The sequence below is a fragment of the Phyllopteryx taeniolatus genome, chromosome 7 (genome assembly GCF_024500385.1).
Source record: "Phyllopteryx taeniolatus isolate TA_2022b chromosome 7, UOR_Ptae_1.2, whole genome shotgun sequence".
NCBI classification, from domain to species: domain Eukaryota; kingdom Metazoa; phylum Chordata; class Actinopteri; order Syngnathiformes; family Syngnathidae; genus Phyllopteryx; species Phyllopteryx taeniolatus.
In genome coordinates this window covers 19,717,953-19,862,131 of record NC_084508.1, presented here as the reverse complement: position 1 = coordinate 19,862,131, position 144,179 = coordinate 19,717,953, and the positions used below count along the sequence as shown (strand labels likewise).

Here is a 144,179-nt window from a genome sequence, read left to right as displayed (position 1 = left end):
CTCAATATAATCATATAAAAATCAGTTTAAAAAATGTTGTACAGGACTAGCTAGCTAAAAGAAAAAATTAAGATAACTCTACCAGCATAGCACAGTTAGCTAAAAACTTTGAAATGTCATTACCATCACATGTCATTGCCATCATAAGATTAATACATTTTTAATCAATATGCCATTGTGGCGGTAATGACATTTCTCTAGGGTATCTGATAAAAAGACCAAATAAAAAAAAAATCTTAAATCAATATATATGGCCATGAACAGATTCTGAGTCACAGAAAGATGACAAATAAGGTAAGTTTTTGTGACATTTTATTTTTGAGAAAAAGGAAAATCAAAAGAGCCGAAATCAAATAAACACCCACATACCAATTCACCCGACATATTGCTAAGGCACACACTCACAACAATGTGGGCAGAAACTCAGGCAAGCAAAGAAAAATGTTTATCTTGATTAACTACAACTATTTAAAAAGAGCGCCGTAAAGTGTGCTGGGAATCCGCCGAGCTTCTGCTGGCACTTAAATTCCATCAACCATCAGAAAAATAGCATCAGACAAATGGCTAAAGACTTTAACTTCTCAAAAAGCTAAATTTTGCTTTTTGCACATTTTAACCAGCCACTTTAACAACCTATAAATTACAACGCAAAGTCAAATGTAGTTGCGGCGGCCGCACCACGCGGTCGCCAGCCAGGTGTGGACCGCTCTCCTAGTTTCCTTTTCTTTGTGAGAAAGTTTTGTCAAAAGGCATTTGAGGAATTTTTTTCCAACGCTGTTTTTTCTTAGGTTGTGTCGTCTGTCGTCGTGGTATAATTCCATAGGCTTGATAACCATTTTCCTCACGCCTGATGACTGAGAATGATACCTTACACTGTAATTTCATAAACCTGACAGAGCCTGGGAATGGTTGCTTTTTTATCTCTACAACTGAAAAATCATTCTGACAACAGTGGATGTCCTAAAACATACATGTTGCAGGATTTACTGAGGTTTTACATGACAAGATGCATGACGGCAATTCACTACTTTTATTCGACTTCAGCAAGAAATTTTATGGAAATATTTTGTTTAATGCTAAATTGTTTCAGCGATGAACTGTTGGATTTTAGAGATTACACTTTAGTCATACTAAAATTGAGGTGTTCATCATCAAATCTGGCCCCTGCAAAGCTATTGTGTGGACCACACTGTTAGAAGAAATTGCAGTTGACGCAACCAACGTTGTAGACTGAGAAATCAATGATGACTTTATTGTCTTAGGGGACAGACATGTATGTGCAAGACAAAGGTTCCCGGAGTATTTGGTAGAACAGGCTCCATATTAGTTGTCCCAAATGTCTCAACCACTTTGTCAGCATGTTTAATCTTTGCAAGTGATGAACGTATTGGCTCGTCGTTCTGCAGGGTAAGTACACATAATTCTGCCATTTCTCTTGGTGGTATGGAAAGCCAAGATCAAGGCAATTGTAACCAAAATGGAAGACACATTTAACAGCGAGTTCATGGATAAAAATCAAGTCTCCCTCAAAGAGATCAAGGAAGAGTTCAAAACCTTTGAACTTTTATTAGGAACAAGGAGCACATGAGGAGAGACCCTGTATAGTCTTCCACTAGTGTTCAAGGGCGGCAGGCACTTGAGGTAGTTGTGTGAGATGTAGTTGCTTTCTCGGGACACTATCATTAAAAGGTTAAGGTGGAGGAATAACTGGACAGACTTCACATTTGTAGGAAGTCACTCATGATAGCTTTACAACCTGCAGCAACCTTTTCTACTCAGAGGTTGACGAAAAGTATTTAGTTTTTTTTTACAGGTGCACGGGAGGCTAGGGATTGTTTAATGAATGTATATGTCATGTTCATGTTGGTAATGGAGGCTGGTTAGCACATCTGCCTCACAGTTTTGAGGACCGCGGTTCAAATAGCTGACAAACAAAATTTAAGTGTAATACAGTATGCGTAAATATGTGTCATGGTGCTTTCAAAATAAAGGGCCATGGTTGCAGATGCATCATGATTGTGGCTAACAGTGTTCAGCCTCTGATACGATGTCAGAAGGCCGCAAATCTTTAATAAAAATACTGATCCCCGGTGTGATGCCAATTGCAAGACACCCAAAATATGTGAAGAACCTCCCTAACATCTAAACAGCTGTACAGGTAACAGTGCCCTCCTTAAATGCATGTACACTCTAAAATAACTCAAACACAGTGCACTTCTCTGATCTTGTCTCTCTTTCTCATGCTTCAGACAGGATTTCTGGATGAGCCTCCCGGACTGCTCAGACCTTCCTTTCGCCCTTCCACTCTTTTCATCTGTTTTTTTTACCATGGAGAGGGTTCTGACAGCCAATAAAAGAGCTGCTTGGGTCACCCAAAATGGGACCCATCTATTCTGTCATGAGTGGTTTGTTTTCTATCCTTTTTCAGTTATTTGCTCCAGATTTGGGCCACTGTTTATGTCATCCTTGCAAGGGAGAAGAAAAGATTTAATAGAATTCATTACCACAAAGCTGGATGACCCAAATGTTTATGGTGCACACAAAAGCAGGATGTTGAAGTCTATAAAAGCCAATACATATAGTGTTTGGGAGTTTTAATGACTATGGTCAAGTTACTATGGTAATTAAATTAGAACGATTCATTTTCCTCAGTGCAGTATCTGGTTGTCCTGATTTGCAGCAACTAGTAAACAAGTGCTGAGCATTGAGGCAGTAGTTGGAGCAAACGTGGTGATTACATTGAACAGGCAAATATTCCTTTCCCACATTTTTGAACACTTTAGCAAGCAGGACCAAAGCTGCATGATGTGAAACTGAACCCGGCACCCCCCCCCCTCACACACACACACCTTCAAAACTGTGAAATCCTAAGTGTCCTGTCAATTGAAGTGGAATCTTTCATCTGTCTCATGAATATTTCCAGGGGAGTCTTCTCAGAAGACTCGCAGGACCTCTCTTTGTTGTTTTTGTCACCACTTTGTCATTTTGGCACCAGTCTTGGACCCGAGCTATAGCTACAGTATATCCCATCTAACAGCGGTCCACTTGTTTTGTTCAAGGGAGCACAGTGGGCCTTTTGAGTCACGTTAGGAGTTTGGGTCCATTGAGAAGGAAACACTTGTGCCAGAGATATCACATTTTCAAATGTTACTGCAAATTGGATGTGTTCAGTAGTGTTGTGAAGAAGAGAAAGATGGGTTATATAATAAAACAAAGCTTGGCAAAAAGAAGGGTTCAGTATATGCATACACAAAAGGATCTTTCTCCACGCTGATATTCGTCTTCATGAAAAGTCTTTTTTTTATGTTTGTGTTTATTCAATGTTGATTGCTATTGTTTTCTATTGTAGGTGAACTCCAGGGAATTCCTTTATTTATGTGGGTTCAACGAATTAAAACCAATTATGTAAAGAACCTCCTGGGTCATTTAAATTATAAGGTAAAAAGAAAGTTGTTTGGGAAAATGACAGTTAAAGGCTTTTGAAAGTATGTCCTCTGTTGATCTTCCCCATTTAGAAATTCTGACAGGTCTGAGTTTACAAACTACCATTTCCTAAGAATTTTAACAACTATAATAAACACTACACGTACAAAAAAAAAACAACATTAGGTTGTTCCATTCACATTATCAGTAGAAAAAAACAAAAAACAAAACATCAATTTCCACTACCTGTCGCCCTTGAACTCTCCCAGCTAAGATGCATAAAATGGCAAATCTGCAGTGCTGCCGGGTCAGCAATCAGCACTGGCTGGCAGACAAACACAGTCGGGGAAGACAAAATGCTGATGAGTGAGGAAAAGAAAGCTGTGAGCTTGGCCACTGATAATTGGAACGTAAATGCTGAGTGAGCAGGTGGTCACCTCAAGGAGAACGAAAGAACCCGAAAGATGAAAATCAGAAGATTATTTTTTGTGTTATGTAAAGCAGTGTTTCCCAAACTTTATTGAACCAAGGCACATATTTTACGTTAGACGAATCTCACAGCACACCACCAAACATAAATGTCACAATGTACATGCCTGTGCTGTACTGTACTGTACATGCCACGGGCAATCATACAAGGTTGGTTGATTGGTTCCTGGCGCGACATCGACCAATGAGAGCACGAGTGGATTTATCCCGTCAGCTGATTGGCTGCGCATCATCGCAGCCTCACCCAGGATCTTCTCTCGTTGTGTCTCGCCAGTCTCGTCCAGGCTGTTGACTGGCTTTGCACATTTGCCTGAAGTGTGAACAAGGCAAGAAACTTTGTCACACTTTGAAACAGGCAAGTTAGATGCACACATTTTTATACCTCACAATCTTTTCAAGGTAAAGGTTCTTGATTGTTCACGTGTAATGCATCGTGCATTTAACATTTCACTGAGGAGCAGTGAGCGGCAACCGTGTCCTGATCTTGTGTCAGTGAAGTCACCTTGAAATAACCTTACCTTTCGTTGTGGGAGGAAAACTCACACAGACCCCCAGGGCAGAGTAAAAGTGTCAATCATTTCAATAGAACTGGTTGTTTGAAAAAAAAAGCTGTTTCATTGAGGTATGGATTAAACGCATTTTGCACTTGAACACCAAAGTAGAACAATCCATCACTTTGTTAGTTTTACTCAATGCCAGTGACATGGGTGAAGATCAGATGACCCATGCAGCATAAAGACTACTTTAATCTTGTATTTGTCCAGACATATAAAGATAACAAATTCATCCAAAGAGTGTAAAATAGAGTGCTTGGGATGAAAGATTTAAAGTGTTTTTACCCTCCCTGTTAAGCTCAAGAGTCAAACGTCGCTTTCAGTGATGTCTCTCAACTGTTTATTGGCCATCTTTTTACTGCTTTTGTGAATTGTTTCCACGGTGATTCAGTCGAAGATGATCATACATAAAATCTTCCTCTTTATTCCTAGGCAATTTCACTCCACAGTTCAAGTCAAAAGGCACTAACTGCCTTTTGACTAAGTCGTAAGCTAAAAAGGAGATGCTACTAGTTGGTCAACTAGGGAGCAGTGAAAATGTACAGTTTCAAAAAGATTCGCTTCATAACAAAAAAAGCAATATTTGTGAGAAAAACATGAAAGCAAAAATTTCTCCATAACTAATTCACTGCAGTGTCTTCAGACAACTCGCTTCAACTTTGGATGCACTCTAGTCTCTGTTATGTAGCACTTTTTTTTTGTTTTTGTTTTTTGTTACAAAGTAATAATAGTCAATGTTTCCTCAAAGAATAAAACAAAGTTTTAACTTCTGGTTTGTTGTTACACTTCTGCTTACTAATTCATTAGAGCAGACCAGAGGTTTTTGGGAAAATACAATTTTAATGATACCATGGATGAAAATTAACGTGCATGCATCAAACAATTTTCTACCACTTATCCTGTTCAGAGTTCCAAGAACTGGAGCCTTTCCCACCTAAACAGTTGCCAGTCAATCACAGGGGACCTGACTCAGGGTGTACCCCGCCTCCTGCCCGATGATAGCTGGGATAGGTTCCAGCAGCCCGCGACCCTGGTGAGGATAGAGCGGTAAAGAAAATGGACGGATGGATGGATGGATCATTTCAATTTAGTTCAATTTACTGTATCTTACAGATTACTGAAAAACGCATACTAAGGTTGGTCTGTCACTGTGGTCTATCATTTTTTGTTGTCTGACATAATTTTAGCATTTTTGAGTTTGTAACATTGACTTCAAGTAACAAAATATAATTGCAGACAAGTAGTTAATGTGAAAATAGTAAGAAAAGTCAACTTGCACAGTTCTCAGTGAGGGGTCATGTCCAAATATACAAAATTTTATTGGATTAGTGATAGAGAATTATGACTAAGTAAACAAATGGCCACAACACTGACAGCCCCTTTTACACATGAATGGCAACCATTATCGTATATTCCGTATGTCTTCCCCATTTACAGACACACCTGATTAGAAGTCAGCCTTCACTAGGGGTCAACAGACACTGTTAAGAGTTCAAAGGTGAAAGATTTGACGCATGTGCGATAAAAGCTGAAAAGACTTCCTGAAAGGAAAGCTTTGACTTGACCTGAAGTTCTTTTTGAGCTTGCCAGGCACTCAGGAATACTTTCCACATTGATCTTATTCAACCATCAAACTACTGTCTCCTGGCTGTATTTACGCCTGTGTAATTACTAAAACCAGATGACAAGACGTTCACAGATGGCAGATAGATGGGCTGCACCCTTGAGTTTGCACTGCACTTGTATGGCCTGTTTATCACAAATATAATAATGCCGCAGTCAGATGGTGCAGAGTCGCTCATATAGATTCCACTCTCAAGGACAGAGCCAAGCAGGAGGTCTTTTCAGATATCGCATAAAGTAATTCACCTTCACAATTTAAGAATATAGAAAGTGTGACTATTGAAGCAATCTTGGACTCCCACTTTCTCTGAAAAGTAATAGAGTATTAGGACAAAAGTGTGGTGATTACCCATAGAGGATGTGAAAATTTAGTAAAATATGGAGCTTGGCTCACAATTTGTGCTGAGTTTCATCCAAAAGATATTTGGAAGTTCTGTGTGTGTGTGTGTGTGTGGGTGTATGTGTGACTTTCATCTTAATTACACTTTATAAAACGTGTTTATTTCGTTACATTTTCTTTTACTGTTTTATTTCTCTATTTTAAGATTTTACAATACAGTGCTATTTACCATTATTTAAAATACATAACAAAAATAACTAGTGTTATGGCGGGGGGGCTGGAACAAATTAATGGCATTTAAACTCATTTCAATGGAAAAAATGAATTTAAAAATGTTTATTATATAAAATGTATTTTTAGAATATGCCATGAGTCGGCAAAAACCGAGCTGCAGGTCAGATGTGACTGGTGGGCAAGGCTTGCAGCAAACAGCGAGGCCAAATCCTAGTTCAATAAAAAAAAATAAAAAAATACATTAATAATAATAATAAATTTTATTTATGATAAATGTGACTTGTTATTTTACATTTCCCCAGCAATCCATGTCATGGTTTTCAAATGAGAGAGAGGGGGGGGGGGGGAGGGGGAAAGAATAAGTCATAATTTTAAATTTAAGTACAGTAATTGGTCAGTCCAAAACATTCCGGATGTCATAGCAACCACATTTTCATGTTAAAAGGTGTTCAATTGCACGCATAAGGCCATGGATGCCTGATGTTTCTTTTATGCTGACACAAATGCAAAGCCTACTGTGCAATCTCTGCTATGAGGTGGGCAAACTGAATAATAGGCTCATGTGGCCATCATACAGCCAGTTTTGACTTGGAAAGCCAAATGTAACCCAGCCATTTTACTGCTGGAACTAGCTCATAAACCCATCATAATCCCATCACTGCAGTATTATTACAGCTGCTAAGGCCATTCGCAGGAGAGCGGAGAAGACAATTTAAAAACAACAGAAGAGCGCATAAAACATCGGGAAGCAAAAACACAATACAACTCTGTATAACTTTCACTTCTAAGCCCACAGATGCTGACATTTACTGGTTGCTTGGTTAGAAAATATTTTATCAAATGTTATCATTCATTTGGCTACAAAGGAGCATCACAAAATGTAAATAACATTCATGCATTTTCCTTTCCGCTTATCCTCACTAGGGTCGCAGGTGTACTGGAGCCTATCCCAGCTGACTCTCAGCGAGAGGTACACCCTGAACTGGTTGCCAGCCAGTCGCAGGGCACATAGAAACAACCAACCATTCACAATCACATTCACACCTATGGGCAATTCAGTCTTCAGTTAACCTACCATGCATGTTTTTGGGAAACCGGGGGAAAACATGTAAACTCCACACAGGCAAGGCCGGATTCGAACCCGCGTCGTCAAAACTGTGAGAAAGATGTGCTTACCAGTCGTCCACCATGCTGCAAGTAAATACCATAACAAATAAAATACCACACTTACTGTAAGTATTGTTAACTATAATAATACACTTTGATGAAGTGACAAAGTGAAATGTTCATGTGTCATTTTAAATGGAAAGTTCTGTTGAGCATCACACACAAATATTTGTGATCTATTATATTACAGAGAGAAAGTAAAATTGCATGTAAAATTTATATATTTCCCAAGGTGGTTGAGGAAGTCTGAGCAAGCTTTTTTTTTTACTTTATTTGCAATCAATCAGATCAGAATATTTACCGGTCGTCTTTTAATTTCCTGCCTGCTTTCAGAAAAAGCCAAAAGTTTAAAGACATTCCATTTCGTTTTATTCTTGTTAAAGTTCAAGGAATTCATCAGGCTATGAGGTTATTAGTTCTGCTTCCAGAGACAGACTTCAAAATGTAGAGTGTTGTCTACTGGAATGATAGGTAATATATTTTATGATGAAATATTGTCTGTCAATCTTGCAATTCTGTCATGACATCAGCAAAGAAGAGGACGGAGTTTCATTATGTCAAGTTCGCAAGCGAAATGACATGTCGTCATTCACACTGTGCGCGCTTGTGCGTATTTACCTGCTGTTGTGTAGGATTTTATCTCATCCCTCAGACAATGTGCATAAAGACAGTGCTTGTATACTGACAGGGAGCATGAGATGTGATGACTATCTTTACTATTGCATTTGTACTTACTGACTACAACATTAAATACACCTTATAACACAGTGAGATCAAATAAAGGCACTCTATAACAAAAGAACAGCACAATATTAGTCCCTGTATCTTCCATATTGCACATTTTCAACCATATTAACCACCTGAAGTTTTACAGACTGTGTTTGAAAGGAACCTTCTCAAATAATTTACTTAAACTCATTTTGACATAGGACTAATTAAAGATCTAAGTGCTTTTATGATTACATCCGGACTTTGAGTGAAAGTTTACAACCTGAAGTGTGAAACATTTTGGGAATTTTACAAGAGCATCAAAGGTTAACATCTTCATATTCACAACTTTGTTATTTAAATTAAATTGTTTTCAACCTTTTGTATTTCCATCCATCCATCCATTTTCTGAGCCGCTTCTCCTCACTAGGGTCGCGGGCGTGCTGGAGCCTATCCCAGCTGTCATCGGGCAGGGGGCGGGGTACACCCTGAACTGGTTGCCAGCCAATCGCAGGACACATAGAAACAAACAACCATTCGCACTCACAGTCATGCCTACAGGCAATTTAGAGTCTCCAATTAATGCATGTTTTTGGGATGTGGGAGGAAACCGGAGTGCCCGGAGAAAACCCACACAGGCACGGGGAGAACATGCAAACTCCACACAGGCGGGGACGGGGATTGAACCCCGCACCTCAGAACTGTGAGGCTGACGCTCTAACCAGTCGGCCATCGTGCCGTCCTTTTGTATTTATTGTGCTTATTCTTGTTCTATAGCACAAAGGACAGCCCTTACTCAATAAAAGAACAAAAAATAATAATAAGTACAGCTGGAGACCTGCTTAAGTGCTTGTGTCCTCAGTAAACCAGAGAGAAGGCGGTCACTGATTTTGTATAAAAATCACAGGTGAATCAAAAAGACGATGTCAAAGGACATGTTTCAAAGAATACTTTTCAGCAATGGACCGGCAATTTTAACATAAACAAAGATGGCACAAGTATTAAAGGAAAATAAAGACTTCAAAGCCAATGTGGTATTTATTTTAGTGCAGTCGACAGTTGCAGTTTTTTAAATCATATTTGCTAAAAGTGTATAAAATGTTACCAAAAATATACTGATGCTGTATTGTGTTAAAATATTGTATTATCATTACCAATAATAATTATCCAGTATACACAGAGGGCTGTGAAAAAGCCTTTGGCCCATTCTCAGATTATTATTTTCCCCCTTAGATTCCAAATTTAAATATCTAATGTAAATATCAGACAAAGGCAACCCAAGTAAACATAAAATGCAGTTTTTAAATTGTGCTTTTATTTATTAAGAAAAAAATTAAAACAAGTAATTGCCCCATTGAATCACAAATGAATTGGGCCTAATCACATGTTTTGTAAAGCTGAATTCATTTTCACTTACCATACCCAAGCCTGATTACCTCCAGAGCTGTTCAGTCAAGAAATCACTGAACCTGTCGGCCAAAAGATCTCAAAAAGCTGCCAGAATCCAAATAAATTCAAGAACAGATGAGAAATCTAGTAATCGACATCTATTAGTCTGGAAAGGGTTACAAAGCAATTTCTAAAGCTCCAGCGAAGCACAGTGAGAGCCATTATCCACAAATGGAGAAAACATGGAACAGTGGTAAACCTTCCCAGAAGTGCCCGGCCTACAAAAATTACCCCAAGAAAAATGCATTCAAACTAATTAGGAGACGCTTCATCATGCAACAAGACAATGACCCAAAACCCACTGCCAACACAACAAAGGACTTCCTCAGGGGGGGAAAGTGGAAGGTCTTAGACTGGCCAAGTCAATCACCGGACCTTAACCAAATAGAGCATGCATTTTACCTACTGAAGAGGAGATTGAAGGGAGAACCCCCCAGAAACAAACACAAACTGAAAGAGGCTGCAGTAAAGGCCTAGAAAAGCATTTCAAGAAGAATGCAACAGTGAAGTGGTGAAGTCAATGGGTCGCAGGCTTGATGCAGTTACTGCAAGTCAGGGTTATGCCACCAAATATTAAATGTTATTAAGTTAAATTAATCATGTCTGTTCCTTTTGCTCACTTGAAAAGTGGGTGGCTTCAAACAAAAGCCATATATGTGTGTGTCTGGTGTGTCTGTGTGTGTGTATACATATACAGTATATATTATCAGAAGTATTCTAATTAGTATCCTTATTTTTTTTTCATTAACACAAATAAAAGGAAATTAAAGTTATTTCGCTGTCAGCTATTATTCCACTGGTTTTTACTGAGGTTTTAAGTTTTTACAGTGGCTGTCTTTCATTTGCCAGTATCGAGGTACTTTATGCAGATATAGCATTGAAGTCAAAATTTTGGAATCATGACAACACTAGTCCTTGACACATAAAGGTATAAAGATCACAAGCCTTTTTGTCAGTTGTAAATGTGTTTACCTCGGCATCCAAAGCAAAGCCGCTCCACGTGGCTGATAACCAAAAAATGTCCACTGGGTGGATGCTGTCATTCAACAAAGCTTAAACTCAAGTTGCATTGTGACTCGTAGAGTTTATGGACTCTGTAAACAATAGAGCAGAATGAAACACATTTTAAAATAACCACACAGCACTCGCTGGCCCCATGAAATGGCCTGCTGGACAGATTTGGTCGGTGGGCTTTTTGTTTGACGTCTCTTATTTTAATCACATGTTTAAGCAGTATTGCTACATGTAGCAAGTCACTCTGAATTTGCAGCAGCTTTTCTCAAAAGTTGCAATAAAAGTTGTATTTAGAAAGAGTTTTTTTTTTTTTGCACTGAAAGTTGTAGAAGGATGTAACACTATAAAAAAGGCTCATGATTGCCAAAACAAATTCAACTAAACAGTAATTTTGTTTTGTAAATTAAGGAGAACTTTCTGCATAATTTCTGTGACACATTAAACAGCTAATTTAGCACAGTTTGGTAATAACAATTAATGTAGTAAATTTATCATAAAGTAACCAACATTTTATTAATGCTGAGAACTTCAATAAAATACAGAAGAAATATGCTATTAAGAATTATATCTTTAAGCTTGGTCTATTTACCTACCCCTCTAAAACAATAACAGTTATGTTCACTCTGCTGCTATCAAAAATACTTCATATTACACGAGCTCATATTTCATTTGAGGCACCATAACTGTGAGAGTATAATTTATGACACAAATGATAAAAGAGATACATTGTGGAAAATTGACTAATAGCTCGTATACAAACACTTGTATCTATGTGTCTCGAGTGCCTGCCCACTCATCAAACCAGTAAATCACTTATTTTTGGCATATTTCTTAAAATGTATGCCATTCTAAATTTCCACCTCACTGTTACACAGCAGTTAGTTATTAAGACCTGGCAACTGTTTCAAACTGTGAAGAAAAAAAATGCATAACACAGTATGTCTCCTTTAACAAACTTAGATTTTCTCTCTGCAACTGAAATGGATAGAACAACCTCCTCTTCAGTCATTTTCAACCATTTTCCACATATCTTTTGCAGTTGAGTGCCCGTCAGTCGGTGACTTTCATCCATGTTTCAACACAGCATTGCACTTAGCAAGAAGTACTTTTTCTACTTTCATGGAGAGCATTCGTGACCTGACGAGTATAGTTTTTAGAGGTGATTTTTGTTTTGTAAATGAGTTATCACATGTCCGCATTTGTAAAGAAGGAGGTGAGGATGTGAATTTGGAAGAACTGGTGGTGGAAACAGCAAGTAGGTGCATAAACATAGTGACCACAAAGATTAACTGAGAAGATGGAAACCATAATTGATGTGAAAACACTATATTTAAAAATCACCAAGATTGCAAATTGATTTATTCCGACCCTCTGCTTCACCACACCATAGTGTATGCTTGCTTGATACTATTTTGTTTAACACTTAAATACAAAATAACATTTCATGCACATGCCTCACTGTTAATTGTAACAGCTGCAGTCTAATGTTGACTAAAAGTGTACTATTAAGCTCTCAGCCCGTGAATGGTTGCACTGTATGAACAGCAGTCTCATATGTCAATCTATAGGGGCAGTTCTGTTGAACCACTAAGCCTCATCATTGTTACAGTTGCTACTGTTGAACAGGAGACACACTTACTGCCCTGCTGGGAGTGTGTGCGTGTGTGTGCGTGCATGATATGCACATGGGCACAGTCGTATCTCACCTCTGTTCTAATGCTCGTATCAACGGGTTCCACTTTCCACTGAGTGTGTCAGTATGTTTTGGCAGAGGATCAGATCTTACGCCAACAATAACAGGACCCCAAGTTTCAGAGCCAAGTCACACAGTGCCCCCTGTTAATACCCCATAATCCACCCTGTCTCCAGACAGGTGATCTGTGTGTGTGTGTGTGTGTGTGTCATGCCGAACTCTGAATCAGCAGTGTACTTCAGTGCTCTCACTCACAATGCATCAGAAACTAATATTCCTATTGGCCAATAAATTACCAATGAAGTAAAATTGTCACAGACCCACTTCTGGTGCACTTCGTCTCTCAGTGGGAGAGTACTGAGGATTGGATATCAAAACAAGGCCATTTTGGGACTGACATCAGTCAATGTGTCAACATGTAGTGCACTGGTAGTGTTGAATTACCTTATAGAGTCTTTGCACTGCAAATCTACATTTAGCTTTAAGCAGTTACGTTTCACCCATAGTGTGATGTTTCCAAATGTCTTCACCATTACAGATAACATGTAAAATGTTGCTATATATAGAGGGGCTTGCCCAGAGTGAGCTGGGATAAGGCTCCAGTTACCCACAACCCTAATAATTAGGGCTGTAACGATACACCAAAGGTAAGATTTGATTCATATCTCAATTTCTGACCCACAGTGTGATACACAATAAATGTTTTATTTCAAAATAAATTAATGTGGTGCCCTGCGATTGGCTGGCAACCAGTTCAGGGTGTACCCCGCCTCCTGCCTGATGACAGCTGGGATAGGCTCCACCACGCCCGCGACCCTAGTGAGGAGAAGCGGCTCAGAAAATGGATGGATGGATAAATTAATGTAATAAATATTTAATATAATATTTTAAAGATTAATGTAATATGTACTGTATATCTATAAAACCTAAAATGAATATACTGTACATATTTCTGTTGTATTTATAATAATAGTTTATTTATTATATTAGTTTATTCAGAGCAATGTTATGTTTATTCTATTTATAATAGATTAAATTTATTAATATGATAAATAAATTGGCCAGAGTAGACTGAGTTTCCTTCCGTGCCCCACTTGATCCATCCATCCATCCAATTTCTGAGCTGCTAATCCTTACAAGGGTCGCGAGAGTGCTGGAGCTTATCCCAGCCATCAATGGGCAGGAGGCGGGGTATACCCTGAAATGGTTGCCAGCCAATCGCAGGGCTGTCCCACTTCAATTAATTTTAAATTAATGAAAGATAGTCTGGGTCTTGTCAACTACGCAATTTCCATCTCTGTTCTCAACTGGGTAGCAGAAATGCTCCCATATGCTGACCTAAATGAGCTTGGAGGGTCTGCAATTTCAGGGTTATTAGTTTTACTCTACACAGTTTTGCTCCGATCAGATGATTGCCACCGGAAAAATTAGGCACATGGCACGCAGTTGGAGGACGCTTGCTGAAGAAATGTATCTTCAATATTGGCTTATGCTTTTTTTTTATCATGAACTTAAAATGATGATGACGATGATGATGATGATTATTGTTATATTTAGTGTGGTAGCACTGTAAGATCAAATGGTTGGAAAAGGCATGTCATGGTTCTGTCATTTCAAAGGCAACACAGGTTCATGTGTTCGAAAAAGTTACGGTTTCGATACTATGTCGTTTCAGGCTTGCTGAGCAAAGTGATTTCAGACACAGTTGCCCTATAAAGCAAAAAAAGCATTCATGTATTAATTCTAAATAATAGTCTCTACAGCTAACAAATTAGATTTTTTTTTTCAAACATGTAATTAAATTTTTTCATAATCATGTCTCCGTCACACTTATGCTAGAAAACGAGTATAAGTATGAAGTTACCTTAATTTGACTAATTGTTAATAGCCAATGCTTTTTTCTAGTCGATAAAGCATACCATACTTGTACTTACTTTCCGAAGCTTTCCTTTTCCACATTGATATTTGAAAATGACAGCCATGGTGACTTTCTCCCAACCTTTGGCAAGAAAGTGAATAAATACATTTCCTAAAATATGAAATTACTTTAAATGGTGTCAGAAAAATTAACCTTGCGCTGTACTGTTAAGATAATCATCCAGCATTCACTATTAATATTATGTCAAGCAGAATTGCAGTTCGGCTGTCAGAGGATGTGTTACATTACCTGAAAGTACTTTCTTGTTTTAAAATCTTTCCAGATGTGTAAGAGAAGCTAAACCGCATGGGGGCTTTGGCTTAAACTCATAATGTTCTCTCCCAAACCCTGAATCTTTTTGTTTTTAAAATCGCTTCGACTTAGTGTCATTTCCCATGAGTCTCCCTGACTGGAACAGCGGCGCAACAGTTACAAAACATAGCGTGGATACTTTATGAATTATTATAACTGTTTGAAATGGTTTGGGAAAGCGCAGTCTCAGCAGCCAAACAATCAATCACAGCACAAAGAGATGAGGAAGACTTCAGGAAAATGATGAGAATGATGATGACGAGGAGGTGGGTTGGAGTGGAGTACAGAAGGGGAATTCTGAATTTCAGGGGGTGAGAAAGCAGAGGACAAAACATATGAATGAGAAACTCCTAATCTTCTAATAAGGGTGTAAAGCAGCACATACTGTACATACAGTGCAGGATATTTTCCTTTTAGGTTGTACATGGATGGTTCTCTTCCTAAACCTTTCCCACATTTTATCCACATGATATGGTGATTGGGAGCATGGCTTTTCCAGTTTGACATAGATGGCTTCTCTTACACCGGCATGTCTGTTCTTCTTGAAATTCAAATGGACCACTGATTCTGGACCAGAAGAAGTCGACCGTCGATGCTGCACCATGTGTGTGTGAAGCCCTTGTTTTGACTCGCCGACGTAGAGGTCATTGCACTTCTCTCTGGTTTTCACCGCGTAAACAACATTGGTGAATTTTCTTCTCGGGATTTTGTCCTTGGCATGAACTAGCTTTATTCTGAGGGCGTTGTTGGGTTTGAATTGCATTGGTAAATAATGTTTGAGTTTCTCTGACAAACCGGCCACGTAGGTGACCACAACATTTCTCCACCTGTTTCTTTTTTCAGGATGTAGTGGCTCTTCTTCTCTTGGCAGATTTGACGAAGGCCCTCTTTGAATACCCACAGCTAGCAAGAGTTGTCCTGATGTGCGTTTGCTCTTTCTGTCTGTATTAAGGCTTCCTTCTTTCTTGCCCCCAAAGGACAGAAGCCTCAATATGGAGGTCTAAAGAAAACCTTAACCTACCCACATGCACCACTACCTTCTATTTCACTCTCATCACCTACTGGAATACAAGCCAGGAGTTATCAGAACCCTCAAGGACAGAGCAGAGAAAATCCCCACCACCAACAACAGAAGACAGAAGGAGCAGACTCACATCGGGAAGTCAGGACGGCTCTAACTAACTGTGGGTAGCGAAAGTGGGCATTTTTATTTTGTATTTATTATTTATTTTACCAAGACATTATATGCTTCCAGGGAAAACGTTTTTGGGAATGCCCTTTTCTTTTCTGGCATGACTGTCTGTGCTCCAGTGCACAAAACTTGATAGGGTGAGAGCTTGAGAGCCATGCAGATCCATAATAAGCCATCCAATTTCACTTCCTCTGGGTGACCCAATAACTTTGAACGTAATGTATTAAATATACACTGTACTGAGGAAAAAACAACAACAACCGGCAAATATTACGCATTTACTCGTAACACTTTAACGACATTTTGCTGCATGATTTAATGAAGTTGCAAATGTCACGGCAGCATATGGTCTTTCCGGCAGCCTTCACGACAAAGAGAGGCATGTTTATTTTATTTTTCATCCTATTTCCATCTGAATGTTAACATAAAAATATATCAACATATAGCATCGTGACTATTATGGTACTTATTATGGAACTGCTTTGGCTCCAAACACATGATTTACTACAGTTTATAGAGTTAATATAGTTATTTTCAGGTGTGCCAGGTCAAGTCATGGGAGAATCATCCTCGGGCTGTCTATTTCTTTAGTATTTTATTATTGGTGACATACTGGATTATTTCAACATTTATCAAACTAAAACCATGGGGAAGGGAAAAAAAACTCTTTTGGGTGGAGTAGCTGATTGATTGGAAAAATGACTAAAACTGCACGTTGCATTGTGTGGAATGTTTGAAAAGCTTCTCATCCTGCAGTATGGGTAAAATCTATGACATTTGAGTATCCAGTTATAAATCTGTTTGTAAATCTGTAAATCGAATTAATTCCTTCTGGAATTCTCCAGTGAAAGGTACTACATAATGTATAAATAAATTAAAACAATAAATACAGTATTTTTTATTGATATTCTTTAAGGTATCCATTTTTACTTTACATACTGTATACTGTTCGGGGTCACAGGTGAGCTGCAGGTGGCTTTGAGCAAGAGGGAGGGTACATCCTGATATGATTGCCTGTCAATCACAGGCATTCCTTATTTTGATTAGTAATTGCATTATTAGTAGTATCAATCATATTATTATTATTCATGTTTTTGAAGTTGTATTTTTATAGTTATTAACTAATACTCCACTGGTGGAAACTCACTTTACAACAAACGTTCCAAATTATTGTCATCATCCATTGGAATTTAACACTGAATTTGTCAATCAACCCACGAGTTCTGCAATGTATCAATCATCAGACTGACTCGGCACTGCAAAGTGCAGCCAGGGTGCACAAAAGCTCTCCCGCCATACTTTGGTGTGAACTCTTCACCCATAATGCACTTGACCTTCATCCAGCCCTCCCTCATCCTCCCAACTTTATCTTTTTCTCTCACGGGTCACAACAGCAGCATTTATGGACTCCGATCCATCACTCAAAGCGTTCTCTGTGCACTCCTGCGCCTGTCTTATTTCGACGCTCATTCAACAATTTTAGGTATTTAGCCTCAGTGACAGAGTTTAATCATGTGCCTCTGATAAAATTGACATTGTTTTGGGGGGAAAAAATAAATAAACATGAGCAAAGGTGCTAAAAATGACAGCAACGTGAGGAAATGTGTTTTATGGGCTCTTGTAAGTGGGCGTGGAAGTGTGATAGCATCCACTTGCATGGATATCCAGTCAACAATTTTGCCATTGAAAGCCTCCCATTGTTCCTCCCTTGATGATTTCAGCGCTGATAATGCATCAAATAATCGGCAGACATGGATAGTAAATTTGTGTGTAAGAGTGACACCAAGTGAACATCATAAAAGGCATTACTCCCCTGTCTAGGAATGTGTGCTCACAGTCGATCGTAGCCAATGATAAGGCACCATCTGTTACCCATGAGTGCAACTTGTGTGCTGTCCCGGCACACAAATACACATACACGCCAGTCTTGTCACTTGTTCCAAAGCCTCCCTCCATGCCCTAGATTATGAAAGGGTTTTGGTGTATCAGGCTGCTTGGTTTCCATTCTGTTATTGTAACGTCTTTGGGTGTCACATGTTGCCTTTCTTCCTCTCTTCGGTTTCTTACTGGGATTACATGAAATAAAAAGGGGGTAAAGGGGTGGCGACAAGTGGAGCCACGTCTCTGCTGATCATCTTCTATGAATTTCGGGCCCCAGCATGGCAATTTGGCACCACTCTCCCCCGGTTAAATTCAATTGGATGTGCCAGCAGGGGAAAGAAAGAGAGGGAGACTGACAATAAAAGTTTAAAAATAAAGAAGAGATATTATAACCATTTTTCTTCGCACCATGTACGGTGTCTGCTTGTTGTGTTTGGATGTGATTCAGAAAGTTATATGGCTGCAATGGGGCACACAGTGTGGAGAAGGTGACTCCAGTTTAGTAAAATGGCCACAGGATTGTAATTCCACAAAAAGCTTTTACAAAGTGGCATGCCAATCTGTCTGACCTTACTGGAGTTTAATTAAAATGTAAGCGAAATGAATGTCAGTCTAAACAAATGGAAATGTTTTAAGAGTCCCCCCCGACTCCCCACGCATTGCCTTGTAGTCTCTCATGAAAGCCAACAGAGAACTTGTACTTCATAATCAAAGTGCCTGATTTGCATTGTTCTCTTATCTGATGCTGTTTCACGATGAAGGGCTGTTTTCAAAAAGCTGGATGAGTCTAGTTGGAAATAACAGCATGTTTTATGGCTGTGCTGTATGTTGGGCTGTGAACAGAAATGTAATATGAAGACTAATTAGATTACTCTTATTCAGTCTGTTTGTTCGATAATGCAATGTCAATCTAAATTGTCATAAAAGTATATAAAGAAGGTTACAGTTATATAATAAAACATCAAAACAATAAAACGTGGTTCTCAAACTGTGACTTTTCAGGCAAGTCACCTTACATAAATTTATGGCATTTGAAATTATATTCTATGAAACTAAAATAGTGGAATTAATCCCTAACATACCCACTGAAGTGAGGTCAAGAGATTCATGATGGCGGGTGATAGATTTTTGTAATGATATCGAAGTTAGTTAATCAAGCATAACACTCAAAACTGCAACTATTTTTTTCTATTCAGGAATGCAAGCAAATACTGTCACTATTTAGAATAGAATAGAATAGAATAGAAGTGCTTTACGATGTTTTCAGTTTTTGTACAATGGTACATCTGAAAATTCATGGAAACAATAATTATATTTTGGCATTGTAAATTTTATTTAGAATAAAGAGTTTATACATACCTGTGTACTGTATTAAACATGACAGAAACAAAAACTGCAGTAATGTTCATTTAGGGCAACTGTGGCATACTGTAAACCTTACGTTGTGGGATGCGCTCATACATTTATTAAGCATTGTATCTGCTTGTACTTATGCTAAGGTGGTACATTCACTGCAGTCCATAACAATGAGTATTTGAAGTGAAGTGGAAAAAGAAATTAAATTTAATAATTTTTATTTAGTGAAATTATGGTAACTATATTTTAACCTACCCTTGAAGAGCTTTTTCACAATCTGTGGAAAGCAGGCTTGGTTTCGCATTCCACATTTCACCTGGAAGACATTCCAGATGCTCTCTCACTGGATCACACAGCCAGTATCTCTCCCCAAGGTGTTGGCTGCCAACAGGAGCAGTGGGTGCTTGGCCGGGGAACAACAAGGTCCTGGGTCATGAAGATTTCAGGGATTGGAAGAGAGGTTGCGGGATGTTTGGAAAAGAGCTGTCATAGGTTCTGCTGTGATCATAACTGAGAGGTTGTCACAACTAACTTTCCACGGCATGTCAGGCAGAATCAATAAGGAAGGAAGGCTGTTCTCCTGAATGAATACCTATCTGCATCACGTGCAATGTTTGTTTTTTCCAGACTAGACTGAGGTTTTGAACCAAAACCTGAGAGCCAACCTTAAAATGTGAACCGCAGTCTCAGAACTGTGAGGCGGATTTTCTAGCTACTTGGCTAGCATGCCACCATTGTTCTGGTATAATAACATTTTATTGTATATTACATGTTTTCTTATGTAGCAATATTACTAGTGATGAGTCAATCACCCTCCTGATGTCATTATCTTTGAGAATGTAGGCTACTCACCGTGGAACAAATATGGAATTATCTTTTTGTTGTTCTTGTTTTTTTCCATTGCAACTTCCCCTGCCCTATATGCGTGTAAACCTGTCAGGCTAAATTAAGAGGGAATCGGAAGACCAGCAATGCTCAAGCTGTCAAATGTACTGCCATGTACTGTGCTGTCACACCACTAGGCTTTAGCCTGCAAAGTCCCCCCTTTATGTTGCATGATAATCAGGTATGGCTATTTATCTCAATAGCACAATTATTTTTTGAAGAAAGCTGTCCCATCTGTCAACCAATGTCACTAATTCAAAGCTACAGCCAATTGCACAATTTGGCAACCAAACAACATGAAAACATAAAAATAAAAAAAATACACTTTTTAAAAAATAATTTCTTTTGGCAGGGTGTTTTTGCAATGACAACCACAAGTGCATATCTGCATTTCATACTTGGAGCTTTCACATGAGTTTGTAGATATGAGTTATCGGGTGCCATGAAAGCAGAAAATACGGCAAGAAGACCGACTCTCTCAGCCCACCCTCGACAGTTTGTTCCCTCACACCTCAGACAGCAGACAACTCGGCTGTCCTGCTTCTTCTCTGGTAAGGTGCTAACAATTTGTGAGAGGAGATTCCCTGACCAGAGTTTGGCTTTCACCTAAAACCTGTCATGCATGTGCACACTTTGAGGCCGTCTGGGCCAGGAAGGCGTCTGCGTGATTGCAGGCCCAGAGCTCTATGAGGGGAACCTGATGGTGGGCCAAACAGTTTGACACACTTCTTAGCGCCTCATTCTGCAGCTGTGTGCAGCACTTTGAGGTCCAACATGGTGCCTATCCAAACCTGAGAATCTGATAGCAATTAATGACAACCAAGCCTCATATTCTTGGCTTTTGTTAGACTATGAAACCGAGATGGAGAAAAGACAGAAACAAAAAAGTTGAGGTGTAGGAAAATACATAAAGTGGAAGAAGAAACAAATGGGCCGAGAGAGTCCTTTTTTTTCCACGGTCAAGAAATTACTATATGGTCCGGACTGGCCACCTACTGCACATAATGAAGCGTAACAAAATGCATAATAAATACAAACTCACCTACACAGAATTGTTGCTCACCATGAAATGAAGCAATTTTGAAGGGAGCATGCCCTCACTGAATATTTATTTAACACATGTTATGCAAAGCTGTTTGCAGCATGTGAATCACCCATTGTAATAACCACAAATTTAATTAGGGCTCTTGGTATTTTCTTTTTTTTCTATTTTTTTTTAGCAGCAGCATATTAAAGTTGGCTGTTTTCTCATCACTGGATGTATTTTAAATTTTAATAAAACATTTTTAAAGCACACCCTCAAAAGTCAATTGTCCTTAAGTCTTACAATTCAATTAAAGTTTAGGGGAGATGCAAGAGTTCGACCAAATGTTTTGCCTTACTTCAGCATGTGAGTATTAAGTCCAACAACCCTGTTTTTCTTTTTTGGGCTTTTTTGTTCTTTTATGATGCCCCAACAGAACCTGTGATGGTTAAAGAGTAGTTAATAAAGGTGTTATGATGGCAACAGTCTGACCCAAGATCAAATGTATTCATAATCCATTATTTCCATTCCTTCTAGATTTAAACAAAAATGCATTTTAAGCAATTTATTTACATGTTTTAGTAAGGTTATGCTGTGAGTTTAATTTATTGAATTAAACTATGAGTTTGTCAATTTTGTAATAAAACATCCAGCAGACTCTGATTTTCTGTGAAATGGCCATTTTACCATTTCGTAGTGGTTAACCCTTTTTACTTAATCCATCCATTTTCTGAGCCGCTTCTCCTCACTCGGGTCGTGGGCGTGCTGGAGCCTATCCCAGCTTTCATCGGGCAGGAGGCGGGGTACACCCTGAAATGGTTGCCAGCCAATCGCAGGGCACATCGAAACAAACAACCATTCGCACTCACAGTCATGCCTACGGGCAATTTAGAGTCTCCAATTAATGCATGTTTTTGGGATGTGGGAGGAAACCGGAGTGCCCGGAGAAAACCCACGCAGGCACGGGGAGAACATGCAAACTCCACACAGGCGGGGCCGGGGATTGAACCCGGGTCCTCAGAACTGTGAGGCTGACGCTCTAACCAGTCGGTCACCGTGCCGCCCTTTTTACTTAGTAAAATTTTCACTAAAACCAGTCCGTACAATTTATATAGGTTTTTATAATGCAACAAATTTGAACATACATTATTTGTAAAATTTCTTCTATATTCAAACAAAGATGAGTTCAATCCAATATGTATTTATTTTACACATTTTAGCAAGGTTAAAACAAGATGAATAGATGTGACAGACATATGAGATTTTTTTTATTTTTTTTTTAAATAATTCATACAATGGCACAATAATCATAAATCGAGCCCGGTACCAGCCAGTGGTTGCAAGTTCAAAGTCTTAATCTAGTAAAAGCCATAAATGCGAATATAAGAGGTTAAACCGAATCTGAATGATGAGCTGGAACGAATCTGACACACATACGCAATGATAATGTAAATAGAGGTATTAAGGGGGAAAAAAACTAATTTACATTTAATATTAAAGACTTTCACACATGCAGAGGCATCCTTTTCACTGTTCTTTGACATTTAACTAGTCAGTAACGCCCTGTTGAGCTCCCTAAAGATTTGCAGTTCATCAGAAGGTCAACTCTCTTTCTCCATCTCTCTCTCCCTCTCTTTCTCTCTCACTCCCCCTCTCTCTCTCCCTCTCGTGTTATTTTATCATTACTCAACCCCTCAGGAGCATCAGCACCCAAATTAAGGTGATGTACTGCCACCTAGTGGTCAATATATACAAAATAATAAATAGATATTCGTCAGTTTTTCCAGCTCTTTTAGCTATTTTCAACCTGTGACCTCGGTGTGAACCCTTTTTCATTCAGAGTTCACAGCGTCTGAGTTGTTGTCTAAGCTTCCTTTATAATAATAATAAAGCATCAAACACATGGGGCATATGAGGGGGCTTGTTTGGAAGAATCGCCATTTGTGTTCATGATCATGTCTCTGGACGGTGCTGTTTCATGTCTGAATTGGATACAGATGAAACCCAGGAAAAGATGTTTAGCAAATATATGGGATTTTTTTTAATGCTGTTTTTTTTTTTTTTTTGCTCCATGCAAAAACATCATATACTCTATAAAAAGTAGACTAGAGGAACAGACACTCCCCGTTGTCTTTATTTGGGTTAAAATAAAATAAAATTAATCTATGCACGCCAGTATTTTTACAAGCACATGAAGTGTTTTTGTTGTTGTCTTTTGTGGGGTGGTACCAATGGGGGCTATGCACAAAATGAGCAAGATACAAATTGAATTAAAAAATAAAATGCCCTCCTTGAATATATCTACTGATTTGTTTTATGAATTGAATTTTCATCAATTTAAAGTCAATTCCAATTTGCATCAACAATTTTTGATGGAAATACATAAAGTCAGTGTTAAATGTTAATGCAGTAGAAGCCTGTAATTTTTCCCAGCCAATTTGCAAATATATTTGAATATTACAAAATAAAAATAGATATTAAAAAACAGTATAATTAAACTTGGTAGTACTACAATGAGTGTCTTTCTTTTCTGCACTCATAAAAATTTAAATACTGAATTTTCTTTTCTATTGCACATTTTTGTTTGGGCCGAGGGGACCATATGTAAATGACTTCACATGGATTTGATGATGCATATTAACTTTAAAGAAAATATGTTTTTTTTCTGATTATACCAGCTGATAAACTCAACAAAATCATTGTCAACTAACAGAGTTTATCGACATACTATGTCATGCAACAATATATAATTGGAATTGTAGTTACTGTGCAAGTGTTGTAATTTATAGGATTGGCTCAGATTTAGAAAGGATGACTATTCAAACAGAAATAACACAAGAAGCGAAGAATTGATGTCAGCACTGAGCTTGATCCATAAGTCACGCGCCGACGGTTTGTGTACTGAGCTTTCTGCATTTACTTCTGCTCCGTAGCACTGAAAAAAGCTGCGCCCTGCACGTCAAAGTATATCAATGCTTTTACTCTCATGACGCATATGACCAGCAGCAACATAGAAGTGATGGAGGCAAAGGGACACAAGACGCTAATGAGCATGCTCAGTACAAGCAAAGAGTAAAGAGTACACAAGTAATAGGGGGAAGGGGAAAAAGAAAAAAAAGAGCCGTTGCCTTTGGAAAAGCCTCATTGACCGTAGTTGTTACAACTCGTCTGATTTATCGAAATGAGTCCCAATCCTCTGTTTAGTACACAGTGGACCCACAGATAAGATTGTTCTTATAGGACCCTAACCCCCAGCACCCCTCATTCTGTTTGCTCTATGCAGATCCCAATGAGGCATCAAGCTACCTTTAAAACATGATGTGAGGAAAATATTTATGAGGGATTGACACTGAATTTCGCCATTGGTGGCTCTCTCTGACGATACACATTCAAGCAGTGTGTAAAAAGCCAGAGGCATCTTGACTGAAGATCAAGGTCCCAGGCAATGGCAGGGGGTCAAGAAAAGATTCCGAAGGGCTCTGTTGACTTTTATTGTGATTCTGAAGGCCTCCAAGACTAGAATTTACCTCCATTTTGTGGCCTTTGATCTTAGATCTGCGTGGACCACATTTTGTCCCCATTTGAAATGCTCGTGGTTCTTTCCAAAAGACACCAATACATAGGGTCATAGATTTAGCACTCCTTGTGTTTAACATTTTATGAAGCAATATTTGTGCCACATTCCGTTAAATCTCCAGGGAGGATGCTGTAGAAACGAACACCCTCGTACAATAACTAATAGTTTACGTACTATTGTATAAATGGAAAAGGGGCATAATGTGATCACACACACACACACACACACACACACACACACACAGATTTGTGCAGAGCCTTTAAAGCAATTTTGAGCCATAACATAAGATTAGAGCTGTTCTGGGCTACTGGCCCCAGGATTGGAACACTTGACTTAACTGCAGGATTGAGTTTTCCAAACTTAAATGGGTCAGGTGACGCAGACTGATAACAATCTGAATTGTTCCCCGGACAAGACAGGTATTTGGCCACCCGGAGGAGTCCGACTCCAAATATGATCACACACTTGTGCATTTATGACACCAGACAAAATGAATAACATTCACTATTAATTACTTTTTGATGCTGTTTGTAAGGTGGAAAAAAATACTTGACCATGGTTACATTAATTTAGTACTTTACTTATTTATATATTGAATGTATTATACAGTTAACATGCATGATATTATCTAGTGTTTATATAATATGGCAATCTTGTATTTATAAACGTGCTAGTTAATATGGAAATGTAGTTTGATATTCTGTTCATCAGAATTTTTTTTATTTATAGGTACCTATATTAAAAATAACAAGGTCGCTCCATTAAAAATAACAACATTTCAGTACTAATCCCATACTGTTTATTGTTTGATTTTATTTAGTTTTGTACATGATACTGAAAATCTGATTTTGAGTAAAAACAAAAAGCTTAGGGCACACCTCTTACATATACAGTATTTCAAAATGCACTATAGTGGCACCAAAGTAATTTAATAAGGCAAAGATGATTACATTTTGTTCATCTGGGGAAAATGCCACTGCAGTATTCCACTGCATTAATGTATTCTTATTATTAGTAGTAGTAGTAATAGTAGTAGCAGCAATAGTAGTAGTAACATCATCGTCATCATCTTATTATTATTATCATGATTTTTTTATTAGTAGTAGTAGTATTAATTATTATTATTATTTTAGTAGGAGTAGTAGTAGTAGTAATAGTTGCAATATCATTTTATTATCATTATAATAATTAGTAGTAGTAGTAGTAATATCATCATCATGTTATTATTATTATTAGTAGTAGTAGTAGTAGTAACATCATCATCATCATCATCTTATTATTATAATCATGATTTTTTTAAATTATTATCATTAGTATTTATTATTATTATTATTATTTTAGTAGGAGTAGTAGTAGTAATAACAGTTGGAATATCATTTTATTATCATTATAATAATTAGTAGTAGTAGTAGTAATATCATCATCATGTGATTATTATTATTATTAGTAGTAGTAGTAGATGTAGGAGTAGTAATATAATCATTATGTTATGACTATTAGTAGCAATAGTAGTAATAGTAATAGTAGTAGTTATTTCATGTTATCATTATAATTATTATAATTAGTAGTATTAGTTATATCATAATTGTGTTATTATAATTATTATTAGTAGTAGTAGTTGTAATATCATAGTATGATGATGATGATGAACAATAATAATAATAATAATAATAATAATAATATCCATCCATCCATTCCTAACACTGCTTATCCTGGTTAGTGTCGCGGGGTAGCCAGTCAGTCGCAGGGCACATATAGACACGGACAACCATTCGCACTCACATTCATATTGTCACTGAGCTTGAACTGAACCCACACTGCCCGCGCCAAAGTCAGGCAAGTGTACCACTACAAGTAATAATAATAATAATAATAAAATTATATATGAAAAATTATATAACTTCTATTACTACTACGACTACTACTAATACTACTACTAATAAAATTATGATATAACTATTATGATGATATATGACTACAAATATTACTACTACTACTACTATTATTATTATTATTATTATTATTATTAGCTGGCACAGTGGGCGACTGGTTAGAACATCTGCCTCATAGTTCTGGGGACCGGGGTTCAAATTTGGTCCCGCCTGTGTGGAGTTTGCATGTTCTCCCCGTGCCTGGGTGGGTTTTCTCCGGGTACTCCAGTTTCCTCCCACATGCCAAAAACATGCATGGTAGGTTAATTGAAGACTCTAAATTGCCCATAGGTATGAATGTGAGTGTGAATGGTTGTTTGTTTATCTGTGCCCTGCGATTGGCTGGCGACCAGTTCGGGGTGTACCCCACCTCTCGCCCAAAGATAGCTGGGATAGGCTCCAGCACGCCCGTGAACCTTGTGAGGATAAGACAGAAAATGGATGAATGGATGGATTTCAAATGGGTCCCCAGGTCTGGTTTTATTGGGTCAACGGTTGTCAGAGAAAGTCATTTAAATTTATGTTTTAAAAAAATATATATTATTCATTTTTTTTAATAATTCATTTGACTAGGTTATGGTAATACTGTACATGATACTGTGTATTTTTGTAAGATTGGGGACTGGGGAGGAACAAACTTTCTGATTCAATTCTGGAGGTGAAAAAGTCCAAACTTTGTCTAGTGGTCTTATAGAAAGTTTATTGAGAAGCCAGAAAAGAGTGACGTTATGTTTTGTAATTATGTGGCATTTGTCTTTGCACTGCGTAGGTGTGACTACTCCAATGTCTGTTTGACACATGAGAGTAAAACTGTTCTTATATAATTTGAGCCGACACTAATTAGTATGATTATGTCTTTGCATAAACAACCGGTCGGACCAATTACTCTTTAGCATTTCACAAGTTGACTAGCGTTCTCACACTACACTGTAGCAATGCAAAGATTTTACCATTTCTACAATCGTGGCTGATCCTGTCATTTGTGATTAGAGCTAAACACATAATACATATGGTTAACGTGCTTATTACATATTGTATTATCGATCAGCCTTTCAGAAAACAGAAATAAGTAATTAAAACTGACCTCAGCCAAGGCCAAACAATAATGTCAGATAGTGGTATGGTCGATTCCGCTATAGCTTCATAGTTAATGTAATACAGCACAAGAAAGAAATAGAGCAGAAAACAATGCATGAAAGATGGCCAAGCTGTTTATACCTTTGCTCTGTTGCTAACATGTGTTAATTAAAGACTAAATTGTCCATAGGTGTGAACGTGAATGAGAATGGTTATTTGTTTATACAGTACGTGCACTGCGATGGATCGGCGACCACTCTAGAGTGTGACCCTCCCTCTCACCCAAAGTAAGCTTGGATGGGCTCCTGCTCACCCATTACTTTAAAGAGCATAAAGGGGATAGAAAAGGATGCGATGCAAATTGCAATTATGCTGTACTTTCCTGTACGTACTTCCGCGACACAGAGGAGAATTAGGTGGTCCTTCAGTGTGCTACACAGCTTAACCAATGTGGCCACATGAACATCCAAATAGGCTCCAAAAAATCAGATCCGCAATAACAGCTGTACTTGAAGTCTAACGATGGCCATAGATATTGAAGACATACTGGAAAAGGCAAGTTATTTTACTCAAAACTATAGATTGTTAATAATAATCAGCTGCTTACTCGGGATCAGGGCCCTTCTCAACAAGCCAAACTAAAGCTGCATCGGCCATATGCACTCTCCAAACAGTCAGCTTCAGTCTCCCGCCCCCTAATTGGATTTAATGAGTGATTTAACAACACAGCACTGCCCCATCAAATCAAACTGCTACTGTCCATTGCACTTATGTTTGGGTCACTACTCTAATGCTAATATGTACCAGAACCCTCCTTTCTGCAGGGCTCCAGCCCTCCTACCTCAGTTCTCTGTCTTTCTCTCACCCTCCATTGCACCCACATAGTTGTCAACATTCCCACAACATGGGTGGGCCCCAAAGAGGGGTGTTTGGCCTGTTTTGTGTTGAGTTCAGGGTGGGATCACACCTGTAGGTTAAAGGAAAGAATAAGGTACAGTACCTTAAGTGTGTATAAGACTTTTTAGCCTTGATGTATGAACTAATTCTATCGGCGCATGTTACATTTTGTCACAGAAAAATCATTAGCTCTTCAAATAAATCAGTTTACATAGAGTTAAGTTCACCATAACTTGCTATAGGGCATGACATAACAGCAAGGCATCATTGTAAAAAAAAATAATAATAAAAAATGACAAGCCTTGCAAATGTATTATGTAGGATATATTTTTTCCATTTCATTCCGATTGTAATGCATATCATTTGTTTACCAAGCAACACACAGCAGTGTGTCCAGTGCCAACTTTTAGGTAGCGCAACATTGGGGTTAGTACCCCAGCAGTAAGGCATCAAAAAAAGGTACAACATGTTATGTTTCATGATTACAAACCGCACGCAAATAATTAGTTTGGTGGTGTGATAATGAGGCGTCACAAGACTGCACACACAGTTAACGCCTTACTTGTTGTTTTCATTGGATTGTCTTATATTCATGGCCTACAAGTGTTTTTCATACAAATATTTAACTGTAATTATGAATTTACTTCACCATTATCATAAATTAGTGACAGACTATGGCGCAATATGATTTGCAAATAAATTTGCCATAAGAACAGAACGTTGTCATAAAGAATCCCTTATATTGTAAAAAACATTTTATTTTTGGTGTCCACTGAAAATTGTATATCTTAATTGAACAGATGAGTGATGCATGTTTTTTAAATTATTTTTTTTATTTATCACTCCAAGCAGCTCTCATATTCTGTTAGTTTGCACCATATTCACTATCCCCATCACTTTTATTTTTGTGTTTTATTTCATTTTAGCATTTACATCGTGAACTAAAAGGACCCGTTTATAAAATATGCTCGTCAGTGTGAGGGAAATTCTGGATTGACAGGTTTCTCCGCAGGATGCTCACAGGGCTGCATGCATTGCAAAGAGGACAGAATAGTTCTCCACTCAACTTATAACGCATTATTAGGCCAAAGGAGAAAGGCCGTGGAGCTGAGATAAGGAGGGGGCCCTGCTGAGTTTGTTATGAGGTTCAACATGTTTTTTTTCTCACCATTTGTTGGGGGCTGGTATTGCAAGGGGTTATTCTCTAAATCCATCACAACATCCCCAACTCACTATGTAGGGAGAGCAAGAGACATTGTGAGTTTGAGTATACAATAATATGTAAGGAATACTGACATTGTTTACGTTAATTAGTATACTTCAACATAAAAACAGCATTTCCTAAGTTTTTGCTGTCCTTTTTATTGTATTATATGTTCCCCACAAAGAAATCAAATAAAACTAAAGCACTTAACAATTTCAGAATCATTGTTTTTTTTGTTTTTTTTGCTAGAGCTTCAAATTGGACTCTGTCCTATAACGATAGGTCAAATAATTTAATTCAGTCCTGACAAAGTGAAGAGCTAATCGTTAAGGTTGAGTTTATCAGTAGATTTATTGTAAAATTCACAGGGACAACTTGCATATTTTCATAATTTACCTGATTAGTAACACTTGAATCATTTATATTGTACTGTATTGTAGTTCCACCGGGAACAGCAGAAGCAGCAGTAAACATTTCAAGTTATACTGGAAGTAAATAAATTAGTTTTATATTGTAATGATACACATTGAGTTAAAACAGGTAAATTTATGAAATAAAAAAGCATAAATGCATAGTGACAATAATGCGAGCATGGTATAGTACTGAATTTAATAGGGATTGCACGTTAATACAGAATTAGTTCAACTCACATAACTTTAGCAAAAAATGCTCCTTGATGAAAAAAATAATGGATCCTGGAATCTTTTTTTTAATCCTAAAAACATTGCATTTTTATTATTTTTATTCTGTGTGAAGGTATATTTAATTAAATATATGTATACAGTATAAACATGTACAGTATATATAAAATCTTATACCTACATTTTGTAGGAAAATTTAATTTATATTATATATATATATAGGCTGCCTCTATACATGGCATACTCATCCTAGTGGCATACAAATACTGAATACAAACTCCAAAATGTATTTGACAACATGGCTGCAATAACATTTGAACAAAATTTGCAGTTGCATCTCCCTCAAAAAGAAAACACGAGAGGCTACACATCATTATTGAAGTTAGAAGCATAGAACAGGACATTATACCCGGTACAGTAATTACAAAATGAATAACGCTACTTAGTTTTAACTAGCCCGCGACCCTTGTGAGGATAAGCGGTACAGAAAATGGACGGATGGAAAGTTTTAACTAATAAACAGTTACAATTCTATGGATATAAAGTTGCATTGAATTTCTTTTTCAAATAAAGCAAAGGATGCAATATCATTTCACATGCAGAGAATGAATGTCAAAATTCTATTGTGCTTTCTGGCCCAGGTTTGATTGAAATCTAAATTCACTAGATCCTCAAGGCAATGAACGCAATACAGGTAATGTTTCCCGGTCTTCACTGTTCACTGTGTGATGATAACCTCACTATAATAGTTACAGACTGTTTAATGGCCTTGGTTGGACCCGGCGGCCATGCAGGGCTACCATCACAGCACTGAAAGTCACAGAAATGTATGCTTTACTGCTGGAATCTATATTGCTGCTGACAATTTGTTTTTATACAGTAGGTCTACCACCAGATTCATGTATCTTTCACTGGCGGACCAACACTTCTTCTATTCTCACTGCTCTTTGCTTTTTTTTTTTCCACGCTTCTGCTCTTATCATCCCTGCCAAAGTTTCCCCAATTCCTGGTTGGTTCAGCAGCAGGGCACTGGGTCACGACACTGGCTTGATTTTCACACTGCTCCCTCTTTTGAACGACACGTCACGTTAATCGGGGTTAACAACTGCGCCGGTGCCTTGCTGAGCAGGGCTCCCATCGGCTTAACGCGGCCTGGCTCTGGTGATACAGATGGGCTGGTAATCTGTGCTCTAGTTGAGAGCGGAGTTCACAGAAAGCAATATATTTAAACGATTGTTAGCATTTACAAATAAAACACGTTTAACACTAGTTAAACAATTTTGAATTCACAGTTAAACGTTCCACTCCAGCTCAGTAGATGGCAAGCATGTGGATATCAAAGGGGTTGAAAAATACTAATGTAGGGCAGGTCAATCCATGTATCATTCGTTCTTTGCATTTTCAATTGGCAATCAAAAAATTCAAGTGACTATTCAGTTGTTTTTAGTATAATAAAAAAAAAGAAAAAAGAAAAAAAAAAAACACCCTGACACATCTTACACGTATTTGATTGTTAGCTTCATGCACTACATCTGATGTGCAAGATATGCTTTCATCACCGCTGTTTGCCTGTCCGATCGCATTGTTTTCAACTTATTTCCACATGGAGCACCACATGCACTAGTAGACTTGGGGCAAATCACTTCAACAACACCTTTGTGTTCATTCTTTTTTGAACCATTGCGCGATACGTGATGCAGTGTATGTTCATGTCCTGGTTGACTGATTTTGGTTGCCAACAAGCTAATGTATATTAATGCTATTACAAAACGTCTGGGTCACGTAAACCTGACCAATTAAATATTAAAATCAAACTCAGTCATGTGGACCGTTTTTAATTTTGTATTTTTTTTTTATTTCAGCCTAAAGGCGAATTATGAAAAATCTGTATTGTGTTAGATTGAGGAAAAAAATCTTGATTTATTTTAGATTTTGATGTTCAATTGCCAATTGAAAATTGAAATACTAATACAATAAACAGGTCTTTCACAAAAATGAATTTTCATCCTGGAAATGGTCTTTCCTGACAATGTCGACACCTATAACAACAATTATATTTATATTGCGCCTTTCACGGGACCCAAAGTTCTCACAACATTTAAAAAGGATTATGATCACAATAATCCAAATAATTGAACTTTGATTTGATTAAATATGATGAAATTACTGTGGTTATTGTTTTCCATATGGCGGCACGGTGGACGACTGGTTAGAGCGTCAGCCTCACAGTTCTGAGGACCCAGGTTCAATTCCCGGCCCCGCCTGTGTGGAGTTTGCATGTTCTCCCCGTGCCTGTGTGGGTTTTCTCCGGGCACTCCGGTTTCCTCCCACATCCCAAAAACATGCATTAATTGGAGATTCTAAATTGCCCGTAGGCATGACTGTGAGTGCGAATGGTTGTTTGTTTCTATGTGCCCTGCGATTGGCTGGCAACCAGTTCAGGGTGTACCCCGCCTTCTGCCCGATGACAGCTGGGATAGGCTCCAGCACGCCCGCAACCCTAGTGAGGAGAAGCGGCTCAGAAAATGGATGGATGGATGGATGTTTTCCATATTCCCTGTGATTGGCTGACAACCAGTCCAGGGTCATCGCTCACTAAATGCTAGCTGGCATAAGCTTACAAGTCACCCAAAACCTAAATGAGAACATGCGGCATAGAAAATTCCATACAATACCTGTAGATGGATAAATGTTCTAAACATGAACATTTTCATTGTATTATTCCAGTGATTTCTGGAAAACTGCATTTGGTAGAAAATGTGTTAACCCCTATCCAGTACAGTACTCCCAAATAAAGGTGTTATCATGCAACATCATGGTCAGTGAGGTAAATTGAGAGACTAACTTGCATATGAACTCGGATTGTTTGGGAGAAAAGGAAGTAACTTGCGGTGCAGTGATATTAAAATGGTCAAAGTAAAATTATTTACTATCTAACAAATTGAAGAAAAAAACCCCGACTCTTTCGAACAGGTGTCTTCAGGGGTCTGGTTATAACTGTAACGAGTACTTTTAATAACAATTAAGACATGCGTAAATGTGTCTTATTGCTGCATTATTGGCTCTCATGAGCATTTACTGTACATCTTTTCAAAAGAGGTTTAGATGAATATTTTCATTAAAGTAACATGGCAACCTGTGCTTCTGAAGACCTACCATTGTATAAAATAAACCAAACAAACAAAAAAAAACATTGTAAACAAAACTACAATAAACAAAAAGAAGCTTACGTGAGTGAAAGTCAGGTTCGAAAGTGCAGTCAAGCCAGGTTCTTTCAAAAATGAAAGCAAAATTCTCTCAACAAGGCAACGTATAAATGCACACATATGGATTTAAGAAATAAAGAAACTGCATTACAGATGGTAAGAGGGTCAGGGTTTGAATTCAAATCCCACTGAAGTATCAAGGTCTATTCTTCACTCCGAAAGCACTGTACAAAGAAAGGGGTTAAAGATAAAAAAGACTTAGAATTCACGTTCAAAGTGGGATTTTCTTTGAAACATTGAAGATGAGGATTTTTTCGAAGGAAGGATGACTGAAGCGTGACCTGTTTGGCAAAAACGTAACTCAGTGCAAGAGAAGCTGACCAGTTCGCATTTGATCCAGTACTGGCTGTAGGCTGCACATATTTCATTAATTAATTCATTCTGAAAAAAAGCATTACAAAACAGAGTGAGCAGAAGGTGAAAAAAACACCACATAGCCAATAGTGACAAAAATAAAGGCTGTTTGTTTTTTTTTGTTTTTTTTTTTATAACAACCAAACTAAAACCGGCCCTTACGTTAACATTTAAATTAAGACTGAAGTCTCACACATCTCTAACCATTAGAGCGTATTCCCCCCCCCCCAAGGCTGACCTTTTGTCATTGCACCCTTCATTTCGACGCTACTCTGATCCACCATTTTAAGACCCATCAGCGTCTTGTTTTTGAGACACTGCACCTCTTCAGAGTGACACATGTTTTATTGATCTTAAACGGATTCAAGGGTGGCCCATCGTATGGACACTCACATACTTTCACAGGTTTTTGCTGGTGCCACCATTTTGATTTGACTGTGTAATGGAACACATCGGCAAAAAGGAATGTGAGACACGAGTGTGCAACTAAATATTTTACAGGCCTGACATTTCATGCTCAAGCTTTAGAGTATACTGCTATTTATTCCCATCTCGGTTAGTGTCATGAAAGTCTTGTAAATTGTATCCTTCTTGAACTATCAACTTCTTGCCCAATGCATGTGACAGTGCAGGGGAAAAAATTTGAAAATGGAGGGAAATTATGATGTTGCAGTATGGTTATACAAATGGGGATGTGAGTCTACACCATGTTAATGTCACAGGCACAGCACATCATGCAAATTTATCCCAGCCAAATCATGAACGAAGCCCGGAAGATACAAAAAACAAACAAACAAAAAAAAAAAAAACAATGAAAATACTTAAGCCCTACTAAACTCTACATGCCCTCATTGCCCCTTCTAGAGAAAAACACAGTTCATAAAAAGTTCACGTCTGTTATTATTGTCGATCCTGGCTTTATATGCCTCAAACTATCCCTGTGATTGGCTGGAAACAAGGAACCAAACACACCACGGCTACTGTTGATATGACATTTGACGTGTTCTACACCTCTGACCCTGATATGCGGGGTCGCTGATCGGTCAGATTGCCGCTGCAGGCCAAGTGCGATTGGAGTTTGTGTCCGTGTGTGTATGCGTGCGTGTGGTTGTGGAAGAGGGGGGACCCTTTTGAGATGGGGTGGGGGGGACAAGAAGAGGCAAAAACTCAAAATATCTCTGTATCTGGTCTGGTAACATTTTAGAGTCTGCACCGCCCTACATAAACCAAGTTCAACTGGAGTTCACGGTTGAAGCCACACCCACTCGCCACCATTTCACCAGGCAGGCGACACGTCATCATGGGCAAGAAACGCCTCAACTTGTCGCTCGTTTCCAGTTCCGACACAGTGGGCCATCACCCACAGTAACGTTCTAGAATTGTTAGAACCTGCAATTTTGTTTTACACGACAATGACAATAAAAGCTTTATTATTTTCTTTCAAACCAGCAACGTTTAGCAAATTCATTCTATACATAAATAAGTGCAGTAGTCTTTTTTGATAAAACAATAATTGCATGTGTAAAGATTAATGTATTAGACTACTGCACAATGAAAGGTTTGTGCCACAGCTGCCCTAAATTAACAGCATTGATGAGTACCAAAATCCTTTTTTTAGGATTCATTAACAGCTACCTCACCTGTGTGTGTGTGTTTGTACGTGTGTGTGTGTGCGTGCGTGCATGCGTGCCTCATTTACATTTTATGTGTATAACCAGGAAATGTATTCATTTTCAAAAATACAGTATAAATGATGAAATTGAACATATAATTTTAGAATTAGAAGATATATTCAAATCATATCAGCAAGGGTTTTCTCATTAATAAACATTTTCTGTAATATATTTCTCACATTTTTCTCGTAAATTATGAACCAAATTACAGAATACAGATTAAGAAAAAGTATGCATTAGAAAATCTATGACAGTTAATTTACTTCAGACTGCATATTTTTTTCCCATTTTTTTTCCATAATTTGTTATATCAATGTGCCTTCTATGTTCCGTATGAATAATCAAACGATTTAATTGAAATGCAACTTAAAAATAAGGATACACAAAGTTAACATGTACAGTTTAATGATTTATAGCATTATGTTTTAATGAAAAACATTTAGAGCAATCAAGGTTAGTTATATCAAAATTGGTAGCTACACAAAACAAAAGCACTGAAAGTTTCATCAACATTCATAAAGGACTATTCAGAAAAATACATTTTGGCTAAAAACAAATGAATTTCTCTGCTTTTGATATTTTTGGATTTTGTTGGACTTATTGAAATTATTAAATTGTTTACTTTGGCAATTAACTGAATACACTAATACGTTTAACTGAACATACAACCGTTTGCCCCCCCCCCCCCACCCCAAAAAAAAAATTACACTCGCAGGCATGAAGTTCAATTGTCATCCACTTTAGAAGTCCAAGTGTGCCCACTAGTGGCTAGTATATGTACTACACTAAAACCAGAACCTTGTTGTTGTTGTTATGCCACCTTGAAAGCAAGACAGTAGTTTATGCTATTCCTATATTGACCAGTTAATACGTCAGTTATATAGACAGTATATGTCATATACTGTACATATAACTATTATATATATTTTCAACCCATAATTTAAATCAGGAAATAAATATTGTCAGTGCTGGAGCACACAAGATGACAATTGGACACAATGTCAGATGGCCTCCAAATTTCCATGGGAAATGTACATATTCACCAAATAAGTCCTTTTATCTTCATTTGTGTGCAAAAATGTTGAAGGACCGGGCCCTGTGGTACGAGGCAGGGGTAATGGAACCGTCAAGGAATCTTGTGGTTCAAAACAGAACCTCCCACTTTGCTATGGCAGAAAGGGAAAAAAGTATTATTAGATAAAATGTACAAAATCCAAGCCATCGTCACACTCAAGCGACTATATAAATAGCATATAGGCAAAATTGTTGGCAACCTTTCATTAAAAAAAAAAGACAAAACCACAATGGTCACTAAAATTACTTGAAACTGAAAAAAGGTACAGTAATAATAAATTAAAATATCAGGCCTTACTTTGGAATGGCACAACAAAATTAAAAAAAGAAAACCTAATAGAACTGGCAGGGTATTCCCAATGAGTTCCTGCTGTCTCTGGTTTGAAGGGTGCCTTCTCAACAGTTCAAAAGGATTTATATCAGGACTCATACACTATGTTCAAAATTATTATGCAACTGATATTGCTGAAAAAAAATTAGGTTTTTTTGTACCGTGCACATATTCAACCAAACCTCTTTCGATGTTTCACAGAAGGTACAGTGTTTTTCCTCTTTGTAGTCTTCATTTTTTTGAATTTATAAACCGAGCCGATGAGACTAGCCAAAAATGTATAGTTTTTCCAGAACTTTCGTAGATTTTCAATATGGAGTTTGGCAAAATCCAGTCTCACTGGTTATAAATTGCTTCAATGACCAGTGTGGGATTTTCTTTTAACGGAAAGGTACTATCAACTTCGCCTACGTGCGTATATTTTGCTTGCGTTAAATTCAGCAGTTTTCAAATATTACAACAACTTTTAAAATCACTAAAAAAACGATAATATTTCTACTAAAGCAAAAAAATAAATACAGTATAGTATATTCATTGACTTGCAACTCATCGCTATCAACCTCACCAGCTAAATTAACAGAGATCGCCGCTTTCTGCTTCTTCCTCTTGAGAAGGTTCAACCAGCCGCTTGTAAGAGAAGGCAAGCATCATCTGTAGAAAAATATATTGTCATATCAAGGTTCAGTCATAAAAGAGGCTCTCATATTTACATTTCTTCAAAACAGTAGTATGATAACTATTTTTTTCATCTTTAGGATGAGTCAATGTTTATTTTTCTCTCCGTTAACAGATCTTTTGAGGATTTAGGAACATTCTAAACTGTGTTTTTCTCAGGCTTCCTTTAGTTGTATGTTGCTTACCGTTAGGAGTGCCAGCAGTGCCATCATCACACCCATCATGATATACATGTTGTCAGTGAGGCCACCAGCCCACAGAGGGCCCAGAATGGTCGCTAGACCTCCAACTGAGCGACGCACCCCCTGACTAAAACCTGCAAAACCAGCAACACATTTCATATAAAGCAATTAAGGTACATATAACAAATGCTCTGAGGGGATAGGGGGCGGGGGGTTATAACAGAACTGCAAGATAATGAACACTGCTAGTGATTTAAGACATCAAGAAGATTATATACATTTAGGAATCTACAAAATCATATACAGTACATAAAAACAAATGACAACAAATAGGAAAAACAGCACGTAATATACAACGGATTTTAGGCATACTCATGAAAGACTGCATTTTTTTTTTTTTTTATTAAATGTAGCGCTTTCTAGGCACTCAAAGACACTTTACTTGTGTAGCCACAGCTGCCCTGGTGCAGGCTGACGGACTGACAGAAGCATGGCGTAGCGTGGCATTAACTTTGTTCAGCAATGTTTCACTGCTAGGACAATGAACATGCAGGTTTTTGGTGTTTTTTTTGGGGGTGGGGGGAGTTGGTCCTGCCGGCCAATCAAAAATGACATAGGATGGAACAATTGGGAAACATAAATAAGGGAAGGAAGAGAAGACTTTTTTTTTAAGACAGAGGAAAAAGACAGCAGAGTGGCAAGTGAGAGGAGATACAAGTTTGCTGTGTCAATGAATTTAGTTGGTCTGGTGGATGTTGATCTCTAGGCCAGTCAATATGATTCATCAGGGTGGGTGTTGGCAGGGTGTTCTTTTCCATAAAGGCTTCATTGCGCCATCTGTAAAAATACTTTGTGTGCATTGCTAAAAAGCTCTATTTTTGTTTAAACTGTCCATAAAATATTGTTTGTCATTTGCTCTTTCATATCAAGCACAAGTTCTCTGTAGAAAATTTTTGTTTCACTGGATTCATTCTCTTTGGGAGATATTCTGCATTTAGTACATGAACTTCATGCATGCCAATAGTGGTGAGCACTACTGATCTGTCAATCTATGACTCTGTCACAGATAAGCGCAAGTAACCTTGTAGTAGAAGCAGGTGATATTTGTGGAATTATTCAATGGGAATAAAAGCTACAAATCTGAAAGTCCACCTGAGAAGTTTGCAACTTGGCAGCAACGGAAGGAAAGTGAGACCATCCTAGTTGTATTTGAGACACCTCAGTTATTCAACACGCAAGGACTTGAATTTGTTTTTATTCACAATAAAGGACATAATGCTAGGTTAACATATTTAAAAATAGCCCTATAGTATGTGTCTCATGTATGGTTGTACTTTGCATTTTGATACATCAAACTTTTAAAGCAATATTATGCACTGCACTTATTGTACTTCAAATTCTGTGGACTGTGATACAGTATCTGTATTTGATTTGTAGATGGTTGCTTTTTTAATTTAAATGTTTTTAAAATTATACCTTTAGTACAGTTTTTATTACACGGAACCAAATAAAAACCCTGTATTAATAAAAAGTAATAAAACTAATACTGAAACAAACTAAAATTATGCGTTTTCCACACAAAAAAATGAACTAACAAACCTCCAATTAAAAAACAAAAAACAAAACAAACCAATTAAAACTAATTGAATTTGTGAAAAAAAAGGCTAAATGAAAGAAAACCTCAAAATGAAATAAAAACTAAATTTAATGAAAAAAAATCAATAATTATTATGACCCTGTTTTACATGTGACCATTGGCAAAATTGGCTCTTAGTTCTTTTCTTACTTTTTTTGGGCTGCACTGTTTCTTACCTTGTGTTTTTTCAGAGGTAACTTTGGAGAAGAGGGAAACCTGGGCAACAGCTATAAACGGCAGACCCAGAACCTGCAGAAACACGCCTATGACAAACTCTGTCAGCCGCCATGGGAAACCACCTACACAAAGACAGAATCCAAAACAGGTTCATGAAAGGCCCATTTTTAGGAGGTGCCCCATTATTGCATGTTAGCTAAGGTAAACTTTTCTTTAGGCTTTTGCAAAAAAAAAACTTTTGTGAAACAAGTTGGGAATGTTTACTTGAACTAATTTTATAAAAGTCTGTTGTTGTTGGTTGATCAGCACAAACAAAATAGTCAAAGAATCCTAAGCAGCTATTGGGGAGATAGTAGAGCTCTGTCCATGCTTTAATCAGAAGATAAAACATTCCCAGCAAGTTACACAGCTTTGCGGTAGCATATGACGTAGGCCATAATGCAGACTCACCCAGCGGGTTAGCCAGGAAGATAAGGCACCACACACAGGAAATGTTGCAAATGCTAAGGCCAACAGCCAGAATTACTCGCTCAGCAACACGCCGGCTCAGCCAGCGCACAAATAGGAAGCCAGTAATCACTTCCACGCCGCAGAGACAGTACATGAGGCTGTTCTCCAATTCCCCGTAGTTGAAATACTTTTGGGTCAGTGGTGTCACCATGGTCTGGAGAACAAGTGGTGAATTATTATTAAAGCACATGCAACAGTGTCATTGTAGGAAAAGCCAAAGCATGCTCATTATATACTGTTAAAGAAAAAAAAGTTGGATTTTTTTCCAGGGGGGAAAAAAAAAAAAAGATGATTTATGTGTTGTACCTCCAGTGCTGTTTGATTAAAGAGGGTGATAAATTGAGCAGCCAGCAGCACAACCACTTCTTCTCTCAGGAACTCTGCAGAGTCACAGTTGCAAAAGAAAAAGGTCAAAGGACGCATACAAGTGCATTTCGGAATTTGTGAAGTCAAATAAAACTTCATGGTGGTAGATGACCATAATATACTGTATCTCACTAAACATCTTCCTAGCTACTCATCCCTGTTCAGGTTTTTGTGATATAAATGGGAACAAGATACATTATTTCAAAACGTTTGCCACCATTACTATGAACTATAACCTTTACAAGTCAACTAAATTTTTCTTTTTTTTTTATCTCTACGAGAGGGGGAGTAAAAAGTAAGCTACTGAAACAAGGTGGTTGCAGACCCTCTTATAACTGGCATGACTGTCAGAATTAACTACTCATATTCAAACTCATGTTAAATGCGAGTCATCACATAGCTGCACCCTTTAAAGTACCTCATAAATTTCAGCTGTTCTCAATTTTTTTCCTGACAGTTTTTCATTTCGCTCCAATGTTCTTTTGGTCATGAGCAGTGTTGTACCAAACATATCTTTTGGAATTATGGCCAAAAGGTTCAACCTTGGTTTCACACGTTTTTGAGATTTTTTTTTTTTTTTTTTTCATAGGTCGAAATCTTTGGTCATAATTCCAAAGTTATGTTTGGCGCAAACAACACTACTCATCACCAAAAGAACACCATACCTGCAGTGAAGAATGGTAGTAGCAGCAACATGCTTTGGGGCTGTTTTTCTTCAGTTAGAACTGGGGCCTTCGACAAGATGGAAGGAATTATGAACAGTTTTAAATAGCAGTCAGTGTTGGTACGAAAACTTCAGGCTTCAGCTTGAAACCAAAAAATAAATAAATAGAAATAAAATAAAATTTAAAAAAAAAAAATAATAAATCAGGAAAAGCCTACGAGAACCTCTGAAATTTATTTAAGGTTAATAAGTCACAAACGGTGGCAGGTGTGTGCTGACACAATTTTTTTTTCCCCCTGGAAAAGAGTGAATGTAATTAATTCTGAAGAAAGCCACATCCCAGTTATAAGAGGGTGTGCACACTTTCAGTTGTTTGATTTTATTTCCCTTCTCAAACTATTATTTTCAAATGAGTTGTGCAGGTTATAGCTCACATTAATGGTAGAAAATTTTTTGAAAGTATTTATCTTGGTCTAATTTCTTTATATCACAAAGACCTGGCATTTTACCAGGGGTGTGTAGGCTTTTGATATCCACTGTACCATAAAGCCACCTACCTCGTGAGAGACTGAAGTTCTTAAAGGGACTGGAGGACTCACGGGACACTGATGGCTCAGGAGATGGGGCAACTTGATTCAAGGTTGCATCAGAAGTTGCAGTAGTGTGATTCTTATGAGAGTCCGCGGTGACCACAGAGCCGTAGGAGCCCACCAGCTCCTGAGATCGCATTAGTGGCTTTACCTCCTCATCATCCTCATCCTCAGCTTCCTCTTTCTCTATACTTTGTTCATTTCCCATCTCACTGCGCTTTTTAAGAGTGTCCTTCCCTCTCTCCAGAGGTGGGAGATCCCAGTACATGAAGACCACAGCCAATTGAAGAAGAATCCACAATAAACACATGAATAACTAGAAGGAACAAAGGAAGAAGATAAAAAGTTTGCACAAAATTAGTGTAATTACCATTTGTAACATTTTCTCAATGTGTTTAAGGTAAAAACTTTTAAAACATTTCAGTCATAGTATTAGTCATAGTGCATGTCTAGGCTTGAGTGTTGTATGCCCAAGCAATCCGGTATATGCGGAATGGCACGTGACCAAACCTGGAAAACAGGTTAGGGGGCTTCCTGTGTATGGCCAAACTAGCAAAACAACGGGTTGATGACATGATGGTTTGAACCCAAACTTGCTAAAATTTAGTTTTCTTTATGGCTTGTCTTCAGACAAAAGGTCCGACATGTACAAACCGTATATCATTAATTTACAGTATATAAATATGATATATGTAACCACGAACGAAACCTAAACATCGGATATTGTCATCTTTAGCTCCTGAAGACATTTTGTATGAAGCAAAAGACATTGTAAATGTTTAAATTTCCATGGCTGCTTTGTCTTGGTCCCCTTCACCATTCACCTGAGCCGGGAGGAAGCGCTTCGACCTGTTTGCCAAATGCAGAAGTTGGTTGCACATATATTCCTCTAACGTAATTAAATATTATAAACCCTCCAAAATATAAGTGTCCTTAGTGTCCTTACCCCTGGTGCAGTGTATATATTGACCACAAAAGGACCCAGATGGAAATCACACAGTCTCAGGAAGATGTTAAATGCTGGACCTACATGAAAGGTACATGTAAAATGTGGTAATCAGGCATAAAGTCACCACAATAAAGTAGCAGGTGTTTATTTACACTCATCTTGTTCAGGGTCACCGATTAGCTGGAAACTATCCCAGCAGACTTTGGGCGGGAGGCAGGGTAACCCCTGGACTGATTGCCAGTAAATCACAGAGCAACAGACACATTACTTACACAACAGAAACACTGCTTTTATTAAATATAAATGTTTAGAAAAAAGCCCCACTTCTCCTAATGCACAATCACCACCGGACCCATCATGGATGAACACCAATGAATACATCCGCATAGTGAGCTATAATTGTAAAAAGCAATAATTCATCCTCACGGGTAGTCAGGTTTCCTTCCACATCCCAAAAACATGCGTGGTAGGTTGATTGAAGACTCTAAATTGCCTGTAGGTGTGAACGTGAGTGTGAATGGTTGTTTGTATATATGTGCCCTGCAATTGGCTGGCGACCAGTTCAGGGTGTAGCCCCCCCCCCCCCCGCCCCCCTCGCCCGAAGATAGCTGGGATAGGCTCCAGCACGCCGCGACTTTAGTGAGGATAAATGGTACAGAAAATGGATGGATGGATGAATAATCCATCCCACCCTAATTCATCTTTTACAGCATTGTACCACTCACCAATCAGAAGGCCCACTTGTCGACACACCATGACAGCGGCAAACACAGTGGAGCGATCTTCTGGGGCTGTGCTTCTGGTCAGGAAACCGAAGATGGACGAGCCAGCACCTGTGCCAATGCCTGAAGAGAACATGTCCAGCATAACTGCATTACAATGCTGGAACTCAAATAGAAGAAATGGATTTGTGATGCATCTAACAAAATCATGTGACTTTATGACAACAACATAAATTGGTAGGTGGTTCCTTCACTCATACTCATTTGAAATTTGTTCCACTAACATGTGCATGTGTTCACTGTGATGGGTAAAATGCAGAGAACAAATTTCGTGTGCATGCATGAATGTTCATGCCAATAAAAGGTGATTCTTCTTCTTCTTCTTAATGCGTTTTTTAAGCCCGTTACCGCAAGCATTTTGGGGCACTTAATTCCTTAATTAATTCCTACAATCGGTTTCAAGCTTTACAGGAAGATAATTCTTGTAGATTTGGAGAAGATCAGTTGAAAATTGGGTTACAACCTAATTAGCTATCCTTGGACTTCAGTTGAATAAAACCTGATGGGTCATAAAAACCTTTTTTTTTTTTTTTTTTTTTTAAATCTACTGGGATCTTGCATAACTGGCTTTTTATGCAAGCATGGAATATGTACACTATATAATTACCAAGCGCTCTTAGTCCATGCAGTGGCCATTCGGCGGAATTTCAACTTCCTTATTCATAATAACTTGGCCGAGTTTACAACTACAGACATTTTTATATTTTTTTTATAATAAAACACACCCAGGGAGACAGCGGTCCATCACTTTGTTGTGGCTGCATCTGGTGCACCGTTGGCGTCCACAGCAGAGTGATGCATGGCCAGCTGAATTGCAACAGAAGCAAAGGAGGGAAAATTGTCCCGTGCTCAGAGGCTGCCTGGCCGCCACAGAGTGCCTCTCTGCGGCACATGAGAGCATGTTTAATGTGCATCGCTGGGAAATCTCCTCTCCCGGCTTACCCGACGGCACGTATTTGATTGACAGCTGCAAGTTCCAAGGGGCGGTATTTTCAGAGTACTCATCGACACACCCGCAGCATTTGGAAGCTGAAAGAATGTCTCAATTCTTGACCATTTTGAAGTGTCAGTTCACATAATTTTCACATTATTTTTTTATACATTTAAGTTTGTCCGGCTAGTTAACAATACTCTTCTCTGCGGTGTGTCAAATGGAGAAGACATTTTTCGGTCACTTTAGGGGAACTTTAATGCCACCATTGTGATTACCTTCACCGTGCAAAAAAGTTCTTGGTATTTTCCGTTGTTGATACGTTAGCTTTTGGTGTGAATAGCTTATTTCATAGCCTCCCTTGGAACTTGGCAGAGGACCTTCATATCATTTTTCTAAACAAACACGCTTCTATATTTATACTTGTAACAATCTAAATAAAGATTTTGATGATTTTTTAAATAATGGTTTGAAGTACTCGCACATGACTACACTGAGCACTTTTGCAGCCATGCAATTTTACTTTGTTCTCACAGACTACAGTTTTCAACACCTACACAGCAACAAAGTACTGTAAAATGTTCCCCCAAAAATAAAGAAACAATGACGAAAAGATCATGTAAACGCATGATGATGCCTTACCTGCCACGAGTCTGCTTGACAGTAGGAACCACTTGGAAAAGCCCATAAAGTACATTAAGTTACCTGAAAAGTCAAAAGAAGGGAACAGTTAAATACAAAAGAATACAAAAAAAGTTTGCTTTTCACAAGCATGAACAAGTGACTGATCTGAATGCAAGAGAGGTGTGAACTCACCCACAATCTCAAAAAGGTTGGCAAACAAAATAATCTTTTTGGTGGTTCGCGTTCTGTCAGACCAGTGGCCAAACAGTGGTCCCGAAAGGAGACCGCTAAGGCTGAATGCTGATAGGGTCAAACCCAGGAAGTACGTTGGTGCCTCTAATGTTTGCAAATACCTCCATATAGTGGGGAGTATCACAGCTGGGGACAAAGACAAGAGGGATTTGCTTAGAACAGATACATACTTATTACTTATACTATTACTTACTTACTACTTATTTACATTTTCTAATCAAACTGGATTACCAAAATTTTATAAATTCTTATGAGAACAAAAAGCACTCAGGTCATCAGAATTATAGGCCTGTAGAGATCCTCGCACATCATACAAAATAGGCATGATTTCAAAAGAATGTAATTTTCTGACCCTTGTAGTTTAAAAAAAATAAAAAAAATAAAAAGAACCTTGTGTAAAATAGTAGACTGACTTTGGTGTAGGGACCGTGGGTTCAGTTCCCACTCAGTGACGGTGTGAATGTGCGTGCAAATGAAGTTCGGAGGTGGGAACATGATGGTCTGGGGCTGCTTTTCAGCAAATTATACTGGTAAACTTCACATTATTGAAGGAAGGATGAATGGGCAAATGTACTGAGACATTCTTGACAAAAATCTGCTGCCATCTACGAGGATGATGAAAATGAAATGAGGGTAGACATTTCAGCAGGAGAATGATCCAAAACATACTGCCAAGGAAACACTCAACTGGTTTCAAAGAAAAAAAATAAAGCCGCTAGAATGGCCCAGATATGACCTGACTTGAAACCAATAAAAAAATCTATTGAAAGAACTGAAACCCAAAGTCCATAAAAAAGCCCACGGAACCTTCAAGATTTGAAGACTGCTTGTGTGGAAGAATGGGCCAAAATCACACCATAGCAATGCATGAGACTAGTTTCTCCATACGGGAGGCATCTTGAAGCTGTCATCGCAAAAAAGGCTTTTGTACAAAGTATTAAATAAATACCAGGTGGCGTGTTCAATATTTTTTCCGTGTCATTTCACATTATTACACACAACTTAATTTCTGATCTTATTTGTTCTACTTTCTTTGTATGTATGGATTACTTGTGTTGTTCACAACATCTGGTGAAAGGTTCATGTCAATAGCACCTTTGAAAATATATTTAATGAGAAAAACGGTGACGTGTTAAATACTTTTTTCAGCCGCTGTATGTCCGAATCACTCCTTGATTAAGCAGACACGCCATTTTGTTGTTTTAGAATGTAACTTTGGAAAATTCATCTTATATACTGTACCTCAAAGTAATTTTAAGTTCCACAACAAGTTGTTTTATGCTGTATCTTCTGTGTGGAATAGTGAGTGACCGAGGAAAGCTAATCAGTCAGCAGTATTAATAATTTCACAGTTCAGATCAATACAGACAATAGATTCCAGACAACCAATAAATGATGTAGGGCAGGGGTGTCAAACTCAAATTGACGGTGGGCCAAAATAAAAAATTGGGACAACGTCTTGGGACAAACTCAATATTTAATGAACAATCACTGCGATATGCATGTTTCCCTTCCCTTCCCAATTATAGCTCACAACAAACTTAAATTTTGCTTTAACACTGAATCTGGAATAAACAAACTAATATTATAAACATGAGAAATCAAATTTGTGATAAAAGACATCAGTGGTATTTGTTTGTTGTTTTGTATTTAAATAGATAACATGAATTCTTCTGTCTCTCTATATTCTATTTATCTATCTCCAACTACCTTTCTTTTTGATGTAAATCTTTTTTCAAAGGCCAACAACCCAAACAAATAAGAATGTTCTTCAATAAAAATCCAAACCTCAAACTATTAACAGTCCCTGCCTAGGAGTTGATACAGGGTATTAAAAAAAACATTAATTCAATTATGTTATATTCTTTGTTACAGCCACGTTGCGTCGCACACGACAAACAGGTCTGTCTTTTACTTTAGTGAACAGATAATCTGCCTGCCACCTGTCTTGGAAGTTAACCGTTTTCCATCTTTCATTTGGCCATTTTTGGGAAGGGGAAGTGTAAATTTGCTCGAGGAGACTGGTAGCATAGTTGCTAACGACTGCAACAGAAGGGGAAGAGGCGCTCGCCGGCCGAGACTGATGGGCCAACACACTAGCAAAGCATTCTGGGATTTGTAATAGTGGCGCATGTGCTAGCCGGCGGGCCAGCTCTAATACACATTTAATATGGTCTTGCGGGCCAAATATAATTAAATCGCGGGCCAAATTTGGCCCCCGGGCTTGAGTTTGACATTGATGACGTAGGCCATTCATGAACATACTGTACAGTCATTATTTAAGATCAAGTTCCAATTTGTGTCTGCATGCAGGCTGAATAAAACTGTCTAGGTTACAGAAAAACACGACAACATCCTCCAATGTTTTTCTTCAGGCATCTAGCTGAAATGTCCACCACGGGGGTAATCATGGCAAAAGTAGTCCGCGACCACGTTCATAGATATTTGCATAAGCATGTTCAATGAACAGTATTCATCAAAAGTAATCACGTTATCTTGGCTGTTAAAATGTAACTATAACTGGATTTATATCAAAAGTGATCATATTTTCTTGCCTGTTCAAATGTACCGAACTGTACATGCACAGCGTACATTGTCACATACAGTTAATTGGTTCAATGTGATTAGCTTCAAATCGAGATGATGGTTAAAGTATCACCAATTCCTAAAAGATGATATCCTTTTGTACTTACAAGCTAAGGGCACATAGCATTTTCAAAGAGATATTTACCATATTCCACGCCGCTCAACAGAAAGATGAGTCCAATGGTAAAAAACGTCAGCTTCTTTTTCCGTCCATTATCCATGGTGATGGGCTGCTATACACTTTTAATGTTCACCCTCATTATTCGGCAGCTATATTTAAATGTTAGCGTCTCCACAAAACGACGGTGAACATAATTCTCAAAGGGCTGCTTCCAGTTTATTAGAGCCCGAAGTGCGTTTTTTTTAATGTAATGTGTCTACAGGACAGAGGACAAGTACTCTTACAGTTGGAAAGCATTTCGTTCTCCTCTTAGTTATAAAGTTTGATCCTGGTTGTATTGAATAGTCCGACAAGTAAATAGAAATGACGGCCTATATATGCGAAAAAGGTTGCACAAGCACCCACTCCACTCCTGCGTCTTTTAATCCCAAAGCATCACTTCCGGGTATCTGATTACACCTCGACCAATCACAAACTCAGAATCACCTCCAAACCATATTTTTAATGTGAGCCTTTAAAAAAACCTTTCCCCCCTTCTTTTTCAACGCAACATTCAAATCTGATGTGTGGTTTCTTAACATGAACAATGAAAATAGCCCAAATTGTTATGTTTGCCCTGAGTTTCAAGTTGTGCAACACTACTGTTAGCCGACTGTCCTCAATGAATGAATACAAAAAAAATTATAATCACAAGGCAATATACAGTATGTACAAAAGTCTTGAAAAAGAACTCAATTTAGAGTTTACTTTAATCATAAGAATTTAAGATTTGTGGAATTCCATACAAACAATTTTGCGGAAACAGTTTGTCAAAAGGAGCGTTTCCGATCCAACATGACTTTGAACTCGTGGACAAAACCAAATCCATAGTTGGATGAAATTGGTGTGGAAAAATTTGCCCAACATCACTGCCCTCTTATTTATAAAACGTTACTCTAGATCAGTGCGTCCCTGTATAGCTAAATCTAACAGCACACCACCATCCCCACAAAAAAATCTTCTTACTGAATTTAGCTATTATGCTGCACACACTCGTGCAGTCACTGTAATAGTCTTGCCACGCTGCAGTATTTGCATATCTGTTGTTGACCAATACTGGCCACTCATGCCAGAGTAACATCGGCTCCATTTGCACACTGATTGAGGAGTATCTGCAACATTTACACAATCAACATTGTCCCAGATTATCGCACGACTCGCTTGAAGTCTCGGCGCCCTTTGCACAATGGTCATTGCACCGGACTATTGCTATATTAGTCATTCGAACTGCTCTAAGTGCTAGAGGACAATTGTCAAAAAAATAAAATAAAATTGTACCGGCATTACCAGATAACGAGCAACCCTTTATTGCTCAGTGACTGTTTTTCTCAATGTCTTTATGTCTGTTATCATACTAGAGCGACTCCAATTACCGGAGACAAATTCCTTGTGTGTTTTTTGGACATACTTGGCAAATAAAGATGATTCTGATTCTGAAGCCATGACTTATTCTGTTGTATAAGTGGCAACAGGTTGATTGTACCTTCTGCCATCTAATGGAAGAGTATTTAATTGTTCAGCATGTCACTATATGTCGCTGTCATAGATAGATGAACAATGATGTATTTGTAATTAATAAATATAATTTCAAATTAAGTGAAATTTTATCATTTCCTGCAACATCCCTGTTAATCTTTCTGAGTACATTAGTGTGCCACAGCACCCTGTTTGGGAATCACTGCTGCACCTAATAATTTTCTCTGAAATAGTTTTAAGTCTGTGTTTTTAAAACACCATTTATCTATTTTCTACCACTAAATGTATTAAGGGCGTGGGCAGGCTGGAGCCTATCCCAGTGGACTGTGAATGACTATACTCTGGACTGGTTGCCAATCAATCACAGGGCACAACAGAAAACCAATAACCTGAAGAAAATACCAAATTACAAAATTTGGTTGACAATAAAAGGTATGCTTAAATATGACATCTGAACATTTGTATGTTGATATTAGACCATTAGTATATGTTCCCCTTTACATTTACAGTAAATGTGCAGGCTCTTTCTGTGCTCTCATTTCTGAGCCTTTTGCAGTGCTCCTCATGAGGCCACCATCCTGTGACATCCATTACCAAAGTGACATTGTGCTGAAATTCCACACAACACTCTGCCCGTTTCAGTTCTACCCTTAATTAAATTTTGACTCTTGAGTGTCCACTTTCATTGCCCACTATTTTCAGTGTAAGAGGCTCCAGTATACTGGGGACTAAAATTTCCTCTGCCACTTAAGAACAAGATGTTTTAAATTTCTAAAATACTCAAATTAATACACCCAGTCCAAATCATTTTAACTGCTTATGTGATGCTTTTTCAGCTGGGAGATGGCTGCTATAGTGATGACACATGGAATCGGTCAACTTTATTTCAAGAGAATAAAGTTAAGAATGGTTTTGTAAATAGGTTCATAAATTTCAATGTGCATTGTGCAATTACAAATAGGGCATTTCTATTCTATGTTCTATTTTGTTAGGGGCAAAGTGGTATTTGAATTTGCCTGTGTTAATTGTGTGTTTTTTAAACCACACACAAAATTCTGTTCAGGAATGCAAGTAAATAATTGACATTTTAATAAAAATGATTAACAAAATCAATACTGAGCATTTTAGTGAACATTAATGGATAATATTTCAGCATTAGAAATACAATTTGGAAACAAAAATCCTCTTTGGGATGGGTGGTGGTCTAATAAATTTGTTAAGCACATATTTTAAGGTAAAACCATGGCCATGTAAGGAGGAAATGTGTCAGTAGTTTTAGATGCATGCTGCAACCTCAAAAGGAAAGAAGGGGGGGGGGGGGAAACACGTTTTGTTGAGTAACGTCACATTTGTATGAAAAATGCTGAGGAGCAACTATACATAGCTTGACATAACTGAGCTCACTTGAAAATTTAGCAGTGAACACCATGCAAATACATTTTCAGAACACTGATGATTAGCTGGTTCAGAACTTAAAACTTAAACTTATATTTAATCAAAACAATTTGCTTTGTTAGACTGATTTGTGCGTAATCATTTTTGCAACATTAAAGAAATGTTAGAAGTTACATTTTTGTATACACTCACAAATCTCATTTGTAATAAGTGGCCCACATTTGTGTACAAGTACTGTATAGTATACCATAGAACTCTTAAAGGATACGCCAGGGTTTCTAACAAATCGGTTGGGGTACACATCTATGTTGAGCACTGTATATTGTATTATTGCACATCATTTTCTGTACTAGCATGACTTATTTAGTGCATATAAAGTTGTCAGCGATATTAGCATGTCGTGGCAGAGATTTTATCTTTAGCCAACACGAGGATTTTTCTTCCGCCTTGTGCATTCTGCGCTGAGCTGTTTCAGTTATCCTTACAGGACTACCACCCCTAGGGAGAGTAGAAGTTTCTCCATTTATAGGTCGGTCTTACCATGAACTGATGAACAACAAGGGTTTTAGAGATACTTTTGTGATACTTTCTTGTAAGATGACAGTTTTAGGTATTCTGAGAGCTCTTTTGCGCCAGATAATCCTTCTTGAGAATAGAACACTCCAACATGGTGTGTGTTTTAGATAGGGCAGGACAGCTTTAACCAACACTTCGAGTCTTGTCACACTGATTGGACTCATGGTTGGCTGACACTGACTCCAATTAGTCCTTGGAGAAGTTATTAGCCAAGGGGTTCATACTTTTTCCCCTGCAACGCGAAGATTTACATGGCATGTCGAATGTATACAGCACATGAAAACACAATCATGTGGTATTAGTTTAAGCAGACTGTGTTTGTCTATTGTTGTAACTTCAACAAAGATCAGATCACATTTTATGAAATCCAACTAATTTCAAAAATGTTTCACATACTTTTTTGCAAGTAGCCATGAAGAACAAAAAGGTTTTTTTTTTGCTTTTCCAGTTTCACTTTATGTTTACAATTATGAAGGTGACACCATTAAAAATTGCAGTTTTAGAAATCCAAAACCACATCAGAATTTTTGCAAACAAAGGACCGTTCCATAATTCTGAAACCACAAAATGGATGCAGATATACAGTATCCCAAAATGAATGAGCACTTTGTACAAATATTTAAAAAAAATAAAAATAATATATTTACAGAGTAGCAAATGGAGGTTGTAGCAGTTCAAGTGTCACAGTCTAATCGCTAGTCCATTTCTCAAGAGGAACATATTTTTATTTTATTTTTTTAATCTACAAATATAAAATTGAAACATTGCTTCTATATAACTCTCAGTTTCTTTTCTTTCTGTTCAGTTTGGTTTTCATGCAAATTCTGACAGGTGGAATAGTGAGGAGAAGAGGGACGAGATTTAGAAGGCCAGTTTCTTCATGAGGAGGTACACCCTGGAGTCCACCTCAAAGCCGTGAAGGTTGTTTGCGTCTCCCTGCAGCCTCATGAGGAGGCCACCGTAAGAGACGTAGGCAGAGCTGAAAGTGGAGAAGGCATATTTGAATCACTTCATATAATATATTTAAGAATAGGAGATAATTTAAAAAAATACAATACTTTTTGTCATATATTCTATGGAAGTAAACATTTATAAACGTTTATTATTACACAACAGAGGGTGATCATTTGCTAAAAACAATATAAGCAATAATTTGCAACCACCTAAGATGTTAAAATAATGCTATAGAGCACAGGTGTCCAGTTCATTTTTGTCATGGGCCACAATGTAGTTATGGTCAGACATGCAAACACCAAAGGGATGAAAAAGATGACCAAAAAAAAAAAACATTGTAGTGGGGGTCCCCCAGGCCCCCGAAGACAATTGTTTTGATTTTAACATAAATTAAGCAATCTGGAAGACTTTCTTCACGCAGAGAAACATTTATTTACACCGCTCAAGTACATGTTGATATACAAATTTTAAAGTTTAAAATTTGCCTCATTTCTTTGCTTTTTTTGTTCTGGCCTCCAACTTGAGCCAGGCCCATCTCCACCTGCACATGATGCCTGCTTCAAGCTGTGCCACATGAATAGCATCCTCCTGTTTTAGAACTCTCATTCTGGAAAAGAATTGACTAAAATCATTGCCTGTTTTACTTTATTTTTCACTATTAACAACTTCAAAGGCTAATCCCAAATGCATCCTCCAGGAAAATATTAAGTACAGTATTTTTCTGTTTTTATCGGCCATTACTGAATTTAGGTTAGTTCATTCTGTGTTTTGACATAATCCCTAACATCGCTCCATCGCTTAATACATTTAACATTAATATCCATAAACTAATTAGATCATTGTCGGCGCGTTTCCCAATTAATACAAGATGTACTAGCGGATCAGCTCCTGTCGCCGATGTTACGTGTGCTTCGCGGTTCCGCTGGGACCACAACCAGGGCAATGACCCACAGCACCTCAACGGGAAAATACAAAAGACCAGTGCAACAAATACGACACAGCTGATCTGATGAGCAAAAATGTTGCTTAGATGTAAGACTAGCAATAGAGGATGTCCGCTCCAGAGGTGGGTAGAGTAGCCAAACATTGTCCTCAAGTAAGAGTACTGTTAGTTGACAATAATGTGACTCAAGTAAAAGTTAGTCCTCCCAAAAAGAGAAAAAAAACATCACTCACAGCCGTGTTGCAGCTTCTGTCGAAGTCTCATCACCCTCAATCTTATAAACCTTCCCATACATCACATAATCAAATTGGTCTGATCTGAAAAAGTACAACAATGAAATTCAAGCTCAAGCAAATACATAAAACACAAACCATTTCCCAAGGATTATATTCGATAAATAAAAATAAATACTATTTTAAACACAAATGTGTTAATGGGCATTAGTAGAAACATACCGAGAGGGTCTGTCATCTTGAGGATTGTACTCCCCATCATCTGGCGTTCCGTCTTCATATAATGTGCTGGCTATTACCAGTCTGAACTTATCACCTTAATGAGTTGAACAGTGTATAATTATTTATTTATTTATTTTTACTGTGCATTTTTATGTTTGTTGTATAGCTCCACAGACTGTCATACAGTATATGCTTTTAATGGCCTTACTACAAGCATGAGTGTTATATAATTCATGAATTTGTAGGGCAAATACAACCAATTAAATAATTTGTGTAACTACTTCAGTGAAGATGCAAGACCTTACCAAGATCTACTGGATAGATTTGAATGTTCACATCCAAGATGAGGTCCATCTTAAAAGATTCACTTTCACAATGCAGACGAGACACTGTGGAAAATAATCAATAATACAAGTCATTTATGAGCTAAAATTATATATGATTATACAATGGTTTGCAAAGGGGCTGATCAGTTGTATTGCACTTGCGCCCACAGGGAGGCATTGTTGAATGTTTGAAATTGCTGACACAGTTGACTATTTCTATACAGTAGTAGTACTAGTAGTAAAATATGTAGAACAAATGAAGACATACCATAATGTAAACAAAAAACACTAGTTGGATTAAGAGTGGGTCAATTAATCATGCCATTACTCTCAATCTGAGACCATGGTCCTCAGTTTGGAAAAGGTGGAGTGGCCTCTCCAGGTCGGGGATGAGATCCTTCCCCAAGTGGAGGAGTTCAAATATCTCGGGGTCTTGTTCACGAGCAAGGGAAAGACAGAACGAGAGATCGACAGGCGGATCGGTGCCGCGTCTGCAGTGATGCGGACCTTGTATTGGTCAATTGTGGTAAAGAAGGAGCTAAGCCGAAAGGCGACACTCTCAATTTACCGGTCGATCTACGTTCCTACCCTCACCTATGGTCATGAATTGTGGGTCGTGACCGAAAGAACAAGATCCCTGATACCAGCGGCCACAATGAGTTTCCTCCGCAGGGTGTCCGGGCTCTCCCTTAGAGATAGGGTGAGAAGCTCAGTCATCCGTGAGGGGCTCAGGGTAGAGCCGCTGCTCATCCACATTCAGAGGAGGCAGATGAGGTGGCTTGGGCATCTGTTTAGGATGCCTCCAGGACGTCCCTGGTGAGGTGTTCCGGGCACGTCCCAACGGGAGGAGACCCCGGGGCCGACCCAGGATATGCTGGAGAGACTACGTCTCTCGGCTTGCCTGGGAACGCCTCGGGATCCCCTCGGAAGAGCTGGAGGAAGTGGCTGTGGAGAGGGAAGTCTGGGTTTCCCTGCTAAAGCTACTGCCCCCACGACAAGTAAATATAAATTTTACAAGTTATACTTTGTTGTAACATGTATTACTCATTTTATAATTAAATAAAACACCAATGGCATTGTTAAAGTGGTGAAATGAGTGACCAGAATTATGTTTCCAATGCGTTTTGAGGGGCTTACATATAACCCTCATCATAAATGAGTACATCCCCATTTTTTATTAGCCAACTGGCTTCATAACGAGACAATACACACCTCTGTCAAACTTCTTTCCATCTGGATCAATGTCTTTTACATCGAAGATATCCTCAAAAAGAATTCCAGCCATTTGTTTCCCTGTTCCTGCCCACAGAAATACAAGAAACCATATGATAGAAATATAATAGTACAATTACACTGGTAAGGTGAGGGGGCCACTATTTTCATACTCAGCAGTACTTATGGCCCGACTTCATGATGTAATACCATTTTGGCATTTTTGTTTTTTTTTACATAACAAAATGATATAAACTAAGGAGTTTAGTTTAGTTAAACTCGGAACTCTTTCTAAAATCGACCTTAAACTTCGATGGTCCCAAAATGTTAACTGTTAACTATGCTAGCTGATAGCTTTAGCGTGTTGTGCACCCATTACCCGAAGCATACCTCTTTGACGTTGGTGTACTACGTTCTTCTATATTGTGCACAGCCAAGTCTTTCTTGCACTCGGTTGCAGGTTATAGCAACGAGTGTGATTATAGTAAGCACTTAAATTCTTGTTTGGTTAAATCGTCATTCATTCAAAACATCGTGTGGCGGTGAAACCAAACAACGTGCTCGACATCCTCTACTTCCGGCTAGACCTTACTGTCATACTGTATGTCATGTTAAAGTTAATGTTGTATTCGATATAATGTACAATTTACACATATATTTTTGTTAGAATTCTAGGTAGCTCGCGGTTATGGCCCAATTAAAAAATATAAACATGTATATCGTTTTCCGATATAAAACAACTTTTTTACGACATTTACTTCCACTTTGCAGCCTCAACGCCCTGGTTGCTATGTGGTTAGCGTCTCCTCTGTGTCCGGTTGCTAGCTAATGGATATCTCGCTTATATCGATGTAGTGTATAAGAAGATGCAGGCTTTTATTCCTATTTATATTGTATTGTGACGTTTAGGGTTAGAATGACAACGCTTTTAAGGTGTGAATGGGCAGTGGACGAGAATAGGTGTTGATCTGCTGTGCTGGAGAACAGTTGCTGCTATCATCGAACAGCTCGCTTAATTTCCATCGACGATTCTATTTTTGCAATCTTTATTTTATTATTATTATTATTATTTTGAAGTAGACGCTGACACACACCTACTTGAAACGAACTAAAACTAAGTAGACTGTGTGTGATCTTTTTTTTAAATTCACGAAAAAGCTTAAACGCCTGAAGTATAGTAAAATTGAGAAGCTGATGAGTGTTATTTTGGAAACAAAACCCAACTGAGATCGACGTGATGCAGCCTTCAACTCTTAATTTATGTATGGTTTAAGAAGTTGATACTCGTATGAGTTCCAGGGAGGAAATCAAGATGGGGGATATTTTAGCCACTGAAGCCAATCTGCTTGGTATGATTAAGGAGGTATAAATAAAGCAGTCCATTTTATGAATAAATTCAACATGTTGTGTACAGTATAACAAAACTACATCTTTCTGATCTGTTGGCATTTAACCGTATTGCTTGTTTGTTTTTCCCACTATAGTACCTTAAGGTGGAACAGTTTGATAACACAGTTCACAGTTTTGACAAGGAGTGCAAGAGCAAAGGAAAGCTTGTGTCCAAGCCTCAAGGAAATGCTCTGAGAGACGTTAAGACTCACATCGTCCAGGTAAAAATTTAAAACTGAGACATTTAGCTTGGTTTGTACAAGCTGTGACTTGACAAGTTCAACAGCTTCATTTTAGGATGGATCAAGAGCAACTGTGTATAGCCAAGTGTGTTGTATATTTCAGATGTCTTACTAATTTGCGGTCTAACCCCATCTGTTTGTGCAGAAAGACCTCCTTAGTTCTTTCAGTGATGGAGACTACAAGGTGTTCTTTAAGGTGTGGGGAGATAATATTCCCTCTGATCTAGATTACACCGATACTGAGGCCCAAAAGCTGGAGTTCTACCTTTATATCCATTTTGCCATCTACCCACTGAGAAGCCATCCTGGAACACAAGTATGTATTTCGTATCATTTATATTGTAGGATCCTTTTGTAAGCCAGCACAGTGGGACGACTGGTTAGCACATCTGCCTCACAGTTCTGGGGACCGGGGTTCAAATCCCGGCCCCGCCTGTGTGGAGTTTGCATGTTCTCCCCGTGTCTGGGTGGGTTTTCTCCGGGTACTCCGGTTTCCTCCACATCCCAAAAACATGCGTGGTAGGTTGATTGAAGACTCTAAATTGGCCGTAGGAGTGAATGTGTGTGCGAATGGTTGCTTGTTTCTATGTACCCTGCGATTGGGTGGAGACCGGTTCAGGGTGTACCCCGCCTCCCGCCCGAAGATAGCTGGGATAGGCTCCAGCAGCCTGCGACCCTAATGAGGATAAGCGGTAAAGAAAATGGATGGATGGTATTGAATTAATCATCTCTGTTATCCTCTGTACAAAAGACCCTGCATCAGTGGGGCAAATTGTCACACCATACTGCTTTCGAACAGGTGTTAGTGTGCTTACTTGAATTCGATACTGTATCATGATGCAAAAAAATATGACACATAACATTTTATTCTTCAAAGATCATACCATTACTACCTGCCCTCTAATGGAATTGAGGGGACGTTCAAACTGTTTTTATTCAGAAAAGTAAAATGTTGGAAAACAGGTTGTCATGCTTCATATGTCAGGTAATGAGTTTGAATAAAGTTTAATACAGTTAAACGACAGCATATGTATGTATGTATGTGTGTGTATATAACTACCAAAACTGAACTTTTAGCAAATAGAATTTTTTTTGATGAGTCCAATTGACCTAAAACAAAGACACTTTTGTCTGAGTTTAGACAGTCAGATTATTAGGATTCCCACATAGTTTCTAGGCAAGACATGCGCCGCTGCAGGAAGAGCAGGCTACTTAACAAGATAATCTTCCCAAACATGTATCACATTTGTACGAAATAAAAACAAAGAAGGTTGTTATGGTTAGGTTTAGGGCTAGGGTTGGGGCTTACGATGGTTTAGGTTGGGCTAAGGTTAGTATTAGGCTGAGTTAGGGTTGTTGGGAAACATTAACGCTGTCACACTTAAGTCACACACTTCCTTTCACCGTCTGTCTGAAAGCAAACAATTTGTCTCTTTCAGTCACTATTATCGGTATTAAAGATACCCCTTAAAGTTACATTGTTTCATATGAAATGAAGCTATTATTTCCATTTGGCAAGATACTTGTATCTTTGAATTTTTTTTTCACTTTGCGACCTTTAAAATGGCAGAAAATGACAAAAAAATGTTTTTCACCTGATCTCGATCAACTGAAAATAACGTGATAGTTATTTTATATTTTAGGCTTTATAAAGTCATTTTTAACCTCAGAGGACAACAGGTGTGATTATTTGTTGCCATAAAAATAAGATTCAATAAGATAATCTTTGCTAAAATTACATCCAGTGCCATGAAAAAGTATTGGCGCCCTTTTCAAATATTTATCGTATTATTTATTTATTTATTTTTTAATTTATTTTGCAGTTTCCCCACTTTATTGTTTAAGATCATCAAACAAGTGTAAATATCAGACAAAGATACCAAAGTAATCATTAAATGGTGATTTTATTTCCATCCATCCATTTTCTTTACCGCTTATCCTCACTAGGGTCACGGGCTGCTGGAGCTGGTATTATGATTTTTTTTCTGAAATTCTGTCTTGTATTTACACCAGATGTAACGCAACACAAACCTTCTAAAACGTTCAACTTTTGTCTCGTCAGTCCATAGTATATCAGTGAAAATGAGCCAAAAATGTTATTAGCCACTGTTAAGTCATGATTTAAAGCTATAGTATGTAACTTTTGGCGCATCCTAAGGTCAAATTCTGCATTACAACAAAAGAACAGAGCCGTCGATTCAATTTGATGTAGGCAGTGCATGTTATGCGCCTTATATGTGATTCCACAACATTTTTACTATGTTTTGAAGGACATGCGTAATTTCCGTGCCATCATTTCTGTGCCATCATTTGCAGTGAGCCACAAACCAGCCCAGCGTGGGAAATTAATAGGGCATTCACTAAATATACAAAATAAGACACTGACAAATACAGCAAGATTTTAGATGAGTATTGGTCAACAACAGATATGCAAATAGTGCAGCGTGGCGAGACAACTACAGTGAGTGCACGAGTAATGTATAATTGGCCCCACAGAAATGTGACAACGAACTCAAGTCAAAAAATTGCCAGCATGTTGTAATGAAATTGTAGGTTTGGTGTTTAAGAAGTTGATCGCAAGAGGGAAGAAGCTGTTGGAATGTCTGCTAGTTCTAGTTTGCATTGATCGGTAGCGCCTACCTGAGGGAAGGAGCTGGAAGAGCTGGTGACCGGGATGTGGAGAGTCCGAGAGGATTTTGCACGCTCTTGTCTTTTTTCTGGCAGCATGCAAGTCCTCAAGGGTGCAATAGTCCGGTGCAATGACCATTGTGCAAAGGGCGCCGAGACTTTGGAATCACACCTACGGGCAATTTAGAGTCTCCAATTAATGCAAGTTTTTGGGATGTGGGAGGAAACTGGAGTGCCCGGAGAAAACCCACCAGGCACGGGGAGAACATGCAAACTCCACACAGGCGGGGCCGGGGATTGAACCCCAGTTCTCAGAACTGTGAGGCTGACGCTCTAACCTGTCTCCACCGTGCCGCCCTGTGTAAGTCAAATAGTCAAAATATTTCACTGTTTCTTTTTATGTTGAATAGAAAAAGGTATTATACTGTGTACGCTATATGTAAACACATTTCCAAACCAAGGGAAAAGGTTTGGTCATGGGTTGGATTTAATTGATTGACCTGGATTTCTACATAAATTCACAACAATAGCCAGTTTTCTCTAACTAATACCACACAAATAATTATATTCCTCAGTATTTTTACTATGCACAGCATCTAAACGTTGAGCATTCTGTAATCTTGTAGTCATCTTTACAGGATGGCCGCTCCAAACGAGAGTAGCTATAGAGCTGCACTTTCTCCATTTACAGACAGTCAGTGTTGGACTGATGAACATCAAGGCTTTCAGAGATACTTTGTGATGCTTTCTGCATGGTTCACATTGGGCAATGCTTCTTGAGAATAGAAAACTCAAAACTGGCATCTTTTCTTTCATCTTCTTCTTTTTTTTTTAAACATACAGGTATGTAGGGCAGGGCAGTTTTTACCAACATCTTCAATCTTGTCCCTTGAATTTGACGTAGGTTGGCTGGCTTCTGCCTCTGAATAATTTGTGAAAACGTCATTGGCCTACTTTTTCCACGCTGCACTGTGTGTCCAATAAAGAACATGACAGCATTTTTTGTGTGGTATTAATTTAAGCAGACTGTCTTTGACTGTTGCTGTGACTTGGAAGATGATCAGAGCACATTTTATGGCCCACTTATGCCGCAATCCAGGTGATTCCAAAGGGTTCACATACTTTGTCTAGCAAATCTCTATATATTGTGCCAGACATACATACAGGGTGTCCACAAAATTGTTTTACAAATTGATGGCCACTGGAGGGCGCGCGAGCTGCTGCTTGTTAGTGTTCAACCATCATTAGCTCGTCAAATAGCGTGCTTCCTCACACAATAAAATAAACTTTATACGTAACGTCATATATTTATTATTAGTCTCATGGTTCATTGAACTGAAGTAATTGGTTGTCAGTGTCAATATAATGCTTTATTTGCATTAACTCATAGCAGCACACCATCTGGTGCCGGGTCGGCATTGTAAATGAGAATCTGTTCTCAATTGCCTTACCTGGACAATCCATCCATCCATCCATTTTCTGAGCCGCTTTTCCTCACTAGGGTCGCGGGCGTGCTGGAGCCTATCCAGCACAAACAACCATTCACACTCACAGTCACACCTACGGGCAATTTAGAGTCTCCAATTAATGCATGTTTTTGGGATGTGGGAGGAAACCGGAGTGCCCGGAGAAAACCCACGCAGGCACGGGGAGAACATGCAAACTCCACACAGGCGGGGCCGGGGATTGAACCCGGGTCCTCAGAACTGTGAGGCTGATGCTCTAACCAGTCGATCACCGTGCCGCCCTAACCTGGACAAATCAAAGTTAAATAAATTTTTAAAAAATGTATATGTTTTGCTCAATTGTGAAGGGGTTTTATGAACTCCCTGTACTTTATATTCAGGTAGATCTCAATAAACTCTTCATGTTAACTCTCTAATCTTCTAATTACTTTAAATACCTGCAAAGGCTTCCTGAGCCTTAAAATGGTCTCCAGTAGCCTCCATGATTATGGTGAATGCTATGGTGGTTTGACTGTAGTTTGGAAGATGGTCATTGACACACTCAACAAGGAAGGCAAGTGACAAAAGGTTATTGCTCAAGGAAGGAAAAGTGTGGTTGAAATAAAAATAAAAAAAACAGATATACATGCAACAGCGATAACCACAGCCTTAAGAGGCTTGTTAAGCAAAATCCATTCAAGAATTTGTGGGAACTTCACAAGGAGTGACCTGAGGCTAGAATCAGTGCATCAACAGTCTCTGTGCATTCCTGGTGTCAAGCCACTCCTGAAACAGACTCCAGAACCGTCTTGCCTAGGTTAAGGAACTGGACGAGTGCTCAGTTCCATGTACAGTTAATGTCAATGTTGCATTATATTTGGACCCAGATTCTCTAGGAAGAGTGGAGAGGCACACAATCCAAGTTGCTTGAAGTTAAATGTAAAGTTTCCCACAGTCAGTGATGGTTTCGGGAGCCATTTTATCCGCAGGTGTTGCTCCACTGTGTTTTCTGCAGTCCAATATTAACACAGGTGTTTACCAGTAAATTTTAGAGCACTTTATGCTTCCTTATGAAGACAAGCATTATGGAGATGCTAATTTCATGCCCTAGCAAGATGTCGTATCTTAGCCCCACTGCCAAATCTACCAAACGCTACTTAAATACCTTGGTCTTTCAGATGATGGAGTGCAACCTCCATGAGTGAAAATACAATTGATTCTTTTACTGTATTCATGGATGCTCGCTTTTTTCTTTAGACTCAGCAATGACATATTTGCATGAGACAGGACCGCCCCCTCAAAACCAGCTTGGTAGTGGTTATTGTCGGCGCCAGACCGCGTCCAATGGGTGGGCATTTGGTTGGCGTGGTGGGGCAGATTACCATCCATCCATCCATCCATCCATTTTCGGAGCCACTTGTCCTCACAAGGGTCGCGGGAGTGCTGGAGCCTATCCCAGCTATCATTGGGCAGAAGGGTACACCCTGAAATGGTTGCCAGCCAATCGCAGGGCACATATAAAAAACAAACAACCATTCACATTCACATCTACGGGCAATTTAGAGTCGTCGATCAACCTACCATGCATGTTTTTGGGATGTGGGAGGAAGCCGGAGTACCCGGAGTAAACACGGGGAGAACGTGCAAACGTCACACAGGCAGGGCCGGCCGGGATTTGAACCCCGGTCCTCAGAACTGTGAGGCAGACACTCTAACCAGTCCCTCACCGTGCCGCCTAGGGGCAGATTACAATATTTTTAAAAATGAGAGCGCACTGGCTGTGTGCACACACAAATGCCTTATAAAATAAGTATGCCATGGCGGCACACACACACACACACACTCATTAAAGCCTAAGGAAATAGGTTTGGCACACCAGGTGCACGTACAGTCACACACAACAATATTCCACGCATGCATGCGCACACATTCAACATTGTTATAAAACATGTATTTAACGGTGGAGACTGGGTAAATTACGTCTTTTCTTTAAAAGAGGTGAGTCTGTTCCATATGTGACAGGCTGACGACGGTGTCCTACTGTCCTTCCACTGGCTTTAGTCACGTCACGTCCCTCAAACGTGGGGCTGCTGCTGCTACAGAGGCGCTAAATGCCGGGCTAAGTTTGAAAGCAGTCATCATACTGATGAGACGCGCAAAACGTACTTGGACCGGAAGTGACTGTATGCAAATGATCAACACCGTTTTTCCATCCATTTTCTGCACCGCTCATTCTCACAAGGGTCGCGGGCGCGCTGGAGCCTAGCCCAACTATCTTCAGGCGAGAGGCGGAGTACCTCCTGAGCTGCTCGGTAGCCTATCGCAGAGCACATATAAACAAACAACCATTCGAAGTCACTTTCACACCTACAGGCAATTTAGAGTCTTAAATTAACCTACCATGCATGTTTTTGGGATGAGGGAGGAAACCGGAGTGCCCGGAGAAAACCCACACAGGCACGGGGAGAACATGCAAACTCCACACAGGCGGGGCCGGGATTTGAACCCGGTCCTCATAACTGTGAGGCAGACGTGCTAACCAATCGCCCAGCGCGGTGGCCCCATGGTGTTTTTTCTTATTCTTTTGTTAGTGGCTGAAATAAATCAATTTAGACTGATTAAATTATTTATAAAAGATTGGCACGAAAAGGCTACGCTGCAGAGACCTCTGACAGGGCACAACTCATTTGGGGGGGGGGGCACAGTAAGTCATTTGGGGGGGGTGGCCCATGCATGACCCACCCCCCTTTTCCAAAAATTATGCTATGGTAGTGGTTGCTGGTCAAGAGACATATTCATGAAACTAATGTACAGTACTGTATAGTTTTTTTTAATGCTGTGGCTCAGTAGATAGAGCGGGTTGTCCAGTGACCGAAGGGTAGCTGGTTCGAATCCTGGCTCCGACTATCCGGATGTTGAAGTGTCCTTGGGCAAGAAATTGCTCCCTAATTTGCTCCTACTGGGCCTGGCAGCAGTCACCCATTCGTGTATGAATGTGTGCGAATGGGTGAATGTGAGACTTTGTAAAGGGCTTTGGGCACTGCGATAGTGTAGATAAAGTGCTATATAAGTGCAGTCCATTTACCGTTTACCATTGGTCTTTCGCCTAAAATGTAAGCGTGGCACGAATTAATAGAATCTGACTGTCTTCTACAGGACCAGGCAGAGTTTGAAGAGAGGATTTCTTGTTTCAAGAAATACCTGGAGACACGTGGGAAAGCACTGAGTCAAATCACAGAGTTTCTGCCTTATTATGCTTTGCCTTTTGTGTCCAATCCCACCATTCATCCCTTCTTCAAGGATCTCTTTCAGGTTCTGAATTAAATTATTATTATATCATTGTTGACCAAATGTAATTATTTTTCAGAGGCAGATTTTCACTGAACATAATCTTTTCTAGGATACCTGGATAGCAAAGTTGAAGAATAGACTTCACGAGTTTCTCTCTGTGACATTGAAGCCTTCAAACTGCCCGAGGCTGCTGACATTATATGTATCCTTTACTGCAAATGAAAATTAGAATTCACTGGTTAAATTTGAATTATATTTTTACATTTACTTGCCAAAATCAAATTTTGTTCCACCAGATGACAGAGGATAAATTTACTCATTTCGGAATTCAAGGTGAAAGTCTGTGAGCATGAATTATTGCTTAAAAAAAATCTAATTATCCCAGTCTGGTCATTCCATGTTACATTCACACTCCCTGGGTAATTTTCATATAAAAATACTGGAGCTACAAAAAACCCTGCGGAGCAAAAATGGAACTGAAGGATAACAACAGATCTGCCAAATGTTCCAGAATGTCTGTATTTTGTTCCAGAAGTCACTGAGCGCTGACTCATTACGGCCATAACACCAATTGTATCGGATATATAAAAAAATACAGCATCCGACATTACCGGCCAGTAAGGCAATGTGTCCAGCCACCGTGATGAAAATTTCATAAATGAATTTGATTAAATAAACACTAGATTGTTTAAAAAAAGAGAGAGAGAGAGAGAGAAAAAGAGCTGCTTGGGGGCACGCTATTTTATGACGCCACCCGGCTGCCAAGCTGTGGAGTTGAAAGTTCTCTTTGCGTCCAGTGTCAATGCATGGTAAGTCACTGATCATCGCCTCCATGGTAGCGTATAAACTACACTTCTTACCATGCTTCTTACACACTTTGTTTACATTATCACGAAGTAAGGGCAAGGAGTGGGTAGGAAAAGACGGAAAAGCGTGATGCTAAATGCTAAGCTTGACAAGATAGCATTTAGAAGACGCAAAACACCGAAATAAGTGACTGGATGGTACAGTACACCCGTCACACAGGTCTGGCTGGAACTGCGTTATAACAGAGTAACCAAGTTTGACCAACAAAATATTAAGCCAATTAATACGCATCTGGAGATATAAATGTAAAATAATTCACGGCCTCACAAGATGCCATCTCAAATGGAAATGAATTAATACTTCGCTGGAGACATAATCTGAGAATGGGATCAGGTTAAAAGTCTATTATTATCCATCCATCCATTTTCTGTACCGCCTATCCTCACTAGGGTCGCGGGCGTGCTGGAGCCTATCCCAGCTATCTTCGAGCTCGAGGCAGGGTACACCCTGAACTGGTTACCAGCCAATCGAAGGGCACATAAACAAACAACCACACTCACATTCACACCACAGGCAATTTAGAGTTCAATCAACCTATCACGCATGTTTTTGGGATGGTGGAGGAAACCGGAGTACCCGGAGAAAACCCACGCAGGCACGGGGAGAATATGCAAACTCTACACAGGCAGGGCTGGGATTTGAACTCCGATCTTCAAAACTGTGAGGCAGATGTGCTAACCAGTCGTCCACCGTGCCGCCCATTATTATTAATAATAAATATTTGTAATAAAAGATAACCTTTAGTAGTCCCATAATGGGGAAATTGTCATCATTTCAGCAGCAATAGTGAATACAGGAAAAAAAAAATATATAAATAGCTTGCAAGAGAATACATCTATACAAGTCCATTCACAAAATAGAAATCTAAACTATACAATTAAATCTATGAGCAATGTTATTTGTCCGCCAAATAGATTGCTGTTTTAATTGACTTTTGAAATCTGATTAATCTCATATAATAGACTTGCTTTTTTTTTTGTATAACAAAGGTTGAAAACAGAGTCGGTATAGGCGCATTAATCCACAGACACAGATATTTTTTTACGATGGCACGTTGAAGTCTCATATACAGTGGGGCAAAAAAGTATTTATTCAGCCACCAATTGTGCAAGTTCTCCCACTTAAAAAGATGAGAGAGGCCTGTAATTTTCATCATAGGTATACCACACCTATGAGAGACAAAATGAGGGGGGGAAAAATCCCGAAAATCACATTGTCTGATTTTTAAAGAATTTATTAGCAAATTATGGTGGAAAATAAGTCGTATGGTGGCGCCGTACTGTGTTACTGATTGTAGCCTTTGTTACTTTGGTCCCAGCTCTCTGCAGGTCATTCACTAGGTCCCCCTGTGTGGTTCTAGGAATTTTGCTCACCGTTCTTGTGATCATTTTGACCCTACGGGGGCAGATCTTGCATGGAGCCCCAGATCGAGGGAGATTATCAGTGGTTTTGTATGTTTTCCATTTTTTAATAATTGCTCCCACAGTTGATTTCTTCACACCAAGCTACTTGCAGATTCAGTCTTCCCAGCCTGGTGCAGGTCTACAATTTTGTTTCTGGTGTCCTTTGTCTGCTCTTTGATCTTGGCCATAATGGAGTTTGGTGTGTGACTGAGGTTGTGGACTGGTGTCTTTTATACTGATAACGAGTTTAAACAGGTGCCATTAATACAGGTAACGAGTGGAGGACAGAGGAGCCTCTTAAAGAAGAAGTTACAGGTCTGTGAGAGCCAAGATTCTTGCTTGTTTGTTGGTGACCAAATACTTATTTTCCGCCATAATTTGCTAATAAATTCCTTAAAAATTAGACAATGTGATTTTCTGGATTTTTTTTCTTCTCGTTTTGTCTCTCATAGGTTAGGTTATACCCATGATCAAAATGACACGCCTGTCTCATCTTTTTAAGCGGGAGAACTTGCACAATTGGTGGCTGACGAAATATTTTTTTGCCCCACTGTAATTTGATGCAGGCTGCAACTGTGTCCGCCATTATAAGGTTGATGCAATAAAAATATTAAGATAACAAATATTAAAGACATAATTTATTAATGATTACTATAATAAAGTAATTATTATGTTGTGCAGTTGAGCAGTATGCATAATTATTCTTATCCTATTACATAATATAATGCAATAACTGTCCCGCAGTAATTTTCTTGACAAAATTTGGAAAATATGAAAATTCAGACAAATTTGGCATATTGTTCTGGAAGTGAATTTCTATTGGTTGGCAGCTCTGTGACAAACATTGTTGAGCTTTAGAAAATCTAGAGATCATTTTTCGTCCTTCATAAACCTTCATGAAACTTAACCACATCCTCACCAGCTGGTGATCAAAGTCTATCGATTAACATATTAGTTACACTAAGATCTCAAGGGCAGATCAAAGAGAAAACTTTATTTTTTTCTACATCTTAAGGGCAGGTCAAAGAGAAAACTTAATTTTTTTCTACATATAGCATAACCCAAATCATTCAGGTCATCTCAGGTATATAATAAATATTTCGTTGCGCAAACACACACAGCTGAAGTGTCAAATGCTTACATACACATTAAATAGATTATTTGCTTGGCAAATTTATTTGTCATTCATGAATTTAACCAGAAGATATTCACTGTTAAGGGCATGTAACTCATGCATGACAGCTGTGTTTGTCCATACAAGGGTGTTGGTCAAAGAGAATTTCTAAAAAGAAATGCATCCCTTCCTACAAAACAAACTAGTATCAATCACATATTGTCACCAGTTTGCTGTCACGCCATAACACAGATTGTTTTAATCCTGTACAAATTGTCCTTGTGAAGCCAGTGCTAGCTTCCAACAGGATGTGGTATGTACTGACTCACATCTCATATATTCTTTATGCACCGTCTTATCACACTGAGGGAAAGGACACATTAGGAATGTTTATGAAATGATTACTTCTGACGTGTGTTCTTTAACAGACGGTATGCAGAAGGAGGGTGGAAAGAGTTCGAAAGGTAAATGTCCCTCTGATGTTACTAAGGATGTGTTTGGTGATTAATCAATGAGCACCTTGTAAATCCTGTAACAAATTAATGTTTTACTCCTGTACCACTATAATTCAAAGGGGCAGAAGGATTATTTAATATTCTATAGGATGCAGTTGTCGTATGATATATTTTGTGCATCGCTCAAATCAAACCTTTTATTAATTAATTTTGCTTCGCGCAGAAGCCTTGCAGCAGCTCCAGGTACAGCTGGTTGAGTCAGAGCTGTGCTCCGCCAACTACATGCGCAAGTTCAGCAAGATGCAAGCAGACTACTACCAGCTCATTGGCATCGCTGCTGAGCTGGTTGAATCTTTGGAAGCCACCATCAACGGAAAAAATGTAGATTGGATTGCTAACTCACACATGCCCACAGCAACAACGCAAAATGTAATAGTGGCTAAAGGTTATACTGTATATTCAAAGTGGCAAGTACAAATGAAACATGTACACAGTGAAAAGAAAATGCCTCATTGTAGTCAAATTTCTTTTTTATTTTGGTTGTTGTTTTCAAAACGACAGTATAGCCACACAGTAGTGCCTTGACTTACGAGTAATTTGTTCTGTGACCACGCTAATAACTCTAATCACTCATACCGGTATCTCAAATCATCTCTGCCTTTCAAATGAGTGGAAATGCCATTAAACCCCCTCAAAAACACCACAATTGTTTTGTTACATGCTTTTAGGAAAAGAAATTTGCGCTATACAGTGGACCACCACATAATTGTGATTCAGCACCCGTGAGTTCACCGATTCACAGATAAAAAAAAATAATAATTCAATTGTTTATTTTTTTTCATTTTTATTTTTGTTTTCGTCTCATTGGGGGAGAACCAATCCCGAAAATTGTTTATTGCGGTTTATCACCGCTTAATGAAGAATTCTTTTTTAAAAATATATATTTTTCATCAGTTATCTGTAGGTTTACACTATTCGCAGGCTGGCCTGGTCCCTATCCTTGCGAATAACAGGGGTCCACTGTATTTTAAAATCAAAGTATAAATAAACATAATAAAACGGAATACAAAGAAATCAACTGATTTTATGAAGTGTAATTAAGACAAAGGACACACACAGACGCAGGCACACAGACACACACACTTTAGTACATTCATGTGTTGTGCATTTAAATGGTGTGGCCAAGTGAGTGCCAGCCATCTCTTTTTTGATCCATACTGAGGACTAAGTTACAGAAAAAGAAAAAAAAAAGATCTGACATGCGTAATGTAATTATGGAGCAAATGATGTTTACGCTATGTGAGAGAAAGCACAACTGAGCCTTCCGTGTGGATGTCAGGAAGCATAGTTCAGGAACCCAAGCAATATTTGTGCGAAAAACTTGTTCGTAAACCTATTTGTTCATGAACCGAGGTTGTAGCTTATTTCTTTTTACTTCACTGGCACAGTGGAGGGTCTGAAGTGCGTTCCTAACTCAAGGCATTGCTTGCAAGTCAAGGTGAAAATATCAGCACGATCTCAAAAAACACGTAAGCTTGTGCACTCGTCAGTCCAGCTACCACTGTTCCCCTTATAGCTCAAGTGGGCCTGCTATGTTTTTGCAGATATCCCCCGAGTACCTGCAAAGTGTGTTTGTTCGCCTGTTCAGCAGCCAAATGAGGCAGAGCACGGTGCAGATGACTGACCTCACCAGGCCTGGCACTGTGAGTGGAAAAATCTCTTTACACGTAGCCTAATAATGTTCACTTATCTGATAGATCCATGACAAACTACGCTCCAATATATTGGTGGGGTCTGTTGTAATTCACATGAAACTGAATCTCAAATTAACAAATGAGTCAAATGAATGTATTAAAAATGATGTTCAGGCAATTGTATGCACTTTTCTTATTAGGGTAGTAATCCTGCATTTTGCTGTGATGTATAGTAATGGAAGAGCAATTTTAGACCACCATTATTCAGTTTCTTTTTCAGTTTTAATGGCTGGTACAACTAAAGGTACATTTGATTAGCCAAATATAACGATAACATAAAAATAGAGATCAATTTAAGAGCTAATATCTAGCCATTTTCCATGGTTTTCTTGATAACCAGTTGCAAATTACAATAATAATTAAGCTTAAGCATGTCAAATAGGACAATGTATTGGAATCAGCTGAATTTCTGTTGTGTTCATTGTATTCTTCAGGTAATATACAAATCCCAATTCCAATGAAGTTGGGACGATGTCTAAAACGTAAGAAAAACAGAATATAATGGTTTTCAAATCCTTTTAGACCTATTCAATTCATTACACTACAATAATTTTCAAACTGGTGAAGGTTATTGTTTTTTTATTTATTTACATTTTTTTTTTGTGCAAATATTCTCTCATTTTGAATTTGATGCCTGCAACGTGTTCCAAAAAAGATGGGACAGGGGCAACAAAAGATTGGAAAAGTTGAGGAATAAAAAAAACCCCACCTGTTTGGAACATTTCACAGATTAATTGGAAACAAGTGAGGGTCATGATTGGACGCAAAAGAAACATCCCCGAAAGACTCAGTTGTACACAAGCCAAGATGGGGTGAGGTTCAGCACTTTGTGAACTGCATTAGCAAATAATCCAACAGTTTTAAGAATGTTTCTCGACATACAATTGCAAGGAATTTGAGGATTTCATCATCTACGGTCCATAATATCATCAAAACATTCAGAGAATCTGCAGAAATCTCTGCCCATGAACGGCAAGTCTGAAAACCAACATTGAATGTCTGTGACCTTTGATACCTCGGGTTGCACTGCATTAAAAACCGGCATCATTGTGTAAAGTAGTGGTGTCAAACTCATTTTTGTCGCGGGCCACATTATAGTTAGTTTCCCTCAGAGGGTTAGGGTTAGGGTTCTAATTGTGAAACCATATAATTGTTAAATTGCCTCACCGTATTATTACACATATAATACACAACAATTTGATGGATAACTAATCAGAAGTTAAGAAAAATATTATGTTCAACTATTGTTCAAGTTACTGAAAAAGGGTTTCAGTAACAAGAAATGCTTAAAATATCTTAGTGTAATTTATGTATTTATTACATATGAGAATTTAAAGTTTTTAGCAAGAATTAAGGAAGTTGGCACACATGATTTGGTTTTGCGAGCCACATAAAATGAAATGGTGGGCCAGATCTGGTCCCCTTGGCCTTGAATTTGACACCTATAATTTAAACGATATTGACACGTTGGCTCTGGAACACTTCACAAAATCAGTGTCAGTTAACACTGTTCATTGCTACGGCCACAAATGCAAGTTAAAACTCCACCATGGAAAGCGAAAGTCAAAAACACCCAGAAACACAGCCGGCTTCTCTGGGCCCAAGCTCATTTGAGATGGACTGAGGCAAAGTGGATAAGTTTGCTGTGATCTGATGAGTCAAAATTTTACATTTTTGGGGGAAATCATGAACCTTGTGTCCTATGGGCCAAAGAGGAAAAGGACCAATCCGGATTGTTATCAAGGCAAAGTTCAAAATCCAGCATCTGTGATGGTTTGTGGGTGTGTTAGTGCCCGTGGCATGGGTAACTTGCACATCTGTGAAGGCATCATTAATGCTGAAAGGTACATACAGATTTTGGACCAACATATGCTGCCATCCAAGCAACGTCTTTTTCAGAGACTTCCCTGCTTATTTCAGGAAGACAATGCCAAGCCACATTCTGCACTTGTTACAACAGCGTAGTTTCATAGTTAAAGAGTGCGAGTACGATACTGGCCTGCCAGCGGTCCAGACCTGTTTCCAATTGAAAATGTGTGGTGCAGTATCCACTCATCCGTTCTGCTTATCCTCACTAGGGTTGCAGGCGTGCTGGAGCCTATCACAGCTGACTCTGGGCGAGAGGCGGGGTACACCCTGAACCAGTCGCCAGCCAATTGCAGGGGATATACAGACAAACAACCATTCGCACTCACATTCACACCTACAGACAATTTAGAGCACAGGTTTCAAACTGGTGGTCCGGTGGCCAGATTCGGCATGCCACATCATTTTATCTGGCCCGCGAAACCAAATCATGTGCAGCCACTTTGTGTTTCTTGCTTAAATACCAAAATTGCAAATTGTCTTCACCTTTAAAAATATTGAGATATTGCAAGCATTTTGTTTGTTACCGATCCTCTTTCTAAAATAAATAATACTGTAGTCAAACAAATAGTTTTTACTGGCTTCTGATTTTGAAAGTAGTTATCCATCAGTTTGGGCATATGTAATAATATGAGGCAATCCTACATTCATATGGGTTCACACCCGTAACGGCCCTCCAAGAGAAACAAAAATGAGTTTTACACCCCTGATTTAGAGTCTTCAATTAACCTACAATGCATGTTTTTGTCATGTGGGAGGAAACCGGAGTACTCAGAGAAAACCCGACGCAGGCACGGGCCAACGAGCCAGATTTAGCTCACGTGCTAACAAATTTAAAATAGTTAAATTTCCCTAAAGTGTCCTAGGTGTGTGCCTCAACGGAGTCAAAGCTGTTACGCCAGAAGCTCGCTGCGTCGTGCGCAGCGCGCCAAGTGTTGTCACAACAATGAAAATGTATTGGCAGCACGGTGACCGACTGGTTAGAGCGTCGGCCTCACAGTTCTGAGGACCCGGGTTCAATCCCGGTCCCGCCTGTGTGGAGTTTGCATGTTCTCCCCGTGACTGCGTGGGTTTTCTCCAGGCACTCCGGTTTCCTCCCACATCCCAAAAACATGCATTAATTGGAGACTCTAAATTGCCCGTAGGTGTGAATGTGAGTGTGAATGGTTGTTTGTTTGTATGTGCCCTGCGATTGGCTGGAAACCAGTTTAAGGTGTACCCTGCCTCCTGCCCGATGACATCTGGGATAGGCTCCAGCACGCCCGCGACCCTAGTGAGGAGAAGCGGCTCAGAAAATGGATGGATGGATGGATGAAAATGTATTGAGTCCGGAAAAAAAATCGTGTCCATTGTGTTTATGGAACGATAACCTACCCTACTTTTAGTGGATAATGATTCGCTGAAGCACTTAAGCAACACACACATACGTGGGTAAGCAATGCTGTGCATCTGTGGACGCAGATTCACCATGTTTTATGCATCCCTGCTCATTTTTGTGCATCTCAGATGCGGGACGCACATCAAATGAGATCCCTGCCATAACTATCTTGTCTTTTTAGTGTATTCACTTGTATTTGCAAATAAGTATTTAATAAAGTATTTGCAAATAATTTTACTGTATTCTGTTTTTATTGATATTTTATCCAATGTCCCAATTTTGGAATTGTGGTTTGTACCTTTAGTGGTACCAGGCATTGACAAAGAAATTGAAAAAAAACAAGGTTTAATATTTTTTTTCCATGTCTGTATAACAATAAACATTGAAGATGTTAAACATTAAATGCAGACTTTATGGTTTGAACTGAACAACTTTTCTCTGTGTTTGTGTTTTTGCGTGTATAACACTTTTATCCCCAAAGGGATATTACTCTATGAGTCCCTATGATGATGGCTATGTAAGTTTATCATGCTTTAATCTTTACTTCAAATCACCACTTGCAGAGTTCCTGTACTCTCTCATTACTGTCTCGCTTTCCCCTTGCTGTGTCTCATCATGTTTTCTTCCCCTCGTACCCTGCCTTCACTACAAATAACCATCTCAAACTGCTTTGTGTCCATCTGTCTTCCCTATTTGTCTCCCAATCCTGCTAGATTGTCCCTGTTGAAAGGGCCACACTTAACGTATATATGACCCCTTTTGTCAGGCTTTCCTTTAAAATGCACCTCATTATAAAAGTCACCTGCTTCCAAAGATTGATGCATTGCTTCTCCCCCCCAACTCTCCTCTGCCTGCCTTTGTTTTTTAAGGCAAATGTTTCCAGTTTCATATTTTTCCCAGGACCATTTGTTTAACACTGGATTTAATTGAATTCGGTGGAAGGACCAGAACGGCCAAAAAAAATAAAACAAATTTAAAATTTAAAAAAAAGGAGCTTTGGCAGTTGAACAGGTTGGCTTAAGTTACAGCCATTTCAAAGGAGGCAACTGGAGCGCATTTCTATAGCCATCATGTTTCTTAACATAATCATGGGTGGCGTGGCGCAGAGGGTAAGCGTATGCTGCTTGCTGCTAATGTGGCTCAAATTATCAGTCTGAAACACATTTTTCTTCACAGAAACAAGCAACACTGTACACTGCCCAGGTGCCAACGTTAACACCATGATTGACCATAATGTATAGTTTGTTTTGTTACCTATCTTGCGTTTTACATGATAGGGAAACTCGGACCAAAGCTGTCAGTGTGGTCGATAACATGAACAATAAATGGCTTTACAAGATAGTAAAGGTGAAATTACAGAATAGCCATCACTTATGTAAACCTTGTATTCCCTGGGTTATGTTTCTTTGTGCAGATGACTAGATGTAATTTGAGACCAAGTCTAGTTGTCAAATGAAATGAGAGATGGTTTGCTGAAGGTCACTTTTTATACAAAATAAGCTGTCAACATAGCCCATATTTCACTGTTGGATCGGAAGTGAAAAAGTTGGATCGGGACATCCCTAAAGAATTCTGTTGTAGTTGTTTGCTTCATAGTTCCACTGCAGTTTTGAACTGTAATCTACTTTACATTTAAAGTGTTCGGTAAATCCAAGTCAACAGCTTGATAACTAGCAAAGATGCCTAGCCAATAACAGCTACATGCTACAGTCTACAAACATTATGTTTCACTCAAAAGTCAATAAATTATTTAAAAAAAAATTTCCAAGTACCAAATAGAACATACACTTTTCTCGGGATTAATGGCAGTCAGTTACCAAGGTGACGATTATTTTTCATATAATATTCAATTTAGGTCTCAATGGCTATTCTCCATTAACCCAAACAATCCTATCCTACAACCGCAATTAAGTTGGGACGTTGTGTTAAACATAAATAAAAACAGAATACAATGATTTGCAAATCATGTACAACCTATATTTAATTGAATTCACTACAAAGACAAGATATTTAATGTTCAAACTCATAAACTTTGTGTTGAGCAAATAATCATTAACTTAGAATTTTATGGCTGCAACAGGTTCCAAAAAAGCTGTGACAGGGTCATGTCTACCGCTGTGTTACATCACCTTTTCTTTTAACAACATTCAATAAATGTTTGGGAACTGAGGACACTAATTGTTGAAGCTTTGTAGGTGGAATTCTTTCCCATTCTTGCTTGATGTACAGCTTCAGCTGTTCAACAGTCCGGGGCCTCCGTTGTCGTATTTTACGCTTCGTAATACGCCACACATTTTCAATGGGAGACAGGTCTGGACTGCAGGCAGGCCAGTCTAGTACCGGCAGTCTTTTACTACAAAGCCACGCTGTTGTAACGTGCAGAATGTGGTTTGGCATTGTCTTGCTGAAATAAGCAGTTGCATTCATGAAAAAGACATTGATTGGATGGCAGCATATGTTTCTCCAAAATGTACCTTTCAGCATTAATGTGTTTCAGCAGATGTGTAAGTTGAACTGTATTTACTGACATTGGTTTTCTGAAATGTTCCTGAGCCCATGTGGTGATATCCTTTACACATTGATGTCGGTTTTTGATGCAGTGCCGCCTGAGGGATCGAAGGTCACGGTCATTCAATGTTGGTTTTCGGCCTTGCCGCTTACATGCAGTGATTTCTCCAGATTCTCTGAACCTTTTGATGATATTATGGACCGTAGATGATGAAATCCCCAAATTCCTTACAATTGTACGTTGAGGAACATTGTCCTTAAACTGTTGGACTATTTTCTCACGCACTTGTTCACCAGGAGGTGAACCTCACCCCATCTTTGCTTGTGAATGACTGAGCAATTCAGGGAAGCTCCTTTTATACCCAATCATGGCACCCACCTGTTCCCAATTAGCCTGTTCACCTGTGGGATGTTCCAAACAGCTGTTTGATGAGCATTCCTCAACTTTCTCAGTCTTTTTGCCACCTGTCCCAGCTTTTTTAGAATGTGTTGCAGCCACAAAATTCTAAGTTAATGATTATTTGCTAAAAACAAAGTTTATCAGTTTGAACATTAAATATCTTGTCGTTGTAGTGTATTCAATTAAATATAGGTTGAACATGATTTGCAACTCATTGTATTCTGTTTTTATTTATGTTTAACACAATGTCCCAACTTCATTGGAATTGGAGTTGTACATGTCTGCATGAGGTATCTTTCCAATCAGAATCATAAATTTGGGAATTGAGCCACATGCATGACATAGGCATGTCCATATACAGTATTACTAACGACTGAAGCATTAGGGAAGTCGCAAGACAGCATACACTAAAAGGTAATGATTCATGTTTGCCAAACAATTGGACGAGTTTTAACTAAATTTGTAATACAATATACGTTTTTATTCCCTCAGGCTTCCTCAATACTTCGAGCATCCATTGCCCCACAGTAAGTTCTTAGGTCTTCTGCACCTATGGTTCGTTTGTGCATCCTGATAATGAAACTTATTTTGGATGTCTTTTCTAACAATCCCCAGCAGAGCTAAGGAAGTGCCCATGCTGCCCTCTCTGGATTATGTGAAGGTGAAGAAGGACCTGCTTGAAGGATCAGACAGTCTTAGGTCCCTGTTGCTTCAGGCGCTGCGCTGGGTTTGTATATTTTCCTCTGAACTTCATGTTAATTTTTTTTATTCGAACACTGCTGTTGTAAGATGGCTGACCTCTTGCATGTTGTTTCCTAACTTTGAGCCAGTCAAATTGACTTTCCCAACCTGTCAATCAACTTTAGAGACTTACGCGCTCACTTCCCGGTGAACAGAGGGACACTGTGCTTCAGGCTTACATTAGCAATGATCTACTGGAACGCAACAGCACAAAGCAGGTGGAGCCCTAACCTATCATGAATTACCTTTGTGTTTTGTTACTTTATTATGAAATGTTGAACAGATGTTGTTGTCTCAGGTTATAATGCAAAGGCTGACGTATTGGTAATGTTACTATTAACTCAACATAAGATACACAATGCTGACCTATTTTGGAGACTAGGCTATTCTCCAGCCTACCAAGACAATCCCATGCTTCCAAGTTTGGGGATGCATTAGATTAGTATGGAAGAATTTAAGAGCCTGCAATTGGCTGGCAAGCAGTCCAGGGTGTACCCTTCCCCTCTTCCAACTTCAACTGTGACCCTAATGAGGACAAGCGTGTAGAATGGCCGGATGGACCTTAAGAGCATTAACCTCAGCGCAGTAGACATGACTTAATAATGTACCTAAAAAAGCAACCTTTTCTCTACATTCAAATCATGTTGCAAAGGGTGAATTGGCACCTTTGCAGTGTCATTGGTTCACAAACGCTCTCCCTGCTCATAAGTATTAAAAACATGGTGAACTAGCTTATCTAAAACATCTATGTGTCAGAACATTTACAAATAATACCGTAATTTCTAATGCATAATGCATTTTTTTCCCCCCCCAAAATTGTCAAAAGTCAATAGTGCGCATTATACATAGGTATAGGGGGAAATGAAGAAGAGAAAAAAACATGAAAAAAAAAAATCACATTTTATATATGTATGTCGAACATCTAGAGGCTATGAAAAAGCTGGACACTTTCATTCCAATATGCCACAACCCCTTATGAGGTTATGAAAAAGTTGTACACTTTCATTCTAGTATGCCACTGCCACCTAGAGGAAGAAAGGTGTAGCCTACACTTTCATTCTAATATGACAGGGGTACATATGACTACATATATGTAAAATTGTGCTCATAAGTTTATATAACCAGGCAGAATTTGTGAAATATTGTTTTGTTAAATACGACTGATGACTGAACAACGACCGTCATTAATTTATTTATGGTTATGTTTTGTTTAATGATAATGCTTTTCTGAAAAGCTTGACAGTTTAATTTGAATCCAATTAAAATCTAATTAAATTATTTCATATTTAAAGAATTGTACAAATCTTGCAAATTCTGCCTGGGTAATCAAACATGAGCACAACTGTTTGCTTTCTCATTTACTAACTAAAAGTAGGACTGAATTTCAAAATAAGAGCAAGTAAATAAAAAGAGAGTATTACGTACTTGAATAAAGTGCTTAACTTCAGAATAATTGTTTGAAAAAGTAACAAAATACAGATAATACTTCATGTTTTGATCATATGAGTCGAAGCAAAATCATGCATTGTAAAAATGCATTATACATCAGTAGAAGGCTTTTCCAGAATTTTGAAGTCAACTTTGGGGGTGCGTATTATACATTATACAGTATTATACACGAGAAATTACGGTAATTACAATTCCCTGTAATGCCCAAACAGAACTATTTTCTTGTGCAGTTTATGTTGATCTAAAGTTTAATCATGAATTTAATAAACCACAATAAGATGCAAGTTAGGCTAGTTTAACATCCAGCAATACAAACAACCATATACACAACCTAGGTACATGCAAAGGGGAGATGGTAGATTAAATGGATTGCGCAAGCAAGCAGTTGTCCGGGTTTCTGCAGGTGCCTTGCTTGAGAGCAACAGTCATCGTAAAGTAAATTAGTACATCTCCAGCAATCAATGCCAGGTTGGAATATTTTTTTTTTCTGCAGTGACTCCTAGCCAAGTCCTCATAGCATCCATCCATCCATTTTCTGAGCCGCTTCTCCTCACTAGGGCGTGCTGGAGCCTATCCCAGCTATCATCGGGCAGGAGGCGGGGTACACCCTGAACTGGTTGCCAGCCAATGGCAGGGCACACATAAACAAACAACCATTCGCACTCACATTCACACCTACGGGCAGAGTCTCCAATTAATGCATGTTTTTGGGATGTGGGAGGAAACCGGAGTGCCCGGAGAAAACCCACACAGGCACAGGGAGAACATGCAAACTCCACACAGGCGGGGCCGGGGATTGAACCCCGGTCCTCAGAACTGTGAGGCTGATGCTCTAACCAGTCAACCAGTCCTCATAGCATATTGTATATATGGATTTGATCTCAAATCATCTATGAAAAAAAAAACCCAGCACATCTTGTCTCTGTAGGAAACTATTCTTCATTTACTGACTTCAAAGAACGAAATGGTGCGGCAGTACATGGCTCGTCTCATCAATACATTTGCCTCCTTTGCAGTCGGTAAGTGTCCAACTATGTCACGTAAGCGTCTGCTATGATAAATGGTTTACTACATTTTCTAGCCCTTTGTTGGACCTTTCATATATAACAAATAATTTGTTTTAAGTTGTTAAGATATGTATGTGAAAAAATTGTTTTAGAAGGCAACGATTTCTTTTATTGGTATACATTTTTACAAACCCAAATCCAATGAAGTTGGGAAGTTGTGTTAAAAATAAATAAAAAGAGAATACAATGATTTGCAAATCACATTCAACCTATATTTAGTTGAATACACTACAAAGACAGCCTATTTAATGTTCAAACTGATAAACATTATTGTTTTTAGCAAATAATCATTAACTTAGACTTTTATGTTTACAACACGTTCCAAAAAAGCTGGGACAGGGTCACTTGTTCACAAAGAGGTGAACCTCATCCCATCTTTACTTGTGAATGACTGAGCAATTCAGGGAAGCTCCTTTTATACCCAATCAATCACAACATCCCAACTTCATTGGATTTGGGGTTGTACTTGTGATTTCATGTACTGAGCAAAATTCTATGGTTGTTTAAGCTACAATGTAATATAATTATTTCTCCAACATAGACTAGAACTAGAGACCCCTCCAAATTTTTTTAAAGAATAAAGAGCTTTAAAATGACTAGCTTTTGTAGTAAGTACTGAATGTAGTTTGACGGGACCTCACACAATAGAAGAAACTTGCCACTCTTATATGTAAACAAAATGGCACACAAACGAAAACAGTCAAATTCAAATTTACAATAGTGGTAAGAATTTTGATCAGTTGAAACCAGATGTTTACATACAGTACACTACATAAAATGACAAACTTTTTTTTCCACTGTCTGGCATGAAATCATATTTAACTTTTCCTGTTTTAGGTCAATTAGGGTTACCAAAATGAGTTCTATTTGCTAGGTGCCAGAATAATAAGATAATGTTTGTTTAGACAAGTTTTAATTACTTTCTTTAAAGTCAGAATTGTACATACATTTCATTAGTATTTGGTACCATTGCCTTTAAACGATGACTTGGGTCAAACGTTTTGGATATACTTCCACAAGCTTCTCACAATAGTTGGCTGGAATTCTGGCCTATTCCTCCTGGCAGAATTGGTCTAACTGAACCAGGTTTGTAGGCCGCCCTGCATGCACATGCACATGCCTTTGCAGGTCTGCCCATACATTTTCAATAAGATTGAGATCAGGGCTTTGCAATGGCCACTCCAAAACATTAAGTTTATCATCCTTAAGCCACTTTGTAACCAGTTTGGAAGTATGCTTTGGGTCATTGTCCATTTGGACGACCCATTTGTGACCAAGCTTTTACTTCCTGGCTGATGTCTTGAGATGTTGCTTCAGTAATTCCACATAATGTTCTTTCCTCATGACCGGATTTCAAAGTTGGGATGGTGTTCTCAGATTAGCAAGCTTCCGTCTTTTTCCCCTCCAAACATAACGATGCTCATTGTGGTCAAACAGTGCAATTGTACTTTCGTCAGACCACAAGATAGGTCTCCAAAAATTAAGATATTTTTCCTTGTGTGCATTTGCAAACTGTAATCTGGAGTAATTCTTATGGAGTAATGACTTCTTTCTGGCAGAGTGGCCTTTCAGCCCATGTTGAAATGTCCAGTACTGGTTTCACTGTGGTTAATGACACGCTCCTCCCAGCTTTTCCCAGATCTTTTGCTTTTGTTCTTGGGTTGATATTCACCTTTCGGACCAACCAAAGCACGTTCCTCTGTGGGCCACAAAACCCGTCTCTTTCCTGAGCGTATTATGAACGAAACAAAGGACAGGACCCAAAATGCACGACTCCAATACGATGCACAGTTTAAAAAAAGAGTAGTTTAATAAACGGGCAGGGGTCAGTACACAGACAGGCAATCAGCAAAGGCAACTGTATCCAAAAACGTGAGGCAAAAGGCAAGGTCAATAATCAAAACAGTGTCTAGGCCTACTATGAGTTAGTGACGTGGAAATAAGGAATGCTGGAACGTGACGACAAGGTACAACGAACTGGTGACCAGAAAGAATGAGAGACAAGGTTAAATGCATGGGTAATTAGGGTAAATAAGGCACAAGTGGGGAAGATGCTCTCAGGAGCAGGCGTGTACAAGGCAGGGGGAAGACAACAACCACAACACACACCCATGACAGTAAGATGGCTGAACATTCCCTTGGTGTTTATACTTGTACGTAGACGTATAATTGTTTGAACAGATGAAAATGGCATTGAGGCATTTGGAAATTGCCCCCAAGGATGAACCAAACTTGTGCAAGTCCACAATTCTCTTCCTGATAGCTTGACTGATTTCTCTGGGCTTTCCTATGATGTTACACAAAGAAGCAGAGTGTTTCAGGTGTGCCTAGTTCAACTATATCTACAGGTGTGTCTCTAATTAACTCAAATGAAGCAGAAGCATATAAATGAATTACATCATCAGCAGTGTTTGTTTAAAGGCATAGTAGTAAACTGTATGTACACTTTTTAACCATGTGTACTTCATGTGTTTTATGAAATTGCATTGTCCCCTTTCAAAAATAAACTGATAAACTTCTGACTTTGAAGAAAGTAATGAAAAATCGCCCCCCCAAAATCCTTCTTTCATTATTCTGGCAATTAACATATCGAAATTAATCGAAAGTAATCGTAATTGACTTAAAACAGGAAATGTCTGATTTCTTGTCAGACAGTGAGGAAAAAAAGTGTCTTTTTAGAAAATGTAAACATCTGGTTTCAACTGCAGGATATGTGACAGATGTATCATGTTACGTTTATTCTTCAAGGGCGAGGTTACCTCTCCAAAATCCATTTGCTTCTAAAACTCCTGATGAAGACACTCCGGAAGGAGGAGAAGGACACCTTGACCAGAGAGAATGTGCTGGTGGCTCTGCAGAAACTAAGTCTTGTGTAATGGAGAGTTTGTAAACCCCACTGTGTAGAAAACAATGTCACAGTCATCCATTTTTACAGAGGTCAACACAAAAATATGTAATATTTAATGATCATCACATCTTTTTTATAGGAGGAACCAGCAGACAGCCATGGTAGAAGATGATTTGATTGGCTGGCTGGTGGATGAATTGCATGACTCAGACTGTCTGAGCGATTACACACTGGAGTATTCTGCATCTCTTCTCATGAATTTGTGCCTGCGAACAAAAGGTGCATGCAAGGGATATATTGTACATGAACAAGCCAGATTTGAGTTTCTTTTTTTAATTTTATTTATTTATTATTATTATTTTTTTAATATTCCGCCAGAGCAGTCATTGATCCTGTGAACTTGTGTTTGTTTACGATTGTGTTCATGTTACATGGCTGTTTTCATACAGGAAAAAGGAAGTGTGCAGAAAATGCCAAGCATGTGCTCAAGGTTCTAACTGACCTCCTCGGACATGATAACCATGAGGTGACAAATCCGTGCGTGCGTGCGTGTTCGTGTGTGAGAGCGAAAGAGGCTGTAAAATGATTTCCAAAAAACTTGTCCCTTTTAAATTGTGTTATTTCGAGTTCCATTATACTTTGCAGTGTCTGCTGTAAACTAGAGGCTGACACAGGAGTGGATTTTTACTCCCGCTCTCTCCCACTCCCACAGATATTGATCCCATGCTCCCACAATTCCGAGCCAAAATTGGACAGAATCCCGCGAAAACCATGGTTTCTATTCCCCTCATGGTTTCCACTACCGGTTACTTTGTTGTTATTGTTCCCGCTCCCGGTGACTTTCATTCTCGCTCCTACCGCTCCTGGTGACGTTCGCTCTAGTTTCTGCCCAATCAAATTACCGTGAATAGTTAATAGTGAAATTCACTCCCATCCAGCGTGAATCCCGTGGGACCTGCGGGACTTGTTGGGAATCCTAACAAAATGTCAGCCTCTACTGTAAACCTGTTGATTTTGAAAATAAGGATGCATCTGCCTTTTCTGTCTCTATTCTCCAGATTCGTCCATATGTGAATGGGGCCCTGTACAGCATCCTGTGTATCCCTTCTGTGAGACAGGAAGCAAAAGAGATGGTGAGATAATGGAAATGTCTTCACCTGCTTGCAGAATGCTGACTTAGCCTTTCTTTTCCCTTTTAAAGGTCCCATGCCATCAAAATCCATTTTTTTCCTTGTGTTTTACAGATAACATAGGTCAAAATGAGTCTGTGACATGGTTTAAGTTTGACATCTATTCGGTTTGATTGAATTGAATGCAAAAGGCAATAAACATCATAATGTTTGCAAAAAGACTGGATCAGATTTTCCGTGTGTTTGTAATAGCTACTAAATATTCAAGCACCTACCAACTTCGCGATTGGTACCCATCCACTCAACTTGGCTGAACGGCAACACGGCATTTCCGGCGTGGTTTTAAGCGAGCGAGTCTCAACCGCCGCCAAGTCATACAAATATAGTCTGTGAATTATACATACATTATATTGTCAAACGTATTCGCTCACCCATCCAAACAATTGGAATCAGGTGTTCCAGTCACTTCCATTGCCACAGGTGTATAAAATCAAGCACCTAGGCTTGCAGATTGTTTTTACAAACATTTGTGAAAGAATGGGTCGCTCTCAGGAGCTCAATGAATTCCAATTTGGAACTGTGATAGGATGCCACCTGTGCAACAAGTCCAGTCATGAAATTCCCCTGCTCCTAAATATCCCAGAGTCGACAGTCAGTTCTATTTCAGAAGGTGGAAGCGTTTAGGAACGACATTAACTTAGCCGCAAAGTGGTAGGCCACGTAAACTGAAGAAGCGCGGTCAGCAGATGCTGAGGCACATAATGCGAAGAGGTCGCCAACTTTGTGCCGAGTCAATCGCTACAGACCTCCAAACTTCATGTGGCCATCAGATTAGCTCAAGAACAGTGTGCAGAGAGCTTCATGGAATGGCCGAGCAGCTGCATCACCAAGTGCAATGCAAAGCATCGGATGCAGTGGCGTAAAGCACGCCGCCATTGGACCCGAGAGCAGTGGAGACACGTTCTCTGGAGTGACTGATCACGCCTCTCCATCAGGCAATCTACTGGACAAGTCTGGGTTTGGCGATTGCCAGGAGAACGGCACTTGTCTGACTGCATTGTGCCAAGTATAAAGTTGTGTGGAGGGGGGATTATGGTGTGGGTTTTTTTTTCCAGGAGCTGTGCTTGGCCCCTTAGTTCCAGTGAAAGGAACTCTAAATGTTTCAGCATACCAAGAGATTTTGGACAATTCCATGCTTCCAACTTGGGAATAGTTTGGAGCTGGCCCCTTCCTGCAGCACGGTGGACCACTGGTTAGAGCGTCTGCCTCACTGTTCTGAGGACCGTTCAATCCCTGGCCCCGCCTGTGTGGAGTTTGCATGTTCTCCCCATGCCTGCGTGGGTTTTCTCCGGGCACTCCGGTTTATCTCCCACATCACAAAAACATGCGTGGTAGTTTAATTGAAGACTCTAAATTGCTCGTAGGTGTGAATGTGAGTGCGAATGGTTGTTTGTTTGTGTGTGCCCTGCAATTGGCTGGCAACCAGTTCAGGCTGTTCCCCGCCTCCTGCCCAAAGATAGCTTGGATAGGCTTCAGCACTCCCGCGACCCTAGTGAGGATAAGCGGCTCAGAAAATGGATGGATGGATGGCCCCTTCCTCTTCCAACATGAGTGTGCACCAGTGCACAAAGCAAGGTCTATAAAGACATGGATGACAGTCTGGTGTAGATTAAGTTGATTGGCCTGCACAGAGTCCTGACCTCATGTGAGTCAAGGCAGGTGAGCGAATACCTTTGGCAATATAGTTTATGTTGTGTGTTACAAAAATACTCAACTCTTTTTAGAATTTATAATGTAACCATGGATGAAGCTTGCATTCATTGTTGCCAAAATGTGCACAGATGATGAACATTGCACGCAGGTCCAATAAAGTGAATGGAAGCGGAGGACGAGCCTAAACCTCAAAATATACCCTTTTTATTTTCACCCACTTTCCTTTTCACTTTACGTTCCCTATTAATGCTCTTTCACACTGCACTTGGAAAGGGGTCTGACTCCCTCACTTTCCTATTCATTGTGTGTGTACTGAGGTGGTGTCAGTGCGTTTTTACGTGATGTCAAGCGTGTCAATGCAGAAGGCGTCTGATGCTCAACGTGATGTCTTCGGATAAAACAAAATAAAAAATAATAATAAATTATATTCTGGAGCGTTGATATGGTGATGTCAAAATATTCCTCCTATACGAGTGGAGCTGGTGAACTGATTTCTCAGTGCTATTTTGGCAGACTTGTACTGACATCTCAGTATATTATCCTCGACATCTCTACCGAGACTTTTTTGCCACCTGTCCCAGCTTTTTGGGAACGTGTTGCAGCCATAAAATTCTAAGTTAATGATTATTTGATAAAAACAATAAAGTTGATCAGTTTGAACATTAACTATCTTGTCTTTGTAGTGTATTCAATTAAATATAGGTTGAACATGATTTGCAAATCATTGTATTCTGTTTTTATTTGTTTAACACAACATCCCAACTTCATTGGAATTGGGGTTGTATATTTAAATTAAGAATAACAGCGATCAAATCAGAGTAAAGCTTATTTACATTTTAAATATTAATGCAAAATTGTGCCGTCTCAATTGCTAAGTCTATAAGGCCAAGTAGAATAGCTTAAAAAAGGAGATCCTCTGCATTTTCAACCCAAATTACCTTGCATACCCCATGAAAGGACATCAAAGATTATGACAAATATTTTTTTAAAGTTGATGGCATAGGAACTTAAATGTCACAACACACCTAGCAGATGTACATTGTCTTCAAAGATGTTTGTAGCTGCTGTGTTTTGCTTTCCTGTTGCTCAGCTCAGATTCATAAACCAACTGAATGTGTGTATTGCTCAATTGTGTGAAGAGTGTGGAGGAGATCCTCTGCTGCTACAGTAAGGAGGATAATCGAGAGCTTCACAGACAAATTGGCTTTATCATTAAACAGCTCAACTCAGGTCAGTGAATGTATATTTATGGTTTATTTGGTTGTTTACAACAATGCATGTCTATTAGTCAATTTGGGCTGTATTATTTCTCTTAGTAGTAGTAATATTCTTACTGTTATTATTATTATTATATATAAAATTAATTTTAAGCTGTTTCTCCTACACTGTTTGGAAAACTGAAGGGAACACACAATCATTACAATGTAATGCCAAGTCCATCACATTTCTGGGATACCAATCAGTCCAGTTTGGAAGCAACACTGATTGTGAATAAGTTTCATCTGCTGTTGTGCAAAGGGAAGAAGAGAAAATGAGAGGCAATCCAACCCTTATTAAGGAATGGTTCTGCAGTTGGTGGCTCAAACCTCCCTTTTTCTGTCCTCATCCTGTCTGGTTTATTTTTGGGTATTTTCTGCATTTTGCCAGTGTTGCTGGTTTATTTTGGGTAATTATTGCATTTTTGTCAGTGCCCTCACCATTAGAGATAGCATGAGGGAATGTCTGGAACAGCGGATGTTGTCCAGGTGGTGTGTCTCAGCCAGGATGAAACGTCAATGTGCGCTGTGGCTAGGTTTGGTGTGTGTCCCAGCACGGTATCTAAATCAGTGTTTTCCAACCATTATGGAGCCAAGGCACATATTTTACAATTGAAAAATTGGCAGAGATTGGCAGATTTCCCATTGGCACCCTGTGCTCTTATGATAGCAGTTTCACACTGAGCACATGTAATAGTCTGGATATGCCACGTAGAACATTCTGCAACATGTTCCATCATAACCTGCCTGGGTGGTAGGTCATGTGATGGTCTAGGGAGGCATATCCTTGGAGGGGCGCACACACCTCCATGTGCTAGCCAGAGGTAACCTGACTGACATTACAGACTGACATTAGAGGTAGCTACGCCGATGAGATCCTCAGACCCGTTGTCAGACCATATGCTGGTGCAGTAGGGCCTGGATTCCTTCTGATTCATGTGTATTTCCTGCATGACGAAGGCATTTATGCTATTGACTGGCCTGTCCGTTCCCAGGACCTGAATCTGGTTGGACACCTCTGGGACATGTTTCGTTCTGTTCACTGTAGCCATATTGCACAGCAGGATGATCCAGGTCTAAGAAGAGATCCCTCTGGATCTGTCAAGCATGTGGCGGCCCTACACATCACTGAGCCTCGTTTTGCATTCTCTTGAGGAATTTGCACAGAATAGATTTTTCCAATTTTATTTTGAGTATGATTCTGAACTCCAGACCTCCATGGATTAACGCTTTTGATTTCCAGTGATCTTTCTTATGTTAATTAGTTCTCAAAGTATTCTGCAATGAAAAAATAAAATATTTTTAACTGAAATGTTTCATTCATGCCCTGCGATTGGCTGGCAACCAGTTCAGGGTGTACCCCGCCTCCTGCCCGATGACAGCTGGGATAGGCTCCAGCACGCCCGCAACCCTAGTGAGGAGAAGCGGCTCAGAAAATGGATGGATGGATGGATGGATGGATGTTTCATTCATTGAGATCTAGGTTGTTTTATTTAGTATGTAGTGGAGTTGGGATATTTCTTCTTTAAGTACGTAAATGTTTTGTTCCATTCAGCGGAGGAGGAAGGACCAGAGTCAGAAGAGGATGAGGATGACAATGATGTAAGTCTGAACTTAACACTGTGCTGCTACACATCTATTTAGACATCATGTCACTGTCACACAAAAGTAAATAAAGGGGAGCACATCTTGAATTAGGCGGCACGGAGGCCGACTGGTTAGAGCGTCAGCCTCACAGTTCTGAGGACCGGGGTTCAATCCCCGGCCCTGCCTGTGTGGAGTTTGCATGTTCTCCCCGTGCCTGCGTGGGTTTTTCCGGGCACTCCGGTTTCCTCCCACATCCCAAAAACATGCATTAATTGGAGACTCTAAATTGCCCGTAGGTGTGATTGTGAGTGCGAATGGTTTGCTTGTATGTGCCCTGCGATTGGCTGGCAACCAGTTCATGGTGTACCCCGCCTCCTGCCGATGATAGTTGGGATAGGCTCCAGCACGCCCGCGACCCTAGTGAGGAGAAGCGGCTCAGAAAATGAATGGATGGACATCTTGAATTACTGTATTAGCAAAACTGATAGGCGGCACAGTGGAAACAGCCCAAAAACATGCATGGTAGGTTAATTAAAGTCTCTAAATTGCTCACAAAGTTTACAGAGTAGATTTTTGGATTCATATATGTACAGTTACTAAATGCAGACTAAAAATATCATATTATGCTTATGTCTGTATGATTTGTGTTGTGACAGGAAGATTTAATAGAGTCAGACAGAGATAAAGAGGAAGTCCTTAAGCCACAGACCAGAGAGCTGTCTGGGGAAAGTCTGCTCACTACAGAATACCTGGGTGTAAGCACCAAACACTCTAACACAACACACAGACTTGAAACCAACTCCACAACAACATACAAGTGCACTTGCACGGTGGCAGTTGAGGTTTGGTTCTTGTGTCACGCAAGCACGGCAGCAGATGCGCTGACTTAATGCCCCACCATGCTGCCCTACTGAAGCTGTAGCAGGAACTCAAAAGAGATGCAAATGTTTCCATTTAGGGAACTTTACAGAGCAGCTTTATTATCTTGGCTCCAGTCCAAAAGTACTGTTAAGTAAAGCGATGTTTATATCCAATTACACCCCCCTAAATTCTGGTAAATCCCTAATAAGCACAAAAGTGCATTTCTATATTTGATTTATAGATGTGAAACTGTTGTTTCACAATCATTATTGCAATTACTCATTATACTCCTAACACTGTTTCAGTATGATTTTCATCTCAAAATGGGCTGCATTTGTCCAAGACAAGCCTTCCACATGTGCAAAAGTATTTTAAACACATTGTAGTTGAAAAAATACAGTGATTTGACAAATAAATGTTTTCAACAAATGAAATCTTCCATGCTAATTGTTCCGTGGATTGATTGACCAGATTATTACCAACCTACCCAAAGTGAAGAAGAAGTCAAACCAGCAGCATCACCCAAGCATTGATGAGCCTCTTCAGCGACCGGTGACCCCAAGCTCCCATCGTAACACTAACGTAGTGTAAGTGAAATGTACAAGTAATGTGCGCTGTTTAAGTTTTAGTCTTTCTTTTACTAGTTGTTGTCCAACATCATGTGTTTACGCAGCTAGATGCTGCCTTGTGCAGTGCTCAAGAGATAATTTTTAGAATAACACATCTAATCTCAAAAGACTTAATTCTCCTCAGGGAGATCACATGACTTAAGCACAAAAGGAACCTCATATGTGAAAACGTATGATCAGAAAATGACGCACGGCTACAACAATAAAGACCAAAGAGGTCATTGTGACAATGATTGTGTTGTTTATTTTGCTGTAATTTTTCAACCTTTTACAATCTTGATAACTAGAGCAGTGGGTCAGAGAAAGAAGGGGGTCAGAATAGAGTTTGAAAGAGCCTGCCGGGGTCCTTTCCGGTTGAGGTTTGAAATGAATGACAAAAAGCAATTGATAGCACTGTGTTGTATCGTTTGGTTTTATTTTAAAGTATTGATAGGAAAGCACTTGTGATGCACTCGCTTCTAGTTACTGATGCGTGCACTGAATAACCAGACAATACCTTGTTGATACAGCTCCATATCTTTATTGACAGGAGCGTGAAAATTAGCAGCTCAAGTGAGAAGTATAAAATGATAAACTATTCAAGACCCAATAAAGTCAATTTAATACATTAAATATGTTTGAAGGTAAGTAGCCGGCACGGTGGACGACTGGCTAGTACATCTGCCTCACAGTTCTGGGGACTGGGGTTCAATCCCCGGCCCCGCCTGTGTGGAGTTTACATGTTCTACCCGTGCCTGGGTGGGTTTTCTCCAGGCACTCCGGTTTCCTCCCACATCCCAAAAACATGTAGATTAATTGAAGACTCTAAATTCCCCGTCGGTGTGATTGTGAGTGCGAATGGTTGTTTGTTTCTATGTGCCCTGCAATTGGCTGGCAACCAGTTCAGGGTGTACCCCGCCTCTCGCCCGAAGATAGCTGGGATAGGCTCCAGCAGCCCGTGACCCTAGTGGGGATAAGCGGTAAAGAAAATGGATGGATGAAGGTAAGTGTTGAAAACATCAAAGAAATTAGTACTCAATTGTTGATATACAGCATTAAACTCTTTCACCATCTCAGTTGTCCGGATTTTTTGGGCAGGGCTAAAACAGGAGTGCGATGACGCAAGCAAGGAACAGTATGACTCGCCCCTCATCCACGATACAGTATAATTACCATGCGCCCATAATCCATAAAATGGCCATTTGGCGTAATTGCTACTTCCTTATTCATAATAACTTGGCCCAGTTCTACCATTACAGCTTGCAGTTAGCCATCAAACTATGCCTACAACTTGAAAAAAAAATATCTTAAAAACTGCCTGGCTGCCACAGAGTGCCTCTCTCGTACAATGTGCATTGTCGGGAATTGTCGGCACGTATTTGATTGACAGCTGAACGTTCAAAGGGTTCATTCAAGTTTGTCTGATTTGTTAACAATACTCTTCTCTGTGGTGTGTCAAATTTACAAGACATGTTTTTGGTCAGTTTACCCAGCCTTTAATACATTTAACTTCTTATGCAAGCGATCACAGATAGAAGGCAGTAGTATAAAATAAATGCCTGGGAGAAACTGTTTAAAATATACCATTTGAGGAATCTTCTATATACTCATCTATACTCTGTGTTCCGTCCATCCATTTTCAACACCGCTTATCCTGGTTAGGGTCACGGGGCGCTGGAGCCTATCCCAGTTGACTTCGGACAAAAGGCAGACTACACACTGAACTGATCGCCAGTCAGTCGCAGGGCACATATAGACACGGACAACCATCCGTACTCACATTCACACCGTCACTGAGTGGGAACTGAACCCACACTGCTCGCACCAAAGTCAGGCGAGTGTGTGAACCCACACCATCAGTGACTTACTGTGTGTTCCATGTATAGGAATTACCACCCAGGCAGTCAGGGTAGTATGGGTGGCAGAGAAGGGAGAAACCCTCAGCTTGGAAACCGTAGTGAGACGGGAAACGCCTCTTCTTTCAAGAACAATTCTCAACCTCACACGAGCTATGGCAATCGCCCACGCACGGCTGAGTCCCTGCATCACAGCACTGGTGGGTAGACTACTAAACTACTATGACAGCAGTCTAAGGATACAGCTTTTAATAATTCCAGTTCTGTTCTAACATGACTGTGCCCCAGTGTACAAATCAATAACTTTGGCACGAAAACAAAAGGGTCAAACCATGCCTTTATTTTGTGCCACAGTCATTTGGTGGCAGTGGCCCAGGTCATAAAGACTGTAGTTAAATCTGTATGGGCTTAGCCTTAGAGACCGGTGGATCACAGTTCAAGTTTCTCTGTGGGCAAAAATAAACTGCAATGTGCTGTTTTAAAAATTCCAGTCTGCATCCTGACTACCGTCATAGTGCCCTTGAGCAAGTATGTATATATTTTGTAAAATCTCACCAAGACGTTTTGTTTACATTTTACAAATTTCACGAACAAACGCTCGAACACTCAGACCCGGAGTACGGCCGGCCGGCCAAGGCTTCTGGTCTGGACCAATCCTATGAGCTACAAGCCAGAAAAGGAAGCCTCCAAGAGAAACACAATGAACATTTTAACAGGTAATTTGAGACAAAAATTCACTAGCAAAGACAAACTGTAAGTGGGAAAAAAGGTGTGGTTTTTATGATCTTTTAAGCTATTAGATGATACAGACTGTTTTTATAGTATTGTATTTTGAATTGTCTGGTTCATTAAGAGAGCTAAAAATAAGCGTTCCCTTCTTAGAGGAAGACTTAGACATACTGCTAACTGCTTACAATTTCACTTGCTGAAAGAAATAAGTCAGAGGACAATGAATGGTCTGTTCTTGTTGCATATTTGATAATTGTTTTTGGCAATAAATAAAAGAGGATTGCTGTTGGGAGTCACTCTCTTTAAAAACCAAAGAACAAGTCCAAAACCTTGATGTTCTGATAGATTCCGACCTGACTTTCAACAGTCATATCAAATCAATTACTAAAACTGCCTTCTACCATCTGAAGAACATATCCAGAGTGAAGGCTTACATGTGCCAAGTGGACCAGGAGAAGCTCATCCATGCTTTTATCTCAAGTAGATTGTAATGGTCTTCTGACTGGACACCCCCAAAAGAGCATTAAACAGCTGCAGCTCATTCAGAATGCTGCAGGTCGGGTTCTGACCAGAACAAAGAGGTCAGAGCATATTACTCCAATTCTAACATCTTTACACTGGCTTCCAGTCAGCTTTAGAATAGATTTTAAAGTTAAATATTCTTCATTCTTCTCATGCTTTTTAGAGCATTTCCACTTTTAAATTATATTTCTCGCACTGTACGCTGTTTTAATTGTACTTCTCCCCCCCTCTTTGTTTTAAATGTTTATAAGCTGTCTTTTTAGTGTTGACGTAGTGGTGCCAAGCCCGCCGAAACAGAGGGATGTAGACGTACAATTGGATCATCAATTGTAGATATTATCAGGGATGCTGGAGCCAGTCAGATGACTCAGCGTAGAGAAAGACAGGACATTATTAGGATATTAACTTGGTCTACCAGGTTATTTTCCAAAGAGGACAACTTGGACCATCACTAAATGTTTCTGTGTGTATCTTAAGCAATTTAAAAAAAACAAATTATCCATCCATTTTATGTACCCCTTGTCCACATCAAGGTTGCGGGCAACTGGAGCCAAATCCGTTAATTTTAGACGAGAGATGGGGTACGCACTTAACTGGTTGCCACACAGTTGTGAGGCACTTTCACAACTTTGGGCAGTGAGAGACTTTGATTAAAGTATAAGCATGTTTTTGGAATGCGGGAGGAAACCAGACGACCCGGAGAAAACTTGGGCAAGCATTCTAACCCAGCACCTCTCGACCGTGAGGCAAATGGGCTAACTGCTTTCTCACCATGCTTCCCTGCTTTTGCATGTGTGGAAATAAAATCTGTTTTAAAGATTTGTTGCTTCTTTAAACTGCTATTATCACAAAAGCAAGTGTACTACGCCTTTCTAAACTTGTACAATTGCTGAAAACAATATTATAGTAGCAATAAACAGTAATTTAAGTCTGGTATGAAGAAGCAGAGGTTTTAAGATGAAGGAGTGCTATCATATGTCGAGGTCAACGTTGTGAACGTTGTGCCCCCTGAGCAGCTCGTCAAATAAGAGAAGGATGAATGATCGCACCAGCCCAGTGAGAGTGGCTTCAATTAAAACTGATGTACAAAATGACTCGATAACATTACGTTAATTGGATGACGAAGCAATTGTAGCGCTAACACAGTTGTCATTGCTCATTGTGCGTACCAAGTCTGTTTTCAGTAGTGGACAAACTAACTAGCAAAGGCTGTACTTATTTCTTTTCTCGTCACTTTCTTGCCTTCAGCATAGATTCAGTCTCCGCATTTGCAAGCATGCCGAGGCTTGAACGGACTCCTGAGCCAGGAGCCATCCAGAGAAATGCCACGTGGAGTCTGGCTCCCACATTTTCCCAGGCTGAACCCCAGCAGTGCAGCCGGCCATGCTCTGCAGGCTCCCCGGGTGGACTGGGACGACAGACTGGAGGTAGGGATAATGTAGTGAAAATGGTCAGAAATCAACACCACACTTAACCACTGCCTCATTATTCCCATTCGTGTTCTACCAGGAAACAACAGTTTTATCGTCACTCGTCCTCCACAACTACTGCTACAAAAGGTTGATGATGAGGTGAAACTCTGCTATAGGGAGACCATATAAAAAACATTTAAACGCTTTAAACATACAGTGGTGCTGTGAGAAACCAGTTAAATTTATTCCGTGACCACGCTCGTATCCCAAAACACTCAAAAATCAAAGTATCTTTCCACATTGAAACAAACATAAATGCAATTAATCCGTTCAACGCCCCAAAAAAAATACATTTGTTTTTATTTTTATACAATACAATAATAGTCATCTTATAATCAATCTTCTTAAAATGACCAAGTATTCCTGTTGTCACTCAATGTACAAAAATGAAGGACTTCTATATACTGTAACATTACTTTAGGAAACAAAAAGAAGCATCTTGAGTTGGAAAATGTATTTTGATATATTAATTTAATAAATTTATCTATAACTGAAGCAATGCTTGTATCTGTAGTTGTAGTAGTATTTCTCCCATATCTAAATAAAGAAAATGTTATGGCTGATGAATGAACATGTAAACTCACGGGATAATGAACAACCTCTGTGCACACACAGTTTTACAGTGTGGGACCAGGAACTATAATAACGAAACAGTACCATTGAACCACATGTAAAAGTACTGTACTTTTTTTTTTTTTAACTGTATTAGAATGACAAAGCATTAGGATAGGCCTAGACTTTGCTCCCTGGTGTGATTGGGGAGCCTAATAGTATTTTTGTTGGATTTATTTGTGACGTCAGCCCCAAGTATGAATGTTTTTAAGTCCAGGTTAAAAACAACTTTTGCAGCTTTAAATTGTATTTCTTGCATTGTACCCTGTTTTAATTGTACTTTTATTTTTTCTCTTCGTTTTAAATGTTTATAAGATGGGGTTTTTTTTTCTTTGTTTTTAAATGCTTTTAATCATATAAAGCATGTTGAGTTACCTTGTGTATGAAATCCGCTATATAGATTTGCTTTGCTTCACTTACAGATTAAATCTTGTGATATATTTACATCTGATAGATAGAGCTACATTTTTAACATTATATAAACAGTTCAAACAAGTAGTTTCATTTAATATCTAAAATATGAATCTTAACGACAGGGCCTGTAACTCTGGTGCTCTTAACTACATGACCACATCAATTCCGTACCTCATGCATCTTTATTGCATTTGATCTACCATTGCCTCTGGCCCTAAATCCCTGTAATCGAGCCTAATGCTAAGTGTGTTTTTAGGGTCTGGCATTTCTCATACATCATTGAAGTCATACGCAAGTCACTTAATCAAAACTTTGGCAAAAAAGGGAAAGCACATGGCACAGCAAACAAAATAAGTGAACATTTATTGTGAGCTTCCATTGCTTTTATCTGCAATTTTCTTGCTATCAGTCCTATTAGTTTACACTTAAGTGCAGTTTCTGCTGCCCGTCAGGTGTTATTAGCCCTAATGTTTGCTGTTTGCTAGTTTCCTGATGCTAACGGCGATGGAACAGCACGCTGAGGCACATCCCTCTTCAGGCCCATATTTGCTACACAATAGACATGTGCCAGGCCCAGGCCACCCACTCTCCAAGTAAATAGGGAATGATGATGAGAGCATGGCAAGACCATGACATTATGCCCACATGGTGATGATAATACACTTTGACCAGAGTAGCAAATTCCTGTAATATTGACTAATTGATGATGATTGATGTGTAAAACTGAGTTTGGAACATGTTACCATACAGTTGGACATTAAATGGCTGTGAAATTGTACAGTTCGGAAGCAGTCTGTTATTTGGAGGGGAGTTTTTACCTCGAAAGTTGCCCAGTTTCCACCTTTTAATTGTAAACTGTCGCGAGGTGTTAAGATGGGGCACCTTCCTGACCCAATCAAACCACTTCTAGGAGAAAAGGTCACATTCGTTGTTTCACTTCATAAATGACTTCAGTCCATTTACCCTCTCCCTCCACCTCTTGTGTCCTCCTTCAGGCAGCCAGTCAACACGGAGGTGAAGAGGGAGCTGTCACCACGGCGTTGATCTATCTCCCCCGGCACATCAAGTTTCCTGTAACACCATCCTTCCAGTTTTTGATCAGGGTCAGAGTCACAGAGAGAGGGTCGAGAATCAGCAAAGGGAGGCGGAGGGGCTTGAACAATGCAAAGGATTGTGATCCTGCATTTTTTCCCGGCTTCAGGGCAGACTTTTGCAACCCAATACGAGGTCAGACAATAATCGTATCTCCCAGCTGGCCAACTCGGTGCTCTTTGCAGCCTCGTTTGGCCCTCAATTCTACGCTCTCTGTCGCTTTTTCTCTCTCAACAAGGTCACTTGGCACACCTGCATATGTGTAACATCCAGCTAATTGACAAGTCTTGGTTTTAAAACTGGAGATTAGCATGATGTTTACTGGTAATGGGTTTAAGGGGCCATAACAAAACAAAGAGATATGACATTAATAATAAATAATAGATTTGTTTTTATCATTTAACCTATCTTGTGAATCGTCAAGGAATGACATGATCTTAGCAGGCTTATGGTCATAGAGCATAACGCTGAATGTCTATTGTCAGTGCTTGAATTCAAACTTGTAACGTGCATCGCTTCGGGGAACACACAACTCTATTTTCTCGTTATACAATCTTTTTAGACCAATATCTATTGCAATGTTTACACAGAATCTGCAAAAAAAAAATTGGAAATTGTGTCAATATTTTAGCTGTCATTCTTTCCACTGTTCAAACTCCAATCATGTATACTTATGTGGAGCGCAAAGTTTTTTTATTGTCTTGGAGACAATTTTATTTCATACAAAATTAATGACTTGAAATCCAACTTGTATCTCTCTAGTTATCTATGCATTCATCCATCCATCCATTTATTTTCTAATATCCCAGTTCACTTTGGGCAAGAGGCGTGGTACACCTTGGATGCCAGTCAATGGCAAGCACATACAGTAGACACCATTCACACGCAAATTCACACCCATGAGGAATTAACCAGCCATGCATGTTTTTGGACTGTGGGGGGAAGTTGGGCTACCCTGAGAGAACCCACGCAAGCACGGGGAGAACATGCAAACTCCACACAGAAACGTCTGAGCAGAGATTCACACCCAGAACTAGGATGCTGGACTGTGAGAAGGACCACCTTGTTGCCTAACCAAAAAAAATAAATAAATAAAATTACTCCTTTGTTATTTTGACACAAAAACAAAGTCACAACCTTTTCACTGAACAGTCATGATTTGTGTTTAATAATTTTAAATCAGACCCAGCATTACGTGAGTCCAGTCATTTATTAATAAACTCCACTATTAGCAGATGGGTACTTGCATTTTTATAAAGTGCAATCCAGCTTGTTTTAGCTTTTCCCTAACTCACATTTGATCTCCTGAGGGATGACGTGTCCAATGATTTGCATTGAGGATGCGAGCAGCAGCACAATGTGAGGAAACAAGTCGCACAGGACACATTGACGCAATTGCATGCAGGTGGCTTAGTAACCCTTAGCTCCAGCATGCTGGTACCGTCCAGCTGTAATCGCAGCAGAGAGGAAGCCGCTGCTTTTTATCAAAACAAAACAATGGATGAAGAGATTGAGTGGGAAAAATAGATGGGTCCCTTGACTTGTAACACAAAAAGATGGAAAACTTTTCCCCCAATTACATTAGGTCTGTATTACAGCATCAAGTGGGGACTGATGTGTGTCACAAGTGCTATTTAAGTATGAAAATGTCAAGCTGGTAAGGCTGGCTACAAAAAGGACAACTGGCATCATGTACCGGAAAACTCTCAAGTCAGATATGCAGGGTTTTCCTTCTTTCCATTTGTCATGCTTGTAAAAACATCATCTGCTATTTCGCAACAATTGCTTAAGAAATACCTCACTTAAAATATAGTCCACTTGAGTCAAAAGTATATTTATATCAAGGTAAAGTCTTTTGAAAAAAGATACCTCCTTGATGATCCAGAAGTGCGGATTCTCAAAAGGTACGTTGACATCTGAACAGTTCCAAATACCAGTCAATGTTAGCACAAAACCTTCAGGCTCTGCTCGAAAGAAAAAGAAAATGTCAGGAAAAGCCTACTAGAATATGAACCTGAACTGTTAATCAGAGGCCCTTTAAGTGGTGGCAGGTGTGTGCTGACACCCATTTAACATGAGTTTGAATGTGATTGGTTAATTCTGAACACAGCCACATCCCTAGTTATAAGAGGGTTTGCACACTTGTGCAACCACATTATCTCAGTTGTGTATTTTTATTTGCATTCTCAAAAAAAGCTCAGATTTTTTTTCAGTTGAGTTGTACAGGCTCCTTAAGCCATCACCTTACCGTGATAGAGGGGTTTGTGTGCCCCACTGATGTGCCCCAGAGTACGCGTTACTGCCTTCCAGGAGATGTTACAGAGTGATCAGCTATAACTCTCCTTCCTCTATCTCACTACTGAATAACCAACCTGAGAAAACACGAGGCCCCAATTATATTTTTTCATACAGAGATGTGATCACCATCATCTAATATTTATTAGTTTTACTTGGTTTTATTGGTTTTACTGTTGCCGGTCGGATCCCCAGCTACAGAAGCTAGCTCTAGGGACGTGGAATGTCACCTTTCTGGCAGGAAAAAAACGTCAGCTGGTGTGTGAGGTCGAGAGGATCCAACTAGTTACAATTGGCCTGACCTCAACACACAGCTTAGGCGCCAGTACCAGTGTGTTTGAGAGGAAGGTTTTATGGACTGATGAGGTAAAAGAGATGAAAAGGTTAAAGCTTTGAGAAAGAAAATATCTGCTTATGATCCCAAACATAGATGATAACCTGTGAACCTCAGCGGAAGTCATGGCTTGGGCTTTGTCTTATTCCTAAAGACAAACAGGTCTCCAACAACAGCAGTGTGGCGACTCCTATGTGTTTGAATTAGCAGCATCCCACTCAGATGTTTTTATCAGTAAGCAGCCATGTGCACTGCTGATAACGGATGACGCCAGCCAAGAAGAGCATTTCAGTGCTTCTGTCTCCTCAACCTCCTGCTTCCTCTTGACCAGTCCTTAGAGATAGCTCGAAGTGACTCTGCCACCCCTTCCAACAATGCTGTGACACTGTTGTTGACACTTTCAGAACACATTTGTTGGTTTAGGTGAGTGCACCAAATAAAGAAAAGTTCAGTAAGATAATAGACAGTGGTCATAACATTTAGCTATTTTAGAAACCCATTATAGTTCATTGATAGTTTATTTAGAAATCACCTTTTACAGGGTGTACCCTCTCAGGAATGTCCTTACAAAACTAACCATTACCCTTTTGCATGAATGCAAGTTTGTGCACTAGAGCGAGTTAGCGTGTTTTGTGGGGCACGTTGTGCGGTAGAGCGAGTTAGTGTGTTTTGTGGGGCACGCAGTCGCTCCACTGTTAATATTGTTCTGTTGACTCATGAACAGGAATAAGGAATCAGTGTCACAGGTGGCGACCACATTAGCTTACCAATAAGGACTACTGCACACAGAACGGGGACTTATTTGCATTTCTATCTCGAGTTAGTTAAACCATTGGGGTGATGGAACCTCAAGATACTTTCATCAATCTTCACAACTTGTTTTCACACTACACAATCCCAGTGGTTCCCAACCTTTACGCAGCCACGGGTCACAAAAATGTAGGTTATTCTTTACGGTACATACGGAAATATTGATGATCTCCTCACAATTCAATCACAAATTTACTTTGTGTACAATCTGTGCTTGTTTAGTTGAGCGCTATTATTCTGTAGGAATGGCAAAAGTAGGACAGATAATTTAATTGTAGCAGCTAGTGGAAGAACATTTTATTGTTCTGCCTGTCACTGTATGTGACTGGCATAGATAAAAAAAAATATTTACTACAAATGTATCTGACTAATTGAGTGAAATTGGATAATTTACCATGGCACACCTGATAATCTCTCACAGATGTTGAGAATCACTGCACTAAACAGACGAAGTCTTGGGTCACATCTCACTTACAGTAATGCACCAACTACATCAATCCATCCATTTTCCGTAACGCTTCTCCTCACTAGGGTCGCGGGCGTGTTGGAGCCTATCCCAGCTATCTTCGGCCGAGAGGCGGGGTACACCCTGAACTGTTGCGAGCCAATCGCGAGGCACATATAAACAAACAACCAGTCGCACTCACATTCACACCTACGGGCAATTTAGAGTCTTCAATTAACCTACCCTGCATGTTTTTGGGATGTGGGAGGAAACCGGAGTACCTGGAGAAAACCCACGCAGGCACGGTGAGAACATGCAAACTCCACACAGGCGGGTTGGGATTTGAACCCCGGTCCTCAGAACTGTGAGGCAGATGTGCTAACCAGTCGCCCACCGTTCCGCCGCACCAACTACAAGTTGGCCTAAATGATTTAGTCCACCCAAATGTTGCATATCATCAAGGCACTTTTCGATACTTCCAACTTGGGTAGGAACAGTTAGGGGGAGGCTTGTCCAGCATGACTGCATTCCCGTGCATATAGCAAGGTCCATAAGGCAGTAGATTAGAAGAACTTGGGTGTTCTGATCGAACCACTGTCAAACCCCTTTGGGATGAAGTGGAACATTAAAAGCCCCAACAAATTTTGTTCTGGGTGAATGGACAAAAATTCCCCACAGACACACTCCAGTATCTTATACAAAGTCCACTGTCCCATTACTTTTGCCCAGTGGCCACTCATGCTTTCACCAGCAAGATATGGTGTGAATTATTAATGTTTTACTAGAAGAAGTCAAGAGTTAATAAAGCATGAAAAGATTGATTTTGGGGTATGTACGACACCAGCACAGACCTTTGTATGTTCTTGCTCCCTTGTCAGAGAAGAAGATCCTCACTTGATGTCTAAGTTGGGAAAGTGTGTGTGTGTGTGTGTGTTCAGTGTCCCTCAGGCATATATTTTTTTTCCTCCTCAGCAGTAAATTCTTTCATGGTGACTTGTAGTGAGCAGTCAGTCTCTGAGCACAAGACACCTGACAGACCTCAGGTAATCCTTTCAGGTGGGCTTAACTCAACAATAGGATCATGGCAAACTTCCTGTGGGTTAAAAGTCTGAAATTTCCATTGCATATTAAAAAACCTTTTCTTTCATCGCTGATCACCCTGACACCTTCCTTGCTCTTCCATAAAAAGCAACAAAAGATGAAAAGGAACAGCTGAGTGAGAAGTGGCAGGGAGGGAAACAAATGTATGTTCAACTAAGTCATGAATTCCCAACATTCATCTTTCTCACATACCGTATGTGCCTGTCCATGCCAAGGTCAAACAGTCTCATCAAACACGGTTTCACATCAAGTCTTTTTATTTCCCGCCAGGTTACATTCTCAGCTCCTCGGAGATGCACAATGCCATTGATAAATAGTCATTATTGCTAAAACGGTCATTGTAACTTTTTTCATGTGTAAAGTCATCTCAACAAATACTAACCACTGCAACTGTCAAGCACACAAATAAAAGATGTTTTTGGCTCTTTATTGGGTAGTTTGTTATTTATATCGTCATAAAGGAATTAATTTTCTTGTTTTGAGTCACACTGTTATATTTCAATTTGTCGATCCATCCACTTTCTATACTGCGTGTCCTCTTTGGGGCCATGGGATTTGGGTGAGAAGTGGGGTTAACCCTGGACTGTTTTCCAGTCATTCACAGGGCACATGCAGACAAACAACAATACACACATGCATAATTTAGAGTTTTTAATTAACCTAATATGCATTTTTTTGGAATGTCAGACAAAGCTGGAGCATGAAGAACATGCAAACGCCACACAAGCCCAGATTCAAACCCACAACCTCTCGACTGTGAGACAGCCATGACCCATCTTGTCCATATATCCATCCATTTTCTCTACCGCCTATCCTCACTAGGGTCGCAGGCGTGCTGGAGCTTATCCCAGCTGACTGGGCGAGAGGCGGGGTACACCCTGAACTGATCGCTAGCCAATCACAGGGCACAAATAAACAACCATTCACACTCACATTCACACCTATGGGCAATTTAGAGTGTTCAATTAACCTACCGTGCATGTTTCTGGGATGTGAGAGGAAACCGGAGTAACCGGGAAGACGCACACAGCCACGGGGAGAACATGCAAACTCCAAACAGGCGGGGCCAGTCCTCAGAACTGTGAGGGATGTGCTACCATGCCGCCTGTCCATTATTATTTATTTATTTATTTTTTAGATTTATATTATTAACATCACTCAGGTCATTCACTAATTGTCTTTATAAGGTGTGATTTGCCTAAACACAAAAATGATTCCAGCAAGATGAAAGTGCTGTGGAATGAAGTGAGCAAGGTCACAAAATATTGTCAGCTTATAAAGTAGAAGCAGGCAAATATCTATGTAGTTTCTATAAATTATAGCTAGGCTCAAGTGTAGTTTGGCAACATTGTCCGAGTCGGGAAGTCCTTGTTTTTTCCCATTTTTTAACTGAAAAAAACCAACCTCCTGCACCTGTTGTGAACCAAGCTGATGTGTGCGGGTTATAAAAGCAACACAAAGAGCTGAGAGGTGCAAAAATGCCTCATGGAGGTGAGAAGAGCTGCACTGTATGCCTGCTGCCATGTAACCTCTTGATGAGGAGACTAAAGTTTGAACAAGTGTGGCTGTAGGCCGTCAGTGACGAACAATTTTCTTCTGCCGCCCTGCGACTGCAAGAGCGGGGGGGGGGGAATCAAAAGCAGCGTCGGCAGGCAACAGGATGCACATGGCCCTGAGATGGATAACTTTTTGGATGCAGGAAATGGAGAGAAGGAGAGGAAGGGGGCTGTTTGGATCACAGCTGTGTTCAGAGTGAGAAAATTCCTGTTTTGAAGCACACACAGAGACATGTTGCTGTCCTTTCAATGAGTTGACAAAGGAGCGGAAGAGCACAGTTGGTCCCAGCAAATGTGCTTGTCATTGTTGTTGCTTTGTGTTTTGCTGTCAGATTTGAAACTAAACTGACATGCTGTGTGCAAGGAGAAGATGAGCAGCAGTCTCTCAGTTAGACACTGGATGAACAGAAATATTCAGATATAGCTTTTGAGTTGTGACAAAATCAATCTAGGGATGGACTTGTTCTTCGAAATGTGTTATCTCACGAAGATATTTTGAATTGTTTCCCAGAGAAGTTTGAGAAAGGCCTTGGGGATGGCTTTCCTGTTTCAGCATGACTGTGCCCCAGTGCACAAACTAAGGTCATTGTGGTTGAATGAGTTTGGTGTAGAAGAACCTTGACCTCAGGTCACCTTTGGGATGAACTAAAATAGAGGCAGTGAGCCAGACCCTCTCGCAGGCCCAGCTCCAGTGACTTCCATTTTCTTAGTTTCCATTTCTTTAAAGACCCTGTAAAGTAAATCCAAAGGCTTGTTTCTACATATACATGTTAGAAGATAATTGCTTAAAACATGCAAAGACTGAGCACTATGAAATACTCAACCATGGAGATATCGTGTTACATACATACATACATATACGGCAAGTCTTAGTCACACAGTGACCAAGAAAGGCATGCAGCCTCATAAAACCCGTGATGTTTGCACAGTCACTGCTCATTAACAACAGGACCTCTTGCTGATGTCACAGCACATTGTCCATTGCGTGAATAATAACACGTAGTTAAATAGTTAAGTCAATCTGACGCATGTGCTGAAGCTTTTTTTTTTTTTTATGTACCCTGAGAAGTTTCTCATTTCATGAAGGAGGACATTACACAGTAACATTACACATGTTACTGTGTAATGGAAATTCAATACCAAATATGACCTTCAACTAAATTAGTATTTTCTTCTCAGATCTTTATCAATTCCTTTTATGAAAAAAATTGATGTTCATAACAGACCGTATTTGGTCAAAATAGACAAGTTAATGATTTTCCAGAGGACTACCCTACTCTATGCTGCTTTGGAAATGTACATTACTCAATAATTTAACAGTGCAGGCAATGTTTTAAGTAACATTTGATAATATACTAAACTGTAATACAAGTTTAAAAAGAAGTTAACAGCTGTCTAATTAAGCTATAAAAAAAAAAATACTATCCCTTTGCTGTCACATGACAGAGGCATAGGATTTAAGGAAGTTTAGCTCAAGGGAGGTTTGCCTTAAAGTTGCCCTTCCAATTTTTATTTTATTTTATCATCTTTGATGTTCTTTTATCGGCTCCCATTCATTGGAAATGAACCTGCCGGGGTGACCATTGCTGACTACAATAAATGCGAGCTTCCACTGTTACATCATAAATAATGAATATAGTTAAGTATTGTTGTAAAACACAACATTGTATAGTTTATAGATTGTATTTGTATAGCTTGGCAGCGGCTGAGACTCGCTCGCTTATAACCCATGTGGCATTCAGCTGAGTTTAGTGGGTGGGTACCACCCATGAAGTGGGCAGGTACTTGAATGTGAATTGACAAAACTACGTCACACTGTCGGCGATTTCAAATCCACCCGTTTTGCAAGCTTTATGCCATTTATTTCCTTTTGCATTAAATCGACAAACCGCATAGTTGTCAAAATGTAACCATGTCACATGTCATTTTGACCTAAGCTATGTATAAAACAGTAGAAAAAATAGATTCTGTTGGAAGGAGATCTTTAATGTCACTGGCTTAAAAAATAAATACATAAATAAATAAATGTATAACTGTCATTCTTAGATTAAAAAAACAGGTTGACCACTCACACTCATCATGATGGGGTGTTGAAACTGCAGATAGAGATTTTTTATTATTTCCTTTTTTTATTATTATTATTATTATTACTACATTTTGTTGTTGTTGTTAAGTTTGGTATTAAAATAAGTAAGTTGCAAAAATATATATTCTATAGGCTCTCAATATACAAGAAGTCAAGTTTGCAGACAAAAGAAAAAGAACGATGTCTCATTGTTGTTCCTATCATATCAAAAGGTGATCGAGGAAAACGTGGGTCGTGTGTGTGCTGGTTGGGTGGGCTTGTTCTATTGACGTAAGAGTGCGTGGCTCCAGTGCGTTGAAAAGTGCAGGCTGGTGGGGGAGTGAGCTGGTCTGCAGCTGCACGGCACACACAAACGTCTTTCTTTCTTCTCTGATTTGTGTATGTCTGTCTGTTCGCAAGACGTTTACTTTTCAGGTGAAGGATTACTTTACTATCTTGACCCCAAAGTATTTAGCGTCAACACAGACTTTTCTGCGCTGAACTATCAACGATTAATTGGGGTCTTTACATCAACCTCCACAGACCTGAGCACAATGTAAGTGTCATTTGAATTGTTTCTCTTTCTGGCAGTGTTACAATTACAATTGTAGTCATAATTGCACAAAACTGTTCATTAATATTGATAACTGAATTAGTCCATCGACAAGTTGCTGTTTTTTTTCTCCATTTTGTACATCAAAAATGTTAGAGATTTCCACAATTTCTAGTATAAATATGATGGGTTACAATTAATTTTACATTGACAGAATTGCTGATTATTGCTACGAAATGAGTTTAACAAATTGTAAAATCACAATTCCACTGGGTTTACTCCATCAGCATTGTTTCTAGAACTGCAATTAAATCAGGGTTTAGGGTTGGGGCCCCAAATGCATACGTTAAAAGAGCTAAGGTCTCACGTGGGAGTGTCTTTGGTTGTTTATACCAACAAGCCCTGGCATGAAATGATGGAAACGTGACAATTTGAAGTGTGGGCTACATGTGACATACCATCTTAATGAAGAGTAAAACAGTAGTATAGAGTGAAAACTCTATTACCACTTAATGTTGTCATAAAACAAAAAAAACAAGTTTTTGGGGGGAGAATATTCAATTGTCAATACTTATATGAGACATGTTATGCTGAGTACATAAAACATGCACTGTAGTTAAATGGTTATTACACTCTTTCTCCAGGAAAGTTCATTGTTTTGTGGGCTCCACAAGGAAAGACTTATACATCCGAAGAAAATGTGGGAACATATTATGGCAACAAAGCCTCTTTTTTTTTTATAAACTTTCCATGCACATTAGATTCGTCTCAAAGAAACTGCTAATTCATGGCAATTTCTTTATATAACATTTCCCATTGACAGTTTGAATATTTTGTTCCACAGTCCAAACTGTCACCATAGTAAAACCTTTATTAAGTATACAGCTAATGTTTTAAGCAACATGTAATGTTTTTGTTGCCAAACAGTAGTGGTTACCAGGTGTATCTCACAGTCAAGAGGTTCTGGTCTTGACTCAAATCAGGCCCTCATGTGTAGAGTTTGCATGTTCTCCCAGTGTTTGGTTGGGTATTTTCTCAGGCACTCCGGCTTTCTTCCACAGTGCAAAAACATGCTTGATAGGTTAAATGAAGACTCAAAATTGCCTAGTAAGTGTAAATGTGATTGTTTGTGTGTGCCCTGCGAATGGTCTGGCAACCCGTCCAGGATGTAAAAAGCCAAAAGAAAAATGTATCCTTTGATGCTGGCTGAAATTACATCTCATGAAGTTGACTGACAGCTCATGTGGTATGCTGCCGATAAGTCACCAAATTTCAGAGTTCCTCTTTGGCTTGCCTTCATTGACAAGTCCTTTGCATACCTTTGGGAAAACGTTTCCCAAAAAGCAAAGGAAAAGCCAAAATATACATTGAAAAGTAATCCTCATTGTCCACATTGTAGTCAGTTTTTCTCAGAGGGCCATCACGACCATAAACCATATAAATGTTCCATTGCCTCATCCTGTTATTATATTATGCAGAGAGCCTACGGGTATTAATATGGGATAAGGAAGGAGCCGTTTGCGAATAGCAAAAATCTGTAAGTAACTGACACAAATGTTCAGGCCACAAGATGGTGGCAAATCACTACTTATTTTTCAATGAAACTCCTCAACTCACTTCACTTGGCATTCACCTGCAACTGGCTGGCGACCAGTTCAGGGTGTAGTCCGCCTTTCGCTCGAAGTCAGCTAGGATAGGCTCCAGCGCCCTGAACAGGATAAGCGGTATTGAGAATGAATGAATGAATGAATAGTTTTGGCATCTGAAGTCAAGAAAAACAATTTGTTCGACTAGTGTTCAATCTATTTTAAAAAGGATGAAAAAAAATGCTTCCAATATCTCGACGTTAATAAAAGTAAAGACATTTTGAAATTTTGGTACAGATCTTAGCTAGAAACAAAGTAGACATGATTTGTTTAGCACGCCATATAGAATTATGTGTCTGGCCAACTCTGGCCCCCCTGGCCTTGAGTTTGACATTTGGGCTTTAGCAGCTTACTGCCGATCTTCAGTGTCAAGAGATGTCTTAAATCACTTTAGTGGCAGTCTCGCAAGATTTGTGCAAGTCATACATGACTTCACCACTTACACTTTGGGGCATATTTTATTAATTTTATTTTCATGAAAATCTTGGTAAACCTAAATTGTACAACATTTGCGTTGTTCAATGTACCACCTTTTGATTCATGTTAGTTAGAAAAATACAGACCAAAAAATGTACGACACTGTCTAGCAGTCTACAAAGGGTAGGTTTAGAAAGAACCTTTTTAAAATAAAAACAGACAGTAGATGCAAATTGTTTGGCTCATTTGGACAACAGGCAACAGCATTATAGAGGCAGAAAAAACACATTTGAAAGCACCAGTGGAGCCCCGTTTTAAGTAATCATATTGACAAGGTCAGTATTGTTGTCTGAAGGTGGAACCTTTTAAAAATGTCACTACAAACGCTAGTATGAACAACCTCATTCTCGTGTGAAAATAACCTTAGATAGAAAAGACACCAATCAATGGACTGTAGTGTCTAGCTAGCTCAATCCTTTAGACATCCCAGTAAAAAGGTATATAAATTGTTTTGCAATTTTTAGGTAAATGCGAATGCCATAAAAATGCAATGTACTGAATTAAACTGTATTGCTTTGTTTTCTGTTTGTCTTTACAAGGTTGAACAACAGGGATCGCTGGAAGGTGTACAAAAGGGTGGCTGTCATGTTCTGCCTGGCAGTGGTAGCACTCACTGTTGTCCAGAGAGGAAGCATCAACATGGGGGCTCCGTTCGAACTCGAGAGGAGGGCTCGCATGGATGCTTCAGAGGGAGTGGAGTCTGGAGCTTTACATTCCTCTCAGAGGATAAAAGGTTTTTGGAAGGCAAGCAAACACCAGCCTAGACAGTCAACCACCCGGGACCCTAGTGTTACTGAAGACAACAGCGCTACAACTTGGGATGTAACCAGCTCCAACTGTAGCGCCAACCTCAATCTCTCCGGCCAGGATTGGTTTCGGGGACTGGAGGAAAATTTCAAGCAGTTCATGCTTTATCGACACTGTCGTTACTTCCCAATGCTCCTCAACCACCCTGAGAAGTGCTCAGGAGACATATATTTACTCATGGTGATCAAGTCAGTGGCCACCCAGCATGACCGTAGAGAGGTCATTCGGAAAACCTGGGGGAAAGAGCGAGTGTTGAATGGCAAGAGGATAAAGACACTTTTCCTACTTGGTAAACCATCCAACCACGCTGAAAGGGCAAACCATCAGAAGCTTGTGGAGTATGAGAACCACATCTATGGGGATATCCTCCAGTGGAACTTTTTGGATAGCTTCTTTAATCTCACACTTAAGGAGACCCATTTTCTCAAATGGTTTCACACATACTGCCCAAATGTTCACTACATCTTCAAGGGGGATGACGATGTCTTTGTCAATGTGGAGAATATTTTCGAGTTCTTAGACAGCACTGGCCATGCGAGGAATCTCTTTGTAGGGGATGTGATTTTCAAGGCCAGGCCAATCCGTAAAAAGGAAAATAAGTACTATATCCCACAAGCTCTATATAACAAGACCCATTACCCTCCGTATGCAGGTGGAGGGGGATTTCTGATGGATAAAACTGTGGCGAGGAGGCTTCACTGGGTAGCAGACACCCTGGAGTTGTACCCCATTGATGATGTCTTCTTGGGTATGTGCCTTGAGGTCCTTCATGTCGCTCCGATAAAACACAATGCCTTTAAGACGTTTGGCCTTGTGAAAAACAAAAGCAGTAAGTTGAACAGAGAACCTTGTTTCTTTAGGAGCATGATCGTTGTGCACAAACTGCTCCCAATGGAACTCAGACGCATGTGGAATCTGGTCAACAGTGACTTGGTCTGCTCACAAAAGGTTGAGATCCTATAGCTTGGCGGGGACGAGGAAAGGACAGCACCAACACACAAGCTGAATCGTGATGTTTGCCAAAATAGTTAAAGGCAATCAGTGCGTAATCTCCTTTCTGTGGAGAGAGACTGGGACAGTATTTGTTAGTTCTGCGCATTTCATGAGGAGGTTCTTCAAAAGTCACGTAAATTATAGTTTGAAATTGTGGTATTTATTGGGTATTTCAAAGACCTAACACTAATGCTGTGGCAATGGGAACCCAAAAGAGGACAGTAAAGTGATCTGTGTGATACTGGCCTACACGGTGCTCAGTGCTTCAGTGGGACTCCAACTTTGAGCATAATTTGCAGCATACTTTTTCTTCAGCAGACAGTGAGTGAAAGATGGTAAACCCAAAAATGTGAAGACAAGTTATTATTGGTAAATACAAATATGAATGTTGCTGCCTGCTCAAAGAAATTAATCCTGCTTTTTTTTTTTAAATCCGGCCTCACCTGTGTCTAGTTTGCATGTTCTCCCCGTGCCTGCGTGGGTTTTCTCCAGGTACTCCGGTCTCCTCCCACATCCCAAAAACATGCATGGTAGGTTAATTGAAGACTCTAAATTGTCCGTAGGTGTGAATGTGAGTGGGAATGGTTGTTTGTTTATATGTGCCCTGCGATTGGCTGGCAACCACTTCAGGGTGTACCCTGCCTCCTACCCGCAGTCAGCTGGGATAGGCTCCAGCATACCCGTGACCCTAGTGAGGAAAAGCGGTGTAGAAAATGGATGGTTGGATGGATGATCGTGGCCATTAATCAAACCCCCACCCACCCACCCACCACCACCCCACACCAAGAGGCCAGTGTCTGTAAGTCATCAATGCACAGCCGCTTTCCATTTGAGTGTAAGAAATATCCCACTTTACTTTGCCTTGGACCAGTATATGTGTGGCATAGTGGCTTAACCAACTAAAAGTAAGAGAATGACCTTCTACCTCAGTAATCCAGACTCTGCTCCATCTCCAATATTAAGTGTCAGAAATAAACATTTGTCTCACATGATGTGTTCTGCACACTTTTTTTTTTTTTTTTTTTTTTTTTTTTTTTTTTTTACACGCACACAATAGATGCCCTTCCTAATATCATCATTTTTTTTTACTGTGACTGGGTATTCAGACACTAGCTGGGGATCAACTCCATGCCATCTGCACGGAAGGCAGCAGCATATACCGCTACATCAACACTGCTATTGTCTGGACATACAACATTTCAGTCCATTTTTGTATTATATAGCTGGGATAGGTGCAAGCACGCCCGCGACCTGAGTGAGGATAAACGGACCGGAAGATGAATGAATGAATATGTCCTTGGACTTGGCAAAGAATGTGACTGAAGTGGACATCTGCTACTCCATAATACTGGAAATGTTTAAAAAAAATAAAAATAAAAAATAAAAAATTGGGCTAGCCATATAATTGTATGTGCTGATATACTTGACATGCCATTGATAGAAGGTTTACAATATTCCACAGTACTAAAACTATTACTGGTACAAGTATGTAAGATATTAATTTAAGAGTCCTGTCCGTGACAAATGAGTGTCAAATGTGGGGTTGATATTTAATTTAAAGCATGGAATGTTCCATGATTATTACTGTGTTGGGAGTGGATGTTAATTATACAATATTCTCTATGTGAATATGAAAGTATAAATAAATGTCCCGTTTTTGTCCCAGCAAAACCCTTCTTTGTAAATCTGTCCTAGATCAGCAGTTTTTGTCATTGCCCTTATTAACATCCATTATCTTTGTGAAAAATCTACAAAAGGTCATCCAACAATAGCGTCCAATGTTGACATAGGAGTAGCAGTCTGCGAACTGTACTGCGAACGGTAAGGAGTACATATCACCTCACGAGGCATAAATGTAATTGTAGTAACCTTTAAGAACAAAGACAAGACCACTATTTATGATTAACTTCAAGCATCATTTAGCACAGGAATTTACCATTTACAATTTATTCTTTACTGACATGATGCTCAAATGTAACACTTCCCCATTTTTAAATTCTCATTACGCATAGCTGCAACCTGTTAACAGTAAACACATACCTGTTTTTAGAGCAGAATTTTAAGAACTTGGTCGTAATTGAGAATTTCTTGAAAATATTTGTCTTTACAGTCTTGCATCATAACAAAACAATTAAGTCCTTATAGCAGGGAGAAACTGAATCTTTTCCATGATCTTTTGCACTTCACATCACAGAGGCATAGCTTAACAGGTGTATCTCTTTCAATTGTCATCTACGGTAAGTCTTAGACAACACGCACATCTAGTGAAACACGTATCTATCTTAGACCTCTTAGTTCCCACTGGATACAGTAAACTCCCGCTATTTGCGGGGGACAGTGACCAAGCCGTGCCGCTAAAATGGAAAAAAATAAATGTTTTTTTAGATACGACTATATGAATAATTTAAACAATACATATACCACAAAATATCTAAAAAGACTTTAATATCAGTTCAAACTCCAATTATATTACCCTTAAAAATAAATGCTTAAAGATTAATTTATTTAGAAAAAAAATGCACCGGACGTGCTCGTTCGTGTACATAACTTCCACTAACAACCCAGACAAAACTTAGCTCCTACCCGACATCCAAAGATGTAATTCTCTCAATCGAGATATATCACTTCAACATACTTCTGTGACACCAATTACATATTTCTTATCAGCCAGGGTGGCTGGCGACATTTTGTGTCAGCTTAACGGTAGAATTTGCAGTTAAAATTATTATTTTTGCTACATATGTTAAAACTGACTGTATGACCTGATAGTACAATATTTTTTAAATGATCCTTGAAAAAAGTAATCCGTTTCTGGCCCCATTTTCCATCCAGCCATCCATTTTCTGAGCCACTTATCCTCACAAGGGTCACGGGAGTGCTGGAGCCAATCCCAGCTATGATCGGGCAGGAGGCGGGGTACACCCTGAACTGGTTGACAGCCAATCGCAGGGCACACATATAAACAAACAACCATTCACACTCACTTTCACACCTACGGACAATTTAGTCTTCAATTAACCTACCATGCATGTTTTTGGGATGTGGGAGGAAACCGGAGTGCCCGGAGAAAACCCATGCGGGCACGGGGAGAACATGCAAACTCCACCCAGGCGGGTCCGGGATTTGAACCCCAGTCCTCAGAACTGCGAGGCAGACGCTCTAACCAGTCCCCACCGTGCCGCCGGCCCCATTTTATGCCTCTAATTTTAATTATTATCTTAAATCCAACTTGGAACGGAGAAATAGCCAATGACAGACGGTAGAGACAGGAGACGTGACAGAATAATTTTGTCAATCATTGATGTGGTCACGTGCACCATCGTGTTCGGGGAGCCTCGCAGGGACACACCACTGCCTCCTGCAAAGAAGACTATTGTAGTTTCTTGATTATCTAACTCCAGTTAGCAACAAAAGTTAAAAAGAAGGAATTGGACAGCACTCTCTCATGACAAATCAAGTGTAACCATATAGAATAGTGTCCTATATGCGGACAGCTGCATATGGCTCCAACCACAGGTGCAAACGTCACCATTCTCATCAGGTCATCAGGAAAGTTGATGACCTCGCTTATATTTTTAATTAATCGACCCGAGTGAAGATAAGCGGTACAGAAAATAGATGGATGGATGCCCACTCCCCAAAAATACAACATCAAACAGGTAACATTTCATGTTTGGCAATGCTCCATCATGAATAAGACATGCTAGCAATGAAGCATGTGCGTTAGGGAGCTGAGGGCATTTGTTTGAGCATAGACGCGGGTGGTTGAGTGAGGCTACATTCAAATCTTGCTAACAATTTGAAAAATGCACTCTCCCTTCAAAGTGCAATTGAAAGAGCTCTAAAAACACTGAAAGTTAATGGCCGAGGATAGGCTGCACAGGGAAAAAAAATGCAACTCGGTGAATTCATGAAACGCAGACCTCAAATAGGTTCACTGTACTTACAGTATCTTGCCGAGACTTTTGGATAATTTCATGCTGCAGTTAAGGGGGAACATGCAAACTCTACACAAAGATATTTCAGAGATTATTTGAGCCCACAGCTTCTGAACTGTGAGGCAGACATGCCCCTATGGTAGCATGCGGCCTTCCACAGAGCAATTTTGTTTCAATGATAAGGTCAATTTAAAGTAAACTACAACTCACCTAGATACAATTTTGGTCCCTGGATTCTGCACACACGGTTTTCAACTGTTTGTGGAAATGTAATGATTTTACTTCCCCCCCCCCCCCCCCCCTCTGGTGTTAATGGGATCTAGATCTTATGGTCAGCAGCAGCTTTGTGGCTCGGGAAAATTAACAAATCAATCACTGGCTAAATTGCACTGTAATCCAGGGTAAATTTCCCACTAAAGTGACACTATTCCACTCAAAGTGGGTACACAAGCAGCTCCAAAAGTAGCCTGCTCATCAGCAGCATATTTGTTGACACGAATTGGGGGGACCTTTTGATGTCAGTCTGGTTAATAGGTTGGCTGGAGGACACTGCAGTCTTTCACACCACCCCTCTATCTTGTCTCAAGGGCCCCCAGAAGAATAACTTTGTTGGCAAGGAAAGGTGAGAATCTTAATGCTTGGGTTGAAATGAAAAGAAGAATTCCTTCATGTAAACTGTTGTCGTTTTTATTTGTTATATAGATATACAGACAGTTATCTAGCTAGCTAGATAGCTATATAGACAGATCAAAATACCATTTAAAGAGGGCCCCTGTTTCAACAGGTCACTAAACTATTTACTGAAGTAGCCTAGTCTTTGTCCTTTATGGTTCCTTTGTAAAGAATATAGGCACACTGGCCACTTACCTTCATATAGACAAAGTGTTATATTCCAAGCAGGAAAGAGGGCTATCATTGCAACTGAGAGGAAAAAAAAGACCGCTTTTGTAGGGAGCTGAGCCAATAGAACCAATTCCCATCACTCTTCTACACACAATGGCCCGGACCCGACTCTGAAAAACCCATCCATCAATCAATCAATCAAAAGGGGGGGGGGGGGGGGGGGGGGGTGTTTTTCAGCCATTTCGACAGTTACACGCACCTGTTGCAAACAAAAACAAATTCTTGTAGTTCGAGGAAAACGTCAACCTATTAACCTATTTTGTGAAGTTCATGTTGAAATGTTCTTATAATGGAGAAATCTGTTATAGTAGCTCAATCGCAAATAAAACATTTTGGAAATGCAAATTCGGTTTGCTAAAAAGTAGCTATCACGAGTCTCATTGTAATGCCATGGTTAATTTCAACATTACTGTCCTCACATGGTAAATACTGTACAGCAGCAGTACTTTTACTTTTACTCGGGTACCGAGCGCTGAGCTGTCGTCACACTACCTCCTGGTGGAGAGTTAGCGTATTATCTCATAACACACGGTCGTCACGTTTATTCTCACTGTGGCTCAATTATTAGCATTTCAAACTAATACGAGTAAAGCAAGCTATGCTGTGGTCTCAGCCAAATAGTACGGGATATAAATCGCTTGTCAAGATGGAAACCAGTCTGTACTCACATTCTAAAACAAGACTGTTGGCCGCCCCCATTAGCGAAATAGCCGCCATGTATGCTCCAGAGATTACATTTCGCAATTGTCCCGCTAACGTTCTTGTACATTCTACATAGATTTAAAAAAAAAATAAAAATTTCCAATCTAAGCAAATCTGTGAGGCGAAGACAGTTTAAAACCTAAATGTTGCATTAACAATTTGACAGCCAACACCAAACTTCAAATTTAGGAAATAGTGTCATTCAAACAAATTGGCTTGAAGATTTGTGCAATACAAGTATTAAGGTTTTAATCGTTGTACTTTCAATAATCCAAACAATGCATGAGTTTTAAATGTTAAATTGTTATTTGAAACTGATCACTGCGCCTCAATTTCTCCATCTGCATTGTAATTTCCTTGTATCTGTTATGTGCTGCTGACCTCTTGGACAGTCACCCTAGTGTAAGAGCCTGAGCTTAGTTGGCTTTATCTGCTTAAATAAATACAAAATCTCCAGCTCCAAAGCCAAGTGGAATGAGGACCGGTATAAAAATCACCTTCAAGGTTTATTCAATGAAACAATTAGATTCTCAGATGGGGAAACATTCAACACACTACAAATATGTTACACAATTCAGCGGTGCAGTCATTCTCCAACATCCTGATAAACATATCTTCGCCATAACACCAAACTGATGAGGACTCAAACCCTATCAAAATATGCTTTACACATTACAGTAAAACTATAACTAAACAAATAAAAACAAAATGTGGATACAAGTGTATGTTTTTTTTTTTACAAAATGGTAAAATAGAAAGCATACAAACTGTTCAATTTACACATGTATCGGCGGGGGGGGGAAAATGACGCTCAGTTTTCACAGCAAACTTGTTTTGCTAGACCCATTCCGTTTCACTCCTAGAATTACAAACTAAACAGGTGGAGGGGTGCATGTTTTTATTCAGGACATTCAGTACTCGCACGAGTTGAAAGGTCAACTGTGCCCTTTTTGGCACAGGAGGGCGGGTACAGTTTGAGGATTCTAAATACATGGGCTAAAATGCCCGTTTAAACAGTTAAATATTTATCAATGACGCTTTCTGGAATGTCCAAAAGCTCTGAAAACTGATGAAACCAGAGTCCATTCAAAAAGTAAAACAGACAGTTTAGTCATCAAACTTAATTTTCTTTCCTTGGGGCTTGGCTCCAAAACCACCACCACCACCACCACGTCCACCTAAAAAGACAAGTTTCGTCAGCACAACTTTCAATTCATCAAACACTCTCCAGGGGAAACTGGAAGGCTAATGCACAAAACCGATTAGTGTTTGTCAATTTGACAAATGTAAAGTTGAGGGGGAGAAATAAAAAATTACCTCCAAAGCCGCCACGTCCACCACCACGTCCACCTCCACGAGGGCCTCCTCTTCCTCTGCCGCCAAAGCCGCCACCACCACCACGTCCACCGAAGCCGCCGCGACCTCCTCTTCCGCCACCACGGCCACCGAAGCCACCGAAGCCGCCACCGAAGCCGCCGCCGCCACCACGGCCTGCACGGAAACCACCTTCGCCCTTGGGCTTGGCGTAGTCCAGAGTCACCTTGCTACCATCGATTTCGCCATCCTCCATAGCTTCCTTGGCTGCTTTGCAGTCATCCTCATTGTCGAAGTCCACAAAGCCAAAACTACAGAGAAAACAGTTGGTTTATACTTTGTGTCCATACCGGACATTGGTTGCTGCAAAACTGCACAGATGCCAGTTCTCACAGTTAGTGCAAGTTTTAACAGATTTCTTACAAATTATATCACTGAAAGCAGCTGGTTGTAAAAAAATGCCTCTCTACGCATTCGGGTCTACACACTGTCACAGTGGGAGAGGACAGTGCCCATGAGAATCATTTCACACTTAACGTACCCTTTAGAAGACCCCGTGTCTCTGTCTGTGACAATCCTAGCACCCACTGAGCCTTCAAACGCATCTTTGAGGGTTTGATCCGTTGTATCCTCTGAGAGACCCTTGACAAATAGAGTCTTTGTTGGACCTGGTAACAAGAATGCATTCAAAATGTTAATGCTCATTTGGGTTCGTCACTAACACCAAGCGACAAACTATAGTGTGTAGTTATAAAGACCAGATCAGGACTTGACTATCTGAAATCTTCACAGAGTTTCAGGAGATCAAGTTTTCATCACATCTGACCAATAACCGAGGTCCAGTGTCGAGTTTGAAGACCTACCAGAGTTTCCCCTGCCTCCTTCTGGCCTGCCACCGCTGTTCTGGCTGAACTCAAGGCGGATTGAGCGGCCTTCAATCTCTGTGTTGTTCAGTGTGTCCAAGGCTTCCTTGGCATCTTCTGTGCTCTCAAACTCTAAAAATGCAAACCTGGGGAAGACAAGAGGGATTATCATGCAGGTTTCAAACCACATTAAGGTCACCATGTGGTAAACACTTGTAGCACAGCAGACATGGGCGGTAACCTCATGTGACTGGGGTGAGCCTGTTTGAACTGTGCACTGGCTCTGCTTCTCATGAAGCTACGTGCATAATCAGGGCAAGATTACGAGGAGCTCATGAGAAGGTGCAACGTAACTGCACATCAGATGTTGCGAAACTTCGAGGTCAGTTTGCCAACCCAAAGGGTTTACTCACCCTTTGGGTCTGCCATCTCTCTGGGGGATTCTGATGGAAACTGCCTTCTCAAATGTGGATTGCAAGACCTCTTCTGTGGCGCTAAAGGCTAGATTATTCACCACTAATGTTTTGCAGGCTGCAACTGCAGGAGGAAACAATTTTGATGTTAGACCACTGTAGATGCCCCTTCACACACTTAAATAAAAAAACAATTTACACTAGGAAAAACTATGTACTGCACACACTTACCTGCTACCTTGGCCCCTTTTTGGCTTTTTTCTCCCACAAAATCTAGCACAACAGACCTCCCCTGTATATCGCAACCCTGTGCCTCTTCCAGCATCTTCTCTGCCTCAGCCTCAGTTTTGAACTCTATGTAAGCGATTCTGGAAAATATAATGGAAATATTCAATTAATGCTTGGGAAATTTAAGTTTTTCACCAAGTCTTGAGTGAAAGCTCTTACCCTCTATTAGAGCCGTTCTGGCCAACTGGCAACCTGACATCAACCGCATCTTCAAAAACCTCTTTCAAGTCATCAACCGTAGCAGCGAAGGGAAGGTTTTTTACAAAAAGCGTCCGTGAGTCCCTTTCTGATGATACAAAAGAGTCAACATTGTAAATAATGCCACACCGTTTTGTCTGGTGGGCAATTGGATACCAACGGTACCTTTCTTGCCTTCCTGCGAGTTTTCCTTGCTTCTGGCCTTGTCCAGCTTTATTTCCTGGCCCATAACCTTTTTGCCGTTGAGTTCCAGTGCCTTCTGCATGTCCTCTTCACATGAAAATTCGACATAGCCAAATTTCCTGTTGAAGAAAGTCATGAGATTAAAAATGCTTTTTTAGAAAGCCCTGCTAAATCCCAATTATCTTTAGGAAACATGGGGGGGTGGGTGGCACGGCTGTGGCCAAAAACTGCATAAATAAGAATGCACTTTCAAAGCACGACTCAAACAGGTGTCCTGCTGCTGACATCACAGTGACAAATATTGAGGATAAGGATGCCACCTGCAAACATGTTAAACCAAAGACTTGCCTGTTAAGTCAAGTTATTCCCTTTATAAGGTACCATGGGCTACTGACTAAAATGCAAATACAATATTGCGGAAGATTTTAAATGTTATCAGTTCATTGGTTAAACATTTTATCACAAATTAGCTTTAGTAGAATCATAACCAACCAAGGCACAATTAAGAATAAGCTTACCATTTAAAAGTGATCAACTTTGCTTCATCATGACCATGTTAATTGAATTTGGAACAAATTGTCTTACTTGGATCCACCTAACCGGACATCAGCAACCTCGATGTCATTCTTGGCGAAGAATTTCCTCAACGAACTTTTGATTTCATCAAAGTCTTTGTTAAAGTTCAGGTTTCCAACAAACAGACAGAAACCTTACAGACAAGATAGAACATGTACTTTAGTACAAGTGGTACATTAGCGAACAGGAGTCATATTCCAAAAAATTAAATTGATCAGCAGGTTAATGCCTTTTCACACTGCACTGGTTTCTTGGCGTTCACCATGGGGCAGGGCGCAGGGACTACATCCCCCAGCACAAGCTTGCCCATACTTGGAAGTAGTCGCTGAGCGGCCTACCAGGAAGTAGCCTAGATTCTTTCCCCCCTTGTTTTGCTGTGAGCACTCTGAAATCACTCCGCCAACCCCTCTCCTATTGTGCCGTCTGACATATTTCAACAAGTTGTGCCGCCATGACGGCAAATGCCCACCTAGCGTCATGCCGGCACATACATTATTGAACGGGTGCACCGAGTGTGCTGCGCTCTAGTAAGTGCAATGTGAAAAGGCCTTTAGAAAATCCTTACCTTCTCCTTCTGACTTTGCCTTCTTGGCAGGTGGTGTGTCCTTTTTGCCCTCTGCCTTCCTCTTAGCAGGAGTCACTGGGGCTTCTGTTAATTAAAGTTGCATACAATTCAGTCTTTCAAATTTGGAAGTCGATTGGGCCAGTGGTATGCACAATTCTACAACTGATGAGAAGTTGAATCCAAGCCTCTGGGTCAATTGAGTTTTATGCAAAAACTACTGTGAAAATGGGTGCGTGAATGAATATATTGTTACACCTACCTTCATAACATTGACCCTTCCCCACTCCCGATTGTCAAGTTACTGATATGGGCAGTAGCAACATACTCAAACCTAGTACCTTTCATCGCACCGAGATTTAAGTGGATTGCAGTCCATAACTCACCCTCTTCATCATCTTCTTCCTCATCATCCTCATCATCATCATCCTCCTCCTCCTCCTCAGACTCTTCCTTGGCCTTTACCATGCCTGCCTTCTTTGCTTTGGAAGCTGCTGGAGCAGGTGTTGTGTCCATTTCCTCTTCGGATTCTGAAAACCACGGAAGCCATGAAGACAAAATTGTGGCCATGCGCAAACTACACACGTTAACGAGACGTCAGATACATAGTAAGGTGACATCATACAATTTTCAGTATTAAGTCCCTTGATGATCATCATTTGTAAAATACACAAACTACCCCGCCCAAAAAAATTACTACCCATGCATTGGCATACCATCATCCTCGTCATCCTCATCGTCGTCATCCTCGTCGTCGTCATCCTCCTCCTCCTGTTTAGCTGGCTTAGCCTTTGGCTTAGCAGCTTGTTTTGCAACCTTCTTGGGAGGGGTCTCTTCTTCCTCTTCATCATCATCATCATCTGAGGGCTCCTTTGCAGGCTTGCCCTTTACTTGCTTGGCAGGGGCCTTTGACTTAGCTGCTTTCTTGGGTGGTGGGGGCTCCTCTTCAGACTCTTCATCTAGAGACAGTACACCAAATCAGGTGTTTCAACAAACACCATGCAAAATAAAATGTAATCTTGAAAGCTTGGTACCCATGTCACAGCGATTGAGGATAGAACTGGTGGACAATGAACACACCAGCACCGAAGACATAGCACTGTTGGTTACTATTCCTCCGAACATTACACACATGAGTACTGATGATCACATGTGTGCCAAGAAATGGAGGGCAGATTAAATATTAAACAACCTTGCAGGACATACCTTCATCGTCGTCGTCCTCGTCGTCATCCGATTCTTCAGCTGCAGCGGGAGCCGCTTTGGCAGGAGTTTTCTTAGGAGGTGGGGCCTCCTCTTCAGACTCTGGATAGATAAATTAACATTCAAGAAGTTCAAGTATAGATGACAGGTGTTCTACACAGAGCAACAGGCTTCCCTTCATTTACTTTAGGTTATGACTGGGGCTGTCAATCGATTAATATTTCAAATCAGATCAAATAGCACATACTTTAATTGCAATTAATCACAGGTGCCAATTACACCACCACATTTTGCATTGAGATGGTATTTGTTGTGCTTCAATGAAAAGAGTCCAGCGCTGCACTATATGCAAATTACCTTTGTTTTATTTCAAAGTCCCACTGGGATGACTCGAAGCAAAATTTGCCGCCGAGCCTACCAGTCAGAGACCCCTCACTTATCTTTGCACTGGCGTAAGCATTGACCGGAACACTGATCTTATAGCAATCCACACCACATTTTTGGTATTTACATTTTAGACATTTATCTGCGGTTAAGGAGCATGTGCGCGCAAAATACAGTGTGTGATCAAACTGAGTTAACATTATTAATCCAATTTTGTTTGTGTTTAATGAGTCAACACTAACTTTGACAGCTCTTAATTATAACTAGAGGTGCGTAGTAACACTACATTTACTCCATTACAGATATGCAACTTTTTGGCTAATTTGTTTAATGCAAAACACTTTTCACTTTAGGGAATTTATGTTAAGAAACGCTACGTTTACTCAGCTACATCAAACTATGAGAAACCGCTCGATTATGCATCGTTTTCCTTTGTCTTCACAACCGCGGAAATTTCAGCCGACTCCTAACTTGGGGAAAAAAATGAATGGCGGTAAATTCCAGTTGCTTTTTGTTGTCGTTTCGGCTGTGCGTATGGCAACATTAGCCCCTTTCTATCATAAGTAACACGCTGTAGCCTTGCTCTCGTTTGCTAAGATTAAATGACATTCAGCAATATATCACATTCATGTTTCTTTTAATTGCATTCGACAGTGACACTGATTTAGATTTAAATTAGAAGTTACTCAGTACTTCCGTAGGTTTTCCATGGAGTACTTTCTTACTCATAATCAGTGGACTACTTTTTCAGTCATTTTAAAGTAACAGTACGCTAGTACGGTTTCTGGCTACTGTAAACACCTTTGGTTATGACTGACATTTTATTAACCTTTGTGCATTGGAAACATTTCAAGAAATTTTATTTTGTCATGTTAGACATCACAGCTCACCAGAATCATCTTCCTCTTCGCTTTCTGCCTTGTTTGCAGCTTTGCCATTTTTTGCATTAACTTTGGTAGCTTTGGCTGGTGTAGCTTTCTTTACCACTTTTGGTGGAGGAGTCTGCGAAACATGACAATTGAGAAAATAAGTAATCTTTATTTAAAACAATACATGGCAATCAGCATTAAACGATACTGTACCTCTTCCTCTTCACTTGATTCTTCATCCACTTCTTTGGGAGGCGGAGGAGCTTTTTTCTTTTGGTTTGCTTGTTTATTAGCTGCCTAAAATTGGATGGGTAAAACAAATTAATCAAACCAGTTTCCCGCTGCCCTTAATCTGAAGCAAAATCACATTACACACGACAATCACTGAAGGCCTCATCCAATGTGCTGTGGGGTGCACGTTTATAATCGAATAAGTTGAATTAATTGGTGTAACTGATCATGTAGAATGTCTATAGTCAATAAACTGTATACATGTTAAGTGTGGAGACAAAGTTGAGTGTCGTAGCGTGGGCGACTGCCTCGTGTGTCTCGGTGGGGGAGGCGCAAAACCCACGTGGAACACTGCTGATCGTCGTGTTAGCATTGAAGCTAATGTTACAGTAGAAAAGCAATGAAACAACGCTGGAGGGAAAACGGTCACGGTGTTCACGTAAATACGCAGCGTGATGGGTCTAAAATAAGATTTTCAAAATCAAAGCGCGATAAACAAACGACTCCGTAAAGCGTTAACGTCAGAAACTAAATAACGTTTTATCTATTTCACTTGAACGGCTAACCCTCGTGTTAAAGCATTCGACAGGCATTTTTTGTCAAAGCGAGACGATCACGTACGGCGTTGGAGTGATCGAAGTCGGCCTGCGTGTGGAGGTGATCTCCGCGCCTGAATGCCATCTTGAATGGCTAACTGTTAGCAGGCCCAGCTACAACTAACAGCAAGGCAACATGGCCGCTCGAAATCCAGGAAGATACGATGCCAATTTGATCGTCGTTACACCGCACTCCCTCGATGAACGCATTGCATTTGGCAGACGTTCAATTCAATACAATAATTACTGGCAAGGTTAAGATGTCCTTTATCATGAGTAATAATGGAAATGCATAAAAGACGCAACAACTACTCCATTAAGGCCTCATCATGCGCAGACCTGAGCTTCGACTATCAACTGGAAAGGCAAAGCAAACATTTTTACAACAAAATGAACTTTAGCTGGTCTTACCTTGGCTAATTTCACCATCGTGTCACCGTGTGTTTGAATGAAGCGGACGTGTAAAACAAGTAAGCGAATGTCTACTGCATGCACGTGGCTGTGCCTACACAATGGAGCATTGGCGAGAAAAGGAAAGACAGAGACGAGGACGCGCTCCTTACTCTTTTGCCGTGCGCGTTCACGAGAGGCCCTCCCACGTGACGGTTGGCGTCCAATCACACAGGAGATCTTGTAATCGTGCCCGCGCTTCGCCTCAATGGAGAAAACCAAACCAAATGGAGAACAATCGGCTATTTGATTCCACAACCGTTAAATAATACAACAATTTGTTTTGCACGACATTTAAATAATACAAGTTACATTAGTGGTTGCTGTAATTATTATTATTATTTTTTTTTTTAATTAATCGTTTGCATCTGAATGGTAATTATTTTGATGACTTTCCTTCGCACTGCTTTTTACATTGTATCCAGGAGGCAAACAATATGGGCAAATGATTTTGTCAAGCACGAAACCACTTGGTCGAATTAATTCGAAAATAGTTTAATTTCTTTCAGCTTCACTTACAGTGACCTCTCCTGGCAAAAAGCAAGACTGCAGTGGATTGAAAAACGTTGCTTTGAAGTCTTTGAGACAAACACGCACGCACGCACATACACACACATACACACAAAGACTGAATATAAAATTTTTACAAATCAAATAAAAGAATACAGTATTCCCTTGCTATGTTGCGGGCCACCGATTGTGGATTCAGTGCTTTGCGATTCTTTTTTATATTCATATTGCTAATAATTCATCATAATGCGGGATTTTGAATTTCTTGTGAATGTTTGAATGGGCGGCATGTTCTCCCCGTGCCTGCGTGGGTTTTCTCCGGGCACTCCGGTTTCCTCCCACATCCCAAAAACATGCATGAATTGGAGACTCTAAATTTCCCGTAGGTGTGAATGTGAGTGCGAATGGTTGTTTGTTTATATGTGCCCTGCGACTGGCTTGCAACCAGTTCAGGGTGTACCCCGCCTCCTGCCCGATGATAGCTGGGATAGGCTCCAGCACGCCTGCGATCCTAGTAAGGAGAAGCGACTCAGAAAATGGATGGATGGATGGATGTTTGAATGCTATAATTTTTGTATTTTCTTCTAGCCTAAAACATTTGAAACTAAAAAAAAATATATAAAAATCATTAAAACACATTACAAGGAATAAAATGTATATAGTTTACGAGGGGTGAGTGAAATGTTTGTGGGCAATGATACAGTTTTTTTTTTTATGACAAATTGAAACAGGTATTTTTCTACGTAGTAAGTAAGTCTACACACTTATTCCCAAATTTACAGATCCCCCTCTTCATAGAAGCTCAAGTCTTGGCCCCCCAAATACTCCTCTACAGCATCAATAACGTCGTCATCTGTGGCAAAATGTTGACCACTGAGCTCTTTTTTTTCCTATTGAGGAATAGATGGTAATCTGAGGGAGCCAAATCTGGTGACCATGGTGGATGTCCAACCCCAAGACTCAAGCCTCTATGAAGAGAGTTTTTTTCTATCAATGATAGCAAGCTGTCCAGGCCCAAATCATGCCCATACCATGTTGCTCCCTCCACCATGCTTCACAGTTGGGATAAGGTTTTGATGTCGGTGTGCTGTGCCATTTTTCCTCCACACATGGTATTGCGTGTTCCCCCCAAACAATTCAACTTTAGTTTCATCTGACCACAGAATCATTTCCCAGCAGTGCTGTAGAACATCCGAGTGCCCTTTAGCAAACTTCAAACGTGCAGTAATGTTGTTTTTTAAAAGTTGAACTAAACTCATTGTCATGTTTTGTTTCTAAATACATGAAATATGTTTGAAGGTAAATGCTGAAAACATGTTAAAGACTGAGAACAATATACTGTAGTACTGAATTGATGAGCTATAGCTTTAGACTCTTTTTCTTCTTCTTTTTTTTTTTGGGCCGGATCTTTGGGGCCGGGCTAAAAACTAGCCTTGTGACGACAACTGGCTGGGGTGTATACTTTCTGTCACGAGTCCCGTCCCCACTATATAAATACCAGGCGCCCTTATTCCATGCAGTTGCCATTCGGCGGAATTGCCACTTCCTCATCCCTTCTAACTTGAACTCATTGCTACCTGTATAGTGTGCACTTGGCCATCAAACTATGCCCACAAATAGAAACAATTAAATCTTCACTGAAGCATAATGTGTTTTGTATTGTTTGGGCTATGTCTTGCCATCTGCCCCTATCTGCGTTGCGTTATAAGGCAGCGGCAAACTGGATGGGATTTGCGACTCCGCCAGGCATTGTCAGCCCGACAGCGGTTAGAGAAGCCGCCAGAGGTCGGGCACAACAGCGTTATGGCCGTCAGCCTCACAGTTGTTCGCAGGGCGAGGAGGAGGAGGGAAGAGTGGCTTGTGTGAGTCGGGCAGCAGTGGTCGCTTGGGATGCACGCTTCAGCAGCCACAGTAGCACGTTGTCCCGTTGAATTTCAAAGGAGGGAAAATTGTCCTGGCAGTATGGCCTTTGGTCATTATGCCAGCTCAGAGGCTGCTTTTTTGCTGCCGTTGAGAGCCAGTGCAATGTGGGTTGCTGGAAATGTTTCTCTCCCCGCTTAGGAGTGGTGAACGAAGGCAGTCAGGCGTGTCTTTGATTGACAACTGAAAGTTCCAGGGATGCAGGATTTTGAGAGCATTTAAAGACGCCCACAGAGTCTGGAAGCTGAAAGAATGTCTCAATTCTTGACAATTTTGAAGCCTGATTTAACATACTTTGCAATTAGTTTTATTCATTCTGATAGAAATGACTGGCTGCACGATAACACAACACTGCATACACTTTGATACATCCCATTACTGATACACATCCAGATATCCTTATAAACATATAATTGCATTACACTTAGTTGCACCAATACAACAAACGCACAACATATCCACATAGGGTGAGTTGGGAGGTTCACTCCAGGCGTGCTCTCCGCACCCCGGAACATTCGGTAACTCAGAGCGTTGTTTGTGTGTGTGCGCGCCACTCGATACAAGTAAAATCAGAATCATCTTTATTTGCCATGTATGTCCAAAAAACACACAAGGAATTTATCTCTGGTAGTTGGAGCCGCTCTAGTACGACAACAGACAGTCAATTGACAGAGAACACTTTTGAGACATGAAGACATTGACAAAAACAGTCACTGAGCAATAAAAGGTTGCTAGTTATCTGGTAATGCCGGTACAATTTTATTATTATTTTTTGGACAATTGTGCAAAAAGATGCAGAGTCCTCTAGCAGTTAGAGCAGTTTGAATGACTAATAGTCCGGCAATAGTCCGGTGCAATGACCATTGTGCAAAGGGCGCCGAGACTTCAAGCGAGTAGTGCGATAATCTGGGACAATGTTGATTGTGCAAATGTTGCAGATACTCCTCAATCAGTGTGCAAATTGAGCAGATGCTACTCTGGCATGAGTGACCAGTATTGGTCAACAACAGATATGCAAATAGATAGTAGTGCAGCGTGGCGAGACTACTATAGTGAGTGCACGAGTAATGTATAAATGGCCTGACAGAAATGTGATAACAAACTCCAGACAAAAAAAATTGGCAGCATGTTGCAATGGAGGCGGCACGGTGGCCGACTGGTTAGAGTGTCAGCCTCACAGTTCTGAGGACCTGGGTTCAATCCCTGGCCCCGCCTGTGTGGAGTTTGCATGTTCTCCCCGTGCCTGCGTGGGTTTTCTCCGGGCACTCCGGTTTCCTCCCACATCCCAAAAACATGCATTAATTGGAGACTCTAAAATTGCCCGTAGGTGTAACTGTGAGTGCGAGTGGTTGTTTGTTTCTATGTGCCCTGCGATTGGCTGGCAACCAGTTCAGGGTGTACCCCGCCTCCTGCCCGATGACAGCTGGGATAGGCTCCAGCACGCCCGCGACCCAAGTGAGGATAAGCGGCTCAGAAAATGGATGGATGGATGGATGGATGTTGCAATGGATTTGTAGGTTAGGTGTTTAAGAAGTTGATTGCAAGAGGGAAGAAGCTGTTGGAATGTCTGCTAGTTCTAGTTTGCGTTGATCGGTACCGCCTACATGAGGGGAGGAGCCGGAAGAGCCGGTGACCGGGATATGGAGGGTCCGAGAGGATTTTGCACGCTCTTGTCTTAGTTCTGGCAGCGTGCAAGTCCTCAAGGGTGGGTAGGGGGTACCGACAATCCTTTCAGCAGTTTTGATTGTCTATTGCAGTCGGAGTTTGTCCTTTTTTGTAGCAGCACCAAACTAAACTGTGAAGGAAGAACACAGGACTGATTCGATGACCGCTGTGTAAAACTGCCTCAGCAGCTCCTGTGGCAGGCCGTGCTTTCTCAGAAGCCGCAGGAAGTACATCCTCTGCTGGGCCTTTTTGAGGACGGAGTTGATGTTGATTGGCCACTTCAGGTCCTGAGAGACTGTAATTCCCAGGAACTTGAAGATCTCAACAGTTGACACAACTGGACTTTGCTTTGACACATTCAATATGGCAGATGCACTGACTTATCCCTAACAACAGCCAACAAGTTCATTAGTAAAGTTATAGAAAATGGAGCACACTCGGTCTCTGAGTGCCACAATCCCGGGGTGTGGGGGAAAGTGCCTGACTCAATTTCCGAACGCAACCAGACACCGAGGCGAAGATAGGATTGGTCTGAGACTGCATAACGTCATGAGAGGAAGCAGTTTTGGCCACAAAACAAGCGGACAAGAACTTCCGGACCAGTCAGTCGCAGGGCACATATAGACATGGACGGCCACTCGCAGTCACATTCACTGAACACATGCTGCCCACACCAAAGTCAGGCGAGTGTACCACTACACCATCAGTGACCCGGTTCAATATACCATATTGTCAATATGTGTAATTTCTTTATGAGCCATTAATAAAAGGCTGTTTGGCAGTTTGTTTATGTCCCTGATATTCCATTGTAAAATAAACTTAGTGTGTAAATTCTGTATGTACTGTTAGACTCGTAGTAATACAGAAGGTTGGTAATCTTGTTCTAAACTTCGTAAGCTTGTGACCTTATTTGCAAGTAACTGATACATTGAAAGTCATGATAATTCCACTGTCTGAATTTCAAGCAATGTAGCGTTAGAGTGTATGGGTGCCTTAAATATGCCCCTATTTTAGAGTTTCCAAGATACATGTTTGGCGTTGTGTGCCACCCCAAAATTACTCTTGGTCTTACCCCGGCCACCCCATTGAATATTCTTTGGCTCCGTCCCTGGTCAATGGTGAACAGCTCCCTACTCAACTCATCTCAATTTTATTTATAAAGCACTTTGCTGTACAATGTGTAATATCTGGCGGACTGGGAGGGATATGGTCTCAAAGGACATTTTTGAATCTCCTCCAGGTTTATCATGGACTCAACGCTTATCCAGGACTTCCACGCCATCGATCCAGAGATGAATGACAAACATTTACTCATCATTACCTATAAACTAATTATCCTGCTCATGTAAAAAAATAGATATATAGTACATATATTTTTACAATTTTTTATTTTCCTATGAATGTTTTTGTTTATTTTGTGTTGTCAAGGAAACTCATATGGTGAGGACCATGTGTGGTAGGGCGGCGCCCTGTCGTCCTCCATCGCCACCCGACATCGCTAGCCGCCATCGCCTGATTCACTAGCTCTTGTTTGTCCATATTTGAAACCTGATGACAGTCAGACTATTTGTGTTGCTCCAAAAGTCAAAATGATATAATCAGTTTTCTTTATGTATACTTTCTTCATAAGTATCTTTTTGTGACTTTGATGAGTTGTTGGCTAATGGGATACATCTAAACAACGTTCATTTTAATTTGAACACTTCAGACTGCAATAGATGGAGGAGTCTTCTCCCTGTTCTAAGACGGCAACATTGGCATTTGTATTACACCAAAGTAATTTCAAAACCTTGTATTAGTTTTTTCTCTCTCTTTCAAAAGATCAAAGAACGAGTGAAGTCGGCCAGTCTGTATTGTGGATGCCCGTTATTTTAGACTCATCTGGGGAGGCTACCGCTGTAAAATAAAAATAAAAATCTTCACTCAGATTAATTCTGCCCTCTAACGGAGGACCACTGTATTTCACATCACCATGGCTTCACAGAGCATCGTTTGCAGTACTGTACACTCTGTTCTTAACGATGTAAAAGCGAATGCAAAATGGCTATATTATTAGGATAAGCATTAACATGTGTAAATGTGCCAGTTTCCAAAGTATCACATTATTTGATGTTAACGCAGCTAATTTAAAAAGCGGGTCAAATCATATTCTAAGGTGTAACACCGTATATGGATGCCAGAAGAGAAACATGCCTTCCCAATTCCAGGGCTTTTGCTTCTCTCTCAGTTGATTATAGCCTAAGACTGTGGAACAACCTTTCTAAAAAAACAAAAAAAAACTAGTTCATTCTTTCTTATTTTTTCCTCATTAACCCATTTTATTGACTTTGCTTTTATATGTTTCCATTTTAAATTTGGGTTGCTTGTTTGTGTTAAATGTTGCACTTCACATTTTTCCTGTATGCCTTTTTTAACACTGTGCTGAGAAAAGAGTCATATAAATGAGTTTTTCAGAACTGTGGAAATACTGAAAGGCAGTGTTTCCCACCTTTATTGAGCCAAGGCACCCATTTTACATGAGAAAGATCTCATGGCACACCATCAAACAAAAATGTCACAAAAAGTATGAATACTAAAAATTATGATGAAAATGTATTAATTTATTCACAAATTCACTTTCTCAGTGTGGAATTTGGGCCTGTTTGAACACAAAGTAAGTAAGTTAGCTTTTTTTCTGTTGTATGAATAGCAACAGGTGATTACATGTTTATTGTACCTTCTGCCATTTAGTGGAAGAGTATTTACTTGCTCTGGCTGTCACTATATGTCACTGACATAAAAAGATGAACAAAGATAAATTTGTAATTAATAAATAATGGCGGCATGGTGGAAGACTGGTTATTACATCTGCCTCACAGTTCTGAGGACCGGGGTTCAAATCCCGGCCCTGCCTGTGTGGAGTTTGCATGGTCTCCCCGTGCCTGCATGGGTTTTCTACGGGCACTCCGGTTTGGGTGGTAGGTTGATTGAAGACTCTAAATTACTGTGAGTGTGAATGGTTGTTTGTTTACATGTGCCCTGCGATTGGCTGGCGACCAGTTCAGGGTGTACCCCGCCTCCCGCCCGAAGATAGCTGGAATAGGCTCCAACAGGCCCGCAACCCTAGTGAGGAGAAGCGGTACGGAAAATGAATGGATGGATAAGTTACATAATTTCCAGTGGCACCTCTGATGATCTCTCATGCCACGCCAAGACCCCTCAGTTGGAATCACTGTTGTAAGGGTTTAGCATGATCACACATAGCTGATTTACAGAATTTTGAAACGTGTTGATTAGTTTTGTTTCGTTCAAAAGTTGACTTCATGTATATTCTTTAAACGCCAGTAGCTACTCAGCACACATTTTTTCCCTACATGGAAAACCAAATGATATATCAATTACTGAACCTTTTCTCCATTCATGAAAACATAAAAGCTTGAGAAGACACATGTAAGTGCACATGGAATATTCTTTTTATCATTTTTGGAAACATTTACAACTATTTGAGACAGAAGAAAAAGTTACAAACAGAATTGACCTGCAGTTTGCAATCCTTTTTCAAAATGTTACATAAATAAAAGTCATTTATAAATATCTCTTTTTTATAAACATATAAATAGTCTTTAACATAAATACATTTTTGCAGGGGGAAGATGAAGTACATGAATGTACAGCAGCAACAATATACAGCTTTGCGGTTTGTAGTTTTTACGCCATTGCCTGAAAGTTTTGTATGGTATATATCTCCATATACAGTATACCTGCATATTTTTAGATATATTTATTTGAGGCTTTTGTAGCGTTGTCATCTCAGTCTCGTTTAATGCAGGTCATGATGACTTTCGTACCGAAAATCTGACACTTGTTGATTTTTTTTTTCCCCTTCGGATGGAAACAAAATGAATATTTCTATACCCATCCTACAGAGATCTGTGGAAAAGAGAAGAGAGGAGGAAAGAAATGTTAGGCATGTTAACTTATTTAATTGACTTATCCTTTATGACATCATAGATAGTGTTTGAGTGGTACCGTGATATGCTTTCATTACACATCAGGAGAACACACACACACACACACGCACACACAAGCTGACAAATAGGATGAGGCATTTGCAATCCATGGGAGGAAGGATGGGTGTCAGCTGGTCACACACTCCCCAATTCATTAGAATGATGACTTACAATACTTCTGAGTCATCTAGTATACTGTACTTATTGATAGATGTATTCACGCAATAATAAAACAAGTGTAATAAGACTACATTTGCGATATAACGAAATGTCACCTGTACTCAAAAGAATTTCCCATGCTTTCTTTTGGGAGTTCCTTTTCATGAGTAGAACAGTAGTGGACATCTTATGTGCTTGACTCACTGTCTCAAGATCAACAATTCTCATACAAATCACAAATGAGGTGCTTGTGGTGTATTTTACATTATGACACCCAAACACAGAATATGGATTGTAAAATAGAATATAGTCAACAAAAACAAACAAAAATAGAGTCAAGTAGGTGTCAATATTAATGCACCCCATAAGACTAATGGGAGTCTAAGGTAACTGAAGCGTTTCCTAAACCAGTGAGATGCATATAGGCCACTGTAAGTGCCCTACTCTCTAAGTGTAAAAAGCAGTACATCTGAGTGTACGAGAGCCTTTGTACCCATATATTGTGAAAAGATGTGTTTTTATTTTTTTCATTTTTTTTAGGGAATATTTGGAGATGTTAATTTATCTGCAAATGCAATTCCATCAACGTTCTGTTTAGTTGTTTTAATCCACGCCCACAATTACTTTCCTTGATCCCTTATTTTCTCAATTTTAAAACTTTTCAATCTGATCTTTTTGGATCCATGTACTGTATATGTTACTATGCCAAGTACAGGGGCTCTAAAGGGAAATGTATGGTAAAGACTCACCGTCAAAAAGATGTGATCCAATACTAGCAGCCCATACCACTGACGGTCCCTATCCTATCCATCTTATGTCCGAAACAGCCACTCCGCGCAGTGGAGCCGCCCTTCTTGCTTCCAGGTTTGTGCCTCCTCGGTGTGGGCTGGTCGTTGAGCAGCCGAGCCCACATCCCTCTCCGGGTGTCCATGCGTAAATCTCGCAATAAGCGCATCCGAGCGCGCACAGCATCTACCCGCCTGTCCCGCTCCTCTGACTCCAGAAGGTCCGTCAGATCGTCCCCCAGCAAACTTCGGAGAGACTGAAACACATATATCACAAATTCATTATTAGTGACGGTACCAGAAAAGGGGGTGTTTTTGGAGCACGCTTGTACAACAACTTTATATGAGAAATTTAAAGTTGATGCAACGTGCACGAATCGAATCATGTGCACATTGAACATGGATTTTGAGTCATCCAGACCAAAGGTTCGCTTTTTTTCCCTCTTAAATTCGCGAGGCAGGTGCTTTTTAAACGCTCCTCTGGTCTGGATGTTGGTTACGCTAATCTAAGTCAGTTCCATTAGCTTTGAATTGATTTTTTTTCTGTTAACTATAAGAGTTTTCAAGTTCTCCTTCATGCGTTATGTTGATTTTACGAACAAATAACAAGGCAAAATGTGTATGTTGCATAACAATATGACGTTGTTGTCGCAGGTAAACAATTAGGATTAGATAACTACATCTTGAGTGAGGGAAAAATCTGAGCAAACTTAGTCCGTGGATAAAACTGCCTGACATGACTAAAATGCAGAAATCTGAGTGAGTATTCCTGCGCGCCAGCATCATGCAGTCCCCCCACTCACTGAGACCACCACTGATGATCTTACCTTCTGCTGCGCCTCAGATAAAGGTTTTGCGCGCATCCTCCCCGAAAGCAGCGTGACCATAAGTCCACAAGCTATCAAGTAGGACAAGTTCATCTTCAAAATTCTACTCTAAGGGGGATTCCTCGGGTCAGAGCGTGTACGTAGTACAGAAGCCAATAAAAGCTTCGGATTCGTCCTGTGCGCCAAAGCTTCTCAATTGCTCTTCTGGTTGTGTGTATCAACCCTTAGAGCACTTTATAGCCAGCCCACGGTGATGTCATGACAACCTGCGTAATACTCGTCCTTCCTTGCCAACTCCCTGTTTTCATACCTGCCCCTGTGCACGTCATGCCAAGGATTAATTGAATGATACAAGCTGATCCGGTCATTGGGGCTTTGGAGGAAATTGGATAGACCTTGATCTATCAATATGCATACATTAAAAAAAAACCACTTTATAACTCTGGCTAGGATGTAGCATCTGAAACTGAAGGTGGTTTCAAAGGCTGTGAATAGTGGGAGCAACGTTATTGCACGAATGATCATACGCACAAGTTTCCCCCTCCAATTAAGTGGAGATCACAAATGTGATAATTGCTGTAGACTACATATCCCACTTTTCACCTAAACCCAATATTGCTATTTGATGTTAATTCAACGTGCGACTGAAGCAGGTTAGTGGGAAATTTGACATTTACATTACAAGGTCATGCATCATGTATAGCTTTAATTTTGTTTTTATTAATTTTATTTTATTTTATTTTTAAAGATTTTGGTTACAGACATGGATATGCACATGCAACACCAGCTCACACTCCAAACTAAAGGTAGCTTATAAGTAGCCAACAAACTCTCATGCACATTATTTTGCTAAAGCATGCTCTCTATAAAGCATAACAAGAGTATGTAAGAGCACTTACCTTGGGAAAAGTGTGCAAAAGGTTATGAAACCTTTACATATGAGTAAAGCTGATTCTTAAAGTTACCTATTCTATGAACAGTTCAAGCAGGTTACAGAGTTATATTCAAGGCTTGTGATAAATATTTCTTTTGCGATATTCAAAAGATAAGTATGACTTGGAATGTTTTGAAAACATGTGTGAAAATAGGCAGTTGACATACAGTACATACACATCTGTATGAAGAGAGTACATTGTAACATCACTGACCATGACCACTGGGAACACTTTTGAGTCTGAAAGTTACATCTTTTAGCAGCACTGTCTGTTTTGAGACACAGAGTGGCAGTGTTTGCTCTGCTGAAAAGGGAATTGCACTCATAGTGCAGATTTAATGGATCAATATCATCCAAAGTTAAAGTGATTAAAAGCAGCACGTGAGTAGAAAGAACACACTTAGCAAGTTTGACCTATACATGTAAGTGATTCGACCCTGAGCCTGCCTTGAAACGTCATTTCACATCCAAAAGGACCCTTTTTATACTCATGTCCATGTACAGTATGTAGTCAGTATGAGTCAGAAAGTGGAACAGTGGGGAGCTTTCCAACTCCTGCACAGCGATTGGGGTGTTTTGGTGGCATGCTCTTACTACCCAAGACTTATATCCATCCTAATACAGTCTTCTCAGAAATAAATGTTGGAATAGTTGAGTTGACTTTTCTGCGGGAGATAGCAACCAGACACTGTAACAACTGACCCTAAACGATTCATGAACTGGGAAAACCCTATTATGTGAGACTGAATCAGTCAGCATGTTGCACAAACCACACATTTACTGATATGAAAACCTTGCTTAATTTTACGATGAATAATTGTGTAATAGACATTGAAACTGTATAGTCCAGAGTGCGAGAGGTTTCCTGTAAAAGATGTTAAACAGCTTATTAGAGGTAAATCAAACTTTAAAGTACTGAGCATGTATGCTCCATTTTCATGCCCTTTTTCATTCACACAGACACACACACACACACACACACAGACAAACACACAGGAAATGAATACAATGAAACAGATATAATATTATAAGCAGTGACAGTAACGCAATATCCCGACTTTTGGTTTCTAATAATAGGACGATGTCCATACTGTGTACTATAAGCTCCTGTGTCCTGGTGGCAGACAAAATAAAAAACTACAAAACCCAGAAATAGGTGCAGAAAATTCAGCTGGGTGTACGCGAGATGGTTTCGGAGGTGACGTATTTATTCAATTATGGTAAAGTAAAGGTACAGAGTCATAAGATGTGGTGCAATGAGAGGCAGGTGGATCCATCCATCCAGAGTCTCCAAAGTCTTTTCCAGAATAAGTCAGACCCCTATGGAGATCAGGCATTTCTCATCCCTGTAATTACAAGGGACAGAAAGTTGGTCAAAGAAATATGGCACAAAAAAAGTAGAACTACAAACTTAGTGAGGATAAAATGTGAATCTATCAAACTATTATCTCCAGTTATCTCTGCGAGACTAGCTTTTTTTCAATATCAGGTCACTGGGTAATAAATCAATGTTGATGAATGACATCATTACAACCTATGATCTAGACTTTTTGGTACTAAATGAAATGTGGTTAACAGAAAGTAGATGTAATACCATTTTGAACCCCGATCCTCAGAACTTTGAGGCAGATGTGCTAACCAGTTGGTCACAGCACCCTGGACTGGAATCTATGTTAGCTTTTCCATTTTAAGAGCGAATAGAAATGACTAGTTTTAGTGTAATGACTGTATTATTGAAATTGATTTTTTTTAATGATCTTGTGGCACCCAACGGAGGCCACGGCACCCTTAGCATTTGCCTAATGTATTGCCTAATGGGAGAGCTGGTTTTGTTGCAGCCATGCATTTTCTACACTGCTGATCCTGTTCTGGGTTGCAGGGAGCTGGAGCCTAACAACGCTGACTTTGGGCAAATGGCAAACTACACTCTGGAATAGTTGCCAGTCAATCTCAGGGAACTAGACACTCAGAGACAGACAACCATTCACACTCACATGTACACTTTTAGGGAGTGGGGGAGGTCAGGTAAATGTACCACTACACCATCAGTAACTCAGGTGTATCCAAGTGCAGAAATAGAAGCGAGGTAAGAAAGGCTGGTGAAACTCCAAAGAATATTTCCAAAATAATCAAAGAAACCATTAGAGGCAAAAATATGTGGCTTACACAGTGTAGGAGCACAAGGAGATATTACCCGACGTATCGAGGATCCGACAAGAACTGAACAAAAGCAGGGACCCCAATACACCAAGGACTTATTACAAGGCTATGAACAGGTGCACAGGACACAAGAAAAAGGAAGAGGGTAATTGGAGGAGACACACAAGGCGATGCTGTCAAGAGAATGATTGAAAAGCTGCAGGTGTTACTAATAAGAAAGGATGGGCAAAAGGGGCCTGGAGCAGGGCACTTGAGACAGAGGGCTGGGCTAGAGACAAGTTGTTTTGGGGGCCCACCAACATGGCAGCTACAAGGGGCTCGACAATGCCTTTTAGAAGAGGAGCTCTGATGCGGGAACATGATGCTCTTAAAAGGTAGTGTTTGCAGTTTTAATAAAACAACACTTTTTGTCATACAGTATTTTAAAACTGTCAATATGACCTGATAGAATATTAATAAAATAATCTTTTGAAAAATCATCTCTCTCTGGCCTCATCTAATGCCACGGTGACACGGTGCATGTGACTCGCCATCCTCACTGTATGTACGACCAGCAGACTTGCACACGTTTCTTTGGGGCTGGCCCTGCTTAGTAACAAAAGTTAAAAAGAAGGAATAAGGTAAGTTCACATTAGTGAGGGGCGTGGCTTTCGTCAGAGACACAAGGGTGGGGGGAGGGAGCAGTGAAGTGAGGCTACAGTCAAATCTTACTAGCAGTTTGAAACTGCATACTCTACCTTTAAGGGTTCTGGTGAAGGTCTGCGAAGTCTGGCATTATCAGCATGGCTGGGCTGGTCAGGAGGACAGCTGGGATGCCAAGCAAGACATGTGCTGCTGGAGGCTGCAACCACCCAGCTGGGACAGGAACTGAGCAAGACTCATGCGGCTCCTGCTGTCCAACCAAGACGGGTATGAAGAAGAACTTGGCAACAGTATCCAAAAACATGAGGCAAAGAGGCAAGGTCGATAATCGGAACAGGGTCAAGTCTTACTGTGAGTCTGTGACGTGGAAACAAGGAATGCTGGAACGCGACGACAAGGTACAACGAACTGGCAACGAGAGGGAATGAGACACGAGGTTAAATACAAGGGGTAATTAGGTTGAAGGAGGCACAGGTGGTGAAGATGCTCACAGGAGCAGGTGTGTGAGGACAAAATCCGGAACACACACACGACAGTACCCCCCCCCCCCCCTTAACGGCCGGCCCCAGACGGCCCTGGAGCCCCTGGACGCAGACGGTACCCATGAACGTTCCTCAGGCCCATAGCCCTCCCAGTCCACCAGATATTGAAACCCCCTCCCCCTCCGACGAGACGACAACAGCCGCTTCACAGAGAAGACAGGGCCCCCATCCACAAACCGGGGGGGAGGAGGGGGCCTGGAAGGCGGAACCAGAGGGGACTCCCGGGCTGGCTTGAGTAGGCTGACGTGAAAAGCAGGGTGGACCCGCATCGACCTTGGGAGCCTCAGCTTCACGGTGACAGGGTTGATGATCTTTATGATGAGGAAGGGCCCAACGAACCTGGGAGCGAGCTTCTTGGACTCCACGCGGAGTGGAATATGTTTGGTCGAGAGCCAAACTCGCTGACCCACTTTGTAGTTCGGGGCCGGTCTCCTCCGACGGTCAGCAGCGGCTTTGTAGGACCGTCCCTGGCGCAGCAGCATTTGGTGGGCTCACTCCCTGGTCCTCCTGCAGCGTCTCACCAAGGTTAATGCCGCTGGAACTGTGGACTCTGGGGCTATTGCAGGAAACAGAGATGGTTGGTAACCATGCACAACGTGAAAAGGCGATAGACCAGTGGATGCAGAGGGGAGGGAATTGTGGGAGAATTCGACCCAAACCAGTTTCTGAGACCAGGATCGCGGCTCCTGTGAAGCGAGACATCGGAGCCCAGTCTCCAGGTCCTGGTTCAGCCTCTCGGTTTGGCCGTTGGTTTCAGGATGAAACCCAGATGACAGACTGAATTGGGGACCCCGATCAGACACCACATTCTTGGGGAAACCATGGAACTTGAAAACGTGATTAATCATTAGCTCGGCAGTGTCTTTAGCTGAGGGGAGTTTTGGAAGTGCAATGAAGTGTGCCATCTTAGAGAACCTGTCAACAACTGTAAGAATGGTGGTATTGCCTTTAGAGGCCGGTAATCCTGTCACAAAGTCTACAGAAATGTCTGACCAAGGACGTTGTGGTATTGGCAGGGGTCGCAACTCCCCAGGAGGACGTTGATGAGAGGGCTTGTTAGCAGCACATATCTGGCAAGCATTGACGTAATCGATAACATCCCTCCTAACATTCGGCCACCAAAAGCGCTGTTCGACCACTGATTGCGTCTTTGCAATGCCTGGGTGACATACAGTTCGGTTCGTGTGAGCCCAGTGGATGACTCTTCCCCTTAAGGTCGGAACCACATAAAGCCTGTTTTCAGGGCAATCTTCAGGGCTAGGAGTGTCTTTCAGAGCCCCTTTAACCGCAGTTTCAATGTCCCAAACAAAAGCGGAAATGAAACGTGACTTAGGCAAAATAGTCTTAGGGTTGGACAAAGAATTCTCTTGGGAGAAAATACGTGACAAAGCATCTGGCTTACCATTTTTAGAACCAGGTCGGTAGGATAACGTGAAATTAAATCTAGTGAAGAACAGAGCCCATCTAGCCTGCCTCGCATTTAATCTTTTAGCAGTCTTAATATACTCAAGGTTCTTGTGAACTGTCCATACTAAAAACGGTGTCTGTGCCCCCTCTAGCCAGTGCCTCCACTCCATCAAAGCCACCTTGACTGCCAACAGTTCACGGTCACCAATGTCATAATTTTTCTCAGCTGCGGTCAGTTTTTTGGAGAGAAAAGCACAAGGATGTAATTTATCATTCTTGAGAGATTTCTGGGAGAGCACTGCTCCTATTCCGGCATCAGACGCATCGACTTCTGCCACAAACTGCTGTTTGAGATCTGGGAAAGTAAGGATGGGAGCGGAGGTAAAGCTCAACTTAAGTTTTTGAAAAGCTGCCTGACAAAGCGGGTTCCATACAAAAGGGTTGTGTGGTGAGGTAAGATCATGCAAAGGAGAGGCTATAGAACTGAAATTTCTGATGAATTTTCTGTAGAAGTTTGCGAACCCTAAGAACCTTTGTATATCTTTGCGTGACGTGGGAGTAGGCCAATTAATAGCTGCATCGACTTTGCAAGGGTCCATCTTATGGCCAGTTCGTTCTGTCATGAACGGAACAGAGGATAGGACCCAAAAATGCACGACTCCAAAACAAATGGACAATTTCCAAAAAGAGAGGTTTAATAGACGGACATAGGTCGGTACACAGGCAGGCAATCCAAGAAAGGCAACAGTATCCAAAAACATGAGCCAAAGAGGCAAGGTCGATAATCGGAACAGGGTCAAGTCTTACTGTGAGTCTGTGACGTGGAAACAAGGAATGCTGGGACGCGACGACAAGGTACAATGAACTGGCAACGAGAGGGAATGAGACACAAGGTTAAATACAAGGGGTAATTAGGTTGAAGGAGGCACAGGTGGTGAAGATGCTCACAGGAGCAGGTGTGTGAGGACAAAATCCGGAACACACACACATGACAACCGAATTGTGTCGTGGGGGGCCGTAGACCAGGAAATTGAAGCAGAGCAAGTGAGTCAGTAGGAACTGGAGCAATTGTCTGCTTTTGCAGAAGAACTGGGGTCAGAGCCTCTGGGAGCATTTGAGCAGGGATTGATGGTGGAGGCAGCACAGGTAATGTGGGAGCACATGTGGCTGAATCACTTGAGTTGAGCTGTGTGCTGATATGATGTGGCAGTAACTGACTGTGGGCAACAAGAATGAGGGCTGGGAGTCTGGTGCATTGCTGGTTTAAGGCAAATGAACCTCAAGGCTTGGTAATTCACTGAGGAGGTGTTTTACAATTCATCTGAAGTGCACATTGCTTGTATTAATGTGCAAAATATTGTGTCTATGGATACCTCCGTCTACTCTTTTGTCTCAAATAATCCATAGCAGTCAAGGTATTCAAAACATTTCTTGCTCACCCGCCTAATTCCACTACTCTATCCGCTGGGTCCATTTTTTTTAGTTGGATTCCTTGTGTTGTACAGTAAATTGGTGGTGAAAAGACCGGCAGGTGGACCAAAATGCAGGAAAAGCAGCTAGAAGATGGAAGCCAGGCGAAACTCTAAAAAAAAACATTTATTTCCAAATAATCAAAGAAAAGCAATTGAAAAGTACTGGACATGTATCCTGAACAACAGCACAAGTAAACAGAATGAAACAACATCACACATCACAGAATGAAGATTTGACAAGAACTAAACAAAAGCAAGAAACCAAATACACCGAAGACTTATTGCAAGACTGTGAACAGGTGCGGAGGACACAAGGGAAAGGAAGAAGCTGATTGAGGAGACACAGATGAGACTAATAAAGACGAATTTGGCAACACAGAAAAAAAGCATGAACAAAACAAGGACAAAAATGCATTCAAATGTAGTTTAAATGTTTCCATCTATCCATCCATTTTCTGAGCCGCTTCTCCTCACTAGGGTCGCGGGCCTATATTATATATATATATATATATATCCATGCAACCATCCATTTTCTGTACCGCTTTATCCTCACAAGGGTCGCAGGCGTGCTGCAGCCTATCCCAGCTGTCATCGGGCAGGAGGCGGGGTACACCCTGAACTGGTTGCCAGCCAATCGCAGGGCACATACAAACAAACAACCATTCGCATTTACAGTCACACCTACGGGCAATTTAGAGTCTCCAATTAATGCATGCTTTTGGGATGTGGGAGGAAACCGGAGTGCCCGGGAAAACCCATGCAGGCACGGGGAGAACATGCAAACTCCAGACAGGCGGGGCCGGTGATTGAACCCAGGTCCTCAGAACTGTGAGGCTGACGCTCTAACCAGTCGGCCATCGTGCCACCAGTTTAAATTTTCACTCTTTGTTATATTGCACCCATTTGCTAAAATCATTAAGTTCATTTTTTCCCCTCGTTAATGTATACACAGCGCCCAATATTGACAGAAAACAAATTATAATATTTCAGTTTTTCTTTTTTAATAAATCTGCAAAAATGTCAACAATTCCGTTTTTTTCTGTCAATGTGGGGTGCTGTGTGTACATTAATGAGGAAACAAATGAACTTAAATGGTTTTAGCAAATGGCTGCAATATAAGTGAAAAAATTAAGGGGGTCTGAATACTTTTCGTACCCACTGTAAATATAAAATGACAGACTGCAGGAATTTGGGCCCAAGTGGAGTTATTATACTGTATGTAAACCAATTCTAAATAACCTGTTTTTAACCCCAACCCTATATTATATCCATCCATGCAACCATCCATTTTCTGTACCGCTTTATCCTCACAAGGGTCGCAGGCGTGCTGCAGCCTATCCCAGCTATCTTCGGGGCGAGAGGCGAGGTCGACCCTGAACTGGTCGCCAGCCAATCACAGGGCACGTATAAACAAACAACATTTCACACCTACGGGCAATCTAGAGTCTTCAATCAATCTACCATGCATGTTTTTGGGATGTAGGAGGAAACCGGAGTACCCCGAGAAAACCCACGCAGACACGGGGAGGACACACAGGCGGGCCCGGGATTTGAATGTGACTGTAATCATCTGAGGTTCAGCCAATATCAGACAACTCAATCATATCTGGCGGGAGCATGTAGGAGGGGGTTCAAACTAACACTCACTCCTCTCTCCCATGAGCCACTGATCATTTGGATGATTGCTGACGTCAAACTTTGTAGTTCTACGCAAAGGCCATGCATGTCTATGTCATGAGCAAGTTCGTATGTAGCAAAATACAGACTGTACAAAATATGAATTGTATATATTTTTTCATTTTCTCATATATTTTGGTGAATAAACAAGGTTAATGTTGAGATTTTGCTGATGATCTTGCCTCTGGTTTATCGTAGGATCTCAGGGATGTTTATTTAATTGGTGTTTATTAAATGTAATTGTTTGAATTACATGAATGAATGCCTTATTTAATTGTGTGTGATGGACAGAGCAGGGCTGTGGGACTTTTACTCATCAACAGTAACATGCTGGCGTAAGACCTAAGAAAAAGTTCCTCGCTTGATTGCAGGTAACTTTACAGTGAGTAACTAATTCAATAAAGATCTGTTTTCATCACATATGCTGCAACAGAGCAAAGCACAAAATGCGAGAAGAAAGGAGAGCGTAACCTAAAGTGCTGTGAAAGGGCGGCTGACTGGCAGAATTGAAGGCAATCTCAGCTCTGTTGTCAAACTGCTCACATAAAACTCATGTTACTGTTCAATAACCTCTGAGTGACCTCTTAACTTGTACTTTCAGGGGTCCACTGTAGTTCCAGACGAAAGTGGTCAGTGTTCTTTCACAGACGTTTCATCTGGCTCACTATTTCATCTGGCTCACTAGTGAACATTGCATGTCTAAGTTTCCTCAACCTGAATTAATCGCATCTGTGATAAAGTCAAATAACCACAAGCGCATCATCAACGGTCATGTGAGGTCATCTTGGATTCCAAGGGAAATATCATGGCCAGTAAGGAAAACTGGTGTGGTTGTTGACTATGTGGCTCATTGAAAAGCATGGGAGCACATTAGTAGGTTTACATGAAGTCATTCACTCACATTTGTTGGAGGACACTAAAGCAATGGGTATTATTAGTAAAACAAACTTGGATCAACCACTCTACTACGCTTCACGCTCACTTAAGAAGCTATGTCTTATGTTTCTGAAAAACTCAAGCAAGGGGGCTTAGTAAGGGGCTTTGAAAGAATAGATAGATAGGGAAGTGCTTACAGATTAATTTCCGCATACATAAACCAGTTTCGTCAGCTCAATTTTGTATTAATTGCAACACAAATGCCGCTAAGACATTTGAAAACAGTTCCGATGGATGACAGGCGTTTCTGTGGGGTGCCTGGTGGCATTGTGTGACAAGTGACATTGTGTGAAACAGGCAGACTGATGTGCTTTGCTGGCTGTAACGGCGGACACCTGCCATCATGGCGCTGTGTTCGTACTATTATATCAGGCTTGAAAGTTTGATCAAATAGCTTTGGACAATGCCAATAAACAGGCGTTTGGTTTTGTGGCATTAAAGGCTTTTATATGGTCATGGGGTTCAGCTGACCACAGACTTTGATGAGCATGGGTTGCTGTCATAACGGTGTACACCTGACGAGGAGCTCAACGTTGCTTAATGTCAGAAAACCACCATCAGTCATCACCAACTTTTATGTGGACATCTCTATTTATGCCCAATTCCACCTCTAAAAATATCAGAACAATCAGCCTGATGTTTTTGATTTTATGGATGCTTAAGCGTTTTCCTCATGAGAGAAAAAGGAACACGTTTTACGCCCATATAATCTGTAATATTTGGGATATTGTTCTGATATTTTCAGAGGGGTAAGGGGGCATAAGTAGAGATGTCCACATACATTTTTGGCAATGATGATAGTTTTCAGACATTAAGCGACGTTTTATGCTGACTTTAAGCATTTTAAAATGTCCCACTTCGGCCGCCGTGTTTATCATTTTAATCAGTGACACCCGAATAAGGAAGTAATTTTTCAGCATATTAAATTAGCAATTGAACATAATTTTGGGGTACTATAGCTGTTGTGTTTACGTCGAGTGCAAAGCAACGGTATATGATTGCTTGGGTTCATGAAGCTTGGAAGGATGTGCCACTTGCTGGCATGTTTGTATCATTATAATCATGACACCCTAATAAATTAGCGATTTTTCATCATTTTAAATTGATCCTAATTTTGTGGTGCTAGTTGTTGTTCGTTTGAGATAGCTGTTTTTCAAATGAGAGTGCAACGATATATGACAGTAGTATAAGGTATAATCCCAATTTGAACAATGCGGTGTTGGGAAACTCAAGCATGATTTCATATTTTTGGGGGGGAAATTCCTGAAAAGGTGAGGGGATTCCGCTCGACAGCTATGATATATAAACTTTGAGTTAAAACTGCCACTTTATAGTATAGTACAAAGAGGTGGGTAGAATACCCAAAATTGTACTCAAGTAAGAGTACGGTTACT

General features: G+C 40.0%; 6 protein-coding genes, 1 long non-coding RNA gene and 1 other non-coding gene across 14 annotated transcripts; 2 read left to right on the top strand and 6 right to left on the bottom strand.

Moving 5' to 3' along the window:
- Positions 1 to 3,924: 3,924 nt before the first annotated feature.
- On the bottom strand, positions 3,925 to 9,178 carry LOC133480377 (uncharacterized). The gene is made up of 4 exons (XR_009789253.1): positions 8,917 to 9,178; positions 7,739 to 7,854; positions 5,401 to 5,496; positions 3,925 to 4,222 (listed from the first exon to the last, which is right to left on the bottom strand). It is a non-coding gene; the product is annotated as an uncharacterized LOC133480377 (long non-coding RNA).
- Positions 9,179 to 36,270: 27,092 nt separating this feature from the next.
- Positions 36,271 to 48,771, bottom strand: mfsd8l1 (major facilitator superfamily domain containing 8-like 1). Of its 2 annotated transcripts, XM_061780017.1 has the most exons (13): positions 48,357 to 48,771; positions 45,566 to 45,751; positions 45,392 to 45,454; positions 43,762 to 43,881; positions 43,189 to 43,266; positions 43,034 to 43,113; positions 42,055 to 42,403; positions 40,774 to 40,847; positions 40,408 to 40,621; positions 39,957 to 40,079; positions 38,148 to 38,278; positions 37,853 to 37,938; positions 36,271 to 37,048 (listed from the first exon to the last, which is right to left on the bottom strand). In XM_061780017.1, the coding sequence occupies exons 1-12, from the start codon at positions 48,430 to 48,432 to the stop codon at positions 37,861 to 37,863; spliced, it is 1,572 nt and encodes a 523-aa protein (XP_061636001.1). In that variant the 5' UTR covers positions 48,433 to 48,771; the 3' UTR covers positions 36,271 to 37,048; positions 37,853 to 37,860. The 2 variants fall into 2 exon arrangements, with proteins under 2 accessions (XP_061636001.1, XP_061636002.1); XM_061780018.1 differs by lacking the exon at positions 43,189 to 43,266 and having other exon boundaries at positions 48,357 to 48,769.
- A 2,142-nt stretch (positions 48,772 to 50,913) lies between these two features.
- Positions 50,914 to 56,337, bottom strand: polr2h (RNA polymerase II, I and III subunit H). Its single transcript, XM_061778218.1, has 6 exons — positions 56,099 to 56,337; positions 55,709 to 55,795; positions 54,476 to 54,559; positions 54,171 to 54,264; positions 53,949 to 54,032; positions 50,914 to 52,797 (listed from the first exon to the last, which is right to left on the bottom strand). The coding sequence occupies exons 2-6, from the start codon at positions 55,779 to 55,781 to the stop codon at positions 52,680 to 52,682; spliced, it is 453 nt and encodes a 150-aa protein (XP_061634202.1). The 5' UTR covers positions 55,782 to 55,795; positions 56,099 to 56,337; the 3' UTR covers positions 50,914 to 52,679.
- Positions 56,338 to 56,490: 153 nt separating this feature from the next.
- On the top strand, positions 56,491 to 101,819 carry LOC133480344 (lisH domain-containing protein ARMC9). 6 transcript variants are annotated; one of them, XM_061778211.1, is made up of 25 exons: positions 56,492 to 57,071; positions 57,193 to 57,318; positions 57,485 to 57,655; positions 64,569 to 64,724; positions 64,813 to 64,905; positions 68,527 to 68,551; positions 68,766 to 68,923; positions 70,147 to 70,245; positions 74,022 to 74,057; positions 76,941 to 76,975; positions 77,067 to 77,175; positions 77,315 to 77,407; positions 79,567 to 79,657; positions 82,454 to 82,577; positions 82,693 to 82,832; positions 83,003 to 83,079; positions 83,612 to 83,686; positions 86,536 to 86,626; positions 88,208 to 88,254; positions 88,896 to 88,994; positions 89,572 to 89,687; positions 91,595 to 91,764; positions 92,175 to 92,280; positions 94,064 to 94,242; positions 96,309 to 101,819. In XM_061778211.1, exons 1-25 carry the CDS (start codon positions 56,997 to 56,999, stop codon positions 96,329 to 96,331), a joined length of 2,514 nt encoding a protein of 837 aa, XP_061634195.1. In that variant the 5' UTR covers positions 56,492 to 56,996; the 3' UTR covers positions 96,332 to 101,819. The 6 variants fall into 6 exon arrangements, with proteins under 6 accessions (XP_061634200.1, XP_061634195.1, XP_061634199.1 ...); XM_061778210.1 differs by having other exon boundaries at positions 56,493 to 57,071; positions 77,064 to 77,175; XM_061778213.1 differs by lacking the exon at positions 74,022 to 74,057 and having other exon boundaries at positions 56,493 to 57,071.
- A 3,496-nt stretch (positions 101,820 to 105,315) lies between these two features.
- b3gnt7 (UDP-GlcNAc:betaGal beta-1,3-N-acetylglucosaminyltransferase 7) lies at positions 105,316 to 110,527 on the top strand. Its single transcript, XM_061780515.1, has 2 exons — positions 105,316 to 105,567; positions 108,227 to 110,527. Exons 1-2 carry the CDS (start codon positions 105,413 to 105,415, stop codon positions 109,455 to 109,457), a joined length of 1,386 nt encoding a protein of 461 aa, XP_061636499.1. The 5' UTR covers positions 105,316 to 105,412; the 3' UTR covers positions 109,458 to 110,527.
- Positions 110,528 to 115,517: 4,990 nt separating this feature from the next.
- Positions 115,518 to 123,281, bottom strand: ncl (nucleolin). Its single transcript, XM_061778217.1, has 16 exons — positions 123,122 to 123,281; positions 122,097 to 122,180; positions 121,905 to 122,016; positions 120,634 to 120,732; positions 120,144 to 120,386; positions 119,814 to 119,957; positions 119,431 to 119,514; positions 118,875 to 118,998; positions 118,272 to 118,408; positions 118,068 to 118,194; positions 117,852 to 117,988; positions 117,621 to 117,744; positions 117,208 to 117,353; positions 116,886 to 117,012; positions 116,348 to 116,655; positions 115,518 to 116,208 (listed from the first exon to the last, which is right to left on the bottom strand). The coding sequence occupies exons 1-16, from the start codon at positions 123,137 to 123,139 to the stop codon at positions 116,138 to 116,140; spliced, it is 2,085 nt and encodes a 694-aa protein (XP_061634201.1). The 5' UTR covers positions 123,140 to 123,281; the 3' UTR covers positions 115,518 to 116,137.
- On the bottom strand, positions 120,462 to 120,598 carry LOC133481472 (small nucleolar RNA SNORA57). Its single transcript, XR_009789583.1, has one exon. It is a non-coding gene; the product is annotated as a small nucleolar RNA SNORA57 (small nucleolar RNA).
- Positions 123,282 to 130,702: 7,421 nt separating the features above from the next.
- Positions 130,703 to 133,203, bottom strand: nppc (natriuretic peptide C). Its single transcript, XM_061779755.1, has 3 exons — positions 133,016 to 133,203; positions 132,153 to 132,445; positions 130,703 to 131,164 (listed from the first exon to the last, which is right to left on the bottom strand). Exons 1-2 carry the CDS (start codon positions 133,106 to 133,108, stop codon positions 132,176 to 132,178), a joined length of 363 nt encoding a protein of 120 aa, XP_061635739.1. The 5' UTR covers positions 133,109 to 133,203; the 3' UTR covers positions 130,703 to 131,164; positions 132,153 to 132,175.
- Positions 133,204 to 144,179: the final 10,976 nt, after the last annotated feature.

Coding starts and splice junctions, on each gene's coding strand:
- mfsd8l1 (XM_061780017.1), bottom strand. CDS start 48,432: ATGGATAATGGACGGAAAAAGAAGCTGACGTTTTTTACCATTGGACTC. Junction 45,752..48,356: donor GTTGAGCGGCGTGGAATATG/GTAAATATCTCT, acceptor CTTTGTCCCCAG/CTGTGATACTCCCCACTATA. Junction 43,882..45,391: donor GTCAAGCAGACTCGTGGCAG/GTAAGGCATCAT, acceptor TGTTCTCTTCAG/GCATTGGCACAGGTGCTGGC.
- polr2h (XM_061778218.1), bottom strand. CDS start 55,781: ATGGCTGGAATTCTTTTTGAGGATATCTTCGATGTAAAAGACATTGAT. Junction 54,265..54,475: donor AATCTATCCAGTAGATCTTG/GTAAGGTCTTGC, acceptor CAACTCATTAAG/GTGATAAGTTCAGACTGGTA. Junction 52,798..53,948: donor ACAGAAGCTGCAACACGGCT/GTGAGTGATGTT, acceptor CTCCACTTTCAG/CTCTGCCTACGTCTCTTACG.
- LOC133480344 (XM_061778210.1), top strand. CDS start 56,997: ATGAGTTCCAGGGAGGAAATCAAGATGGGGGATATTTTAGCCACTGAA. Junction 57,656..64,568: donor GAAGCCATCCTGGAACACAA/GTATGTATTTCG, acceptor TGTCTTCTACAG/GACCAGGCAGAGTTTGAAGA. Junction 89,688..91,594: donor CATCGTAACACTAACGTAGT/GTAAGTGAAATG, acceptor TTCCATGTATAG/GAATTACCACCCAGGCAGTC.
- b3gnt7 (XM_061780515.1), top strand. CDS start 105,413: ATGTCTGTCTGTTCGCAAGACGTTTACTTTTCAGGTGAAGGATTACTT. Junction 105,568..108,226: donor TCCACAGACCTGAGCACAAT/GTAAGTGTCATT, acceptor TGTCTTTACAAG/GTTGAACAACAGGGATCGCT.
- ncl (XM_061778217.1), bottom strand. Junction 118,999..119,430: donor GGCAAAGTCAGAAGGAGAAG/GTAAGGATTTTC, acceptor CTTGTCTGTAAG/GTTTCTGTCTGTTTGTTGGA. Junction 117,745..117,851: donor AAAAGGGGCCAAGGTAGCAG/GTAAGTGTGTGC, acceptor TTCCTCCTGCAG/TTGCAGCCTGCAAAACATTA.
- nppc (XM_061779755.1), bottom strand. CDS start 133,108: ATGAACTTGTCCTACTTGATAGCTTGTGGACTTATGGTCACGCTGCTT. Junction 132,446..133,015: donor TATCTGAGGCGCAGCAGAAG/GTAAGATCATCA, acceptor TATGTGTTTCAG/TCTCTCCGAAGTTTGCTGGG.